The sequence below is a fragment of the Seriola aureovittata genome, chromosome 4 (assembly GCF_021018895.1).
Source record: "Seriola aureovittata isolate HTS-2021-v1 ecotype China chromosome 4, ASM2101889v1, whole genome shotgun sequence".
NCBI lineage: Eukaryota > Metazoa > Chordata > Actinopteri > Carangiformes > Carangidae > Seriola > Seriola aureovittata.
Window position 1 is genome coordinate 23948341 of NC_079367.1, and position 131013 is coordinate 24079353.

Consider the following 131013-nt stretch of genomic DNA (forward strand, 5'->3'; position numbering starts at 1 on the left):
CTTATGAGCGCACAAGGATAGAAATGCCTGGAGGGAAAATCCTGGAGAATCCAATATTGTCATAGTCAGAAGTGGGGCTATGACACGCACAAAGAGGATGTTTTCAGAGTCTGACCCACGAGACTACACAAGTCAGGAAGGGATTTCACCATGCAGCTCTAATACAAAATGCCTAAGATGATATTCTATTCTGTTACTGGAGCTTTCCGGATAAATGCTCACTGAGTCTGAGACAAGCATTTCAGAAATCAGAAAATGTCAAGTTTATTATATAAATTCGTGAAATGTTTGTTAGGTCACGTGTCATTTTATCTGCTGGCACAGGAAAAACAAGACCAAGAAATAAGTTTTGGGGCAGACCTATTTAGTATAAGCACTCAAAGTCTAGTATGAAATAATAAGATCTGAATAGCAAATGTCAGTCATTGTGAATGGCATGATAAAAAGGGGTCTGCAGTGCATATGGTGTCAGAATACTTCCCTTTCTTCAGGCGATATTAGACTGTTCAACCAGCAGGGAAACCAGTACAAACCAGTACCTGAATAAACTGCTCGAACAGTATGTAGTCCCCCCTCAGAGAATTTCTGTAAGGCAGTTCTGTCCAACCTTCATCTGTCAGGTTTGATTTAACATGAGCATAAATGTGAAGAGTTGAACTTCCTTTAACCCATGCTGAGTAAATTTCCTGCACTTATGCACTATTGATGCCAAGAACTAAGAGAAGTTAGTTTCTTTTTCTCTTTGTGATCCGTATATTTAGCACATGCTGTACGACGAAGAGTAAAGTTCACCTCACGACATAAGGCCACTCGTTCTTTTCACTCCTGAATATGTGGAACAGTCAAGAGAAGCACATGTACTTTTCATTGTTGTTTTCGAGGAGAGGTAGCCTGTGGTTTTCAGGAACAATCAGCTCCTGCAGATTTGAACGCCCGGGGTGCACAGTATGGAACCTGATCCTTTTAAGACCAGCTAGCTGTATTTTTCCAGGATGCTAAAACACTGTCCTCCATAATGTTTTAACCTCCAACATCTTGCGGTTGGTTCGGAAGACATTTAGAAATCATCAGAGCCTTAATGATTTTTTGTTTTCTGAATTTTAACATCATTTTAGGAACACACGAGGGTGTAACAAAAGAACTCGCAGTGATAAGAAAATTAACAGGTATGGGCTAAAACATTTTTCGAAAATAAGGTAGTTTTGGAGTAGCCCTATGTTTGTGCCTGTTATGTATTACAATTACATTCCAGTCACAAAGCTAAGCATCCATTTTTCCTGGAAAATTAATACCCGGTGATCTCTGAAAATACCAGAAAGCCATTTAAAAACACTTATCACTGTTCTGAGGGTAATAACAGAGTTCTGGTCTTACCCATTTTGCAAGTTTTCTCATTGGTATTATTTCATATTAAAATATAGAATAATACAATACAGACAAATGTGACTTTTTTGCTTTAGTTTGACTTGTACAAACTGAGTATGGTCATACATCATTTCCAGATACCATCTTTGTTTGAATAAGGAAACAGTACAGTAACTTGGGAGACGGATAAAAAGAAAATCGTATTTATCAACATTTACTTGTTAGAAAAACGATGCTTAGCTCTGTGACTCGACTGTAATAGAAATGCATGGGAGGCACAAACGGGCTAATTTTGGAATTACTTTTATGTATATATTTTTTCTTTTGACAGAGCCCTCCAGTGATTGTGCTATACGCAAGGCTGAACATGTGATCAAGCTGAAACTGATATCAATCATCCATCATTGCTCTAACTCTCGGTGAGACATCGAACGAGTGAATTTCCCCAAGAAATGTTAGTATTCCTTAAATGTCATTATCAAAAGCTTGAGAAGGAAGGATCCTCAGTCTCATGGGTCAGACTGATTTGAATTTTTCCTTTTAATGTGATTGATACAATTGTAAAGATCACTGGTTCGTGGATCAGACAGTCTTAGTGGAGAGCTCTGCAATCAGCGCGGGACAGGGAAGATCAATGTGTGTGATGGGACTGTTGTCGGGCCCAGCAGAGAGCAAAGAGTGCTGATATTCCTTTTGTCATTCCGCTCGGTGTTTCATCCTATACAGAACACTGGCAGTGACTGGTTCCAATGCAGATCTTTGGGACCCAAAGTGCCACTTGTTTTCTATTGTACAAGGTAATTAACTGCATTCTCCTGGTGTCTCATGTCTATTCAGTCCTCATTAAACGGCTTGAATGAAAACCATCAGCACTCAAGCTCCTGAGAACCAGAGCTGGGAAACACCAGCACGCCTATAGTAAGAACTGCATTAACACAGAATCAACTGGCTGTCATTCATGAAAGTGGTTAAGATAAGTCCTTTGGGTGGGAAACGATTAACCAGCAATGTAAGGATACTATATCTAAAAGGAGCAAAATGCAGCAATATCTGGAGAAGGGAGAACGTGCAAGTATTTCTTATGAAGCACTTCCTTCTCCAAGTCTCACAGGAACTGCATTACTTCAAAATCACCTTAGAGCACTGACTCCCATTTATCAAGGCCATCCACAATTGGCCCACAGGGTGAGCGGCAGTCAACCGTAAATCTAGAAATGTCAGATAAGGCAGCGTATACAGCACTTCTGTTACCAATTATGTCTTAGCAAGCTTTGATACATGTAGTAGTTATAGTCAAAGCAAAGAAGGGAATCATGAAGCAGCCAATACCCCGCTGATCTCAGCAACCTCTGCAGTTAGTTTCAGCAAGGCCTCAAAATGACTGATCCGGATGGAAGGAAACTCTCCATCCAGGGCCGGATGGAGCTTAGTCATGACTAGTGTGGCTTCATTTTTCTTTCTGCTGAACAGTCTGTGGTGACTACTGGATCCCCCCCCCCCCCCTTATATTCATAATCCCAAATCCTGGTGCATCACGACATGGTGCTGCTCCACAGCCACAGCAGGAAACGTAGAGAATGGTAAGCGTAGCAGCTTTGCTTCTCCCCACTGAGAGTTTTGCGACTTCACAAGCGATCCATAATCATCCTGTGTTAATGTGAATTCTTTGTATGCAACAATGAAAGGAAAGGAGGAACAGCGGGGAAAGATGCGCATACTGATACAGAGCCAAATTTTAAATTAAGACATGACTACAGGGTGCGTTGCTGTGTCTGATCACCATCCAGGATGCCTCAAGGAGACACACAGGAGGAGTTGGTGGGGACATTTGCTTGTAAAGAGCGCCACCTGATGGTTGCAGCTCGTCCCTGCAGAAAAAAAAAGAAAAAAAAAAGTAACACTTGTAATCTGATATTCTTTTTAAGAATCGGGTGGAGTCTCACGCAAACAGCTGGGCGGACTCCCCACTGTCCGTGTGAGGGCTACACCTCCGTGCGCGTGTGTAATATCCTTCTCAACAAACCGTCTGTTTCAAGTGTCAGGCCGATGAGAGCGTTTCATGCGACTGTTGTCTAGAGCTGAGTCGCGCAAACTGTGGCGGCAGCTTTTTAGTGGCCGGCGACTTCTTAAAGAAGGTAAGACGTTTAAAGTTTAAAAACGAGGCTCTTTCTTTGAAATTAAAGTTGTTTTCTAGAGAGGTGTTGCATTTGTAAGGGATTTAGCCATTTATCAAAAGAAAGAAAAAAGCAACACCACCAACATGGTGGCGTCTGTGCCATGCGTATTCCTCAGCAGTCCATGAGGAAGCGGTGCACATGGTCTGAAAGGAACCAGGAACCATCCGGCTGATGCAACATAACCTGGGAGCATCTGAGAGCAGCTACTGTACTTTTTCTATTCATACCAGCAGAGGAGACGTTAAAAATAGCCGAGGGGGTGCGCGAAAAAAATCTCCACTGATGATGCACTGATAGAGGGAGAATAATAAGAAGTTTTGTGCGGTTGTTTACAGTTTTAAAATACCGAGTTTGAGCGTGAGGAGAAACATTGCCTTTTATAGCGCCACAGAAAGAGTGTCATTTTCACCAGTGGTGTGGGGTTGAACTCACGCGAACCCACACTGTACACAAACATAACGTCTTGCACATATTTAGCATTGTTATATGACTTAATGAAATGTTTTATTTTATTGTGAGTCCAGATCCAGATGTTAATGTGGGCAGATAATAAAGACCTTGATGAAACTTATGTCTTAACAGCCTTAGAATGTATTTTGTTACTTTGTGAAGCTTTGAGTATTTCAATTAAATTATCTTTTTGCACAAATTATCTTTTTGATCAATTTTTTTCATGCAGACAAATGCATGTTGGCCCAATTTTGTGAACAATCCCTGTGTGTATAATAAGTAAAACATTAATCATGCAGAGTTCAAACTGAACAAAATCAAATCCCTACCTAATGCATTTCCTGTGTAAGAGACGTGCAAAAATGAATTGCAACTTCTTAGCCAAAGCTAACAAGAGGCCTGAGAAGTCTGAGTTACTCAAATAAGATTGGTATCTTTTACTGTGTTACTTTCCCTGTACCTGTAGCTCAGCAAGAAAACACTGCAAAAAAAAAACAACTCAGGGAATCTTTCAGTGCACTTTAGTAGATAAACAAAAAATATAACCTGTCCTTTAAAGATCTGTCGTTTCAGAAATTCACCAAGAAAACTGTTATAATTATAAACTTAGCAGAATAAAATAAAGCTCCTTTTTTTCTGCACAGCTGATAATTGAGTCCGATGTAAAATTTGGTGGTGCAAGTTTGATCTCAGAAAGGTCTTTACTGCATCCAGTCAGTCCATCCGCTGGTGTGATAGAGAATGGGCTATTGTGCTTTCTCATGTTTTAAGTCTGCTACACTATACACTTTCCTGATTAAAGAAAACCCAGACATAAGGTTTGAAGAGCAGTAAGGGCAACATATTAGGCTAATATTGGCTACGTATGTAAAGCCCTCCATGTATGTTGAACCTCATGGCGCCGCCATCATTCACTTTAATGAGGAGGTGTTCACTTCTGTTCTGGTGTAGCTTTAACACTCTTTCACAATGTACTTTTTGACCTAACACTGAAATCTTGTGACCATGGTAAAACAGTAAAAGAAAAAAGTCAGTGGTTTTATTAAAAATCTGTAGTGATCAGTGTTTATTTGGGGCTCCGTGTTTGCACCTGAGTTCAGTTTGGAAATGAACAACAATTTTGTCTGCAGAAAAGTTAGAAAAGAAATGTAAAAATGACATGTCGGCCAATTAGGCTCAACAGTCTTTGTTAAACAGATGCAAATGAATTCAAACGAGCATTTGTGCATTTTAAATAACCAGTGTGACCACCTGCCAAATTAATTTATTAATTATTTGGGTTTTTTTTCCTAATATTTCGGAGCAATTTTATGGGCATTGTGCCAGCCAGTGGTCAGACTCTGCAAATCAGGGACACCTCAACTTTTTTACGGCACGTACATATGTGAGTATGTAGCTAGAAATGCCGATCAGAAATGTTTCGTGGATCAATGCTCTTTTTGCTTTTTTTTCTGTCACTCTGACTTTTATAACTTAATCTAAAATCACAGAGCGATGAGGGAGGTACAGAATGTAAACACTGAATCAGAGAGAAGCCTGCAAGGTCATGTCAGCTGAGCTCTAACAGGGACTGTTTTTTTTTTTTTGACACGGCACCTGGCTTTCAACCAGGGTGTCAACATGTCACAATCTCCATCACGCACGATACTATTATTGGCTGCCCTGCGTATGTGTGAGAGGCACTGTAGATTATACATACAGTACTAAAGGTTACTAATGGTCATCATATGATGGATATCATGAGGATTGAAATAGATATTTTTCACAACTGCAGGATATGGACTTGAGCTAGTCAAGCGCTGCAGTGTCGATCAATCGTGTAACATATAGTTATGCACAGTATGTGGTTATGCACAGTTACAGTACCAGTCAAATAATATATGAGATATTCAGGCCTCAGTGAACATTAATCTGTGTGCGCCATGCAAGGAGGATTGAGGATTGTTTTAGTTTTAAGTCTAAGTAATTGTCTTTTTTTTTTTTGTTCCACAAGGGCAATAAACATGACATGGGTATTCAAAACCGACTTTGAGGCCTGTGAAGGTATGAACATCACAGTACAGCTCAGAAAATAGTAGAAGCAGTTGTTCCATTTCTAATGGATGTTTTTGTCCTGTGTAGCTTTAATGTTACAAGGTCATTGTGGCCCTAGAGGTGCCACTACGGCCTAAATCCCTGGAAAGGAAAGTTTGTTTGACTTGTGTGAGCTGTCTGTTTTTATGATCGCCCTCACATGGCACTTCGTTTGCTCCATCCACCAGTTACACCACCAGGGCAGGTGGGCTTTTTGAAGTGCTGCTAAATAGGGGGGGGGGGGGGTAGCGGCAGCATGTCTCTGATTCATGTGAGAAAAATGTCAAGTTGCGAACTCAAATCTGTAGATAATGTGTTTTCCCAGACACAGGTGGTTCTGCAGGTGTCCGTGTGTTGCGTATGTAATGGATGCAACATTTGCAGCATCATTTGCATTCAGTCAACACAAATAAGCAGGTCCAGTATTAATGACTGAGTGCACGTCAACTATATTATAAGCATGTAATGTTATCTTTGACATCACTTTACATGGAGAGAATCAGTGCTTGTGGATCCAAGTCATACTCATTTTTAAATGTGACCTCAGATGTATTTTCTACATATTATATTTGAGTTGTGATTGAGGTCTTATTGTGGCTGTGCTTACTTCCTCATGCGTCATAGTAAATAATAAACAATGTCACAGCTATCTTAAAAGACATTTGAAGGAGCAAAAGTATTTTGCCCATGGCCAAATAGTGAAGTGCATGTGACTGGCTGCTATTCCAAATTCACCCCCATGCCTCTGTGTGTCATGAGCAGATGGTGAGTTCAGTGATTGGCTGAGAAGAGGGCAGGGTCCTTTCCTGCCCACCCTTTTTTAGCTCAGCCACTAATGTCACATCATGTGCACGCTACAATATGTGCCTGTGGTGAGTCCTGAACCTCTCGCTGTTCTTGCCCCTTTTGCCCGGGCTGCGATGTGACAAATGTTCTCCCTTACGCAATGTAAAAGGACATTTTTTAAATTTTTTTTATTAAAGGACCTGTTTCTGTTGACAGTTTTGACAGATGTGAGAGGTGTGTGTTAGTTAACAGATGCAGGTTTGAATACACGTATTATATACATATTCACAAGGGGTTGTTTTGGCTTCCACAAGTTGGTCCAACCAAACTTTTGGCCTAATGAAACGTCTGGCACCAACTGTCCCGGTTATCATAACCCAGACAACAGACAGAACAAAGCTGTTCAACTACAGCTACGGCTCATTCAGTCCTTGAACCTCGTTTTCCTGGAAAGAATGTTCTGCACAAATCCAAACTGGCTGATATGTAGCAGGAATACTCCTCTGCGCCTTCATATTCGCAAAGCACATGATTCATTTGTCTCATTTGATTTTAAAATTCCTAATACAGGGCAAATTTATAATCAGCACCCTAAGTCTTTTTCATTTTATGTAAAATGACTGTATTCCTGCTGTAAAAGGGTGAAACGGCACAATCGGGTCGCATCTTGTGTTCATGACTCGATGATAATCGATAGCGGCTGCCAGAGTCAGTCAGTCCCCGTGCCCGTGGAATATGGCTGTCGTCACAGCTGCTCTGAGAGTCTGAGTCCTGCGGCCATGTGATGTGTCACTGTTCTATTTGTGAGCTGGACACCTGAATGGTTTGTACACTAAGAGGCGTCTGTGTCACGTGCGAAACCACCGCATGTAAACGTCTCTCTCGGCTCTGTCCGTCTGAAACATGGACCATTAGTCTACAGCTGCACTCTGGAGAAAGTGTTGGAGTGGATTTATGAACTGAAAGTAGAGAAACTGAGATCATCAGTGAAGACAGAAGATCCTGTTCTGTATTGTGTTGTGATAGTGAGTATTTGTCTGTATTGCTGGGCAGATCTATATCTGTCTCTGCTGTGTTGTTGTAGAAGAGGCTTTTGGAAATTGGATCTTGGACGGCCATGATTTTTAGAAGACATCACAATGTAATTTATTTAACAGATAATCCTGTTCTGGAATGACTGGCAACATCATGGTGTGGTGTACCTCTTTGTGTTTTCTCATTACATAATAACAGTGAGATATAAAGCATGACAGTGTCTGGAAACAATAATGGTCATGTGATTATTTGGCATGTTTCTATTTGATGAAAGAGAAGTCAGCAAACATTTCACATCTCAAGCAGGCTCCTCTGCTGTCAGTCTAACCTGCAGCAATCAAAATTAATAGCTGATAATTGTAATTAAGTAAGAGAACAATATATTGCGTACTGACGACAAATATGTTAATTCATGTCCAATCAGGAGCTGTGTTAGTACTAGTAAAACTTGTATAAGAGTATGCAGATTCAGCACCAGTGAGTATGAAGCTGACTTTACTCGATTTAAACGTAGAGCCCTGCTCCCATAAAAACAACCTGATCAGAACCATTTTCTAAGCAATATAACGCGAGGGAGCCACACTTCTACAAATATAAATGGGTAGTATATATTTTTAATTGTTTGACAAAATTTGATAAACTAAAATGTGTGTTCGTATGAACATCCTGTGGTACTCATGTGGTCCAGTCCATGCTAAATAGTATGTCGTACTACTTTAGGTGTGAAGAACTCAGACTCGCCCGCACGTGTAAGTTCATTTCCTGTGTCCTGATACAGCTTGTTGTGTGATCTATGGCTTATATCAATGTCAGTCTGAATTTCAGCAGCACCTCTTCATTGAATTAAGACTTTGTATCATTCTTGTGGATGAATGAGGACGAATAAGCTTGTGCGTTACAATGGGTGTACGCTCATCATGTTGTCGTGTTGTGATAACGTCCAAATTCTCATACCACCGTCTTCAATGTCTGAACACAAAGTTAGCAATGGAATTTAGGAGTGTCTTCATTGTAAATGCTAACTGTGGGCTGTGGCTCAGGTGGTAGAGCAGGTTGGCCCCTGATCCCTGAGTAGCTGGTTCAATCCCTGGCCCAAATCCAGGTTGCGTCAGGAAGGGTATCTGGCGTAAAATCTATACCAAATCAAATAAGTAGATGGTGACCTGCTTGTGCGACCCCTGGGCAAAAGGCTTTCATTTAAAATAATTATACATACATCATATTATACATCAGCACTTTGTAATTATTGATTTATCGGTATTAATCAAACTGAACCTCAAAGATAGACGCATGTTTAACAGGAAGTAATACCGAACTGGAACAGCACCATGATTTTTTTTAAGTGTTTTTCTTTGTCTTTTTACACATGCACAGTAATCTCAACACTCCTATCCTGTTGTGCCAACAGGTAAAGTATCTGCTGTAGAGCTTTCGGTACAGAGCGCCTGCCAGGATGATTCTGGCGACATTAAAAGGCATCGGGAAGCAGCTGCTGCGGGTGAAGGTTGTGGACTGTAACACAGACGAGTCCCGCTTGTGTCGATGCCTCAACACGTTCGACTTGGTGGCCCTGGGTGTTGGCAGTACGCTAGGCGCTGGCGTCTACGTGCTCGCTGGTGCCGTAGCCCGGAGCAGCTCTGGTCCTGCCATCGTCCTCTCCTTCCTCATTGCTGCCCTGGCTTCTGTCCTGGCCGGTCTGTGCTACGCCGAGTTTGGAGCCCGTGTTCCCAAAACTGGCTCGGCTTACCTCTATAGCTATGTGACGGTCGGAGAACTGTGGGCCTTTATCACGGGCTGGAACCTCATCCTCTCTTATGTCATTGGTGAGACACTTTAAATCAGGAAGGAAAGGAGTTGGCCGCTACATCAGATATTGCTCAGTTTACATAAATACTCTCCTCTGCACAGGAACGTCAAGTGTGGCCAGAGCATGGAGCGCCACCTTTGATGAGCTGATTGGAAAGCATATTGAGGAATTTTGCAGACGGTACATGACCATGAACGCCCCGGGTGTCCTGGCAGAGTACCCAGACATATTTGCTGTCTTCATCATACTCACTCTGACAGGTCAGGAGCAGCTCGGATAAATCTTCTGTTTCATCTTTTTTTTTTTTTTTTTTTTTTTTTCCTGTTATAGGCGTTCATCTTTCACATTGTCTTTTGGATTTGCTTGCAGGACTGCTTGTATTTGGAGTGAAGGAGTCAGCATTGGTAAATAAAGTATTCACCTGCATCAATATACTGGTGCTGCTCTTTGTGATCATCTCTGGATTGGTCAAAGGAAACCTGAAAAACTGGAGCTTGAACCCTGAAGAAATCCTCAATGCCACCACCAACTCCAGCCTCAAGTGGGTGAAATGAAACGCTTATTCCCAAAATGTGAATTCCTAATGATATGCCAGAGTTTTAAACAATCAAATGTTTTTTTTCCCCCTTTACCTCCAGTGTGTCTGATTCCTTACCATCAAAGGAAAGTCTTGGTGAAGGCGGCTTCATGCCTTTTGGTTTTTCTGGCGTCCTTTCTGGTGCAGCCACCTGTTTTTATGCCTTCGTAGGGTTTGACTGCATCGCCACTACAGGTGAGAGGAAACATTATAATAAATACCCTGATAATCAACACACATGAGCCCCATCCTCTTAACATGTGCAGTTATTTTTCCTCCCCAGGAGAAGAAGTGAAGAATCCCCAGAGGGCCATTCCTGTTGGGATTGTGGCCTCGCTCCTTATCTGTTTTGTGGCGTACTTCGGCGTGTCCGCAGCCCTCACCGTCATGATGCCTTACTACATGCTGGACAAGAACAGTCCTCTGCCGGTGGCCTTTTACTATGTGGGCTGGGAGGGAGCCACTTATGCAGTGGCCGTTGGCTCTTTATGCGCCTTGTCGACCAGGTAAGAGGCTCTTCTGCCTCTCAGCACGACAAGTCAGAGAGGACTTGTAATTATTCTGCATGCATTTTTAAGAGTGAATAATTCATGTCCAGTACACTGAGTGTAGAATATTAGTTTACTGTATCCTCTTCTGTTTAATTTGGTTGTAAAACCCTTCATGGATTTTCATGGGTACCAGATGACAGATTGTGGAGCTGATCCACTGAGAGGGAATTTTGTGTATGATTTCTTTGAAGTAGATTTCTATGAAACACAGCTGATGATGTTATTTAATGCTGTTACTTAAAGACCCCTGGGGAGTTTTTCTTTGAAACAAAGTTCTGTTTACACTGAGTTTACATTTACTTACTGGAACTGTGTGAATTAATGAGGTTTAACAAAAGTGTTGAATACATTTCCTTCATCATAAAATATTTGCATTTTTTTTATTTTTTATGTTTGTATTGTTTATATTCATGTAACATACTGGCTGTCATCTTTTTTGTGCTTTGTTGGGACAAACATTGTGTTTACTTGGTGTGTTACTGTACAGCCACCTGTACATCAGTGGAGCAGTGTGAAGCCATTGGCAGGAGTTCTTATCGTGTCACCTGCATGCATGTGTGTGAGAAACCGTCTACGCCAACATTGAATTCTACATACTGCACATACTCTATGTACCGCTACATGCACATACAATGGTTACTATCATGCATATACATACCTACAGCCACGCACGTACATACACACATGCATACAGAACATACACATACATATACAGTGGGTCCAAAGGTGCAAGACCACTTTCTCATTCACTTGAATACATCGAATATATAGCCAACACGGACAAAGTATATATGTGTTAAATTTTGGCGTTGATGGCTTCTCATTCACGTGCGTCCCCGTGTATGAGAGCAAACAAAATGGGCAGCCACACATTAAAACACTGCTCCATTGTGTCGGTGGTCTAACACCACAGGCTATCTTGATTTTTAGTCTTTTAAGGACTAATTTTAATTCCAAAAATGTGGCTAGATTTTTGTAAGGGATATTATGATAGCTTAAGCTAATTTGCAATGTCTTGGATGATCTGTTTGCCAGACGTATGTGGACACACAGCTGTTTAATTTTTATTTACTTCTGGTCTGGGGCTGTTTTTTATTGGTTCCAGTTCCAGTTAAGGAAATTCTTAATGCTACAGCAAACAAGTAGCGTGCACAGTATTGTGCTTCCAGCCATTTTTATGGAAGTCCCTTTCCTGTTTCAACATGACATAAAAACATTATTTTCTATCTTGAGTTCAGTGTAGACGAACATGACCTTCAGAGAGCCCTGACCTCAACCCGATCTAAGACCTTTGGGATGAATTACAATGCTGATGAATCCCACAGAAGCGCAACATTGGTTTCTGCTTTAGTGGTTGAAATGGAATGAATCTTAAAAATCTTGTAAAAAAGCCTTTCCATAAGAGCGGAGGCTGTTATAATACAATATATGAGATGTTCAGCAATCAGGTGTTCACATACTTTTTGGCCATGCGGAGTATATACATAGAGCAATTATATAAAAAGCAATTGGTGTGTTTTTGGTTCTTAGTTGCTATACTTAATTTATCCAGACACCCTGTTCCCTGTTCTAACCGTGTGCCTTCACTTGCACGGCATGCTTTTTCTCTCTCTCCCCTACTAGTTTACTAGGCTCCATGTTCCCAATGCCCAGAGTGATCTGGGCCATGGCAGAAGATGGCCTTCTCTTCAAATGTTTGGCTAAAATCAGCCCACGAACCAAAGCCCCTCTAACAGCTACAGTAACATCAGGTGTTGTGGCAGGTGAGGTCACCATCTAAACCTACTAACTGGTCGGGGTTCTTGTCAGAGCCCTAAAAGACTCTTGGTGCACACGGCCTCAGCACAAGCACTCAGCCAAAACCAATATGGTGACACAGAATAAATATAAATATAACAGAATTAATATTGTTGCCATGTAAAAATCTGGCGGCGTAACATCCTCAGTACAGCCTGCTGTGTTGTTTATCAGGATGTCAGGCTGCAGAGAGTGGCTGCAGTTGAGGCCTTGTGTGAGAAACCAGGGTTCAGGAACATTTGTTCGAGTTATAATTCTCTGCCTCCCCCTCCTCCTCCTCCTCCTCCTCCTCCTTCTTCCTTCATCCTTGGCTTAGTCTCCTTGGCTCCATGTTTCCGCTCCCACGCATTATCTTTGCTATGGCTTGCGACGGTCTGCTCTTCTCGTTTCTGGCACGTGTCAGCGAGAGGAAGACGCCCATCATCTCCACCTTTGTGGCAGGGCTTATGTCTGGTAGGTAGCAGAGATGAGGCCAAAGGCAACAGTGCCCCCTTGTGGAAGGAGGATGGCGTGGGGTTGTAAATGAATGGAGCTGTTTTAAAAAAGATTTGCTGATTTTCTAAAAATAGAAAAATGTAAAAACTCTGAAACTGTCTGCATTATATTGTGGTGAATGCACTTTATGATTTTTATGACTTTATTGATTAACTTGAAGGAGTCTGTCCTCTTAATGATGTGTGTTCTTGTCCTGTGTGTCCTGCAGCTGTGATGGCGTTCCTCTTTGACTTGAAAGACCTGGTTGACCTCATGTCCATTGGCACCTTGCTGGCCTATACTCTGGTTGCTGCCTGTGTGCTGGTCCTCAGGTAGTCCTCATCTCTGTGCTTATATATCCGGCCTAAGCTTGACTGGCCTGTAGAGGATTACCAGTCTGAACAACACCATATTTGTCCATCCTCAGACTGAGGAGGAAATCCCCAGTCAGAGGTCAATCAGAGCAGTTAATCTAAATGTGTGTGCAAGTGTTTCAGTTTCATTTTTTTTCTAGATGACTGATCTGAGCTGTCGGTGATATGAAAAGTAGTCTTCAAAGACAGGATTGTAGAGTCTTTGAGGATGAGAACAGACACTGAGAGTTTATCAAAGTTCAATATAATTTTAATAATTAAGAGATAATCATTTATAAGCTCCTACCTCATCTATCTCCAGCCTTATTAAAATGTGTCAGCCCAAAATACAGTTTATATATTTCATGCGTTTCATGTAATTTACGCATGTTACAGTAGATTACAGTGGTCCTAAACCCTTGTAGCATATTTAACATAGAAAACAGCGGTTTTGGGAGTTGAGGTTTTGACTGTCTGTTTTGCCGTCCGAAGGTACCAGCCTGAACAGCCCAACGTGGCGTATGAGATGGCCAACACTCAGGACGAGCCCGAAATCGTCGAGACTTACAGCGAGGGGAACGCCGACATGCTACCACAGCCGGAGGATCGCTTCACCTTGAAGAATCTCCTGTTCCCTTCAAACACAGAGCCGTCCCCGCTGTCTGGTTTTGCTGTCAACATTTGCACTAGTATACTGGGTGAGAGACAAGGCCAGAGAAAACTGGGTGAAAGTGCCTGAATAAGTCACCTGATCACTGATACAGTAAACCATCTGATGTTCTCTCTTTAATGTGTTTTTTTTTATTATTATTATTTCCACTCAGGTGTTCTGGTGTGTGTCTTCAGTGTTGTAGCTGTTCAAGGAGGACTGGCACCCTGGTCACTGAGCGTCCTCAGTGTTATCATGCTGGTCTGTCTGATTCTCACCTTCATTGTGTGCAGACAGCCACAGAGCAAGACCAAGCTCGCCTTCAAGGTAGGAGTGTGTTCCTTCACCCAAGAGTTAAACAGCTAAACTTCTGCACTGTGACCACTTTAAAAATACAGCACAAAACAATTAAAGGGGGATTTGCTGTAAATGACTACACATCTTTTACACTGCAAATTGTGTTTACTTGACATTATTGCCGACTGTTTACAAAGTACACCATAAGTTTTTTTTAATTGGTTGCATTCTGTTTGGTTCAGTTCATTATTTAAATCAAATTACAGGAGCCTGAAGGTTTCTCTCGAATTTAGTTTTCCATCAAAGTGAACACACGCTAAAACATTTTTCATGCAGTAATGAGATGAATGGAACCCAATGGCTGCTTGGAAAATATGTAATAACCTTAAATGTATGTCAAGGCTTTTGAAATTTATTTGGAATAAATGCAAAGTTGTTCATTTTTCAAGTCCATTGGCTATAACCAAATAAACCAGGCTGAGGTGTTTTCTGTCACTTTATACTCAGAGTGTATCTTTTCTATCTAAAGTTGTAATGTTATTACTCATTAAATATGCACACGGCTCTCCTCGCAGGTTCCCCTGCTGCCCTTCATCCCAGTCATTAGTATGTTTGTCAACGTGTACCTGATGATGCAGCTCGACAGAGGAACCTGGCTGCGCTTCACCATCTGGATGGCCTTAGGTACTTTGGAGTTTTAGCCAACAATGTCAGATATTATCTCTTACTGTCCTCGTGCTGTTGAAAATGAATGTATCTTTGTGTAATCATCTCTACGCCATTTGTAGGTTTCATCATCTACTTCGGCTACGGAATCCGAAACAGCGCGGAGGCAGTGTTGACCAGTTCTGACGCCTACCCGCCAAACTGCACAATAAAAGGAGAGCCAATGGGCACAGAGAAGCAGGCCTTCTTCCACAACGCACAGAACGCCACCGGAGACGACGACGATGACGACGACGAAGATTCCTGAGGAAACGGGAGGTTCACTGATCCACTCTGGCTCCAAACATCGACGTGTCAAACTCTCAAAATAGCTACAAATCCAGGGGATATGTGGAGACCTATATGCACCTGTTCCCTCAGAGCTTTGAGTTGATTCCTAATTCCAACCAAATATAGTGTCTAATTTGGTAAGAGACAAAAAAAGATTAAAAAAAAAAAAAAAGAGAGAGACAAGATGAATCTCCATTCGCCTGAAAACCAAGATTTTAGTTCAAAAAACAAATCAAGCTGTGGAGAGCAACCAAAGGCAAAACCACAGGTATGACGTTTTTTTCAAGGTATGTACGAGCTGTACAGTACAAATAATCTTTTAAATTTAAAACTTTATTTTGGTTGCTTAATCCACAGTATATCAGAATGATATGATGATCCCCATTCTTTTTTTTTTTTTTTAGATAACTTATATGAACTTGAACTTTTTGAGAGTTCAGCTTATGTTACTGCTCTCCCTCCTTGAAATTGCTCAACATTTCTGCATGTTGGCTGTTTACACAAAAGACCTTAAATGAATTACAAAAGCTTTTTAATGAAATTAGGCTCATCTTTTCCTTTGGCAAATTTGCTCGCGTTTGGCAGATGTCCTGGTAAATGTTTGTCACTCATCTTGCTGCATTAGTAGGCACAGTGCCGGCTACTGTGTCCAAATCCCATGAAAGATTATTTTTTAAACCCATATTCTTTTATTTCACACTTTTAATTAATTGCATTAATTAAGAATCAGAAATTAATAATCCTCAAACATAGCTGAGAATCTCACTGTATCTTGAGTGGCTTTTGTGAGACACCGCACAGTTGTAGATGAGATGCCTCAGAGGTACAACTGTGTGTGGAAACAATGCATTTTGATACTGAGGAAAGATATAGACAGCTGTACCTATTTTATACATTGACTATTTAGCAGAGAAAAACACAGCATAGTGTTATATATAATCTGGTACACTACTTTGTTATCGATATACTGTATCTCTCCCACTCTCTGTGAAAGGGTTGATGTTACTGGGATTTGTCTTCGAGCTGATTGAGGGTTTCCTCATGGCAGACATTCACCACACACACCAGTGTTGTCTCCATCAGGGAATTGCACTTTTTTTAACCAGTTTTAAAAAAAAAAAAAAAAAAAAAGCTGCTAATGTGAATTGATTTATCAGATACTTTAGAGGATGTATTTTAAGTGCCTATTTCCCAAATGAATGTTAAGCCTTTCGGGGTATTTCTCTAAAACCAGCTGCAGTTGTGAAATATATATACTGTATTGTCTGTATATAATGTACACTTTTGATTTTGAAAAGCCTATATTTATAATATATGAGAGAAATTTAACGTTGCGTACCATTTTCACTTTTTAGTTTGCATACATCCGCACGGGATGAAGCACCGAACACCTTCGGTTTCCAAAAGCGAAACTCACTCGCTTTCATTTTGAGAAAGCCAAAAAACTCAAAACTGTGTATTCAGAAACATATCGCACCAACAGTAACAGAGTACCTCATGCAGTAATATGTCTGGAAATGCATCAGACAGATGTTATTTACTGATTATGGGAATGAGAGCTGATAGTGAGTGTGTGCAAATTCCCAGGGCAGCTAAAATCTGAATGCAACACGTGGAGGTATGTGTGTTCACTAAAGACTGGAAATGCAGCGGGGTGAAAAATGTCTTCACTGAGTCCCTTTTTAAATGAATATGATGCATTATTTTTGTCGCTCTTCATGCTCCATAGAGAGAAAACTATTGATGTAACCTGAAGCCAAATTCTGCTCAACGTAATTGGATTATGTGTGAAAACAATGATCTATTTATTGACAGAGCTGCTGTAGATTTTTTCTATTGATAGCATTGAACTACAATTTTAAAACACTAGAGGCTTTGTAAATAAACTTTGTTGCATTTTAAGTTACTGAAGCAGCATTTTCAAACAAGATTGAGCTGCATAAAATTACAGTTTTCCGTGCACTCATTTCAAAGTGAAATATATAAGGTTTGTTCTTTATGATAAAATCACATGCGTTATAACCTGAAATGTCAATTTCCACATTTTACTTTGTTTCTGTTTTTGTAAATACAGTTTTGATTTTGCTTCAAAGTTACTGCTCAAGTTACTAACCAACAGCTTTCATCCAAAAAAAGCATCATGTGAAGAAAATACACTGATACGAACTGTGCCAACAGTATTGTAGCTGTTACAAGAAAATTGATGTAATGTGTTTGTTTGAAAGAACAGGGCAGAGACATTCATCAGGTGTTGCAGGTGTTTATAGTCGCACAGTTTCACTGACACTGATAATGTCTTTTTCGGTAAAGGTGCTGTAGTTACATGAAAAGTCGTGTCAGTCACAGTGTGACTTTTTGTCCCTGACACTCTGTTGTATTTAAACATTTGCATGTTGAACGAAAGTATTTTACATATAAATTGTGCTGCTAAATTATAAAAACTATCAGAGCAGTGAGGGTCAGCTGTTCAGCGTGTGTTGTCTTCTTATTGGTTGCAGTTTGTTGTATAGTTCCTGCTGTAAATAAATTATGCTGAAAGTTAAAACCACTGACTTTGTCTTTTGATTTTTCTTTGGAGAAATTAGGTGTGCACATCCCACCTGCATGTTACATTGATAGTTTTATAGTGTAGCTAATTCTTTCCTGTTTTTCACTGTGTTCAGACCAAATTGTATTTTTTTATTAATGATTGAATTAATGAATTCTGATTTCATGGTAATCCATCTTTTGATGAAAAGATTTGTTTGGATTGACTTAAAAAAATAATTGAAAAATTAAAATCCCATGTATATTGTGGACGGTGCCTAATTGACAGTTTTGTCCAGTTTCCCCTCCTCCCCCTGCTACAAATAGGCCTATTACTAATAATAATGGAATGTTATTTATGTAAAGTTTTTACACCTCAATGCAGATGCAGTACACTTTTGTATAACGACCTGAATAAATATCTTACCTATCTAGAACACCTGGATTTACATGGAACATCTGGATTTACTTATTTCGTGTATGTTCCTTTATGTGGCTATAGGTTAAATAATCGATTAAGGTAAAATAAATTGATCATTTCACCTGCAGGGGGCGACTTGAGCTCATGTTGACATGGGCGTTGAGTCTCCTCTCCTCTCCTCTCCTCTCCTCTCCTCTCCTCTCCTCTCCTCTCCTCCCCGTTTCCCAGCGATGCTGCAGACTGTATGCTCTCCATCACGGCTCGAGTTGGATGTGTCCCTCCTCCTCCTCCTCCTTCTTGTCCTCTTCATCGTCCAGCCCCTCTCCGGCGGATTACCTGAATCTAACGGTAAGGACATACCTTTTCACGGCGTCTATTTTGTGTGTGTCTCTCTCTCTCTCTCTATCTCTCTCTCTGTCTCAGATCAGCGGCAACGAGAATTGGATTTATTGACACTGCTGCATCTGCTGGAGAGACTGCGGATGATCCAATTATAGGAGGTGTTTGTATTAACGTTGTTATTTTCAAGCCGGCTGCTTATTGTCTCCCTGAGTGTAAAATCTAATATAGCTGTTGCATACTGTTAGGCTGAAAAAAGGTATAGTCTGACCAACCACTAAAGGTGGGCTGAGTGTGTGTGTGTGTGTGTGTGTGTGTGTGTGTGTGTGTGTGTGTGTGTGTGTAAAAGGGTCAGACCCTGTAATATACACGTTCGTTCACCTGTATCTTATGTTTGTGTCTCAGCCTGTCCTTCCTCTTTTCTTTTTTTTTTCCTGCTTGAGAATCATGTGTGTGGACGTACTTCACATTTAGAGACTGTGAAATGAGGAACGAGGCAGGATGAGCTGAATGAATGGACATGAGTGACCACAGTCATCCACAAGGCCTGAGTCTTGTTACATTATGTAAGATGTCACAGTGAAGTGCTGAGGGACCCTGTGTGCCAGCACCCACAGCCGCCGAGGCCTCAATTACCCAGAGATGGAAGCTGAGTGATGATACTAATTTAACACAAAAGGCGTCGATATCACATGTTTGTGCATTAACATAGGAGACGTTTACATTTCCGTGTCACATTAACATTTTGCCAGTGCGCATGCTGCTTCTGCACCTAGTTTTGCTTTCACAGCCTCGGAGGCACACCCCTTTGCTACTGTTTCAGTTTCTTTTAACTCACAACAACAGATGATCTTATTGTGAGCTTTGGTTGGTTGCACAAAGAAGTCAGGGCCACTGAAGCATTAAAATGGGGGGGGGGGACACGATGCCTCCATTTTCATTCATCCTCAATATTTCATGAGGATTCCCGTTTAAGCATCAAGTGGAGCTTGGTGGACAAATGGGGGCTTTGATCTCTGCACGGCTTCAAATGTTACTGTACGACTGCAAAAAAAAAAAAAAACAATGAAGGAGCTTCTGTTTCACTGAGGAGAAACAAGCTTTTTCAGCGCACCCTCACACAAGCGCTCACACAAGGAAGCACAGATTTCACTAGAGGCCCCGATGAAGGTCTCGCCATCATGGTGCGTATCAGGAGGCAGGTGGCAGAGTGAGCTGCTGAACAATGGGGGGATGGGGAAACATGCTCAGGGAAGCGTGTTGTAGGGGCGAACGTAAATTTCCTCAATCTCCCTCGTGCCATGCATGGTGTCACCACAGGAACAATGTCAGCTGTTGCAGCAGCAGGAAAAAAAAAACAAAGCGCGAGAGTAAAACAAGCAGGGAATGTGAATGAAAAAGCAAAGGGATGGAAGTGACAGGGCCAGTTCAGTCTGCGTGTACAGTAGAGCGGTGGGAAATTGGAAATCGGGGTGGTTAAGGTGAAGCGATCTTCAGTCAATCAGGGTACTTGTTCAGTCAGTCAGACTAACAGCATCCTGCTCCTTCTCGCCCAGACTGTGACGCTCAGCTCCCGAGAGATTTTGTGCAGAGAAAGAGGTTAAGATAAATTAAAAAGTTTAATTATCCCTGTTACGCTTTTATATCATCCAGCAAGAGAGAGTGTGAAGCAGAAAATGATGAAATGCACTGGGTGAGAGAGCCACAATAAAAACACTCAATCGAAAATAGCAAAGTAGGGCAGGTGCACTCAGGTGTAATGCATTTCAGATTACTTGAAGCAAACTAGGTTTCATTTTTGTGCTTCTGCAAGATGTTACAAGGTATTATTGTTACATTTTACTGTTGTTGGTTGTTTCCATCTTAGATTGAGGGATTCCACATATATACTGTCTGCACTCCTATCACTATAGATTTTAGATCTGAATCTGTATCATTTCATTAACATCTCATTATACAAACAAAAAAGCAAAGTTTGAGAGTTTGAAATCCATGTCCAGCATTCCACCACTGTGTTGATAAATGCTGTTTGAAGCACTCTTGTGTCTGTGCAGTGTTCTGCACTGCATTGATTTCAAGTTGGAAATCAATTTAAGGGATGGAGAAGCAATCATGGCTGCAGCAGAAACAATCCTGTTACCAGATTGCAGCTTCTCTCTTTGAAACAAGACTTCATTTATCCAATTTGTCATCTCTTGTCATATCTGTCAGGCAACATGCTTAATGTAAAAATCTTTTTCAGAGGTCTATCAGATGTTTGGTTGCCCAGAGGGAGTTTGTACCATATAGTACAATGTGTGACCTGATAGGGAGGCAGGGGAGAGGCAGGTGTAGGGGGAATCTGATTCACTGGTCTCTGTTCTGCAGTGCAGGTGCTGAGGCAGCATTTAGTGTAGTGTAGTGTTATCCTGTGCTGCAAACAGAAACTTCTGTCTTTGGAGCCGCTTTACATCCTGTTTAGTGTCCTTCCAGACATACAAAGGTGAGAAGACAAGAAAACTTGTTAGGCTGTGTATGGCCTGTAGTTGTTTTTGTAGTAGGCTATGTATTTTCGCCCTTTGTGCTAAACATGTAGCAAACTCTATTTTCAGACAACAGCACAGATCTATTTTCATTAGAGGGGAAAAGAGAAGCTGTTTCCTGCTGTGTTAGTGAATTCATTAGGACATAAATGGAGGGCAAAGAGGTGAGGTGGAGCAGTTGTCAGTTTGGCTTCGTGCTAATCGTCTTATGAGTCAAACATGGACAAACATCCGCCAGTTTAGTTCTTCTTTCACCCCAAGCTAGTTTTTGTTTTTGTTGCTCTTCCATTCTTTACTGATGACATCCCTTTTAGCAACAAGAATCTCTGCATACCAGAAATAAAACCTATTTTATCTCCTTAATGTTGGGAATGAGAGGGTGGGCACAAAAGCTATTGAGGCCACTTAAGTAGAAAACTACTTTAGTGGAAAATATTCTAATGAAAAACAGAGACAACAGGTGCTTTTTCTTTACTTGGAGGTTCATTTATGTTACATAGTTGAACTTAAAAACCAGAGCTGAGTAATGACTAAATGTAGCGACGTGGGAATTCCATGTTTAGGTGCTTTTGTGGGAGAGAGTTGCTGCCTGAGATCAGAGAGTCTGTCAAGGTTCTCTGTCCTGTACAAGTCCACTGACAGAAACGATTATGTTTTTTTGGCTGAAGAGATGGAGGGAGGCTGCAGAGGTTGGAGCACCAGTGGTCTCCTCTAATTTACAGTATAGGCTTAATCAGAAACAAATGAACACACCTGCTGGCTGATAATAATTGCTCATTATAGCGATTAGTAAATATAGCTCTTTTAGCCTGTAATGAGTGGCCATGTTGTAGTACAATGTGCACAAAGACCCAAAACTGATTTTGACAGTCTTGAGCTCTTTGAAAGACTTAAGAAGCTTCCCCCTAATGATCTCAGCAGGGCAAGTCAGCCCCACATGGTAGTGGCAGTTTTTTTCCAGCCTACGGTTAGACATCAGTTAAATTTAGACTGACTTTGACAAGTTCCTCTCATGGTGTGCAGAGATCATGTGATCTGGAGCTAATAGTGCATTCTGACACATTAAACAGCCTGTTAAATTAAGGTATCAAATGCAGATGGAGGCAGTAGGAACACAAAGAAGCCAGTTCTGTGTTGCTGCAGGACGATAACTTTCTATCTTTGGTTTATGTTAAACCTAGTTAAAATCAGTGCAGTGGCTTTAATAGAAACGTCAGAATGTAAGTGGAACTTGTTGTTTGACCTCAGGGGTTAATGGGATTCCGTTAGCAGTCTGCTCTCCTCTCTGGTCCTCTTGATAAATGATGCTCTACCTTTATGGTATTCTTCATGTATAATGGGGTCAGCTTTCAGTCAGTGAAGAAAAGGATTTTAACAAATAATAAACCGCTAAAAAGGTTTGTCCTAGTTTTACGTTTTGTTTGCAGTCATACATTTATGGTGTACATGTGTGTGAGACTGTGTTACATTGCTCACAGTGATATACTCCTTTGAGCATATGATTTTACTAGTTGAGCATAGAATTAAAATCATAAAATGCACTTAAAATTAGTAAGAAGCCATTGATTTTATTTCATAATGGAATTTCCTTTTTTAAATTAATTTCAGAACCTTGTCTTTTGAAAAAGTAGGGCACAACAGTAACAATAATTGTTCTGCGCTTTTCAGAGGGGTACCGGGCTCCCTGACAATAGCTCAGCCTCTCAAAAAATAAATAAAATTAATCTTTTCACATTTCGTGCCTTGTCAATTCAATTCATAGTGACTGAGAAACTGAAGTGTCATTTGACTGAATGAGATTACTCCTGTTATCTGTCATTTTGTTGGACTTATTATTTGGTATTTGTTGTTTTTATACAGGATAAGGAGCCCAGATGTCATGAAGAGCCATCCTCCAAATTAGACATGGTATTCAACGTTCTGATTACTGGCATACCGGAAGGACATGGGAAAATGAGTGCTTGGCTCCAGTTGTGCCACTAAGACTCCTTGATGGGTAGGCATGGCAGACTTTTTCGTAACTGATGCCATGGATGATTGATTTTTAAAGTGCTCTTGAGGGTGCTGTAAACTCAGAGCTGTATAGCAATGTGCGAGCGCGGAGAGCCCTTCAGTGAGGGAGAGTTAAGGAACAACAACCAGCAGGGTGGTGTGCTGGCTGATGGCGATGCCAACGCTAATGATATCCGGATGGAGGATGGTGAGAGGATGGGCGATATCGCCACTCTGTCGGGGCTGACAACTGAAACAGCGGAGCAGGACAAAGTCATCATCTGGGGGACAGACTCCCAGTGTGACGACCCAGAACTGGCTGAGTTTGAGATGCTGGAGTGTCAGGAGCTGGAGGCCTACCTTGTTGAGGAGGGAGAGGACTTTGTCGGGCTCACGGACCGAAAGGAACTTCTTGAACAGCCGTCATCATGCAGCAAAGCCATAGCAGAACATACAATGGATAATAAGAGCAGGGAAGAGGGAAGGTCCTTCCTGCATGGTGCCAGTGAGCAGGAATCCTGTGCCTCTCATGTCTCAGAGAGTAAAGAGGTGTCCAGGACTGAGTTAAGCTCTGAAACTGATGTCTTCGTGTCTTGTCTTTCCAACATTTCAAGTATGGCCACTGCTATGGACACCGTTGGCAAGACCCAGACAACAGACTCCTGGCATGCTGCCTCTGGTCCTTACTCAACCATCTCAGAAGACCTGACTCTGGCTTCCCAGACTTGCAACACCGTCTCTGAGAGAGGCACTGCAGCTCAAAGAGCCGATCATCCTCCCCTCTCCTCTAGAAAAAGCACAATACATCAGAAAGATGTGGACATTAATTTGAATTCAACAATTAACTCAGAGGATGTTGGATCGCAGGCACAAGTGAGTAGTGGCGTTGCTCCATGTAAGGATGTCACTGATGAGCACAGGAAGAATAGCAACCAGAGAAACATTTCAGAGGGAGATTGTGATCAAGGGAGAAGTACTAAGCACAAGGCTTTACCCGCCACAAAGAAATCGCATGAAGAAAGCAACACGAACATGGATAAAAGCACACAAGCTGACGAGGCCCCTGATGTGAACCAAAGCCTGCCCAAAACAGGTACAAAGGAGACTCAGTCGTCAATCCAATCCAAAGCCATGAAGAAACAAGGATCATTTGATAATTCATTGAAAAAACAAAACTCTTTTGACAAGTCTTTTAAAAAGCAGCCTTCATTTGAGAATACTTTAAAGAAGCAGCTCTCTTTTGATAACACTGTAAAAAAGCAGGGCTCTTTTGAGAACACCGTCACCTCCAGCTCTTCAAGTCTGGAGAGGAGGAAGCCATGGGGAAGCCCCAGTCGACCAGCAACTCCTACTTCCTCTAAAACTACCTCCTGTTCGCCCAAGAGACGACCACCTGGTTCTCCAGCTAAGGTCCAGGGCATCAGGGCACTGAGCTTGGAGCGTAGTGACTCACCTCAGAGAGGTTTAGGTCAAACAGTCAAGCCACCAGGTAAGATGCTGTTGAGCAGTGGCATCCCCAAACCTGTCATGCCTTCACAGAGAGAACATGAACCCAGGAGGTCTTCCTCTCCCCAGAAGCCTAAAAATGTCCGACCGAAAATCATCACCTATGTTCGGGCAAGTCCTCCAGCAAAACCTCAAGTCACGGATGCCCCTCATGAAGCCTCTACGCACCCACTAAGATTATCCTCTTACTCCAGCCCACCAGCTCATAAAGATCCAAAGGTTGGTACTAAAGCTGCACCAGTGCTATGTTCCTCCAACCTGCTGTTTGACAAATATCGACAGGAGATGCAGAAGGCAGGGTACCATCCATCAGGCATGGCTGCGACAGGGGTGAAACCTCCAAACAGCGGCATCCCTCAAAGGCCGAGCGGGAAGTCAGGCAGCTTTCATGAGGATGTGCCAGAGAAATATCTCCAAGAGGTGAGAAACTGACTTTTGATTTGACATACTCACATGATATAACTGGATATAGGTTGAAGCGAAACAAGTGCAATATCTTTACATGCTGGTAGCTTGATACAATAGAAAGTTATCAAAACATCTGAGTAATGCAAAAGTTTTAACAGCTTATTGCAGGGAGGAAAAATTGTCAGTTTCACCTACTAGTGCAGTGCCTTTTGAAAAATGTGCCTGTCAGTTGGGGCTGATTGCTTGGCCTGTGTTAATCCAGCTTGAAGCTTTCTTGAGAGCATCATCCAAACAACTTCACACTCGTAAATCCACTTCCCCGGGTCCTGAGCAACACGCCCTGCAGTGTGTGTCGTCAGTTGGTATCTTTTTATTACTGCTGGAGTCGGCTGCTCCTCTTGACTCTGCTAGTGTCTAGGTCACACTGTAGATAGTGCCGTCGCAGTTGAGTTCCAACTTTCTTAAAACCCTGGCATGTGCGTGTTCTAAATTGTCTGGGTGCTGCACACGCCCTTGTTGTGTAGATCCGCCTAATTCTACCCGTCAAGGAACATGCAGAGCAGCGATGTTTGAAGCTTTCTCAAGAACTGTACATCCAAAAAACTTCATACTCAACACTCTGAAGTCAGTTGGATGAGCCTTGGTCAAGAAAATCGAAATTCCTCGATTTTTAGTTAGATGCTGCATACCCCTTGGGCATGTATCAATACATATAAATGGTTATGTATTGTATTTATAATATATTTTGCTCAGTTTTAGAGTGCATGTGCCTTTCCACAAATTTAAAGAACAAAAAACAGGATCAGTCACTCCCAAAGAGAAGATTACATGTGTGAAACTGCTTTGACTTCCTAAATGTGCTAACAGAAATTCTAACCGTAAATATCACACTCGCTAAATATAGGAGAAATCACTGTCGTCCACTTTTATCAATTTATGAGTCTTCTTCAATCTAGTTTATCATTAGATTCCATATTGTGGGAATCACAGTTGTTGTTACAGACACTGACTGTGTTGGTAATGTCCCACACCAGCAGGTTTCTCAAGAAGGCGGCAGCGTCTTCCGATCACCCAGATCCCTGAGGCCTCAGCTGGGGTTAGGGGCAGTCACCAGGCAGCCTGCAGCCAAGACAAGAGTTCAGCAAACAGGCCAAAGGTCAACCCTGGCCCCAAGCCAGTCTGCTCAGGCTGCTGGAGTATCCACCCAGGGCCACCAGGACTCTGCAGGTGAGATGGTGATCAGCTGGGGTAAAAGTGCAATGTAATGAAAATGTCATTTAAATGAGAGTGAAAATTTACACACTGTGTCAGCACATGATGTCACAATGTATGATTTGTCATCAGAGTTCATAAGAAGAGGAAAATAAGAGTTTCCTCATGTAATATAATTCATTTGTCAGTGGGATTAAGAGCTTCAAATATGAGAACACAAGAGCACATTCGACATGCTGCATATTTCTGTGCTTATGCTGTAAAACGAAGAATGGTTTTAAGCCATTTAGACTATTGTGGGTAAATAATTTCATGAGAGCTTTCTCCTCTCTCTGCATCGTTTGCTATTCTGAGAACTTCCCATCATCTTTGTCGCTGTCGAGCTGCAGAGAAATTGTCTCCTTTCGACTTGCTTAATGATTATGGATGAGGCTTGGCTTTTGGCACCGAAACTCTTTGAAGTGCAAAGCATTTGATAGCAATGTCACTCACACATCCTTCTAACTTGCACTCCATATTTTTCCCTACTCACAATATGAGTTATAATCTACTCATCTTCCACACACAGTATGATGCTCTATTAGTCTATTTACTGCCATTTCACCACTGTTTGAAGGTGGTCTGAGATTAGTTATTTGTAATGGTGAGATTAGAGATTAGTGAGATTAGTAAAAGCGACGCATCCACTTTTTATTCGTCAGAACAGATATGTTAGACAGACTGTGATTGCCATCATTTATGTCAGAATAAATAATGTAACATTGAAACAGAAAGTGTGGCCCCAGTCTCGGTGATTAACCCACTGATATTGTGATATTGCATATTTTCCCATCTACCTCCAGGAGAGCAAAAGAGGTCAGGTCCAGAAACCACCCCCAAGGGCCTCCTGCTCAAACCAGGCCAGTCTGGTCTCCGTCCTCCGGGCTTCTCCACCCTGCCAGCTGCCCGTCTCGCCGCCTTCGGCTTCGTCCGCAGCTCCAGTGTCTCGTCTGTGTCCAGCAACCAGTCTAATGACAGCAGTCACAGCGATCCCTGTCGACCCTCTCAGCGTGAGTCACACTTCAGCATTATACAGTTTCTACTACTTCATCTTAAACTGTGGCTAAAAAGAGCCTCAGACAAAAATATATCAGAAATCAGACAGACAGTGTTCTGTCTGATTAAAAGGATATTCCACATTTATGTTTCACAACTACATCTCCTTATTACTTCGACCGGAAAGTTGTGGCTGCCCCTGCTCTCCTCAGTTACTATAGTAACAGCCACTCGCTTTGTTCCATTTTTCATTCATTTATCACAAGTAGGCGCTGAAAGCTGCTGCACCGCAGAGGTTTTGATGAAGAAATCCTAAAGTCACCCTCCGCTGCTGCGTCCCCTTCTTGCTTGCGAACTGCAGCATTTTATCTGGAACAAATCCTGGCGCTCACTCCTCTCAAAAAACATCCTGCCGCCGTCATTTAGATAAATTAAAATTTCAGTTGACTAGCCGGTTATGTCTGTGTGTAACAGAGACATAAGAAATGTGTCATAACAAATTCGGAAGTTGTCAGTTACGACTTATTTTTTATTTATTACACAAAAAAGCCTTTACTGAATACAGTATCAGCAGCATGTGTGTGTGTGTGTGTGTGTGTGTGTGTGTGTGTGTGTGTGTGTGTGTGTGTGTTGTGTTGCTGTGTGGAGCCACTGCAGATTCATTTGTTCATAGTGCCAACTCAAACCAACTTCTGGCTGAATGTGCTTAGACTTACTCTCAGAAAAAATCTTATTATTCGTCATTAATTACTTATAAAACATCTTTATAAAATGAATTCAATCTGCCCAAAGTGGTTTGCACAGGCACAAGTGCCTCTACTCGACTGTGCAGATATGACGATGGCTTAGCGCTGTCCTCTGCTCAAGTGTCACCACATTTGTTCCACTCTTAGACAGCTGACCGCTGCCGTTCCCTGCTCACTGCTTTTACTGTCGTCTTCTGACCGGCTGGATTCAAGGGATTCCTCGCGCTGCAGACAGCGTCCTCAGACTGGAAAAAAAAACAAAAAAAAAAAACAAAAGTAGAAAACAGCTGTTGTCTCATGCAGGGTGCGCCCCCCCCAGCCTCAACCACAGTCACTGCTTCACATGTCTATGGCAGTCCTGCCTTCCCTATTTATAATCCTCAAAATGAGAAAGTGATGCCAGCGCTGGTGCACTATGTGTCAAAAACAGAGAGTCGGGGTGTGGTATGACAGGACAATCTGTGAATCTGTTTTTACCCCAGACACCTCCGGCCCACCTCTCCCCTGCCTTGTGGATCTCCACCTCGAACCTTCCCTACACACCAGATAATGGTCTCTCTTTCACACTATCCTTCCTAAAATGCTCCGATGTACACTTTACTGGGTTACTTTGCCCCATTTTTAACACTGATTCTTCAGAAAACAACCACAGCTCGAGACGATAACCTGCAGTCATGTAAGTGTGTCCTACTCTGTCTGTCATTGGCATTGTTGTCTTTGTTTGTAGAGCTGTTGTTCAATTTGTGAGCCAGTTCCTTTCAGCATTAAAAAAAAAAAGGGGGAAAAAAAGAAAAATTGTAATTCTGCTTGTGCTGTAGCGAATAGATGGGTGTCTACCAGAGAGTAAAACACTTGGGAGCAGTTCAGACAGCATATACATGACTGGCAGCTTGCATGGCAGTGTTTCCCCTTCAGGCAGTTTGCTCAGACAGCTCTATTAGTATGCCGTATGCCTCGAACGCAGCCACATTTCACCGGGGATGCACTCCAGTGAAACGTTGTGACTGGGAGTGAGTACATCCCCTCAGATGCCATAATGAACATAAGGTCGCTGATGACATATTGAATTTATCTGTCTGGTTCGCTCAGTGGGAGAACACGGTGTGCTCATGTGGCTGTTGTTCTGTGTGCTGCCTTGATGGCGAGATTCAAGAGTTGAAATTGTTTGTGTTTGGAGCTACAGTGTGTGAGCTACACTTTTTGAAAGACACTATTTATTAGTGTTAAAACAATGATAATCAGTTGACTTCCAGAAAACTGATCATTTCAGTTGTTCAAACATTTATTGTTTCCAGATTCTCATATTTGCTGCTTCTCTCTGTTGGTCAGACAGAACAAGCTATTTAAATGTGTCCCTCATCCCTATTTTCTGACATGTTGCCGACATGGTGCAGCTACCAGTTACTACATACTTCACAATCCAGCTTTAAGCTTCGCGTATCAGTTCCACGTGAGACTTCACAGCAGTTTAAGCAGCTCATATCTCTGTGGCATGTTATAAATATTAAGCCTCTTTCCATTTGGATCAATCCCATTCCTGCCACGTCCTGCAGGAAAAAAAAACCCTCTGGTGACTGCAAAGGCCCATTTTTTTTTTTTTTCTCAAGAGGAGGTCAGATAAAAACTGTGAGATGTAACGGTGCAGACGCATTTCAGCTTCACTGTACAAGACTTTTCTCTAAGAGCTTAAAAACTTCACTTAAAACTTAAAAGCTTCATGTCCAGTCCAGAAGTTATTTCTTGCCTGAAATTCATTTGTAATGGATTTCCCAAAAGTTCACATTAGTGTCCTACTGCAGTCTTATCCTGCACTAAATAATTGTATCAAACTAATATGACAAAAAAAAAAGAAAAAAAGAAAGAAAAGACAAACCATGTTATTCCTATGATATCCTGCCTGAATTACACTATTTCCAATATTTGCATCGCACAGGCCGGATGGCTTCATTGAGAAAAGCTTATTCTAATTTAGACAAAAGAGAATTGTACATTCATCGGTTATAATAAGGATAAGCCTTATTGAAAATGCAAAACACACTGCGTGTATTTAATATTCTTAACCTTTCTGTCCTCACTTCTTGTGAATTAGTCACCAGCAGAGTGGAGTCCTTCTTTGCGCCGTGCTGGTGTAACACTGATCGGAGGATGCTTGCAGCAGGGGATGTGATTTGTACTGTACCACGCAGGCTAGAAACAAGCATTTAGCAGTGTGAGTCAGCCTCCAGTCATCTCCCACAGCCAATCAGCTTCGTGGCTCAGTGTCAATTTCACTAAGATGCCTTTGGAAAAAAAAAAAAAGATCTGCTGACTCTCCCAGGTGAATTCTGACTCAGTGGCAGTGAGGAGAGTTACTGTGTTCCCATTGGAGGTTTCACACAGGCCCTTGGCATTTTGACATCAAAAGTGATTTAATGTTCTCTTTCTAATCTGAAAATTTTTAAGCTTTCTGCAGTAATTTTGGTTGTACTGCTATTAAAACAAGATACCATATTGTATAGTTTCCTCCAACAGCTGGTTGTTACATCTGTGATTTCAGCCTCATCCTCAGATCACAGTCAAGCTGTTTTAGGGGCGTGAACCTGCCGCTCTTTCCTCTTTGAAGGTGCTGCCGAGTTACCCATCGGTGCGGCATGTGTCAGCACCGCTATTGATTGAGGAGCTGAATATTTCATGATAAGTAATTGGAGATATCTGGTTTGCAATTCTTCACTGACACTGACGATTTAAACCTAAATGCTGAATTGTCCAATTCAGTGCTGGAATCCTAGAGACAGACAAGAGTTTATATTTTATATTATTTTAAATTTTATAAATCAAAACAAAGTATGACAAGGATCTGGAACCTCCTGTTCCTTTGGAGGGGATATTTGGTTTTGGTGTTGTTTTTCTGTGGGACTACAGTCTCAGTTTGTCTATGAATCAAAGCCTTTCCTATCCACTGAGAGCTAGAGGCGTAATAACAGCTGTTATGAATAATTAAGATGATTTCAGCATTCTGCCTTTTTGCGTCTCTGTGAATTTCTGTGGTTAAAAAAAAAAAAAAAAATCTACTCTCCAGGGAAAGATAGTGATCTGCTGATACTTAATCCTAAAAATATCGAAGGAATACAAAATGGGAATCCTCAGTGACCTGTAAAGGATCCCATGATCCTTTACAGGTCAGTGAGAGTTTATTTACAGCACTGTTACTAGACTAAAATATCTTCTGGAAAATATATGCTTTTTAATTTTTGTAAGTGAAAATAACTGAGGTGACGTTTTTACACTGCTGTTTCACATCTATCTACATTTTCATTGATATACTTATGAAATGACGTAGTATAAATGTACAAATCATGAAAAACTGTAATAGATTGACAAATAAAAGCTGTAACACCAGCACCCCAAGAAACGACTCAATGTAAAAAATGCAACATTAAGAGCATAATATACCAGACCAAGCAGCATACTTATTTTTGTAGTGTATCGTCAGCTACAGTTTAGAAAGATTACATGCCTTTGGAGATTTTGCAGCCGAGTATTGTGCAATACTTTCATTGAAATTAAATTAGAACTCATTCATTCATCCCTGTAAATATAAACCTTTCAAAAATATTGACAGTCCCTGACTATGTTTTTCTGTTCTCTGACATCTTTCCTACTCTGCAGATGCCAGCAGTGGCAGCGATGACACACCTCTACACAAAGCCACAGCAACCCAGAGTGAAGCTTCCCACAGTCAGAGCCGACCTCAGCCTCCCAATGCCCCCAGCCTCCAGCGCCGCACTCTGCCCCCACAGCGCTCCTCCCCGCTGGGTAAGTCCCCACAACACATGCCCAGTGGAAACAAGCGTCCGGGGGCAAACTTTTTGTGTGTATGTGGTGTTGGGATTCTCTCCAGACACAAAACACTTGTACTGTAGCTGCTCTGCCCCGCCCCATCCCCCACACCTGCCAGTTCAAGGTCATTCTGTCTGGTGATCAAATGACCCTTAAGATTGGATGTGTGAGTGTGTAGTAGGAGAGAGGGAGGTGTCAGCACTCACGCAGCTCATGACCACTGATTAACTGTAGGCCTCACTTCACATGATGATATTCATTCCTCTTTGGGGCTGAGTTGTAAAATAACAGGAAGACAGTTTGCCAGCAGGTTAGTTTACAGACGTAGGTGTACTGACTCATTGTCAATGTCATTGTACTACGTGGTCCAGAATGAGACCGTCCGTACCACTGTTGGCCCGGCGGGAATAGCTGGAGGTATGATTTGTGGTGCCTGACCTGCTTCAGGCAGTTAGTTTACATATGAGACGCTGTGGCTCGTATGAATTTTTTGTATGCTTAAATGGCTCGGTTGACACTTGGGTGTTTCAGTGAAGGAGAAATAAAATGTAATGTTTATTGTACTCAAGAATCAGAAAAAAAGACATAGACTGTATGTCATTTATTCTAAATATAAAATTGTGAAAAGTAAGCCGCAAGGCAAAAATACATACTTTTAACACCATTACTAAAAATGACTTTGTTATTCCAACATTTCAAACACAAGGTCATCATCTGTCGTCAACTTAAGACAGGCAAAATCTCAGACTACTTTCCAGACCAAGCAGGAATCATTTAGGAAATGAGTTTTCCTGTGTGAACAGAGAATAAAGCCTCCAGACCTGAGCTGTAGTAGATGAACATGAATCTGAGCTGGAAACTATATTATTTAATTCTTTCAGTCCTTTTCTTTCAGAGTCTTTAATCACAGCTGTTTTTATGGATGTGAACATATACAGATTAAGTGTAGGCCCTTATCATCCACTGCTCATCTCACTGTCCCAGTGGGAGATGTATTTTACGAAGAAAAACATTCAGAAGGAAAAATAATATATATTATTATAAATAATATGTTCTCTAATGTATCTTTACTGCTGCTTAGCATTGCATCACAGCAGTGATGTAGTGCCATACAATATACTCCCTCTATGCTGATGTGGGCGTCTTTGTTGTCAGTTGGTGTAGATTGTTGCCTGTGGCGGCATCTTTGCAGTGAATCAGTGTGTGGAATATCGACACCACCCAGTGGTCACAGTGTGTATTTCAGTGTGAGCCAAGCGCAGCAACGGCTCCCTGCAACGAAATCTGTGTCAGCAAGTGGAGCAGCAACTCCAGCTAGCGGCCACTGTACCACACTGTACCTCCCCTCACTGTTTTCTCACTTGTTGTTCACACCAGTGGTTCCCGGCATTTTTCGGTTGTGAACTTTTCAACCAAAAATTGATTTTTTGATTTTTTGCCTTATTTCATTAGAATAAATTTTAAAGATCTGAAGAATTTCTCAAGAATATTTCCCTAATAAACAAAGACGAGAATAAAGGAAAACTAAAGAGTTATAATCATAAATAAAATAATATTAAAATAATATTCATGTGTAAGCAGCACTTTAATACATTAGTACTTTACATATCATAGAAATAGATCACAATTTATAAATTCATATTTTTTGTATGTAAAATCTCGGTCTGCAAAGTATCTTGTGAATTTAACTGTCTAATAGACAAAAAATAACAATACTGTCCTCTGAAAGGCAGAGCATACAACAGATATTGTATTTAGAAAAACAATATGTGAGAAAAAACAGGTATATTTTATAAATATGTTTCTTTACTGCGCAGCCTCCCGGAGAGAGATGCAGAAGGACATGGAGGCTGTGATGCCACCAAAGTCCTCCCCTAAAAGATTTGCAGTGGTTTCGCCCAAGCCTCAGTCCCCTGGTGAGTCCCACACACTCATACATCTCACTGCAGTGTGTGTGTGTGTACATGTGAACACATACTGATTACACATGTGTGTGTTTGGTTTATTCACAAGTGCAACAAAAGGAGGAAGTAGTAGTCAGCTCTGCAGCACCGTCTGCTTCTACTGTACCTTTAAGATTTACCGTCTCTCTCTCTCTCTCTCTCTCTCGCTCTCTCCTCACTTCATTACAAGACCCATGACAGCCTGCTGTTGTCATAGCAACAGGCTACAGTAGCTGTAATGCTAGGATGGCTCCTCCAGTAGCGATCCTGCTGAGTCAGATTACCACAACCCAAGTCAGCATTTTGTCCTTTTCTCAGAGACCAGACAGACACAATAACCTGAGCACTGAGTTCCAGTGAAGGCGCTAAAGGCTTCAGCACTGCACAACATACTGTGCATCTCGGTGTGTTGAGATGAGAGAGGAAATTGCTGCTGATTGGTGTGAGCAGTGAGCAGACTTGAGTAACAGCGACTTGGACAGACCATTTGTCTGTAAACCACCGGGTTCCAATCAATCAGCGGTGAATCTGTTTGTGTATGTGTGTGAGGTGAGAGAGAGCAGTGCAGTGTAGCTCAGCTGTATGGTGTTGCTATTGGGGGTGCAGCTAATGACTGAATCTAATGATTCTGGATGAATATGTTTATTATCAGTTAAGCTATTGGTTGTTTTTCTATTAATGATTTATTTCAAACAAATAATAAATGGGAGTAAAATAGTTAAAGAAATAATGTTTACAGAATCCTAGATGACATTTTCTATTTGCCATTTCATCTCACCAACAGTCCAAATCCCAAATATATTCAATTTACAATCACAGAAAACAGATCAGTAAATAATACAGTCATATAAAACAATTCATTAGCAGATTATTTAGTAGCTGGAATCACTGAATGTTTTGCATCTTTGCTTGACAAATTACTTAAACAATTTATGGATTATCAAAACAATCAAAATATTGAAAACACATTTTGTAAATTGATCTTATACATGTGATATTCTTTATAGATGTCCACTTGTGTATGGAAGTTGTCCACATTTCTCTCAAAAGTCTCATATTAGAAAAAATAATTTAAAAAAAAATATATTTTCTGTCTCTACAGTTCGTGGGCGGACGGCAGCAGTCCCCAGTTCTGTTCGGACGGACAGGGCCCAGGAGCTGGACCGGGCTCTGATCCAGCAGCTGCGGGAGCGCTGTGAGCAGCAGGCCCTGCAGCTCCAGAGCCTTCAGGCCCAGTTAAAGAAGGCTTCCCTGTGCCTGGACGTTTTCAGCATCACCACCCAGCACTTCTGTCACAAGGTAGGCAACAGCAGAGCACTCATCGTTGCCTTGTGGATCTTTTGTTTATCAGTACATCTGGCTGCCTTTGTTGTTGACATTGTTATTTTTGTATGATTTTGTACAGTTATAGTGACACACTCTCTCTCCTCCTCCCTACACTTGTAACTCAGTCCAATTCATTTGCCAGAAAAGAGACAAAACACACAATAAACAAAGTTAAAGATGAATTTGAATTATTATTATTTTCAGATTTTCTCCTGATATCACAATAACATTGTTTTCATGAATTTGTTTGGCCATAATAATCGTTTAGTGAGAATCTTATATCGTAATCCCAATTAAAGCCCAAATTCTTTCCTGTATTGTAGGACAGGCCTGTAGCAGGCTGCATTCCCTTCCTCTCCCTTTCCCTTTATGGTCAGTATGAGGAAGCTCTGACATCCAAGATATCAGAAATGAATCCCAGGAGTATCGCCTGGATTTAATTTCAAGATAGATTAGATGATGGATGTCATGAATTTGATCTTTTCTTGTATTAAAAACTTCTGCAGGGATGAATTTTCAAAACAGCCCTTGCTCGTAAATGCATTATTGTGTAACATTACTTGATAAAGTGACTGTAACATTGATCATGATGGATGCATTGCCCATATCAGGCGAGGATCATATCTCTGCCAGCTGGTTTTCATATCACTCTGAAATGAAAAGAGGCACTGGCATAGTAAAGTGTCAAAATGAATTTAAAAACCTAATAGTATGTTTTGGGAAAAGGTTGACAAAGTATTCATCATTTTGAGACAATAGGATAAGAACCAGCTGTATGGTCTTGAAGTCATGCGAACAGAATCGTCTAATGGAAACCGCATCCTTTTGCTGAAATCAAGCATCATGGTTAAGCCTGCTGTGCGTTCACTGTGCAGCCGTATTCCAGCCTAACAAACAACACATTCCTGCTGTAACAACTACACAAGAAAAAGGTAGCTGGCTTCAGGCTGCAACTACAAAGCGCAGCGTCTTCACTGGCACAAATGACACCTGTAGCATCTGGCTTTTGTTGTCAGCATCACTTTCTTTCTTTCTTTTGATCCCATTTTGAAAATGTTGGAACTAACTGAAGTGACACTGTTTGTGGGGAAATACTGAGGATTTCCTAAGGTTTCTCTAATAGTTTAAACAAAGGGAATCGTGATGCTTTATGGCTTTTTTTTATAGGCTACGTTTAAGTGGACAGTGTATGGACATACATAAGCATCATCTCGTGGTGAGTCTTCTCCCATTGTGTAAGATATCACTGACAATGATGCGAAAAATACTCAGTAGAAGAATCAAACTAACAAACAGTCTGCTTGCACACTGTGACCGAGTGTGTTCTGCCTCCCAAACGTGGATTAAGCGCCTGTTTCTTGCCCTCTCGTGGTGCTCTGCTTGCATTTCATCCATTTCCTAGCCCCACCCACGGGTTCTGCTCTACAGTGGCAGATGATAAATGAGATTAGAGCTGCCTGCCTGGGCCGGGCTGTGCTTTTAGTGAGAATGATTGTCAGACACGGACAGAATACCCACTAACGTCTGACGGGTGGAAGATCTTGAGATATATGCATCTGAGAAACACCTGCAAAAAATAAGTATGGAGAGATGGGACTCCCCTTCAGAAATAGTCCTTCGAATTGGTTTTCAGTCATTACTATCAACTAGATGTCAGTGTTAGCAATTTTTAGATGTAAATTACAAGTGAGCTTGAGCCTGAAATGTGTATTATGTCTTGTCCATGTCCAAGATATTGTACTTTGGCTGTGATAGGTGTTTTAAGATGTGTACAAGCAGTGACAACAGATGATGAGGTTTTTGAAAGTATAATGTTTGTATGACACTGACTGAAGAAATATAGAAATAGAAACTTGGGTTTCTTTTTCATGAGCATCAGTGAATTTAAAGTGTTTCATTGGATTATTAGAAACTTTACATCCAAAGCTGCAATTTGGACATCATCCTTCAGTCAGATCTATTTGAAATTAATTATTTTCTATTAAGCATATGTGGGTTGGATGTGTGCTGTAATGCCTGCTACATGGAGCTGTTTTCACTGAGCTGAGTAACAAAGCAGATAATTGGCCACTTATTGATCATCTCCCTCCCCCAGCTTCTCCTGCTCCACTCTTTTGTTTTTTCTTAAAGATGCAAAAGACCGCACGTGTGTGTGTATGTGTGTGTGTGTGTGTGTGTGTGTGTGTGTCTGTCTGTGGGTTGCTCCCTGCCATGCGTGTGAATGTGATACGGGGCGTGCTGGTGGGGGTTTAAGGGGTGGGCAGGCAGAGCTGGGCTGGGCTGGTAGTCTTTGTTCTAGCAGGGATAAATGCCGGTCGCAAACCAGGAAACGAGGTGAGGCTTTGGTCTTCCCGTCTCTCCTCCCCTCTCCTTCCTTCGCCTGGTTCCCTCCCCCCCCTCTCTGTCTATCTTTCTGTATCTTTCTGGCACTCGCATCTGTCACTGCTGCCTCCCCAGCCGGCTCAGGGATGCTGCTGTCTGCTAGCCTAGTATGGGCCATTGCTGCTGTGGGCTCACTTTCCTCCCTCTGCGCTGTCTGGACCAAACGGTAAAAGGCAGGATCTTCTGCAGGCAGCAGGCTTGTTTCAGCACCAAGGATTCCTTTATGTGTGTGTGTGTGTGTGTGTGGTTGTGCGCATGTGTGCGTGTTTGATGGGGGGGGGGGTCTGAGTGCGTCTGTTTATATGAGCATTATGTTCACTCGTTTCCTAGAGACAGAGCTATGGAGAGAATAAATCCGTGCATGATTGTGCTGAGTCAAAGCAGGCTTGTCTGTCGCACTGTCCCTCTTTCTTTTCTCTTAGAGTTTGCAGGGACATTACATAACATGCTATTGCTGCTATATTCTTACACCTGTCTTTTTTTTTTTATTCCGGTGTGTACATTGTGTTCTTAATTTACATCTGCTCGTCTAATTCTTGGTGATTACATTCCATCGGCTGCACTTTCACTTTGGATGCATTATTCTCATGTTTGCCTGATGTTGCTGGATTTCTCAGCTACAAGAAATCACGTGGTCTGTTTTCTGCATGAAATTCATGCTGTGTGCTCAGTGGAGCCTGAATCTCTTCAAGACAAGAAGTCCAAACAAAAAGGCAACTGCACACTGGAAGGATTTTATGAACTGGAGATACATAGGTTGAGACTTTGGAGAGGTTAATGAACCTTAATTACAGTATCTCCTCAAGAATGAGCACCCTTACTACAAAAAACCATGTGTATTCTTTTCTAGAAGGTATGATGTACAGCACTGAAATGATAAGTTGACTGATAGAGAGATATTCAATTCAATTTTTGATCATCCATTAACATTCCCGCTTCTCAAATGTGCAGATTTCTTGTTTTATTTCACTGTTGACTATATTTGGGTTTTGTTTAATAGTGAAGAGCATTTCTCACTATTTTCCTTATGCTATAGACCTAACAAAAAGAATCACAAAAATAATCAACAGTGTAATCGATAATAGAAAGAGTCCCCAGTTAGTTGCAGCCCTAAACATGGATTATGTTGCTTGGGTGGGGGCACAATAGGAAAATTAGAATGCATGTCACACATAACTCCCTGGAGAGCAGAATAGGGGGTTGTTAGGGGCAGGACTAGGGAATGATGGGTAGGAGCAGAGGTGGAGTAGCAGAGTAAGAAAAGAAATGAAAAAGCGACTGACCATCCTTCATCCCTCATGAGGTCACTGCAGTCTACCCCTGATGACTGTATGTTCCAAGTAAAACCTCTTAAAGGGTGACATCATTCCTGCCGAGACACACCATCTCATACATATTTCACCTGCTCCACTCCGTCTCTTTCTGTCTTTGTTTCTCATAAGCACTGCTCTGTGATCAGCGCTTTATCTCTGAGCAACAGTGTGCATAGCCATCTCTGCGTGTTTAAAGTTGTGATCAATAGTCATTTCACTGACTGTTGTGTCTGCCTCTGTGAGTAAGATGTGTTCCCAGGATGTCACATCACGAGGAGTCCCTGGAGGATGCTGGAGGAGCCTTTAAGCTCTGTGTGGAGACTTTTTCAAAGTAAAATGTAAAACTTTATTTTGAAAAATGTTGTAGTTGACTCTTACATGGTGCTATGAAGCATTCAGCTTAAAGTAGCTATTTGTAAGTTTTGTTATTGCAACATAGCCACAGTTAGCATTAACAGCTGTTTACTTACCAGTCTAGAAGAAACGTTGTGAGTTCAGCATCAAATTTAATTCTTGTCTCCAACAACGCCAATGTTAACTCTTGTGTTTTCTTCTACTGAAGTGAGCATGCTGACCCGCTAGCCCGGCCCACCTTGTCACTTTCTGATAGCGACTCACTGCAGCCTCCAATCTGCCGTGTAGACGTAGCGCTGCTCAGACGGTGTATTATAACCTTTTGTATCATAAGAACAACAATAACCAAAGCTCTTGTGAACTGACAATCACCAACACCCGCTCCCGGGAAAAAAACACATTCAGCAGCAGAGAGAACTTACAAATAGCCCCTTTAGTGTAAGACGCTTGGTTACTGTGATCCATAGTAAAGTAGATGATACACTGATATCAAATTGTAAAGGTGCAAATAAAGTGATTGGCTTTTTTCTCTATAATTAACAGAAATGATAAAAACGTTGTTGCCATTCCTGACGTGTTCTTTGATTCACTGTGATCTGTGAGAACCAGGCAGCACACAGCCGTTTATCGTCTTAAGTGAAATAGACTGTAGCTGCCACTTCTGACCTTTAGTCCAGTGTATTGTAGTGATTGCGAAGTGAAGCTTTATGAACCAGCAAAGCTTTCAATACAGTTGTGTTTAAGAAAAGGTTCATCGCTCAAAGCTTTTCAAATCAGAGCTCAATGGGGACCCTGAAAATATAACACTGTGCAGACATCCATGCATCATTCTGGATACAGTTGAATTTACTATTTGATGCAAGATTGATGCCCCTTTATAAGAAAGGAGCTTAAGGCCATCTTTTCTCTCTTAATTCTCTTAATATGAATTATATCATCATACCCATCATAAACCAAATTTTCAGTTACCACTATTTTGTTGACTTGGAAAACTTGGGAAACATTAAACAGCACAGAATCCTGCAGAAGATTAAATTACCTGTAGTTGTGTATCACCAAATGAATATTACTCTGCATCAAAGCCATGTAGACATAGAGCCCCTTGGCCATTTGACTTGAAGGTATTATTTTTACACTGGCTCTCAGTTTAATACAGACTGGCTTAATTACTGTCTCGCGGTCTGCCATATAATAGTCATGTGAGTGAGACAATATAGACATAATCCTCTATGGCAGTATAACTGTAACCTGTTCTTTTTGTAATTAATGAGTTGCAGCATAATGACTTTATCAATTATTCAAAACATCAGTCTAACATTTGATCTTGTGGTCGGTTATATTTGACTAGTGTATGTAAACTTGACACAACACGAACCGTGGTTACATAACCTTCGAAAATGAGTAACTTGTGTGTCATGGGTGCGCTCCAGAGGGCACTGCGCTCCAGAGGGCACTGCACCCCTGCACATGTGATGGGACAATATTTTTGATGAAAGAAAATGTAAATGTAGATGGAGCATCCTTTCGGTCTATAATCCTCTCATGCATATATCACTGAAAACATTTTGGGTTCAAAATGTCTCCAGCCCTCTCTCAAGTCTCTTCATGTTTCTCCTAACAGTTTCTGGTATGTATACAGTATGTATATATATATGTATATGTATATGTATATGTATATATATGACACCTTTCAGCACAATGCAATACAATTTAACAGCACAACAAACTACAGCCTCTAAAAATACCTGTAAAGTTGAATCAACACCTCCATAAAATCAGTTTTAACAAAAACTGAACATTGTAACCTTCCCAGATTGTTTTGCAGGGCTGTTGCTTTAGTTTTTAACTGACAATATATCAATATTCAAATCATATCACCCAGTTTTATGTCAGTTGCAGCTTAAATTTGTGCCAAAACTGTAACATCCATTTCCCCAAAGGCTTACTATGGCACTGTAGGTGTTTGTAAGAAATCCATTTCATTTCAGGTGCTCATGCATGTGTTATATGTGTTTGCATTTCAGAGTGAGAGTGCCATTGTGAAAGAGAGGGAACTGTCCCTGGAGCTTGCCAAAATCAGGGATGAAGTGGGTAAGTGGGATACAGCTTGATATATATGGCACCACAGGGAGGACAGAAAGGAATGAGTCACTCACATCTCCCAGTATATCAAGTCGTATACAGTGTGCACAAGGGATGGGAGGAACAAATGACTCCTGGGGAATCCACTCTGTTGTTTGAAGTCTGGATTTAGTCCAAGATCGAACACCATATACTAGATACTATAGAAAAAGCTACTCTGACAGCTTTAGGATTTAGATCATTCAAAAAAAAAAAAAATGGCCACAAACATACAACTGTTAAATTAACTTTGGTGCATCTTCTTTTGTAATAAGTACATGACCTAAAATTTGAATCCAGTAAAACAAACTCCATCATCCATCTCCATGTCCCAGCTTTCAGTGTTGCACACTGGGAGCAACTGCAGCAGGAGAAGGAGGAACTGGAGCGGCGTTTTGAGGCTGAGCTGCAGGGGTTGCGGGCTCAGCAGCAGAGGGAGCTGGGAGCGCTGGAGGAGCGGCTGAAGACGCAGCACACGGCCGAGACCGAGAGTCTGCAGGCACAGCAGCAAGCCGAGCTGGAGGAGCTACGGGTGAACCAGCAGGAGCAGGTGTGTGTGTGTGTGTGTTTTGATGAAGACTCGATATAAACCGCACATATCTGATGTAAGAAGTTGATGTTGTGTGGTTCGCAAAGCATTTGAAACTGATATTTAAATATTTCAGCAGCAACATGTGTTTCCAGAAGCAATGTCCCAGTTCCTCTGGATAATCCTCAGATCACTGTGAACTGTTTTCACTGGGACTGCTTTCTACTGAAGAAATAGTCCCCATGAAAACTGTTACATGATGCATTACTACACCCCCTAGTGTGTATGCACGTGCAAATGTGTGCTTGTTATGTGTCTCCAGATCGAGGAGATGAGTGAGAACCACGAGACGTCCCTGATGGAGATGGAGACGGCTCACGATGACACGCTGGCCACTCTGCAGGAGGAGCACGCCAGGACCGTGAAGAGTGAGCGCCAATGTTTCAAAACCTGCCGCTTTTCTTTACCGACTCGCTCTGCTGCAGGTTAAGAGAGGTAACACTGTGTTATCTCTCGTGTTAGATTTGAAGATGGCCCATGAACAGCAGAGGAAGTCCCTGGAAGAAGAGTTTCAAAAGATCAGACTGTCACTGCAGGTTAACACTCCTTTAAATTATCTCTTTTTTTTCCCCCACAGATACGTAATATGATACTTTTTGTGGTTAGTGACAACAATATCTGTGTGGTCAACAGGATCAGGTGGACACGCTGACGTTTCAGAATCGCAGCCTCAGAGACCGAGCCAAGCGATTCGAGGAGGCTCTTCGCAGGAGCACAGATGAGCAGATAGTGGTAACTGATACATCACTGGACAATATATTGACTGCTTTGGTGACAGTAGCTGGATACAACAGAAAGAAAGCAAGACTGATGGTTGCTTTCACTAATGATGTCTGCTTTTGGCAGGATGCTTTGGCTCCGTATAAACACATTGAGGAAGACCTGAAGAGTCTGAAAGAAGTTCTGGAGATGAAAAATCAACAAATTCATCAGCAGGAGCTGAAGATTTCAGAGTTGGAGAAAATAGTAGGCTTCAAATTTCTGCTTTTGTTTGACCATGAAGGAAACTAGTGCTTGTTTCAAGTCAAGTGAAGTGTTGAAGTGTTGTCCAGTACCAGCTAACATGTAAGGTCAGCTAATGACAGCAAAAAATAACAATGGACTAATATTTTGGTCAGGACAAATGTCTCCTTCACAAACCATCATATTCCCCTGTTTCACTGGTTCTAGACTGCCATTTCTTCATTTAAAGAATTTAAAGTTGTGCACCTTATGTTCTGTGTTTTTGAGCAGGCTGAAAAGAATGTGTACCTGGAGGAGAGACTACAAGTGTTACAGCAGCAGAACGAAGACCTGAGGGAACGAATAGACAAGAACCTTGCTGTGTCCAGGTCAGTTTAAATCCACACTAGTGCAGATTTAAGACCTATTTAAAATCAGTTGAAATGAATTATATTTCATCATCTTATAAAAAATATGTGTTACAATATGACCTTGTATAACCCCAAGATCAAGGATCAAGGGATGTACTGTCTGTGTGTATATAGAGGGCAATTTTAGGCAAATAGAGTACTGGGCAAAGAACATCTCAGGCATATCCAGCTGTTTTTTATAACTGTGACCTTGCCACTAGTACATGGCGCTTATGTTTTAACTTTTTCTCACACCTGTTCTTCCTCAGACAACTCTCTGAGGAGAACGCCAACCTGCAGGTGCACGTGGAGAAGGAGAGCAACGAGAAGAAGCGGCTGAGTCGCACAAACGAGGAACTGCTGTGGCGTCTTCAGACTGGCGAGCTGAGCCCTCGCATGTCCCCTAGCTCCTCCCCCATCCATAGCTCCTCCCCCATCAATCGGCCATCCTCCGGACAAGGCTCCCCCGCCCGTCCACACTCCTACCATCAATGACACTCTCAATGGAAGCTCTTGTGTCGAACGCTTTCTTTTATCCGGCATTGGAAGCCCTGATTTTTTTGAGACTCTGTTGAATGTTCCTCTCAGATAGATTTTACACAACGTAGATGGACAAACACAAATAAGTTTGTTTCTTGGGAAATGCCAACCCGCCCATGTGATGCATTTCCAAAGTCAAACGCCAGGAATTTTAATCTCTGACCTAAAGAATTGTATTAATGATCGCGCTTCTTATTATTCGTAAGGGAATTCTCTGCCCTCCTCTTTTTCTATTCCACCCGAACGCCCCACAAAGCTGCGACACTGCAGCAGATGAAAGACCTGGTCATTGTAGACGTCATAGAGCAGTGCCTCATTTCCATGTTTTCACCTCCATCTACATCCCCACCCTCTCATCCAGCGCTCAGGATGACGGATGAACGAGAAATGCAAACATCAAAAGTACAACAATGAACACAAGAAGCGCCTTTGCTGTCCAGTCTCTCCCACCAGCAACGGCACGGGCAATACGTCTAAGTAAAAATCACAAAACTACCTTTAGTAAGTTACTCTCAAAGTGTGGATTCTTCTCTGGGGCAAGTCAACATTTACATGCTGAAATATTTCATGTATCAGGAGTGTATGAATGACGACCTAGCCATCTAACCTCAATCATCCACCCTACTTTTTTCCTTAAACAGCTAGATATCAGCGCGGACCTGAAATGTATGATTAAGACAACATAACAACTCATAAATCTATTGAACTGCCACCACGGTTTAGCTATGTTATTTATCATAATTTGTAAAAACTGTACATGTATTGATCTCTTTAAAGCATGTTCCGTCTTCCAGTTATAATGAACTTTATTTTAGGATTACCTACAGTGTGACGAAATGGAGTGGAGGGGTGAAGGTTACTTCTCGTTTCCAGTGACACAGAGCAGGATTTATTCAAATGAAACCAAGAGAAAAAAAGATAATAGTATTATACATTTCAGACTAATCTTATATTTTTCAGGTGAGTTGATTCTCCCTCACCTGTAGTCGTCTTAAGAAAGTATAAGTGTTTCTGAATGCCTCTCAGTTGAGTGCATACCTCTGCCAAAGTAAAGTATTAATGAGAATGTCAAAAAATGCCCTATTTCACAGTGTTGAGGAAAGTGATGAAAAAAATTCCTGGATCTTGCCCCTTTCACCGGATCCACTCCAAAAATCTACTGTATTTTTCCCTGTCTCATGCCCCATCCCTCTAACAAGCTTGGTGTAAATCGGTTCAGCACTTTCTTTGCGTAATCCTGCAAACTAACAAACAAACAAACAAACATGGGTGAAAACAAAAGTGCAGGATCTGTAGAAACCACCAAAGATGAAATCATTAAACACAGCAGCTCATCATGTATTATAGCATCACGTACTATGTCATATGTCTGGAGGTACAGTAACTGCTGCAGAATCAGCCTTAAATGGTGCAGACATAGTAGTTTCCGTCACAAAGTATCGACTTGAACACATGTAAATCTCTTCATTGTGTTGCATTTGTACTGTTTTATTTTTCTTTGGTTAAGTGTACCTTATCGTTGCTCTTGCAGCCAACTGGAACTGTTTCTGTCACACTAAATGTTCTGTGTATTTTGAGATTCAACACAGAAAAACCTTGAGAACAAATCAAAAAAAAAAAAAACTGTCATGGCTTTCATCCTCCATGAATATCTCCAATTGACCTTTGGCAAACTCTTGTTGAGAAAAAAATTGGATAAAGCTGCAAGCTGTTACCTCATGTCTCATTGCAGAGAATAATCTCAGGTGTTGAGAATTATGAATCATCAAAGGGAAGCAACTGCCATAACTTTTTTTTTTGTATTACAGTAATTGTACTCTTTTTTTTAAACTTATGCTCATGTTTACATAATAGCTCGACTGTCTGTTTGTCCTTTGTATAAAATTATTTGGATGTACAGAATATGTATACATATTTCAAAGAGCATAGTGCGGTCCGCAAATATATGAAAATAGTTTGAAGAAATATTGCTTTATTATAATAATATGATTTAATAATCAGCTCCCCGGATTTAAAACGTGGAAATCTGCTCAAACAGGAATTTGGTTATAGGTGAGTTGTTTACTGTTCGGACAAGTTGATTATGTTTAACTTGGTCGCTGGTGGGTTTAGCTGTGTTCTAAAAAGGAAGTGGTGAATGATATTTCTTGCCATCAGGTACTTTGATTGCACTGATTGCCTCTGTGTCCTATGGACATGACCTAGTACTCATTTAGTGAGTGTTTGTTCCACGCTAGAATAAGAGGTTTTGTTTACAGCTCACACCCAGTGTCAGAGAGGGTTGGCGTGTCACATGGATGTCGGTACTTCTGTTGATTGTTTACTGGACTTCTGTTGTAACGATTGTATTTCAGTATTTCAGAAACCCATGCTCTGGATAAGTTTATATGAAAGCATGTCTTTATAAGGTTGTTGTGCATTATTTTTTTGTTTGACATTTCTTGTGCATTTCATATATTTATTTATTTATTTGTCCTCCCCCAGAACTGCAACTGTAGCTTAGCTGGTTAAATTATTGTGGTCAGTGATGAGACACTAACATCTATACTGTATATGTTGCACTTTGTATTTAAGTATTAAATCACAATAAGAAAATAAGTGTACAAAAGTGAGATTTGGAGTGGATATATCTTTAAATATATAATTATGACACAGAGCTCTTATATAATTAGGACCAGTGTTTAGGATTCCAGGGGATCTAGTGGCATAAATGGATTATAATATTCATAATTATGATTTCATTGGTGTATAATCACCTGAAGCTAATAATTGTTGTGTTTTCATTAGCTTATTTACACACAGAGTGGGTCTTCTTTCACGGTGCCTGCCATGTTACATCACCATGTTTCTACAGAAGCCCAGAATGGACAAGCCAAACACCTTTTTCCCTGTTAGCTAAAGGCCACCATACTTCTCCTATACACTTGGAAAGGGAGGGGTAAGGGTTATTCAGATGACACTTAATCCGACACACTGGTCCTTTGAGAAGTGAGCAGAGTGCTCTTGGACCACATCTAAAAGAGATACCACAGAGGCTTGTAACTGTAATAATATATAACAACAATAGTACGAATCTGCCTCAATTAAGCTCTTATAGGACTTGCTGGCTCTGAGATTCATCACTTCCTCTGCATGAAATTCTGCATCATATCTATGGGCAGAGGGAAGATGATGGTTGAGTTCTTCTCTGCTGCGATGGTGTTGAGCGTCTGCAGGTATCGCAGCTGGAGGCCAGAGGGCGACTCAGCGATCACCAGAGAGGCTTCTTTCAGAGCCCGGGAGGCCTTCATCTCTCCCTCTGCAGCAATGATCTGAAACACAGAAAGACAATCATTGTCTCTTGCCTCTTAGCGATCTCTTTTTTTTTAATGATTAAAAGGTATGACGAGGAAATTAAATCAGATCTTCCATCGCCCTCTCCACCTTGGCTCTGGCCTCCCGGCTGGCTTCTGCCTCCGCTGCCATGGCTCTCTGCAGCTGCTGAGGCAACTTCACATCCTTGATCTCCACACGCTCCACCTTAATACCCCACGGATCAGTGGCTTCATCCAGAGCTTCCTGCAGGGGAATATTGAATAACAGTCAGAAAACCGTTGTTATCACTGTGGAGCCTTTGATTAGCTCATTTTGGCTTTGTGGTACATTTGTTCTTTGTTTCAACCAGACGATAGTTTAATGCAAACAAGCTCTGATAAACCTAACAGCATAAGTTAATGACAGCTAGTGAAAAATGCTACGATTCAATTTTTTTGTCACTTTAAACCAAAATAGAGATAAAATGAGAATCAATTTGAGCCCTATATTCATCAGGAGGTTAGAAACATGATGATAATGTTTCTCCATGACTCCTTGATGTGTCAAGAGGCAAATATGACAAACTGTAAGAAAATCATGCCAGTTTCAGCTTTCTTTGGACTTCTTCTGCACCTAGTGGCCAAACCCGTCTACGGTGGCTGACAAGGGCAAACGCGCTGCAACGTTCCAGAACACTTCCATAAGGATAAATGAGCTGCAAATTTCGAAATGATGCAGATTCAAAAACACATACGAAAATATAAAACAAATACAACAATGGAAACCAGCAGCAACTGAAGAAACTTGCTGCATGAAGCCAAACAAACACATGAACAGCCAACACTCTGCAAAAACAAAAACACATGAACCCCCAAAACCAATGCAACAGGAAAAACGCTGCGTATCTAGACAACCCAACGGGAGTGCTCCAGGCCTCTAGGGGGAGCGCTAAGTGGAACACCCATAGACTGTATATAAGCATGCTAATGCTTGCTGCGCTTTCTGTTGCTCTTTTATAATATTGTAAAAACTACAGCTAAATGTAAAAAAAAGAACATAACGCCTTTTTATCACCTTTTTATGTCGCCTCTTCTTTCTTTCCTCATACTCTCTCATTTGGTCAAAGGTCAAAGGTCAAAGGTCCAGTCGTAGGTCTGGCCTCTCGGGTCAAAGCTCAAGCTCACGCTGAAAGTGTTCCACTTGTATTTGCTTTATATTTTCGTATTTTTGAATCTGCATCGTTTCTGAATTTGCAGCTTGTTTTTCCTAAAAGAAGTGTTTTGGGCCATTGCATCTTGTTTGTCCTTGTCGGCCACCGTACCAAACCAACACCTGATGCAGCTTTGAAAAGATAGAGTTGGAGCTCATTGCCTCACTATCTATTCAGGCTTTCAGGACCGTGAAAAGCACAGCGAATTCACCTTTGTTTTGTTTTTTTTGTCAAACATTAGCGGCAGATTTTCCTCACTGCTCGTGCTCTCTTCCCGCATGAACATATTTTGCACCTGTTCAAAATGCAAACAAATCATTGTAAGGAAAATATGGAGGGTAATGAGGTAAATATTGGACTCCTGTTTGCACAGACAGAGCAAGGTGCACAAGCTGTTTGAAGAATGCTGATGGGCAATAAATTGTATTCTCATACTGTACATTTATGTACAGGCACACCTGACTTTCAGGTTTGAATGGAGGCTAAAAATCTTGTGTTTTTGTTGCCTCCACAAATCAAAAATGACTTTAACTGATGTAGTGGCCGTGAAAACATAAATTAATTTTGACTTTATGTTCAGCCATTTCTTTTATAGTTACTAAATTGAACATTCCCACCACTGTCACAGTGTATCCTCACCTGCATGCTGACTGAGATGCCCTCTCTGTCAGACAACAGCTCTGCAAGGTTCTTGGTACCGAGCACATTCCTCAGGGTGGTTTGAGCCAGCAGGCGAGTAGACGAGTGTGCGCTGGAGACATTGGCCACAGATGAGATCGGGCAGTGTATGCGAAAGTACACCACGCCATCCACAGACACTGTCACTGAGTCTTTGGTGAGGATCTCCAAAGGTACAAAAACAAACGTTGCAGTTATGATGCTGCTACTATTTTGTCATCGTCCAGGAAGATGATGGATATTTCTTATTAATGACAGAAACTGTAGACAAGTTATGATACAGGAGAGTTTGAGAGACACAGATGATATCCCAACGTTTGATGTAAATGGAGCAAATGCAAATGCTAAAAGAAAATGTACCTCTTGTGGAGGAATGTCAAAGGACACAGTTCTCAGATCCACTTTCACAAAGTTATCAGTGCAGGGCAGAACAAAGAAAAGTCCTGCAAAGAAATAAACATCCTGATTTTTATTTTAAGTATCCATCACAGACAATAAAAATTTTCACAATATATTCAGACCATCCTACACTGCAGAAGTTCTAACAGGATGAAATAAGAAAATTCACTGATTCACTGAGCATCAAACTAGCTTGTATGTAACCACTTTCAGACAGAAGTCCGATCCAACTCCACTGAACAGAACTCTATAGTGTCAAACATACTGGATCATAGCCTCAAACCAACTTTCTAAAAATAAAAAATTCTTTTCAGCCAGGAAACCAGTTTCTGTATCTTTCCCCCCTACAGCGTATTGTCATGCATGTAGCACATTAAATGACAAACCTGGCCCTTTAGGCTTCCTGTCTGTGATCCGGCCGAGTCTGAAAATGACGGCTCGCTCGTATTCATTCACGATCTGGATGTTAGAAAAACAAACAGTCATGCAAAGAATATACGAAAGACCAAAAACAAATCAGAAAAAAGACGATGATATCAGCCACATAAGTGAACTAAATGCAAATGCATGACTGTAAGTCCACCCTCATGACTATCCTGACTGAGCCGGCCAGTGTTATATAAAGTATCAGCCACTCGCTGTCATCCATTACATGAACTGAAACTGAAACTTCCTCCACATATTGGCTTAAAAGAGAAAGAACTACAGCCCCTTTAATGAATTTAAAAAAAAAAAAAAAAGATGTTTTTGTGTCCTTTCACTCAAAAAGCTTATAGACTTTTAGAAAGCCAGACTGATGGATTCCGTTTAAGGTTTTCCTGACCTGCCAAAAATTCATGAGGGATATTGATGAAACTTGGTTGGAATTTAAAAAAGGTCATAAAGAAACAAGAGCGGTGAATGCTAACTAAAAAAAAACTGATACAAGGACGCTGATTTCTGCATTGGCTTTCAGACACAAATAGAAGTCTAATCTTAATCAGTAGCATTATACATCAATGAGGATATACTCTACCTTCACACACATAAATATTGCAAGCGGGAAGGTTGCTATTATAAAGAGGAGGGATGCGAGGACCAACAGCCAACCGAAACATCCCAGTCTCCCTGAGTTTTTGTCTGTAAAGAGTGGAAAACACTTTAGAGTCTTTAAAGCACAGTACACACTATAGAGTGCTTTGCATATTTTCAATGGCACCTTTGTTCAACACATGTGTGCCTTTTCAATCCAGACAGAAGACAGTTGTAGTGATTTTGTAGTCACACAATTAAACAGTAATATGGTCCAGTGGGACGGCACCTTTTACTAAAGGTGACACAAAACATTCACTCAGTCAGGCAGCGAGGTGCAGTGGATACACACTCCTTATTTGTCATTAATGATGTAATTAATCTCTGAGGGAAGTAACATCACTTCAAGTTCACCTGAGTCACACAGTGTTGTGTAAAGCTACTGAACTATTGATATAACATTTCATAACAAAAACAAACAAACACAATTTTGAGGGCCCAAAGACAAGGCTGGCCCAAAGCATAAGCTAACTAAGCAGCTGCTTAGGGCCCATATATATATTTGAAGGCTAAGACTGTCATATAAATGTACACAGAGTATAGAGAAGGATTGGTAACTATCCAATTACCAACTATCATATTTCCATGTCGTTATATTATGCATTGATTTGTTTAGTGCTGCTGCACGTCCTTTATCCAAATGGACAATTTTCTCTGGGGTACAGTGCTGAAATACAACACTAATGTATTTTAACATGTTGCAGAATAAAATGCCCGATGCACATGGCGACAGGGGGGTTGCATATGGAAGGTAGGAATTTATTTTTATAACTTACTATAATACTACTTTTTATGCCTTACTCTACTATGGTGTTTTTTTGTGACTTAATTACTATACTATGGGTCTTTATGCTTTACTATACTATAACGTTTTTATGCCTTATGGCTTTTTTGTTGTACGATGAATATTAATGAATTACTATACTATGACTCTTATATGGGGTGGCAAGATGGTGCACTGGTTGGAATCGTCGCCTGGGGTCCTTTCCGTGTGGAGTTTGCATGTTCTTCCTGTGCCTGCATGGAGGTACTCTGGCTTCCTCCTGCTGTCCAAAGACATGAACATTAGGTTAACTGGCAACTCTAATGTGTTATGGCTTTTCATGCCATACTATGCTATGACCTTTTTTTGACTTGCCATACTAGGAAGTTTTTATGACTTACTATCCTATGTCATTTCTATGCCTTACTATACTATGACTTTTTTATACCTGACTATACTGTGACTTTTTTATGACTTACTCTGCTATGACTTTTTTATACCTGACTATACTGTGACTTTTTTATTCTTTACAAGACATTGGGGATTTTTTATGCCTTACTATTGTATGACTCTTTATGGCAAATTATACTTCTATACCTACACCTTTTCTATACCATACTATACTATGACTTTTTTTTATTTACTATACTATGACATTTTTATGACTTACTATGCCGTTTTTTATGATTACTATCGTAGCTCATTTTTTTTGCCTTACTATACAGTGACATTTTTATGACTTACTATATTATGACTTTTTTATGTCTTACTATACAGTAACGTTTTTATTCCTTACTATACTATACATGGGATCTTTTTGGGTTCTCCGACTTCCTCCCGGTGTCCAGAAACATGCACATCACGTTAAATGGCAACTCCAATGCCTTAGTATTCTATGCCTTGCTACTGCCGGGATGAGTACATGATTTATTTCCAGTGTTCAAAAGTCACCCTGATCATATTCTGGTTTTGAGAAATGTCTTGATATAAAAGACTCTGATATAAAACAATGTCACATCCCTCCATCATGTATTATGTGGGAAATATCTCATATTCTGTCTTGTTTTTTTTAATAAAACAAGAGGCAACATGTCTTCAAACTGGCATTTAAAGGGTTAAAATCCTGAAAACTAATAATCATTTGGTAGGTTTGAGCAGAACTGGTTTAAGAGATTTATGCAAAAAAAGCAGAAAAAAATATTGATATATGATGATTTTATAGCATTTTCTTTGTGTGTCCTTTTTTGGACGCGAGGAACCCCAGAGGGTACAAAATGTGTTACCAGTGTATAATAGACCTGTAACAGTAACTGACATTAGATTTTAAAAATATGTAAAAAAAGACACTTTCTTGCAGAAATCCATACCTTCAGCTGTAACACAGCCAAAATGATCAGCAAATCAAAAAAGAAAAGTAAAGAAAATGTCCAAAAAAGGACAGAGGGACCCCTGAGGGTTAATAAATCCCATGAACCGCTATTTAAATTACCACTATTATTTTTTTTTCTGTGCTAAATTTAACATTACTGGGGAGGAGAGCAACGCGACTAGAAGTGACAGGGAGAGAGGGCTAGTAGCTTCTCCTCTCCTCTGTCTCAGCGGAGACCGTCACAACTTCATTCACTCTTTTAACAAAACAAAAAAAAAGCAACGAAGGAAGCAGTAAATGGAAATTTTATGCCATACTATACTATGACGTTTTTTGCCATTTTTATGCCTTATTATACTGTGATGTTTTTTTGAAATTTTATGCCATACAATACTATGACGTTTTTTGACATTTTTATGCTCTACTATAATATGACTTTTTTTGGCATTTTTTTGCCTTACTATACTGTGACGTTTTGTGCCTGACTATACTATGACGTTTTTTGCCATTTTTATGCCTTATTATACTATGACGTTTTTTGAAATTTTATGCCATACTATACTATGACGTTTTTTGCCATTTTTATGCTCTACTATAATATGTATTTTTTTGGCATTTCTATGCCTTACTATACTGTGACGTTTTGTGCCTGACTATACTATGACGTTTTTTGCCATTTTTATGCCTTATTATACTATGACGTTTTTTGAAATTTTATGCCATACTATACTATGACGTTTTTTGCCATTTTTATGCCTTATTATACTATGACGTTTTTTGAAATTTTATGCCATACAATACTATGACGTTTTTTGACATTTTTATGCTCTACTATAATATGACTTTTTTTGGCATTTTTTTGCCTTACTATACTGTGACGTTTTGTGCCTGACTATACTATGACGTTTTTTGCCATTTTTATGCCATATTATACTATGACGTTTTTTGAAATTTTATACTATACTATGATGTTTTTCCATCCATACCTTCAGCTGTAACACAGCCAAAATGATCAGCAAATCAAAAAAGAAAAGTAAAGAAAATGTCCAAAAAAGGACAGAGGGACCCCTGAGGGTTAATAAATCCCATGAACCGCTATTTAAATTACCACTATTATGTTTTTTTCTGTGCTAAATTTAACATTACTGGGGAGGAGAGCAACGCGACTAGAAGTGACAGCGAGAGAGGGCTAGTAGCTTCTCCTCTTCTCTGTCTCAGCGGAGACCGTCACAACTTCATTCACTCTTTTAACAAAACAAAAAAAAAGCAACGAAGGAAGCAGTAAATGGAAATTTTATGCCATACTATACTATGACGTTTTTTGGCGTTTAATGCCTTACCATACTGTGACGTTTTTATGACCTTTCATGCCTTTATATACTATTATGTTTTTGTGACATTTTATGCCATACTATACAATGACATTTTTTGACATATTCAAGTCACGCTATATGATTACGTTTTTTGACATTTTTTTGAATTACTATACTTTGATTTTTTCATGACATTTTATGCCTAATGGACAATCTTTTGTGATATCTCATGGATTAGTATACTAAAATATCCTTAATACTTTGCTATACTATGAGCTTCTGATGTAGAAGTATTGTGGTACAATGGTCAGGACTACTGCCTAACACTGACAAGGTCATGCGTTCAATCCCTGTTTTGGGGCTTTACTGTCCTATGATGCTTTTTGGCATTTTTATGCCTTACTATACTATGACGTTTTTTGAAATTTTATGGCATACTATACTATGACGTTTTTTGACATTTTCACGCAATAGTACACAATGAAGTTTTTTGGCATTTTTATGCCTTACTATACTGTGACGTTTTATGCCATACTATACTATGATGTTTTTTGACATTTTTATGACTTAATATACTATGACATTTTTTGAAATTGTATGCATTACTATACTATGACGTTTTTTGAAATTTTATGCCATACTATACTATGACATTTTTTGCCATTTTTATGCCTTATTATACTATGATGTTTTTTTGAAATTTTATGCCATACAATACTATGACGTTTTTTGACATTTTTATGCTCTACTATAATATGACTTTTTTTGGCATTTTTTTGCCTTACTATACTGTGACGTTTTATGCCTGACTATACTATGACGTTTTTTGCCATTTTTATGCCTTATTATACTTTGACGTTTTTTGAAATTTTATGCCATACTATACTATGACGTTTTTTGCCATTTTTATGCTCTACTATAATATGTATTTTTTTGGCATTTTTATGCCTTACTATACTGTGACGTTTTGTGCCTGACTATACTATGATGTTTTTTTGTCATTTTATGCCTTAGTATACTATGACATTTTTTTAAATTTTATGCCATACTATACTATGACGTTTTTTTCCATTTTTATGCCTTATTATACTATGATGTTTTTTTGAAATTTTATGCCATACAATACTATGAAGTTTTTTGGCATTTTTATGCCTTACTATACTATGACGTTTTGTGCCTGACTATACTATGAGTTTTTTGGGAATTTTCACGCAATACTATACAATGACATTTTTTTGGCATTTTTATGCCTTACTATACTATGATGTTCTATGATATTTCAAGGAGTAGTATACTGATATTTCATATATCTTGCTATACAATGACTTTGCAATGCAGCAGCATCGTGGTGCGATGGTTGGGACTATTCCCTCACACTGAGAAGGTCAAGGGTTCAAAGCCTGGTTTCAGACTTTATAATCCTGTGATGTTTTTTGATAGTTTCACGCTACAGTACGCGATTAAGTTTTTTGGCATTTTTATATGCCTTACTATACTTTGACGTTTTATGCCTTACAATACTATGACGTTTTATGATATTTCACGGAGTAGTATACTGATATTTTATATACCTTGCTATACAATGAGCTTTAACAAAACAAAAAAAAAAACAACGAAGGAAGCAGTAAATGGACTTACATATTTAAGACCTAACTAAATGTAATTTAAGACCTAACATGCGGCTAATGTAAAGCTAAATCATTTCGGCTGTGTTACAGCTGAAGGTATGGATGGAAAAACGTCATACTATAGTATAAAATTTCAAAAAACGTCATAGTATAATAAGGCATAAAAATGGCAAAAAACGTCATAGTATAGTATGGCATAAAATTTCAAAAATGTCATAGTATAATATGGCATAAAAATGGCAAAAAACGTCATAGTATAGTCAGGCACAAAACGTCACAGTATAGTAAGGCATAAAAATGCCAAAAAAATACATATTATAGTAGAGCATAAAAATGTCAAAAAACGTCATAGTATTGTATGGCATAAAATTTCAAAAAATGTCATAGTATACTAAGGCATAAAAATGGAAAAAAAACGTCATAGTATAGTCAGGCACAAAACGTCACAGTATAGTAAGGCATAAAAATGCCCAAAAAAAAGTCATATTCTAGTAGAGCATAAAAATGGCAAAAAACGTCATAGTATAGTCAGGCACAAAACGTCACAGTATAGTAAGGCATAAAAATGCCAAAAAAATACATATTATAGTAGAGCATAAAAATGGCAAAAAACGTCATAGTATAGTATGGCATAAAATTTCAAAAAACGTCATAGTATAATAAGGCATAAAAATGGAAAAAAAACGTCATAGTATAGTCAGGCACAAAACGTCACAGTATAGTAAGGCAAAAAAATGCCAAAAAAAGTCATATTATAGTAGAGCATAAAAATGTCAAAAAACGTCATAGTATTGTATGGCATAAAATTTCAAAAAAACATCATAGTATAATAAGGCATAAAAATGGCAAAAAACGTCATAGTATAGTATGGCATAAAATTTCAAAAAATGTCATAGTATACTAAGGCATAAAAGTGACAAAAAAACGTCATAGTATAGTCAGGCACAAAACGTCACAGTATAGTAAGGCATAAAAATGCCAAAAAAATACATATTATAGTAGAGCATAAAAATGGCAAAAAACGTCATAGTATAGTCAGGCACAAAACGTCACAGTATAGTAAGGCAAACAAATGCCAAAAAAAGTCATATTATAGTAGAGCATAAAAATGTCAAAAAACGTCATAGTATTGTATGGCATAAAATTTCAAAAAAACATCATAGTATAATAAGGCATAAAAATGGCAAAAAATGTCATAGTATAGTATGGCATAAAATTTCAAAAAACGTCATAGTATAGCATGGCATAAAATTTCAAAAAATGTCATAATATATTAAGTCATAAAAATGGCAAAAAACATCATAGTATAGTATGGCATAAAACGTCACAGTATAGTAAGGCATAAAAATGCCAAAAAACTTCATTGTGTACTATTGCGTGAAAATGTCAAAAAACGTCATAGTATAGTAAGGCATAAAAATGCCAAAAAGCATCATAGGACAGTAAAGCCCCAAAACAGGGATTGAACGCATGACCTTGTCAGTGTTAAGCAGTAGTCCTGACCATTGTACCACAATACTTCTACATCAGAAGCTCATAGTATAGCAAGGTATTAAGGATATTTTAGTATACTAATCCATGAGATATCACAAAAGATTGTCCATTAGGCATAAAATGTCACGAAAAAATCAAAGTATAGTAATGCAAAAAAATGTCAAAAAACGTAATCATATAGCGTGACTTGAATATGTCAAAAAATGTCATTGTATAGTATGGCATAAAATGTCACAAAAACATAATAGTATATAAAGGCATGAAAGGTCATAAAAACGTCACAGTATGGTAAGGCATTAAACGCCAAAAAACATCACAGTATCATAAGGTATAAAAATGGCAAAAAACATCATAGTATAGTAAGGCAAAAAATATATCAAAAAGGACCATAGGACAGTAAAGCCCCAAACCAGGGATTGAACCCATGACCTTGCCAGTGTGAGGCAGCAGTCCTGACCATTGTACAACAATACTTCTGCATCACAAGCTCATGGTATAGCATGATATTAAGGATATTTTTAGCATACTAATCCATGATATATCACAAAAGATTGTCCATTAGGCATAAAATGTCATGAAAACATAATTGTATAGTAAGACATATAAATATCAAAAAACATCATAGTATAGTATGGCATAAAATTTCAAAAAACGTCATAGTATAGCATGGCATAAAATTTCAAAAAATGTCATAGTATATTAAGTCATAAAAATGGCAAAAAACATCATAGTATAGTATGGCATAAAACGTCACAGTATAGTAAGGCATAAAAATGCCAAAAAACTTCATTGTGTACTATTGCGTGAAAATGTCAAAAAACGTCATAGTATAGTATGCCATAAAATGTCAAAAAACGTCATAGTATAGTAAGGCATAAAAAATGCAAAAAAGCATCATAGGACAGTAAAGCCCCAAAACAGGGATTGAACGCATGACCTTGTCAGTGTTAGGCAGTAGTCCTGACCATTGTACCACAATACTTCTACATCAGAAGCTCATAGTATAGCAAGGTATTAAGGATATTTTAGTATACTAATCCATGAGATATCACAAAAGATTGTCCATTAGGCATAAAATGTCACGAAAAAATCAAAGTATAGTAATGCAAAAAAATGGCAAAAAACGTAATCATATAGCGTGACTTGAATATGTCAAAAAATGTCATTGTATAGTATGGCATAAAATGTCACAAAAACATAATAGTATATAAAGGCATGAAAGGTCATAAAAACGTCACAGTATGGTAAGGCATTAAACGCCAAAAAACATCACAGTATCATAAGGTATAAAAATGGCAAAAAACATCATAGTATAGTAAGGCAAAAAATATATCAAAAAGGACCATAGGACAGTAAAGCCCCAAACCAGGGATTGAACCCATGACCTTGCCAGTGTGAGGCAGCAGTCCTGACCATTGTACAACAATACTTCTGCATCACAAGCTCATGGTATATCATGATATTAAGGATATTTTTAGCATACTAATCCATGATATATCACAAAAGATTGTCCATTAGGCATAAAATGTCATGAAAACATAATTGTATATTAAGACATATAAATATCAAAAAACATCACAGTATAGGATTGCGCAAAAATGTCACAGTATATAAAAGCCTGAAACCAGGGTTTGAACCCTTGCCCTTCTCAGTGTGAGGGAACAGTCCTAACCATTCTACCACCATGCTGCTGCATTATGAACGCCTTGTATAGAAAGGTATATAAAATATCAGTATACTACTCCGTGACATATCATAAAAAATCATAGTATTGTGAGGCATAAAATATTATAGTATAGTAAGGCATAAAAATGGAAAAACAATTCATCGTATACTGTGGTGTGAAAATATCAAAAAGTATCATAAGAGAGTAAAGCCCCAAACTAGGGTTTGAACCCATGACCTTCTCATTGTGAAGCAACAATCCTAACCATTGTACCACGATGCTGCTGCATCACAATTTAATGGTATAGCAAGATATTAAGAATATCTTAGCATACTAATCCATGATATATCATAAAAGGTTATTGTCCATTAGGCATAGAATGTCATGAAAACATCATTGTATAGTAAGGCATAAAAATGTCAAAAAACATCATAGTTTAGGATGGCGCAAAAATGTCACAGCATATAAAAGCCTAAAAACAGGGTTTGAACCCTTGCCCTTCTCAGTGTGAGGCTATAGTCCTAACCATCATACCACCATGCTGCTGGATCACTAACTCATTGTATAGCAAGGTATATAAAATATCAGTATACTACTCCGTGAAATATCATAAAAACGTCATAGTATTGTAAGGCATAAAACGTCAAAGTATAGTAAGGCATATAAAAATGCCAAAAAAACTTAATCGCGTACTGTAGCGTGAAACTATCAAAAAACATCACAGGATTATAAAGTCTGAAACCAGGCTTTGAACCCTTGACCTTCTCAGTGTGAGGGAACAGTCCTAACCATCGCACCACGATGCTGCTGCATTGCAGAGTCATTGTATAGCAAGATATATGAAATATCAGTATACTACTCCTTGAAATATCATAGAACATCATAGTATAGTAAGGCATAAAAATGCCAAAAAAATGTCATTGTATAGTATTGCGTGAAAATTCCCAAAAAACTCATAGTATAGTCAGGCACAAAACGTCATAGTATAGTAAGGCATAAAAATGCCAAAAAACTTCATAGTATTGTATGGCATAAAATTTAAAAAAAACATCATAGTATAATATGGCATAAAATTTCAAAAAATGTCAAAAAACGTCATAGTATAGTATGGCATAAAATTTAAAAAAATGTCATAGTATAGTATGGCATAAAATTTCAAAAAACGTCAAAGTATAATAAGGCATAAAAATGGCAAAAAACGTCATAGTATATTAAGTCATAAAAATGGCAAAAAACGTCACAGTATAGTAAGGCAAAAAAATGCCAAAAAAAGTCATATTATAGTAGAGCATAAAAATGTCAAAAAACGTCATAGTATTGTATGGCATAAAATTTCAAAAAAACATCATAGTATAATAAGGCATAAAACGTCAAAGTATAATAAGGCATAAAAATGCCAAAAAACGTCATAGTATAGTATGGCATAAAATTTCAAAAAACGTCATAGTATATTAAGTCATAAAAATGGCAAAAAACATCATAGTATAGTATGGCATAAAACGTCACAGTATAGTAAGGCATAAAAATGCCAAAAAAATACATATTATAGTAGAGCATAAAAATGGCAAAAAACGTCATAGTATAGTATGGCATAAAATTTCAAAAAATGTCATAGTATACTAAGGCATAAAAATGACAAAAAAACATCATAGTATAGTCAGGCACAAAACGTCACAGTATAGTAAGGCATAAAAATGCCAAAAAAATACATATTATAGTAGAGCATAAAAATGGCAAAAAACGTCATAGTATAGTATGGCATAAAATTTCAAAAAACATCATAGTATAATAAGGCATAAAAATGGCAAAAAATGTCATAGTATAGTATGGCATAAAATTTCAAAAAACGTCATAGTATAGTATGGCATAAAATTTCAAAAAATGTCATAGTATATTAAGTCATAAAAATGGCAAAAAACATCATAGTATAGTATGGCATAAAATGTCACAGTATAGTAAGGCATAAAAATGCCAAAAAAATACATATTATAGTAGAGCATAAAAATGGCAAAAAACGTCATAGTATAGTATGGCATAAAATTTCAAAAAATGTCATAGTATACTAAGGCATAAAAGTGACAAAAAAACGTCATAGTATAGTCAGGCACAAAACGTCACAGTATAGTAAGGCATAAAAATGCCAAAAAAATACATATTATAGTAGAGCATAAAAATGGCAAAAAACGTCATAGTATAGTATGGCATAAAATTTCAAAAAACGTCATAGTATAACAAGGCATAAAAATGGCAAAAAACGTCATAGTATAGTCAGGCACAAAACGTCACAGTATAGTAAGGCATAAAAATGCCAAAAAAAAGTCATATTATAGTAGAGCATAAAAGTGGCAAAAAACGTCATAGTATAGTATGGCATAAAATTTAAAAAAAAAATCATAGTATAATAAGGCATAAAAATGGCAAAAAACGTCATAGTATAGTATGGCATAAAATTTCAAAAAATGTCATAGTATACTAAGGCATAAAAGTGACAAAAAAACGTCATAGTATAGTCAGGCACAAAACGTCACAGTATAGTAAGGCATAAAAATGCCAAAAAAATACATATTATAGTAGAGCATAAAAATGGCAAAAACCGTCATAGTATAGTCAGGCACAAAACGTCACAGTATAGTAAGGCAAACAAATGCCAAAAAAAGTCATATTATAGTAGAGCATAAAAATGTCAAAAAACGTCATAGTATTGTATGGCATAAAATTTCAAAAAATGTCATAATATATTAAGTCATAAAAATGGCAAAAAACATCATAGTATAGTATGGCATAAAACGTCACAGTATAGTAAGGCATAAAAATGCCAAAAAACTTCATTGTGTACTATTGCGTGAAAATGTCAAAAAACGTCATAGTATAGTATGCCATAAAATTTCAAAAAACGTCATAGTATAGTAAGGCATAAAAATGCCAAAAAGCATCATAGGACAGTAAAGCCCCAAAACAGGGATTGAACGCATGACCTTGTCAGTGTTAGGCAGTAGTCCTGACCATTGTACCACAATACTTCTACATCAGAAGCTCATAGTATAGCAAGGTATTAAGGATATTTTAGTATACTAATCCATGAGATATCACAAAAGATTGTCCATTAGGCATAAAATGTCACGAAAAAATCAAAGTATAGTAATGCAAAAAAATGTCAAAAAACGTAATCATATAGCGTGACTTGAATATGTCAAAAAATGTCATTGTATAGTATGGCATAAAATGTCACAAAAACATAATAGTATATAAAGGCATGAAAGGTCATAAAAACGTCACAGTATGGTAAGGCATAAAAATGCCAAAAAAAAGTCATATTATAGTAGAGCATAAAAGTGGCAAAAAACGTCATAGTATAGTATGGCATAAAATTTAAAAAAAACATCATAGTATAATAAGGCATAAAAATGGCAAAAAACGTCATAGTATAGTATGGCATAAAATTTCAAAAAATGTCATAGTATACTAAGGCATAAAAGTGACAAAAAAACGTCATAGTATAGTCAGGCACAAAACGTCACAGTATAGTAAGGCATAAAAATGCCAAAAAAATACATATTATAGTAGAGCATAAAAATGGCAAAAAACGTCATAGTATAGCATGGCATAAAATTTCAAAAAACGTCATAGTATAATAAGGCATAAAAATGGCAAAAAACGTCACAGTATAGTCAGGCACAAAACGTCACAGTATAGTAAGGCATAAAAATGCCAAAAAAATACATATTATAGTAGAGCATAAAAATGGCAAAAAACGTCATAGTATAGTATGGCATAAAATTTCAAAAAACGTCATAGTATAATAAGGCATAAAAATGGCAAAAAACGTCACAGTATAGTCAGGCACAAAACGTCACAGTATAGTAAGGCATAAAAATGCCAAAAAAAAGTCATATTATAGTAGAGCATAAAAGTGGCAAAAAACGTCATAGTATAGTATGGCATAAAATTTCAAAAAAACATCATAGTATAATAAGGCATAAAAATGGCAAAAAACGTCATAGTATAGTCAGGCACAAAACGTCACAGTATAGTAAGGCATAAAAATGCCAAAAAAATACATATTACAGTAGAGCATAAAAATGCCAAAAAAATGTCAAAAAACGTCATAGTATAATAAGGCATAAAAATGGCAAAAAACGTCATAGTATAGTCAGGCACAAAACGTCACAGTATAGTAAGGCAAAAAAATGCCAAAAAAAGTCATATTATAGTAGAGCATAAAAATGGCAAAAACCGTCATAATATAGTCAGGCACAAAACGTCACAGTATAGTAAGGCAAACAAATGCCAAAAAAATACATATTACAGTAGAGCATAAAAATGCCAAAAAACGTCATAGTATTGTATGGCATAAAATTTCAAAAAAACATCATAGTATAATAAGGCATAAAAATGGCAAAAAACGTCATAGTATAGTATGGCATAAAATTTCAAAAAACGTCATAGTATAGTATGGCATAAAATTTCAAAAAATGTCATAGTATATTAAGTCATAAAAATGGCAAAAAACATCATAGTATAGTATGGCATAAAACGTCACAGTATAGTAAGGCATAAAAATGCCAAAAAACTTCATTGTGTACTATTGCGTGAAAATGTCAAAAAACGTCATAGTATAGTATGCCATAAAATGTCAAAAAACGTCATAGTATAGTAAGGCATAAAAATGCCAAAAAGCATCATAGGACAGTAAAGCCCCAAAACAGGGATTGAACCCATGACCTTGCCAGTGTGAGGCAGCAGTCCTGACCATTGTACCACAATACTTCTACATCAGAAGCTCATAGTATAGCAAGGTATTAAGGATATTTTAGTATACTAATCCATGAGATATCACAAAAGATTGTCCATTAGGCATAAAAATGTCACGAAAAAATCAAAGTATAGTAATGCAAAAAAATGTCAAAAAACGTAATCATATAGCGTGACTTGAATATGTCAAAAAATGTCATTGTATAGTATGGCATAAAAATGTCACAAAAACATAATAGTATATAAAGGCATGAAAGGTCATAAAAACGTCACAGTATGGTAAGGCATTAAACGCCAAAAAACATCACAGTATCATAAGGTATAAAAATGGCAAAAAACATCATAGTATAGTAAGGCAAAAAATATATCAAAAAGGACCATAGGACAGTAAAGCCCCAAACCAGGGATTGAACCCATGACCTTGCCAGTGTGAGGCAGCAGTCCTGACCATTGTACAACAATACTTCTGCATCACAAGCTCATGGTATAGCATGATATTAAGGATATTTTTAGCATACTAATCCATGATATATCACAAAAGATTGTCCATTAGGCATAAAATGTCATGAAAACATAATTGTATATTAAGACATATAAATATCAAAAAACATCATAGTATAGGATTGCGCAAAAATGTCACAGTATATAAAAGCCTGAAACCAGGGTTTGAACCCTTGCCCTTCTCAGTGTGAGGGAACAGTCCTAACCATTCTACCACCATGCTGCTGCATTATGAACGCCTTGTATAGAAAGGTATATAAAATATCAGTATACTACTCCGTGACATATCATAAAAAATCATAGTATTGTGAGGCATAAAATATTATAGTATAGTAAGGCATAAAAATGGAAAAACAATTCATCGTATACTGTGGTGTGAAAATATCAAAAAGCATCATAAGAGAGTAAAGCCCCAAACTAGGGTTTGAACCCATGACCTTCTCATTGTGAAGCAACAATCCTAACCATTGTACCACGATGCTGCTGCATCACAATTTAATGGTATAGCAAGATATTAAGAATATCTTAGCATACTAATCCATGATATATCATAAAAGGTTATTGTCCATTAGGCATAGAATGTCATGAAAACATCATTGTATAGTAAGGCATAAAAATGTCAAAAAACATCATAGTTTAGGATGGCGCAAAAATGTCACAGCATATAAAAGCCTAAAAACAGGGTTTGAACCCTTGCCCTTCTCAGTGTGAGGCTATAGTCCTAACCATCATACCACCATGCTGCTGGATCACTAACTCATTGTATAGCAAGGTATATAAAATATCAGTATACTACTCTGTGAAATATCATAAAACGTCATAGTATTGTAAGGCATAAAACGTCAAAGTATAGTAAGGCATATAAAAATGCCAAAAAACTTAATCGCGTACTGTAGCGTGAAACTATCAAAAAACATCACAGGATTATAAAGTCTGAAACCAGGCTTTGAACCCTTGACCTTCTCAGTGTGAGGGAACAGTCCTAACCATCGCACCACGATGCTGCTGCATTGCAGAGTCATTGTATAGCAAGATATATGAAATATCAGTATACTACTCCTTGAAATATCATAGAACATCATAGTATAGTAAGGCATAAAAATGCCAAAAAAATGTCATTGTATAGTATTGCGTGAAAATTCCCAAAAAACTCATAGTATAGTCAGGCACAAAACGTCATAGTATAGTAAGGCATAAAAATGCCAAAAAACTTCATAGTATTGTATGGCATAAAATTTCAAAAAAACATCATAGTATAATAAGGCATAAAAATGGAAAAAAACGTCATAGTATAGTATGGCATAAAAATGGAAAAAAACGTCATAGTATAGTATGGCATAAAATTTAAAAAAATGTCATAGTATACTAAGGCATAAAAATGACAAAAAAACATCATAGTATAGTCAGGCACAAAACGTCACAGTATAGTAAGGCATAAAAATGCCAAAAAAATACATATTATAGTAGAGCATAAAAATGGCAAAAAACGTCATAGTATAGTATGGCATAAAATTTCAAAAAACGTCAAAGTATAATAAGGCATAAAAATGGCAAAAAACGTCATAGTATAGTCAGGCATAAAACGTCACAGTATAGTAAGGCAAAAAAATGCCAAAAAAAGTCATATTATAGTAGAGCATAAAAATGTCAAAAAACGTCATAGTATTGTATGGCATAAAATTTCAAAAAAACATCATAGTATAATAAGGCATAAAAATGGCAAAAAATGTCATAGTATAGTATGGCATAAAATTTCAAAAAATGTCATAGTATATTAAGTCATAAAAATGGCAAAAAACATCATAGTATAGTCAGGCATAAAACGTCACAGTATAGTAAGGCATAAAAATGCCAAAAAAAATACATATTATAGTAGAGCATAAAAATGCCAAAAAACGTCATAGTATAGTATGGCATAAAATTTCAAAAAATGTCATAGTATACTAAGGCATAAAAGTGACAAAAAAACGTCATAGTATAGTCAGGCACAAAACGTCACAGTATAGTAAGGCATAAAAATGCCAAAAAAATACATATTACAGTAGAGCATAAAAATGGAAAAAAACGTCATAGTATAGTATGGCATAAAATTTCAAAAAACGTCATAGTATAATAAGGCATAAAAATGGCAAAAAACGTCTTAGTATAGTCAGGCACAAAACGTCACAGTATAGTAAGGCAAAAAAATGCCAAAAAAAAGTCATATTATAGTAGAGCATAAAAATGGAAGAAACGTCATAGTATAATATGGCATAAAATTTCAAAAAACGTCATAATATAATAAGGCATAAAAATGGCAAAAAACATCATAGTATAGTCAGGCACAAAACGTCACAGTATAGTAAGGCATAAAAATGCCAAAAAAAAATTAATATTCTAGTAGAGCATAAAAATGGCAAAAAACGTCATAGTATTGTATGGCACAAAACGTCACAGTATAGTAAGGCAAAAAAATGCCAAAAAAAGTCATATTATAGTAGAGCATAAAAATGTCAAAAAACGTCATAGTATTGTATGGCATAAAATTTCAAAAAATGTCATATTATACTAAGGCATAAAAATGACAAAAAACCGTCATAGTATAGTCAGGCACAAAACGTCACAGTATAGTAAGGCATAAAAATGCCAAAAAAATACATATTACAGTAGAGCATAAAAATGGCAAAAAACGTCATAGTATAGTATGGCATAAAATTTCAAAAAACGTCATAGTATAATAAGGCATAAAAATGGCAAAAAACGTCATAGTATAGTCAGGCACAAAACGTCACAGTATAGTAAGGCAAAAAAATGCCAAAAAAATACATATTATAGTAGAGCATAAAAATGGAAGAAACGTCATAGTATAGTATGGCATAAAATTTCAAAAAACGTCATAATATAATAAGGCATAAAAATGGCAAAAAACGTCATAGTATTGTATGGCATAAAATTTCAAAAAAAATCATAGTATAATAAGGCATAAAAATGGCAAAAAACGTCATAGTATAGTATGGCATAAAATTTCAAAAAATGTCATATTATACTAAGGCATAAAAATGACAAAAAACCGTCATAGTATAGTCAGGCACAAAACGTCACAGTATAGTAAGGCATAAAAATGCCAAAAAAATACATATTACAGTAGAGCATAAAAATGTCAAAAAACGTCATAGTATAGTATGGCATAAAATTTCAAAAAACGTCATCGTATAATAAGGCCTAAAAATGGCAAAAAACGTCATAGTATAGTCAGGCACAAAACGTAACAGTATAGTAAGGCAAAAAAATGCCAAAAAAATACATATTATAGTAGAGCATAAAAATGGAAGAAACGTCATAGTATAGTATGGCATAAAATTTCAAAAAACGTCATAATATAATAAGGCATAAAAATGACAAAAAACGTCTTAGTATAGTCAGGCACAAAACGTCACAGTATAGTAAGGCAAAAAAATGCCAAAAAAAAGTCATATTATAGTAGAGCATAAAAATGGCAAAAAACGTCATAGTATTGTATGGCATAACATTTCAAAAAAACATCATAGTATAATAAGGCATAAAAATGGCAAAAAACGTCATAGTATAGTCAGGCACAAAACGTCACAGTATAGTAAAGCAAAAAAAAGCCAAAAAAAGTCATATTCTAGTAGAGCATAAAAATGACAAAAAAACGTCATAGTACAGTCAGGCACAAAACGTCACAGTATAGTAAGGCATAAAAATGCCAAAAAAAAAGTCATATTCTAGTAGAGCAGAAAAATGGCAAAAAACGTCATAGTATAGTCAGGCACAAAACGTCACAGTATAGTAAGGCAAAAAAATGCCAAAAAAAGTCATATTATAGTAGAGCATAAAAATGTCAAAAAACGTCATAGTATTGTATGGCATAAAATTTCAAAAAAACATCATAGTATAATAAGGCATAAAAATGGCAAAAAACGTCATAGTATTGTATGGCATAAAATTTAAAAAAAACATCATAGTATAATAAGGCATAAAAATTGTAAAAAACGTCATAGTATAGTCAGGCACAAAACGTCACAGTATAATAAGGCATAAAAATGCCAAAAAAAAGTCATATTCTAGTAGAGCATAAAAATGACAAAAAAACGTCATATTCTAGTAGAGCATAAAAATGGCAAAAAACCGTCATAGTATAGTCAGGCACAAAACGTCACAGTATAGTAAGGCAAAAAAATGCCAAAAAAAGTCATATTATAGTAGAGCATAAAAATGACAAAAAAACGTCATAGTATAGTCAGGCACAAAACGTCACAGTATAGTAAGGCATAAAAATTCCAAAAAAAAAGTCATATTCTAGTAGAGCATAAAAATGGCAAAAAACGTCATCGTATAGTCAGGCACAAAACGTCACAGTATAGTAAGGCAAAAAAATGCCAAAAAAAGTCATATTATAGTAGAGCATAAAAATGTCAAAAAACGTCATAGTATTGTATGGCATAAAATTTCAAAAAAACATCATAGTATAATAAGGCATAAAAATGGCAAAAAACGTCATAGTATTGTATGGCATAAAATTTCAAAAAAACATCATAGTATAATAAGGCATAAAAATGGCAAAAAACGTCATAGTATAGTCAGGCACAAAACGTCAAAGTATAGTAAGGCAAAAAAATGCCAAAAAAAGTCATATACTAGTAGAGCATAAAAATGACAAAAAAACATCATAGTATAGTCAGGCACAAAACGTCACAGTATAGTAAGGCATAAAAATGCCAAAAAAAAGTCATATTCTAGTAGAGCATAAAAATGGCAAAAAACGTCATAGTATAGTCAGGCACAAAACGTCACAGTATAGTAAGGCAAAAAAATGCCAAAAAAAGTCATATTATAGTAGAGCATAAAAATGTCAAAAAACGTCATAGTATAATAAGGCATAAAAATGGCAAAAAACGTCATAGTATTGTATGGCATAAAATTTCAAAAAAACATCATAGTATAATAAGGCATAAAAATGGCAAAAAACGTCATAGTATAGTATGGCATAAAATTTCAAAAAATGTCATATTATACTAAGGCATAAAAATGACAAAAAACCGTCATAGTATAGTCAGGCACAAAACGTCACAGTATAGTAAGGCATAAAAATGCCAAAAAAAAGTCATATTCTAGTAGAGCATAAAAATGGCAAAAAACGTCATAGTATAGTCAGGCACAAAACATCACAGTATAGTAAGGCAATAAAATGCCAAAAAAAGTCATATTATAGTAGAGCATAAAAATGTCAAAAAAGTCATTGTATGGTATGGCATAAAATTTCAAAAAACATCATAGTATAATAAGGCATAAAAATGGCAAAAAACGTCATAGTATAGTCAGGCACAAAACTCACAGTATAGTAAGGCAAACAAATGCCAAAAAAAGTCATATTATAGTATGGCATAAAAATGTCAAAAAACGTCATAGTATAGTATGGCATAAAATTTCAAAAAATGTCATAGTATATTAAGTCATAAAAATGGCAAAAAACATCATAGTATAGTATGGCATAAAACGTCACAGTATAGTAAGGCATAAAAATGCCAAAAAACTTCATTGTGTACTATTGCGTGAAAATGTTAAAAAAACGTCATAGTATAGTATGCCATAAATTTTCAAAAAACGTCATAGTATAGTAAGGCATAAAAATGCCAAAAAGCATCATAGGACAGTAAAGCCCCAAAACAGGGATTGAACGCATGACCTTGTCAGTGTTAGGCAGTAGTCCTGACCATTGTACCACAATACTTCTACATCACAAGCTCATAGTATAGCAAGGTATTAAGGATATTTTAGTATACTAATCCATGAGATATCACAAAAGATTGTCCATTAGGCATAAAATGTCATGAAAAAATCTAAGTATAGTAATGCAAAAAAATGTCAAAAAACGTAATCATATAGCGTGACTTGAATATGTCAAAAAATGTCATTGTATAGTATGGCATAAAAATGTCAAAAAACGTCATAGTATAATAAGGCATAAAAATGGCAAAAAACGTCATAGTATAGTAAGGCAATAAAATGCCAAAAAAATACATATTATAGTATGGCATAAAATTTCCATTTACTGCTTCCTTCGTTGCTTTTTTTTTGTTTTGTTAAAAGAGTGAATGAAGTTGTGATGGTCTCCGCTGAGACAGAGAAGAGGAGAAGCTACTAGCCCTCTCTCGCTGTCACTTCTAGTCGCGTTGCTCTCCTCCCCAGTAATGTTAAATTTAGCACAGAAAAAAACATAATAGTGGTAATTTAAATAGCGGTTCATGGGATTTATTAACCCTCAGGGGTCCCTCTGTCCTTTTTTGGACATTTTCTTTACTTTTCTTTTTTGATTTGCTGATCATTTTGGCTGTGTTACAGCTGAAGGTATGGATTTCTGCAAGAAAGTGTCTTTTTTTACATATTTTTAAAATCTAATGTCAGTTACTTTTACAGGTCTATTATACACTGGTAACACATTTTGTACCCTCTGGGGTTCCTCGCGTCCAAAAAAGGACACACAAAGAACATGCTATAAAATTATCATATATCAATATTTTTTTCTGCTTTTTTTGCATAAATCTCTTAAACCACTTCAGTTCTGCTCAAACCTACCAAATGATTATTAGTTTTCAGGATTTTAACCCTTTAAATGCCAGTTTGAAGACATGTTGCCTCTTGTTTTATTAAAAAAAACAAGACAGAATATGAGATATTTCCCACATAATACATGATGGAGGGATGTGACATTGTTTTATATCAGAGTCTTTTATATCAAGACATTTCTCAAAACCAGAATATGATCAGGGTGACTTTTGAACACTGGAAATAAATCATGTACTCATCCCGGCAGTAGCCCCCGTGGCACTCAAAATTTCCCTGGAATTTTCTAGTTATGTCATATTGTTTCATTTCCTAACAAGTTTCACATGCAATTTTTAAATATATACAGTATATGCTATACTGTATATACATATTTAATTTTACTTCATATGTACATATATTTCATATATGGAGATTCAACACTTGTACATATATTACATTTGTGTGTGGGCATTCCTAAATGTAAATTCAGATCTTATATGTTAATAAACCGTTTGGTTTATCAAAATTCAATCTCTTTGTTGTGGTGGGGTGGCAGGGTTGTTGCGTCCCTTTCCATGTTGAGGCCAAACCTGCACACTTGATTAAATCAAATTCTGCTTAGGGCCACATAAAGGCTTGGGCCGGCTCTGCCCAAACCTATATCGTACATACAGTAGCTTGTTTTGTCATACAACAGTTAAAAAATTCCAAAAGTATTCAATTTACATTTAGATTTACAGTTTTAGAAAGCACACAATAGAAGCTAATCCTCACATTTATGAACCTGGAACCAGCCACAGTCATGTTTGCTTGATAAATGACAAGCAAAGGGAATAAACAAAACAGAATTTTGAATTTTCTGTTGACTGAGGAAACGATCAATAAACAAATTGTTTCTGCACTAGGAGGAACATTTTAAATTGTAATGCATCGTGAATAATACAGGTATAGTTTTGTTAGAGAGCTCCAAACCATTTCTCTCAGTAAAGGTGAATGTGGAGCTCTGCAAGCTAAACATTTGTGGATGACAAAACACTCAATGTTCAATTTATTGTTCAATAAATAACTTTATTGTTTCAACCCTTTTGTTTTTGTAGTTTTTTCTTTCTCCCCTGATCCCTGCTTACACCCTGTACTGTACCACTTTATCTTTGTCATATTATTGTGTAAAATTTGTAAGAAATGCAAAAACAATAATAACAATAATAACAATAATAATAATCTCAAGGATGCATTCCTCAACTTCCAGGGTCCCTGAAAAACATCTTGGACCCTTAAGTAATGTTTATTATCCTTGGCATGTTCACCCTGAATAACATTTCCACACTCATTCAGTGTAAAAGATCCTAAAAAGTATTTACCTTCGACATGTTCCACAGTGTTGATCTGCAGTTTACCTTGTGTAACCATCTCTGCTGTGCTGGAAGTTGTTGAGATCATTAGTGAACGTATGTTGTCTGTGTGATGAAGCGAGGGAACCAGAGCTGCTCTTGTTTACCTATCTCTACTCCCTGCAGGGTGTGGTCTGTCCCCTTTCCCTCATCACCTGTTGCTTTCCATGAGCCAGAGACACGCACATCAACTCATACTCCATGTTGTATGACTTCTGAACGCTGCGTGCAGGTGCCAACAGGTAACATGAACCACAGAGCTGAACCAGTCTCTATGTGACTCTTCTACTGGAAAGCTTATAGTTTTTCCATTATACTCTACCATCCACATCCAGGAGTCTGACACCTGCTGAGTGCAGGTTATGAATAAACAATAGGTGGCATCCGAGTCTTGAAACATGAGAGCTGGTGCGGGAACAAGAATAAGTGTGATCATGTTCACGTCTCTCCCCTGATAATCTAAGTTTCCCCACATTTAAATAGTGTAAAAACTGGGAAAAAGTTTTCACAGTAGATATTTTTAAGGTGAAAGATATTGTATGGAATCAAAAAAAATGAAATTTTACAAATACAGGAGCTGGGACAATACACAAAGGGAGATCAAATGACATGAATGAATTTTCTGTGTATTGACTGTTGAGTAACAGACAGCAATATGAACCCAAACATTAATTAGTCATGTAACACAGCCTCAATACACAGTAGAGGTCACTTCTCTGATGTGAAGCTGTACAACACTCAGTGTGAGTGAGCTACACAGTCATATGAACCGTCATGTGAGCAGCTCATTACCATCGTTTTCAGTGAGGTCCCTTTAATGGACAGTCACATGGTGACTTGGTCACATGACAGCCAGCTCGCGACATGATTGGCACATGAATCCCGGCTGCACTTGGGATGCTACACAAAACGCTACCCACAGCAGGCTCACTTTGCAGCCTTGAACACTTTCATAGAAATTGAGGAGTTTGAGATGCAACTGTGTCTAAAGCAATAAAAAATAAATCTGTGTACTTTTGATTTGTGCTGAGGCTGTGGTGAGGTTGTTTTGTGATATAAATCACAATTCCCCGCAGTTGCAATTTGTGATTATTCGCATAATTTAAAAGACCAAGATAGATTTATTTCCCCCAGGTTTTCTTTTAAAGATTCAATGCTTCAGGAACAGGACTCTAACTACATTTACAATTCCAGTCGTCGCTTCATTCGGATTTTTTGAGAATCCCTTTCAGACTTACTGAATCAATAAATTATTATTAACTCAAATTCAAACACTGATTTTATAGTGTTTTGAAATGGACTGGGTTTGAGAATTAAAGAAAGTTGATTAAAAAAAACTAATTCCAAACTTGAATCTACAATCTTAAACATGTAATTTATGTTCTTGTGAAAAAATAAAATACCAATTCCCTTTTTACATTTTATATGCATGTGCTGTTTCCTGCTGCAGTACAGTGTTCAGTGGTGTATAGTGTGAACGTGGACCCCTTGTGGTCAGGATAGGTAACTCAGAATTGGCTTTGGCTAAGAGAGACTAAAGAAAAGAAGAAAAGAAAAAGAAGAAAAAATATTGCTTGTTTTTACAGCTGCAGAAAAAAAAGACGGATATTCCATCAGGGGAACAGTATAACATGTAATTGTTGGTGTGGCTTAAACAGCTTGGAGGACAGGTTGAACTGGTTTTAGTTTTTGCTCTGATTTGACTGGCAAAGCTTTTGTGAACGTTAACTGAAAAATGCGATGTGAGGTACAACCATCCGTCATGCTGCAACATGTTCACACATATACTGCACACAAGCATTAAGCTGAGACTTATGAATGTAAAGATTAAAACTTTATTTAAAACGACTATGGCCAGCACAGTAGGGACACACAGTGTTCATGTTGCTCACAAGATATCTGAATACAGATACACATAAAAAAACAAGTTTTTCTTTTTTTTTTTACCTCTATCATTTTAAAGGACAACGGACTGGAGGACAAGCCATTGTTTCAGCAGAATACTTGCCTTAAGTGGAGAGATCCTCCACGTCAGGCACCAACTGTCTCCATCATAGACTTGCGACTGAACTCATAAGCCAGGAAGAGGGCTCCGTTGGCAGGGAAGGTGCGTATCATGGTAGGAGTCAGGCCAGAGTACAGAGCAGTGAACCCTGAGGGACAAGAGAGAGTCACACAAGTCATTCCCTACAGATGAGTCAGGCCCCCAGTTTGGGCCAATGAGCAGCGAGAGGCATCCTCACTCTCTGAGGCAAAGTCACACAAGCAGTGCTGCATTTACACCTCTGCAAAGTTTCAAACCTCCTGCTCCTCTATTAACTCATTCAGGGCTAGTTTTACAGCTTTTTTTATTCAAGTCTGCATTATATGTTTACCACCTTCCCAGGCTGAGTCATGGGCCCCTGCATTTGTCATGCCAGCAAAGATTAGCAGTGTGAAACTTTGGCTTTTCAAAGTCATAAAAATCTGTCCTTTACTGTAGGATTTTCCCCCATTACACCAGCAGATGGCGCAGACGGTGCAGTGTGTGGCTGTCACTGTACATGAAGCATGCAAACAGAGATGAGATGTACAGTTACTGTACATTCAACTACATGTGCAAAACAGGGCAGACTCTAGATTTCCATACACAACAGTGTCTGCCATTCTCACAGAACAGTGGAATAAAAATATCGCTTTAGTGGCTGATCTGTTGAGGTGTTTTGTTGACACCTAGTTTGCCCATAAGTACCATCATCGTGGTCTAAGCACCTCAGCTATAGACATACCTTCAATAACAATTCAGCTGCATCTATCTCCTTGTCTTTAACTGATCCTTTTATTGTTCGTTATCCTTATTGTCTCCTTCACGGCCGCTTCATGTTCCTTTTTCTCTTTTTTAATAATTTGAATAATTCTGGCTCATTATAAACACTGACTGGCAGCAGGAGACAGTATAACCACAAACTATACTTTCAGATATCTGTCCCTCCCATCTTCTCTCTGTGTCAAAAATAACATGCCAACACCAGAAACGATAGGTGTACTCTGTCAGTACAGAAAGGAAGCTGAATAATGTATAACAAACATGGTGGCTGTAAGACCACAAAGATTCTTTTCTTTCAGATACTGTATATAAGAGAAGCTCAGAAAACATGCAAAACAAAACAAATACTGTTGGAGAATCCTCTTTTGAATGAACATGCATTAAGGTGAGAAGTGTGGCTCTGCAGTGGTTATTTCTGAGCGTCTGAACTTGTTATAAACAGAATGGGAAAGTCACGTCTAGACACTAAGTGTGTGTTTGAGTCAGCACAGTCCTCCACCGAGCCAAGGTTGTAAAGAGCCAAATTATATGGTTGCTGCCCTTCAAACTATGATTATATGGTCATGTGATATAAACCAGTCGGTTGTGCTCCCCTGCTGTTGCAAACATGGTCTGGATGTAGAAAAACTTCAGAGGCATCTGAGAAGCCAATGATCCATATCCATTTAGGTGTATTTCAGTTTTAGAATTAACAATCAGATCTTACCTTCAGTGCGGATGATACTCGTGACGGTTTTCATGAAGCCCTCTTGCCTCCCAGCTAAGGAGTAGACCTGGATCCTGGACTTCACGCAGTCTATGGGATAGACTGTCAACCAAAGACAAGCTCCCCCAAAACCACCGCTGAACATGAGTGGAAGAATACCTGCAAAGACCAGCATTATTCTGAGGGAGCAGATCACAAAAAAATCTGCACATCAATGTCTGAAAATGCCTATGGCTCAATAATGTTAAAAATAACCATACCTATACCCTCCTTGTCTGTGCCCATGTACTGCGCAAATGTAGAACGACACAGTTCATAGGCCCCAAAGAAGCAGAAGTAACCTGGCACCTCCCTTACGATGGTGGACGTCAGTCCTTGGTAGAAACCCAGGGGACCATTCGTCTTCAAGACCGTCTTCACTACTGTCCACACTGTGCTGAGGTCACACCACAAAAACACAACACAGTCAAAAGTGCATCAGACAAAAGTAAACATGTGCTGCTCACTCCACTGTCTCCTTTTGCTCACACTGACCTCCTCTGCCCGCTCGCAATCTTGCCAGTTGCTTCCATTTCGTGCATGGCCTGCAGGCGACACTTCACCAGCTCGGTGGGGCATAAGGCCATGGCAGAGAAGATGGAGGCTAAAGACCCTGCTGATGCTTTCTGTATGTCACTGATGAGCAATGGAAAGGAGTGCAATAAGAAAAATAAACAGTAAAAAGTTTTTAGCATGCTTACAGGAAGACCACATATTTTAAGATTTTACACAGAAACATAAATTCTTTCCCATCATGACCTTAAAATAGAATTCATTTGCTCTGGTGTATTCTGATGACGCACAAAAGTCTTTGAAAATTAAGTGCACTAAATGGAAAAGCATCCTATGAATGTACCCAAGATGATTTTCTGAGAGCACAGTCACATTTCCTGCTCCTGAGCTGATGGAATTGTTTCTATCCCAAAGAGCTCTTCAGTAGACAGAGTCACTTCCTCATGATATTTCTCAGAATAAAGTGTTTCTAACATTAAGAGGCATTCCCATCAAATAACTTTAAATCCAATTAAAATAAAAATGTTCCCCTCATCACATTCTATGATCTTCTTCTTGGACACAGCAATGTCAAAGATTAAACTGGTTATAGTGGTTTACAGTATGGATAATTTTGATACATAGATTCCACAAGCAATCGTTTTAAAATGTCCATTTTTTGTTGACCTCACTGGTTTATATCGACACCTTATGCTCTGAGATTCTACTGATGATTCTGGGTTTCAAATTAAATATCTAAAAATGTCTTGTACTGTTTATTTTACTTTAATGCTTATGTCTATATTTAACACTGATGAAGACTATTTGTTTCCTGACTACGAGGCTATGTGATTTATTCACTCAAATCTTTCTCAACGGTGTACTCCTCTGTCCAGCCACTAAAACTGAGATGAGAAAAGCTCTGAGTTGTTTAAAATAGTAATATGGTTGTGGGGTCTGTATGACGTCTGAGAGGAAGCACGCAAAAAAAAAAAAATGCATCGCCCCCTCCTCTGCAATTAATTTCATCTGTTTGGATTCACGCTAGAAGCAGCAATGCGTATAGTGTACAATGACCATTAGCAATATATTCTATATATTCGACCAGAGTTTTTTTTTTTTTTGGTTGAATAGTGTCTGACTTTTACTTTAGGGTGCAACTAGGGATTAGTATTGTTAGCAGTTTAATTCTTATTATCAGTATATACATAATATTTTGATTTAATTAATCATTCAGTCCTCAAAGTGTCAAAGTGATATTTAATTAGGAATGACAAAAAACTGTGTGACCAGACTCCATTATGATACTGCATTGCACAATAGAGTATGGTGAAAAGCTTTACTGCACAGGGAGTGGACAGAGGAGGCAGAAACACCTTGATGGCAGGAGATGGAAGAAAATGTGGAGGAAAAAAATAGCATCATCATCGATGATATCATATACCGACAGTTTGACATGTTGTTCATCACGACAGCCAGTTATGGAGCTTATGGTGGAAACACAAATAAATGTCAGCGTCAAACCTGAGTTCTGTCCCTTTATCCATCCTGGTCATGAGGTGGACTGCGTCCTGGCAGAGGCCGTAACTCAAGAAGAGCACGGCGTTCTCACTGATGTTGGCTATAAGGGCCGGGGTCGTGCCTTTGTAGAGACCACGGAGCCCCATCTGTCTGAAGGTCGAAGTGAAGCAGTGGATGAAGCCGCGGTACATGGTGGGGAACGTCTGCATCTTCACCTTCGTGGTGTCAAACGGCTGACCGCTCAGCACACAAGCCGTACCGCCTGAGGAAAGATGACGAGAGATGGAAGGTTCATTCACAGAGGTGCAACTTATCAGAGCAGAAGTACTTTTATTATCATGCTCTCACAGGATCTTATATGATGGATATGGATATGACTTGGTGAATACATACACTAACTGTAAACTACACAAACTAATATTTGGTTACTAATGTTGCTCGTGGCCTGTGGCTGACCTCACTGCTTCTCTCACACTTGTGAGTGTTTCAGAGTGTTAAGTACACTAAATGCTGTTTCAGCACTAGACTAACAATAGTTATAAATTATAGAAGAATCAGACATAAGGCAATTAAGTCTTTTTTTTATAAAATAAAATTAATGTATAAAGCCTCTCTCTGCAATAAATAGAGAAACGGTGGAAATCCAGGAATAAAACAAATAGTATGTACACTCACTATATGTTAACTTAAATTCTATTGTAAAATCATGTTGAATAACTTGATTTATCATGGGGTTTGAAGTTAGTGAGGGTCCATGCTCTGATCATCACCGGGTCCTCCAGAGAGGAGTGTCAAAGTTTCCTTGAGCAAGACTCTGAACCTTTAACTGCTCCTGATGCTTTGCCATCAGTGTGTGAATGTGTGTATGAATGTGTATAGCCCATTTACCATTTTACCATATGATCAGCTGTGTACAGACAAAACCCACCTATTGCTCCCGCTGTGAAGTCAATGATGGCCTGGATTACAGGGTGTGGAGCCATGATGTTTCAGAAGATGCTGCCAGCCTGAAAATATCAACAGTTGAGGCTATTCAACAACCATCATCTCTTCACACACAAATACAAATGCAATCACAAAAGTGAAAGTAAACTTACTAATGATCTGCAAAGGTATAAAATACTGTAGGAGCAGTTTTATTTAGTGTTGGCAGATTATATTATTATAACATAAAGGACAATAAAGGACAATAAATATTTGATGCTCACCTGTGCTCTCCTCAGTCTGCAGCAGCTGATCTTCACCTGTTTACTTCCTTCACATACAACAACAGTGAAAACATTTACTCCAACACAGCACGTCGCTCTATGTGGGCACTAGATGACCGTGGCCTTGACAACTAGTCAACACCTTTCCAGGTAATAAGTTTCCACGTGAGCATCTCAATTCGCAGAATGAAACTCAGGAACAGATTTTCAGGAACAGATTTCAGCTTTTAATTCCGCGACAGGAGTTTAATGCGTCACTCTACTTCCGTTTTCCAAGCAACGTCTTATGAAATGCTGGGTGGTTACAAGTGTCTCCCACCATGCGCACCAAGTGCGTTAGCAGTTCCATCAAAATATGCAGAGGAAGTCACAGTGATACAGGAAACAGTTGGTCTTAAAACCAAAATTAAAGCATGATAATTAGGGGAAAAATTAGGCCGTTACATCGACAAACTGTAAAGAGGCCCTGTCTTTAATATATACTGTTACATATCATTTTGTGACTGTTGACACGGCTGAAAAAATGATCTGTATTATTATTTCATCTTCGATTTCATCATCTATCTTTGCTTTCAATTAAAACACATTTAACAGTTAGCTTTATTTTGAAACAACTAAGCACTGTGCATGCTCTATTTTAACTCACACTGACTTGACATAGGTGTCTGGTTGGAATTAAAGGTAGGCCTACTACATAAATCATCTTTTTATGTGACAGCTCAGAGTTGATGATAAGTAAACACAATTTAAAAAAAAAAACACGCCGGTGATGGAAAATATATGTCATGTGTTTCAGTGTTTCGTTAGTCTTTGTCATGCTGGCTGCATGGGCTGGGGAGCTGTTAAATGCGGAAGAGATCCGATGCCGGCTGTGTCTGGCTGTAATACCTAACACTGGCCACAGGGTGACAGCGTACTCCATAGTTAGCTGAGGACACTGAAACACCTCTGGTCCAACAAATCACCAAGGACCAGCTCCTACAAAGTGAACACAGAAACTGGTTTGGTTCATTAACGTACCACTGAAGAGCCACTCTTTCTTTGAATCAAAATATTTTTTTAATCTTTCTTTTCTTTTCTTAAAATTCTCAAATCCATCATTATATACAGTAGGCTATTATCAATATTTTAAAGGTCTATGTATTTCTATCTTAACCCTATAGTTTTTGAGATTTTTTTTTTTATTAAGTATTCGTTTGTGAACTCTGTACTGTAAACTCTGTAGGCTACTTTAACTTATTCTTCACTATGATTAGAGAGTGTTAATATTTGTTTGGGTGGAAAATTAATTTAGAAACTGTCTCAGAAAGAGTAGTAGGCCTATATGGGGTCTAACTTTCAGGTAGCAGCGCATGAAAAAATATAAGTTGTTATCATCTCCATTGAATATTATCCAGCAGATGAATGAATAAAAGAGAAAAAGAAGAATATTTCTAATTAAATGTGAAGGTGATGACAAAGATACATTAAAACACAAACATCACTGTTAGAAATATAAAGGAAAATGTAGGCTAATAGGCCACACTGACGTCATGTGTAAAATAATATACTATATTTAACATTAATAAGACATTTTCTAAAAGAGAGAAACACAGCTGACAGAAAAAAAATAGTTTTTTTTTTCTTTTTTTGCTCCACATATTTGCCAGGCGAAAGAATGAAAACAAGGAATTTTTTTTTCATCTAACTCTTTCGGTCTCATTCATTGGAGCTCTTCATGTGTCAATCAAATGTGGGCGGTGTCAGCCGCTAAATGATACTTCCAGTAAGTCCTCACATGCTGTACAACACAGAGAGTCAACAGGCTGTACGGGGCGCAGTCTCAACATCACTACGACTGGATAACAACAACAAACCAGCGGCTCAGCGCTCTGTGGCCACTTACACAACTTTTTTCACGTGAAAGACCTTTTCAGAAAGATAATTTTTATCACTGTTGACTCAGATTTTTACCGGCTTGGGATGTAACTGTCAGTGTAGAGTTTGCGCCCAGGCGGAGCACTGTTTTCCCGGACAGATTTATCTCCTGTTCGCTCACATTTCACAGGCGAAGCTACAACTTTTGAGGGGCGACAGATTTTGCCGCTTTTACATGACATTGTAACACTTGGCTCCGTCACCTCTCGACCATGGCGGAAGCGGCCCAGCAGCCACACCTGGTGGAAATCGACCCGGATTTTGAGCCCCTGCCGCGGCCCCGCTCCTGCACTTGGCCCTTGCCCCGACCGGAGTTCATCAACCCGGGCGACTCCAACACGTCATCGCCGGTGCCGTCTGTGAAGCAGGAGCCCGCCAGCAACGCCGAGTTCATCAACAACCTGAGCCTGCTGGAGGAGTCCGAGGACTTCCCGGAGCAGAAACCTGTCATCCTGTGCTCTGATTTTCAGTGTCAGGAGAACTGCGTCCACCAGCAACCTCCACAGCAGCAGCAGCAACAGCAGCAACATCAGCAACAACATCAGCAGCAACATCAGCAGCAGCATCAGCAGCAGCAGCAGCAGCCCCCGAACCCGCAACTCCCGCATCAGCAGCAGCAGCAGCAGCAGCAGCAGCAGCAGCAGGTGCCTCTGCTCTCCTCCCCGGTCGGCTCCTCGTCCTCGGCGGCCGCGGCCGCAGCTGCCGCCGCTGCCCAGAGGAAGAGCAGCTCCTCCCGGCGAAACGCATGGGGGAATATGTCATATGCAGACCTCATAACCAAAGCTATCGAAAGTTCTCCTGAGAACCGACTAACTCTGTCTCAGATTTATGACTGGATGGTGAAGAGTGTGCCATATTTCAAGGACAAAGGAGACAGCAACAGCTCTGCAGGCTGGAAGGTATGTTTGTTTTTGTTGTTTTTTCTCTTTTGTTACTTTTATCCTAGGAGATGCAGTGTGTTTGTGGTGGCAGTTCACAGCATGAATGGCTGCTGCCTATGCCTGATAGAGCCTGTGCCAGGCCAGTTCTTGAACAAAGTTTTCCAGTGGGGAGTTTTGGTGTGTCTGTGGTACTTAACAGTGTGTTCACAGGGACTTCATTGTGCTTTATGATATATTTTTTTTTATCTCCTGTGGTATCACTGTAATACCTCTCCAGGGCTTTCTGGCTTGTCTGCGGTGTTGAATAGTCATTTTGATTGTGACTATATAATGCTATTTGGTCAGTGTTGTTTATTTTTTTATTTTTTTATTATATGCTGTATCTTTCATCATCCATCTTTGGTAATACTGTTACATCTCCTGCACAGACTTCAGCTAATATTTGCACTTTGCACACCTTACTCTGGTCACTGAAAAAAAGAAGTATGCATGATGAGTTAAGTGACTGGTGAGTTCCTCTATCATTTGCTCATGGTCTTGTGAAACTATGTTTCCCTTCATTGTCATCCATCAAGTTCATGCCAATTCAGTAAACTGACCAATTGCAACCATGACCTTAGACAGTCATCTGACTTCTTCCTGCAGTATGTGATTTATATGAGTCTGCTGACTCAACAGGGTTTTTTTCTCTTTGCCTTCTTGCGTCCCTGAATGTCCCAAATGCTGAAAGTATGATTGAGACAGCTCTCTTCTCTCAGTTATTATTTTATAAATGAATGATAGATTTTAAGGCAAATTCACACTTTTCCATATTAGAGTGTGCCCACACTGAAGCTGTGTTTGGACGTCTGTGTCGTGAGGAGATACCAGAAGCATTCATGTGTCCTGGAAACTGTCCAAAGAATTACACAAGAGGGGACTTAAAATTTCTGATGTGGTGTGACAGGCCCTCCCACTGAACACTATTGTAGGGCGTAAACCTCCTTTCGGAGACACGTAGTTTCAGTGGTGTCTGACAATAAATTGATGACAGTCTCCTCTCAGTGGGAAATCATATTGAGCCTGCAGTCACACAGTGAGAGATTTATTATGGCTTCCCTCTGTTATATGCTGTCTGGCTTGCTGATGAAATGTAAAGCAGTTGCGGGGTGTTTGTGTTGTTGTCTCCCCCTTGTCAGAACAGGCTCCCATGTTTGAGTCATGTGCTGAGAGATGACACACTCATGTCAGTCACAAATGGCAGTGAGAATTTCTTGTTTTAGTTCTCGCAGAATCACACAGACAGACATTTTTTATATTTTGCCTTCTTTTCTTTTTTTTTTAAAAGGTTGACTGAGAACTAATGCAGCTTTCAGCAACGCCCTGCTCCATATTCATTCATTTGAGCTCAGTGTTTACAAAAAGCACAAAACTCGTGTTGAGCTGTCAAACGTAGTCCTCTCGGTCAAATTATATGAGAGTGGAAAAACCCCTTCAGTGTAAACAAAGCAGGTGCTGGGCAGATGTGTTGCTAGGGTGGTGATATTGTCCAAGCAGCTTTGGCCATCTGAAAAAAGCAACGTCCCTTCATTCATTCATCATACGCATTAAAAGGTTCAGCATCTATGCTGCTCTGTGTCTTTGTTATGATCTGTAGGTAAGGTGATTTTATCTTCATGTGTGCTTCTTGAGTGTACAGTGTGTGTGTCCCTCTTTTATATGATAGAATTTGCATTCTGTTAACAACATTTTTGCCTGAATAGAGCAAAGATGTTGTTTGCCAATGAGCAGGGAATCATCCGAAATACTTCTGGTTAATTCATAAAACAAAACAAAGAGAGACAAATTAGTGTGGGAAATAAAAACTGAATACACCTATGAGGACCCCGGGATAATTATTAACAAGTTTGTGGAAGCTAACACAGATTCGAGTAAAGACAGGCAGCAGTGTGTGGTACGGTGACACCTGAGAACACACACACCTACAGATTGTTAGTCATGTAGAGTCTTAGGTTGTGGTGAATCAACAGACAAAAAAAAAAATCTGAACTGATGTTGACTTTAAAGGTGGGAAAATCCTTTATATTATCAGTTTTACATAGACTTTTCATTTGGCAACATGATTGTCAGCAGTCATACCAGCCCCCGGAAGACCATGAAACAGCTGAGGTCAACACTTTCTCAGTGACACTCACTGGTTACAGTGTATTTAGGAAGTTATTATGTAGCAGAGTGTAGTGAAGACAAATCACTGTGAGTTAATTGTCTCCAGCATCATTAAGTACATTAGTAGATCATTTACATCTTGAAAAGCATGCAGCAGAGTCACAGTGACAAAAGACGTGAACGTGTCTTTGTGTCTTCAGCAACACACCTAAATAAACAGTGGAGCTTCTCGCCGTCGCTGCGTCCGTTTAACAGTTTTTGTGTGATTGGCGGCTTGGAGAGGGGCGCTCAGCCATCGCCTGGGCTCGCTGCTTATCCTGCCATGTTGGGGGTGTAGGCTGAGTAATACTGTGGGAAAGAAAAGTGCCATTCACTGCTGCGAGGGGAGTTATTCATAGAGCTCCCCTCGGTTACACACAGGGGGGCTATCACACATTGTCTCCTCAGAGCGAGCTTACTTATGAGCCGAGGAGAGAATGCCTCTGTGGTAAACATGACAATGTAAAATGTTAATTCTCTGTCCAGCCATGTGTTTTCTCTTGTGCTGTTTCTTCTTCAATGGCCCTTTGAAGTAAAAAGATATTTTCAGACAGTAATTAATCAATCAGTATTTAAGTCATTGAGTTTATGAATTTGACAAAATATTTGTTCAGCAACAAATCAGGTTTTTTATATAGTATAGTAGAATAGCTTTTCATCTTGGACTGCATTGTTATATTCTGTCTCGACTGAGGTGACATGACTGATTGGAAACATAAAAATATGTAAATTTTGTGGCAGACTTTATTCCAGAGACACCAGCTTTGCAAAATGACTCTAGACATTCAAACAAAAGCACTCAGACTAAATAACCTCCCATTCTTACCCAGTGAGCCTTCAAGAGAAAATGAAACAATGCTCGGAATGAGAATATGCTGTGGGGTTTGGAGAGGTATTGGGTTGACTCGCTGGTTGACTGTTAAGTCATACGAAGGCGAAGGTTTGTGGTGGTTTCTTTTGTGCTATGAGACACAGATCTCAATGACAGAAGTCACAACACAAATGTTTTGTTTCTCTTCACCAGTGACATCTTGAAAGACTCGAATCTGTTGTATTTTACTTTTGGTTCGATCTTTCCTAAGTTACCGAGGATCATTTCTCCGCCTTACCGATCTCCCTGAGCAGTCTGGGTTCTCCTGAAGTGAACTGGCTGAAGCACATGAAGATTTCATTAATATATGATTAATGTCTGCTCTGTAATTGTTTAAGGCTGAGCTTGTTTCACAGCGCTGCTGATCCTCCACATTCGGTCGTGTCTGATCTGAGTCATGACAGCCTCCACACTTCTCAGGCCGTCTGCGACAGTGTGAATTTTGAGGACAGTTGTGCCAGGTGGGACCAGCTTGGAGAAGCTCTCCAAGTGGACTGGACACTGGCCCTGGCACAGGGCGCTATCCAACAGGAAGATGAACAGATGGCACAAATTATGTATCACCAAACCTTTCTGCAGAGCTGGTTATTTATTTCTGATATGCTCGTTCCACTCTGCAAAATGTTATTAATGTTAAATAGTTTCAGGCTGCAGCACACACACAAATTGCACACATGCATTAATAGAGTATAATATATACAGTACACACACATCCTTGCGTACCTGCCAAAAATCTGTTCTTTCTTGTATTTCTCTACTATACGTACGTCACCACAGGATAAATATTTGGTTTCAGGCGCTGGAGCTGGATGGCTCAGGCGCTCTTTGATGTCAGTTTGGAGATCAATTCGGTCATAGGTTTTCTCTGTACACGGCGCTCTCTTGACCTGAAATTCCTCAGCCTATGCTGGTAAACACTCCCACGGATCTCAAAACAAACTGTGCCGGAGCAGACAAACACGCAGGTCCGAGCAGATTGTACAGCGAGTGACACGAGGGTCATTACCATGTAAATGCACCCATTGACTCCAATCCCACTTAGTCCTACAGTAAACACTGTAGGTATCACCGAGAGGAGACACTCAGATAGGTCGTGCAGTAGGTCAGGATATGAGTGTGTGTGGAATCTGTGGGTCTTGGAATCTCTGATCTGGCTTTATAATCACTTCATGAATCCCAGGACCTGACAGGTGATTGAAAACAATTTGTGTTTCAATTGAGTTGGACTGACCGTATAAGGAGGAGTTCATCGGAATATGGGAAGCAATTTCTTAACCTCCAAGCTTTACTTTGCCTTTAGCTGTGGCCAGTTACTTCATGAGCATGTCAGTCTCAAAAATGTCAAGAAACTGAAACCTCATGAACCCAACTAACCTCACCAAACTTTATCAAACTGGTGCAAAAATACTGTTAATGTAACATCACCATAAAGCAGTCCGGCTTATTGATTTGCTACAGAGCAGTTGTCAGCAGGGAGTGTCACACTGGTATCAGCGGTGTAGCAAAGTCTCGCTATATACACTTCCAGTCATACATTTAGAGCACCTCAGTTTTTTTTTAGCTGTTATGCACACTTACATAATTCATTGTCTCAGTGTGTCTCAAATTAAAGCAGAGAACAAATAAATAACTGAAGATTTTAAAAATGAGGAATCATGGAATCTTGTTGTGGAACTAAATTTGAACAAAATCTTTGATCGAAACTCGCATCGTGTTTTCTACAATGGAAATCAAATATTGCTCAGAAAGTTTTTCCCAACACTGTTGCAGAAGTTCCCACGAATGTGTTGCACTTGCAGATTGCTTTGCTTTCACCTTCAGTTCATCCCAAAGCAGCTCCTTGGGGTGTACTGTCTATTCTTTTCTTCTGATGTTTTGGGTCATTCTCTTGCTGTCGGATGAACCTCTGACCAACCAGTCTGTCTTCCTTTGGTACTTGCCTTGTTGTCCCCATTCTGACAGCAATATACAGTACTACTTCCTGCTGTACGGTATTGTTCCCACTAATGCATCAAAGGGCGTAGTGACACAGTTTGTTCCTGCCTTTGTACAGACAGGCATTTTATAAGCATTTTATAAGAAAGCTGTAAGTTAACCAGTTTCCTAGTGTCTTCTCAGTTTTTGGTGACCTTCACTTTTTTATACCTTGGGCAGAAAACCATTTATCTTTGTACCAGTAGTGTATGTTGTCAAACTCTACTTAAATATTAAAGGAGCTATATGTAAGTTTTGCTATGGCTACATAGCTAGCATTAGCATCAACAGCTGTTTACTCACCAGTCTAGAACACATGTTGTGAATTCAGCATCAAACTTCATTCCTTAACTCACCAAGACCTGTGTCCAGTGGTAAAGAGCAACGTCAATATTAATTCTTGTCTCTATCACATCTTTTCTTCTACTGAAATTAGAAGGCTAACCAGCTAGCCTTGGCCCGTCGACATCTCACTCCTCCACTCCCCCCTGAAGATGTAGCGCTGCTCAGAGGACGTATTATAACCTTTTGTTTCGTAAACGCAATGATGGCCGAAGCTCTTGTCAAGTGACAACCACCACCACCCGCTCCCGGCAATAAACCACGCTCGGTGGGAGAGAAAACTTAAAAATAGACCCTTTATAAAGTGACTCCAACTGCTTCAAATTTAATTAATTGATAATTATGTATCATCACATTGCTCTTCTGTGTTTGCATGAGAGGGATGATGCAGATGTGTAATGTAATTGCTGTGTGTCGTTCCCATGATCCCCAGGAGTATGGTTTAAAGAAATACGGAAGCTAAGGATTAAGGTATTCTAATCCTGAGTGAGCACAATAATGGTTGTACTTTATCGCCAGTCTCAAACTGCTTGTTTCTCTGGGTGTGAATGTGTATTAGTAGGACAGGGGGCTGGGTAGAACAGCAGTCCTCCTGTTTCTACTGGTTCAACACACACACACATAGATGCACACCTCTCACCCCCCTGAGGCAGTCGAGGAGTCCAACCTTGGCATTGCCCCAAGACATGAGGGGCAGCTGTGTTTCTCAGGCAAAGAGCTGGAGGAGCTCTCCTCACCCTCCTCCCCATTTCCTGCTTGCACTGCCTGCCTCTCCCATTCCTGATTTTCTGCCTCTGTACAAAGAAGGCCACACTTAGTGTTTTAAAGGGTTACTGGACCCCCCCTCCTCCCAAAAGCCAAGGAGCTAACCGCTCACTGTCTTCAGAGAATTAAGAGATAAAGAGAAAGAGAGAGGGAGGGCACAGCAGAGTCCCAGAATGCTCTAAGTTCAGACTGGGTGACACTTGTTAGGAGTTGCATAACAAGACATTTACTGGAATCAGGGAGCCGCAGGCCAAAGTCTGGTGCCACTGGTTAGTCAGCGGAACTGTGAGGCACTGTGTTAGAGATATGTGGGACGCTAGTCTCCTGTGTGTGTGCGTGTGTGTGTATGTGTGTGTGCACATAACCTGGGCCTCATAATTAAAGCCCTGCTGCTGGCAGATGCACAGACACGATGGCAGGCAGACAGACAGGCCGACACAGGGAACATTCCAGCACAGGCTTTTATATCTTTTTTATTGTGGCGTGATATTCTGCCTTTCCTTTTCTCCTCAGCTGATTTTAATCCAGTATCTCCTTACAACTGCCTTTTCCCCCCCTTCGCTTTTCATATCACTTAGTGCTTTGATGTGCTGAATCACCATGGCTGGCACCATCACGGGTGTTAAAAAGCAGCTGTGAGTATTGATGAACAGTACCTGTTAGTTTTTGTTCTGCTCTGTGTTAGACGCTCTGGTAGATACAAGCACTGCAATAATGATTATTTTCAATATCAATTAACAGAGTCTTTATTTATTTATTTATTTATTTATTGTTGAGTCTATAATATGCCAAAAAAAGTTGAAGTTAAAGTTCCAAAAACTGAAGGTGACATCTTTAAAGGAGCTATTTGGAAGTTTGTCTATCACTACATGGCTAGCGTTAGCATTAACAACTGTTTATTTACCAGTCTAGATGAAATGTTGTAAGTTCAGCATCAAACTTCATTCTTTTACTCGCCAAGAGCTGTCTCCAGCAGAAACGCCAATGTTAACTCTTAACTCTATCGCATCTTTTCTTCTACTGAAGTTAGCATGCTAACCAGCTAGCCCTGGCCTGTGTCGTCAGTTTCCAATAGCGACTCACTGTAGCCTCCAATCTGCCCTGAACGTAGTGCTGCTCAGAGGACGTATCACAATCTCTTTTACTATAAAGACAATGATGGCTGAACCTCTTGTTAAGCAACAATAACTGTTAAGAAAACCCATTCAGCTTTAAAGTTCTAACCAAAAAACTATTTGATTTGTAATGATATAAAACAAAGAAATTAGCAATTTCTTGCATTTGAGATGAACCATTAAATTCTTCTGTTCATTAATGTCTTAAATGATCAAAACAAGTGTAGCTGAATCAACTATTACAAGTAGATCCACTTGTTTTAAGTGCTTTTGGCTCAGCGAGCTATGAAAATTTGATGTAGACAAGTGAAAAATATTGTCATTTTCTAAGTGATGTAACCATGCTCAGTCACACTGATTTGATTGAGCAACAGTGTGAAACTAGTAGCCCCGCAGATTATTTCACAACCTCATGTTTTCATCATGTTCTGCTCCACATTTGTTTTCCTCTCAGCCCCAGTATCAGTACTCTGTGTTGTTGTCTGTCTCATATTCCCTCTATAAAAAAAAACATCTTAGGAAATTATTCACTGACTCCAACCTCAACAGACAGACTGTCAGTGTGGTACAGCAGGGATATCAAATGGTGTTTGAATGTTTATATCTGTGTGTGGTACATATGTGCTTATTTATGGATACAGCCATTCTGTAGCTATGAAGTCACATCAGCTTGAACCTCAAACGAGTATCCCATGTGCTGGTGCTGTCTGGGATGTCACAGTAAACCTTTAACAGCATGTCCAGAATGCTGTGGGAGGAAGCCAACAGGCAACGGCAGACACCGTGATACACATACCACTCAGGGGATCATGTCTGTCTACCTGTCTGTCTGTCTGGTTGTCAAAGAGACTTCACATCTTGTAGATCTGTCCCAAAAAAGTTTGTTTTCTGTTGGGTCATTGCTCTGTTTGTCAGTTTTTTTTTTGTTTTGTTTTTTACTCAAATGTCCCAAAAACATTTAGAACCTGTTTAATATGTATATAAGTTTTACTCAGTCAAGGTTTTTCCTGAACAAAGAACTGTCCGGATGCAGCAATCCATGTAAAGCACCTTAATACATTTTATGATTTGTAGATATTTGTGATGAATTCCAGCGCATCAAAAGAAAATGTGGTTCCATAATATAACTGTTGAAGGTTTTCTCAAGTTATATTACATGTTCTCTTTATCTACAATATTCTTCATTATTATTTGAATGTTTTTCTGCATTGCTTTTTGCTTTGAAAAAAAGGCTTTTTAGTTTCAGAGCTCAATGAATGTGCTTATTTTACCAGCTTGGAACCAAAATCAAAACGCAACTGACTAAAATGGTAAAGAATTAAGTTAAACATACTTGGTTAAAGCATTATCTATTAAAACTGCATGTTTCCTGAGCCGAGGCGCTGAATTCACTGTATTATAAGTGATATTTTTAACCTCTGTTAGTGTTACAGCTGATAACTTTACACTTACAGCGTCTGTATCTCACTGGAAAGGACCCAGGAAAATCCCTGTGAAGTGCCCCTTTCATTTAGTGAAGTCAAACAAATCATGTCAAATGTGTACACGGGTGTTTCCAACCCACCTCAGACACTGGCATCACACAACCCTGCACCACTCCTGCCAGAGTTTTGTTTTGTCAGTCCTTTTTTCTGGCTGTAGACCAGAGGACAGATCAGCGTAGCCTCCAGTAACTGCACAGAGTGTAAGTGATACAAAAAAAGATACAAGCAGTGTGTAGAGCCTCATTCAACAGGACAGAGGAGATGTGCCCACGCAGGTTGCTTTACGCTAGAGTCGAAAAGATAGAGGTGACATCCAGCTCCATGGTCAGGTAAACAGTCATTTAGGATGAGTCAGACTGTTTTGTTTTTCTCAGTGCGGGTTTAGTAGTAGTGGGACGAGAGCATGTGATCATCTGTTTTGGCAGTGGGTTTGCCCGGGCACGGTGGTTTGTTTCGCGGAATACACTGCGGCTCTGTCTGCCATCGCAACTTCTCATCAGTCAGAAAATTGGAAAATTCTCCTGTGGGGTTAACAGGAAGACCTCAGTATTGTTTTATAGTGTGAGAAGAGGAAGTGCTATACATATTTAAAATAATTTCACCATCCAAGTGAGAAGTGAAAACCCTCAGTGCTTCTTCACACATGTAAAATGTGGTGTCCCATCAATTTCTCATAGTTTATGTCTGTGTGTGTGTGTGTGTGTGTGTTTGTGTGTGTGTGTGTGCAGTGACTGCAGACACACAGAGAGTGAGCAGAGCAGCACTTTTACGGGACCGCTTGCTGCTGAGGGCCCCAAACCACAGGCATTACCCAGACCCACATTGTTGTGCAACTCCCGCCCTAAAGCGATTATGCACGGTGCCTGTCAGACTGGCCTGGCATTATCACACAATCACACATGCATTCAGGGCTCTCTATCACATACATGAATGCTCACTGGGAGCTCTGGAGCTGGCTGGCATGGGTGGAAATTTAAATGCGCACTTTAATCAGAAGTGCTGTTATGATTGTGCGTCAGACAGCTGGTTTCCCGCTTCTGTTGCCACAGGAACTAATAGTTTGTTTCGAGGTCAAAGTGCATAACAGCGTAACCGAAGCACACTCAGGAGTGTTCAGTTTAGGTTTGCACTGGTGTTGAAACATTGCAGCATTATTGTCTGTGTTGTATAGTGAGGCTATTGGCTGACAGTGTTTGTAAAAGAAACACCCCACAGAAGGGAGAGGTTACCAGCAGTTAGGTTTCACTTGACATTAGCTTCTACTAGCAGACACTGCATGGACTAAAACTACAATACTAAAATACATTTCTGTTAGCAATTTCCAGAACAAGTGTGGAATGTTATTGTTTTCCCACCATGACTGATAAAAAATTTGTTTTACTGGGAGTATTTTTTACAAGATATAAACCGTCATTTAGGTTTTTGGGCGTAGACGTAGTGTACAGTCTGAGGGTGGCATCTTTAGTTTCAAGTGTGGCTCCCCATTCAGGTTCTCGGAAACACAGCAGTGCCAGGTAGGTCAGAGTAGACATGTAGCCACATGTGTACTCATTTCTCTCTGAAATAATCATCATTCACCTCCCGATCCAGAATGATTATTTTAATCCTTTTAAGACGTTGTCATTTGGGGTTTTATTGTGTTTAATTTGACATGTAATGATTGTTTCACAGATTTTTATCCATTCAGACGTATGAGTAAAATGAAATTGTTTGTAGTTGTCGGCCTTCTTCGACCGTGGAGCCGTTTTTTTGCATCTGCGCATCTATATATCCCACATCCTCTATTCTGCAGTAATACTGGAGATAACATACTGTTGCACTTATATTATCTGCAGATGCAACTTGCTATCATTTCTCTCTTGCGCTCTTGATGGCAAAAAAAGAGGAAAAACCCGAATTCTAAAAAGGAACATTATTAATTTAATTTTGCAGAAATTGAATGTAATAAAAAACATCTGTCTAATATATGAGTTTTAACATTTTCCGTGTCAGCACATGTAGCTGGATGTAGTGATTGTTTTGATTGCACGTTTCAGCCTGACAGGAAGTGGCTGCTTTGAGAGCAGTTCAAGGTATGCAGTACCAGGGCAGTGATGTCATCAGGAGGGGAAGTAACACTGAGCGTGACACCAGATTCAGTGGCTTCTTCCTCTTCCAGTGTTTCCTTCATTTTTTTTTTTCATTCTTCCTCTTAGCTCCACTCAGAGTTGGGAAATGAATCAGTTTTATTGCCGATCACCCCCTCGATACGATCAATATAAATTACCACAATACTCATATGGAGATACTGAGTTCACTCACAATCAGCTAAATAATACTTGATTTGAATAGAGCCAAAGTAAATGCTGGAGTGAGGCTTTGGTTTACTCATGTGCACCTCCTGTCCTGACCTCTACGGCTGCCAGCTTGATAATGGCCCCTCTGATTCGGGATGCCAAGTCCAGGTCTTGGTGCCCTGGTTTAATGTCACACTTGCTGTCTACTGTGCCTCACAAAAATGTGGCCCTCGCTATGACAGATGAGGTTTTTTTAATATTCATCGGTGGGTATTTTGAATGTAGAGCAGCATTTCTGTTCGTTCTTATCTATTAGTTCAAAAGGGAAAAGAAAACACTAATGACACTTTTAAGCTTTTAGATTTTTTCGGGCAACAAAATAAACATAGTAGCACACATCAGTTGTGAGACCTTTATTTAGCATAGCAACACACTTATAATGCAGTGAATGTGTTTCATCCAATGGCGCCGGTTTAAAAGCAACGAGGCCAAATATTATTATGTTAAACAACATTTCAAAACGTGAGGCTATAACCATGACAATCGGAGCGGAGGCACCATGTAGTCATCAGTTGGTGATCATTTGAAATAAGTCTTATTTTGATGTGTCACTGTTATTTCCTTTTCATAATGAGCCTATGATAAAAAAAATCTACTTTGTGATAAAAGGACTATAATGGCCACATAAGGTTTCTTCTGTTGTTTTTTTCTCTGGAAACATATTTTTTTGCAGAGAATGAGTCATGCTAATTTTAGAACCAGTACATTACAGCCTGATTTACAGACTGCTTTATGGACGTTATAAATATCTAAAGAGTTAAAAGCATCAGGAAGAAAAAATTGAAAACTAAATAATTGTCCTTCATGAGTTAACAGTTCTTCATCCAACTTGTGGCCAGTTACTTGCTCAGTCAAGCACAATACAAGTCAATTACCTTCACAAAGGCAGGAAAGCTAAGATTTTTAATTTTTTTTAATTTTTTTTGAAAAATAACTTTAGAATCACACTTTTTCAAGCTTTCACCTGGAAGTGATGTACTTGTTTTTTCATCCCTTGAAAGGAGTTTCTTAGTTTCTTTTCAGTTTTTGGTGACCTTTACTTTTTTATACCATGGGCAGTTTACCATTTATCTTTGTACCCGTAGTGTATGTTGTTCAACCTTACTTAAACATTAAAGGAGCTATTTGTAAGTTTTTCTATTGCTATGAAGTTAGCGTTACCATTAACAAATGTTTACTTACCAGTCTAGAAGAAACATTGTGAGTTCAGCATCAAACTTCTTTTCTATACTCACCAACAGCTGTCTCCAGCAGTGGAAAGCAACGCCAATGTTAACTCTTGTCTCTATCGTGTCTTTTCTTCTACTAGAGTTAGCACGCTAACCAGCTAGCCCCAGTGACTCACTGTAGCCTCCAATCTGCCCTGAAGACGTAGCGCTGCTCAGTGGATGTATTATTAGCTCTTGTATTACAAAGACAACGATGACTGAAGCTCAATCACCACCACCCCGGCAAGAAACATTTGACGGCAGAGAAAACTTACAAAAAGCCCCTCTAAGATTTTGCTTTAGATTTTCCAGGACAGACCGACACACAAGAAAGACAGTATGAAACTACAAGGACATGGCTATTACACAGACAAGACACACCAGTAGAGAAGAGGAGAGAAAGCTTTGCTCCAACACATAAATATACTCTGTCTTTTTTTTTCTTCCTTTTTTTAAACAAAGAATTTCCCTAACAGGAACAGACACCAGAAGTGAATATTGTGAGTCCAACAATGACCTTGTTATATAACAAAGAGAAGAGGGTAAGGCGTTGTGAGTCCAGGAATGACCTTATTGTGTCCTGTAAGCCACTCCCTCCCTTATGCAGACATGACAGAGATGATGCAGAGAAGAAGCTTACATATGCCTCAAACCATTCCCTCCCATCTACATTTTTCATGATAATAGATTTTAACAGCAAATAAGAGAGAAAAACAGATTAATTGAGAATTTTGGTATCATTACGGTATTGTCTTTCACAATTTGACCGGTTTGATGTATTTCATGTCCTTGCATATGGATGTTGATCAACTGCCTGCTGAAAAAAATCAGATATCAGATCATAGTGGACATGAAGGGAGAGAAGTAACCATGGCACCTAACCTCCTGTGTATAAATTTAACCACACTAATGGACAATTGTATTAACCTTGCAATAGGTTTGGGACAATACCATAATGATGCTAGAGAAATAGATTTGTTATGCTCTGTCCCTCCAGCCTTTGGAAGTTATACCTCCACAATCTCCAACAGTGGGTTACCTGGCACAGATACAGTCAGGCAAACCCACCTTTACTCTCCGACATAGACAAGTTCTTATGATTTATTCTAGGTTTTTTATCTTTCCATGGAAATTGAGAGAACATAGTATTCATTTCTTGCAAACAAAAGTGAGAGATTTCATCTTCGTTTTTTCAGCCACACTGACTCCCACGAAATTAACATAGAAAAGAAGAGCACTAATGAGAGATCCTCTCAACCCTGTAACCGAATGGACTTTTAATGTTGGAATCAACATCCAGCCATAAAAACAGCTTGGGGATATCCCCGTGTTTGCTAGGTTGAACTGGGGTAACAAGCATATAAATATAACCCCCCCACCACCACCACACACACACACACACACACACACTCCCCCCACCCTCCTTCCCGTGGTGGGGCAGGCCTGTGGACGCAGGCCGCCTCACAGGCACCCAGCAGTGGTCTACACACTGCATCTTTATCCAGGCAGAGCAGGCAGCAGCCCAGCCCAGCCGCTCTGCTGATCAGAGACGAAAAATATCCCCGCTCCACAGACACAGCACTGTGCATTTACAGACTCACATTGTGTTGCACATAGCAACACATGCACATATTTTAGCATGGTAAGCTTTGCCAGCACAACCCGGGCCCTGTCTGTACACATGAGCTACGTGCTGCTTAAGTCTGAGTCAGGAAATCAGCGAGCACAAGAGAGAGCTCAGCATGTAAACACCGAGCTCTGATTGCTGCTGCTCACATGCTGCTGGGACGTTATTTTAGAAATGTGTGTAACAGTTACCATAAACAACATGTGTATAGTGAAACTAAAATACTGAATGTAATGTGAGTCAGTAATGCAGCCATTGTTTATGGGCTTTCCAGGTCAGGTGACATCAGTGTGGTTAAATCAATATTACACTATAAATAAGATTTTCTTTTTTCTTGTAACAGGAACAATTTTCTGCTTGCTTTTCTGCTGCGTGCTTGCTTTCCGCTCAAAAAATTTGAAACTTTTGAAAATAGTGTAAAATGTATAATGTTAATTCTCTTCTTGGGAAAATTTCTCTGAGACTTATAGTTGAAGTTGAAGCTCTGATCATATCATTTCATGGCGTAACATCAACAATATAACATTTCTTGAATAACACTGCCTAAGAGAGAAACTAAATGCAAATTGCCAACTTAGCCATTGTTATGAAGTAAAAACATATTTGATTTTTTTTTTTTTTAGTTCAGCTGAGTTTAAACTTCTCAAAGACAGCCCGAGAAGTCCAAATGTGAGACATGGCCAAACCAGAGGGAAATAGCAGATGATTTATTATTCTCCAACCAAACTCTGTTTGTTTGGATCCATTATAAAGGCAAATACTAAGTGGGGGAACTGTTTCTAAGATATACAGTAAGAGCTTTTTCTGCCATTGTAATCCTGCTGGAAAAGCCTACCTGGACAAGGACCCCCTCTTTCCTTTTTCCTCTTGTTTTGCCCAGTCAGACTACAGAGTTTTGATTAGGAAGTGGTGGCTCTTGAACTCACTGTTTTCTTCAGCCAGTCCCTTACGTTGCACCTGCCAGGGCCTCATTTTGCAGTGTTTTGCATAGAAACCAGAGGCATCAGTGGGATCAGTATCAGGACTGGCCAGCTCTTCCTGTGCGGATACAATGCAGCAGGAAGTTCTGCTAATAGCCCCTCCACTCCGCCACCCGTCTCACACTATCATACGGCGATGAAAGATCATGGAGTGTCAGTGGCTTTGCTGCTTCTCACCGTATGCACAAAACCACTCACTGACTATTCATCATTTGCCTGTAGTGTCTGTGAGACCGATCAATCTTCAGCTTAACCAATCACCATCCGCTCAGGCTTCCAAGTTCAGCTGTGTGTGTGTGTTTGGGTAGGGGAGGAGGGCATTTGGTTGCACTCAGATTCCTTGCAGAGGATTGTGAAAAGGACATCCTGCCAAGAGGCCGTCAGTAAATACATTTGCAGACAGATTTGCTTCTGCATGACTTGCGTTTTCTGCCTTTTCAATGGTAATATAACTCAGCATCTGACAATGACCATTTTAAAGAGGTACTTTCCTGGAAGTCATAGACTGCTACTTGGGCTCATAGAACTCCAAAGTGAATATAAGGAGCTCCACACTTAGCGTTCTGTGTCCAGGGTCCTCCTCTCTCCCCTCGCGTTGCCAAATTCAATTATTGGAAGTTGACGTCAGCGGGTGAGAAAGGGACCTTTTCTGCTGCAACACGAGTGTGCGATCAGCTGTGGCCAGTAGTGTACGTGCATGATATCCCAGAGGAGCAAGTGAAAAGGACAAGAGAGGAATAGAAGACAAGGAAGAGGGGAGGGCAGGGGGCTGAAACAACCTATTTCTGGCTCTAACCATATCCTAGGGTCAGTTTCCATTTTTAATCTGAGACTTTTTTTTAAACACAGAAATTGTGGCATAACAGATTTCTTTTTATATCGCCGCTAACAGTGACTCGTTTATGCTGCTACAGCCAGTCCAACCTGAGGCGCTGTGCTGTGTTGCTCGCTGCTACGCAACATTAATGACAACAATCATTTCCTTTTCCCCAGACCGTTTTAATGAAACCGAGGGTGTAAATAATAAAAAACACCCGAGGCTTTACATTTCCTGTGCCCTGCTTTTCTTTTTTATTTCCACTGCCCTGTATGATCATTGTTGTATTGACTTTAGTAAATAGGTCAGTGATTATCACTGGTCAGTTCAGTATTGGTGCTGATGATAACATATCAAACTGCAAACACATGAAGTCATCACAGGCTATTCAGACTGCTCTGTGGATGTGAGGGTGTGATGCTTTATTTTTGCGCGCGTGTGTGAGAGAGAGAGTACGTGTGTGTGTGTGTAGCTGAACATACGTTAAGATCAATACGTCCAGACTGCAACAGTTTCTCTGATATTCTGTCAGTTTCCTCTAATTACCAATAAAACACAACACTAAATCTACCACCCTGTAGATAAATCCCATATAAATAGATAAATAAAGCGGCCATATGCTTCACAGTTCACACTTTTCCACCAATAACTAAGTATCCCATGAAAGAAAATTAAAGCAAAATTTAGGTGCAGACACTGGCAATTCAATTAGTTAAATCTTGTCTTTATTGCCTTTTGATGTCCATTAAATAAATCAGAAATCTCCTTCATTAAAGAACCAGGCTGAAATCCCCCTTACTGACTTACGGCTCTTTAGTATAATTTAGTTTGTAAAGATTTAACCCCCCCCCCCCCCCCAGGTTTGCTTGATTTTTTTTAATTAGTTCTAAAAATATCCGAGATACTTTTCGTGAAAACATAAACATATTTTCCTGCAACACTATTTATTTAACAAAAGAAGCCAAACGTCTTTAAATGTTGAATATTGTCTAAGCACAACCATCTGTTTAAAGACTTTTTTCCTGAATAAATGCGCTCTAAAATTTTCCAAGTGAAGATGTAAATCAGAAAGTGTCTAATAAAAAAGCAAGCACATGAGATTATCTGAGCAGACATGTGATGTCAGCTTTCTGTGCTGGATCGTTTTTTGGTCCTCGACTACAGACACATTTCTCATATCATCTTCAGCCAAGAAGAACTGAAAATGGCTGTGTTGCTCTTTCCCCGTCTCCAGGTGTTTTTACTTTGATCTTATTCTATGTCCAGTTTACCATAGTGTGCCGCCTTTATCGAACCTTCTTTTATAATCTACTGGAATCAGTTGTAATCTGTCTTCTGGATCACTAAAGTTCATCTGACACTGAGGGGAAAAAACCTGCTGTGAGCGTATCTTTTGATGACCTTGTGATCCCACTGAGTGGTGGTTCCCCATCACTCTGTGCCCCGCCATCTCACCTGGAGCTGTGTGCTCAGCCCCCACGCTGCTGTTAAGCAGGCAGACCTGCTGAGCTGGTGTTAGCCTAATAACAGCTTTACACGTTTTCTGTCTTAACCGCACTGCTCTAACTCAGCCGGACTCAGCACAAAGCTCCAGACATGACCAAGCTACAGCTTTAGAAGCTACTTACTGTAGCGGTTAGAGATGGTGCGCTTACCTACTGTATAGGTTGTCCTGTTCAGAGCCGCAGACGTGACACAGAAAATAGCTACTTTCAGTGCAAGAACACACCTGCAGTTAAGGCTGAAACGTAGTTAACGAAAGGTGAAAAAGTTGCTCAGGACAGCACCGTTTCTCTCATGCGTTCAGTGGAAATAGTGCAGGGAAACCACACTTTTTCACCTCCATCAGTTCCATATCTCTGATAACTGCATGTGAAACTTCTCAGAGAGCTGATAGCGTGTGAGTTTGTACCTGCTGCACGCTTTCAGTCTCTGAGGAGGGAGCATTGCTGCAGACGGTATATACCTATAGCTGTATGGCCTTTGCAACTGAGGTTTCTCTTGTGGCTTCACTTGATTCAAAGCAGCCCTGCATGTAGGTGGTGTTGCACTCTTCTGGGGATTTTTTTCATTAGATCAGTTGACATTTTAGCAGCTATGAGAGCGTCAGCACCTCGGCCATTGTGTCAGCATCTGTCTGGCACTCTGTCTCCAGCTTTCTGCAGGTACTTGGCAACTGTCTGCGAGAGAAAGTAGAACAGAGGTAGAAGGAAGGAAAGGAGGAGACAGCAGGTAACAAGAGAAGAGGAAATGTAAGAGTTGCAGATGATAGAAGACAAGGTAAGAAAGAGAGTGGAAGAGACGGAAGGAAACCAAATAGGAAAGGAAAGGAGAGGACAAAGAAGGGAACGAGATGAAAAGAATATCAAAGAGCCGAGAGAAGGCAATGCAAAGAGAGAAGGAGAGGAGATTAAGAGAGGGAGGAGACAAGAAAGGGAGGGAGGGAGGAGACGAGAAATAAAGAGAAGGAGAAAAGGAAGGAGAGGAAAAGGAGAGGGTGATGTACCGAACACTGTGGCCTTTCAGTAGTGCTGCCAGTGAGGGAGTTTAAACCAGCACAGTGTGTTCTTTACTGATCCATGCCCACTCTGTCACACACACAACCCCTCTTTCTCTACGTCTTAAACAGCCTACACTCAAAACACATTCTCCTGCACACACACACACACACACACACACACACACACACACACACACACACACACACACACACACACCACCCAGGCGCACATACTGCGGCCACTTGTTGAGTCATGACGTATCCAGTCACGTAATTGAGTTTCAGAAGTCACACGACAAAGTGAACATTACTTTCATTTAATAGATATAGTGTGACATCAGGGATGAGCGCCTGTTGCTAAACATAAACTCTCTGGCAGTGAGGGGTAGGTGGAGGTGGGGGGTGGGGGCGAAGCTAAATTTGCGGTGTCCACTTGGCTGACGACGCTGCGGCTTCGCATTCCATGCCTTTTTCTCTGCCTCACGACCGCCGCGTTTCCTGTGAGGCAGGAAGTCAGCTCTGTTTCCTGTCACTGTCCGCTTTCATGTGGTCACTTCCTCGTGTTTTGCCAGCGCCGCTCTGTTCTGTTGACTCAGAGAACGGAGGTGGTGCTCCTCGCGGTGGGCTCGGGCAGAACAGAGAGAAGTCTCTCTCTCTCTTTTTTTTTTTTTTTTTATTATCTCTGGCTGCATGAGCAAGCCCTCAGAGAAACAGTAATGTCAGGTTACTGCCTGTTGTCACGGCATTTGTTATGATTGCATTCCTCAGTGCAAAAAAAAAATAAAAGGTTTTCATTCACTTTAGCAATTCATAAATTGCAAACAACATTAAGTGTGTTGATATTATTTTGAGTGCAGGCTGCTCTGTCAAAACTGTCTCCATGATTTGTTGCACTTTCTTTTTGGACAGCGTTCGTGTCATATTTTTGTACAACACGAGATAGGAGCGTCCTCCAGCAGCAGTAATCAGCAGAGTTCAGCTCTGTGAAATCGTAGGTTTTGTAACCTTGTTGAGGAATGTTGATTGTGATGACTGCCTGGCTGGGAATCCTGCCTTTACTGTTTCCTAAGAGATACTAACAAGTTGGCTGTGATTACAATTGAACTTTGCACACGGTGATTAGTTGGAATGTTGAGATTCCTGTGTACTGCAGCCAGAGATAAATCATTGTCTCATACAGTGGCAGGATTAAAAAGGAACAGACTCTTAATTTGAATCAAAATAAATAAATATATAAAAAAAAACAAAATGTTGAAGGCTATTCTGTATGCATGTGTGTGTGTGTGTGTGTGTGTGTGTGTGTGTTCATCCGCCAATCAATTTTCAAACCACAATATCGCAGGCTGCAGTGGAGTGAGCAACAAAATCAGCACCATACTGCGCTACTGCCATTCTTTTAAAAACATAAGCTGGCACTCACACACAAACACACACAAACACACACACACACACTCACACTCACACACAAACACACACACAGAGGCTTTTCCATTGGCCCCACCAGTCACCCTCAGCCACACTCCCCACATAGCACATCGAGTTCTGGTATTTCCCATCAGAACAGTTTTTTAATGACCCTTCACTCGTACTCCCTCTCCTGCATCAAGACTTTTTAAACTTGGTTTTAAAATGTTTTCGATGCTCACACAACCCGGCGTACTGACTGTTACGTAAGCCAAAATAGAAACCAGAGCGTCTGAAGTGGGGTTTGTCTCAGTCCTTTCTGTCATCAGGATGATATAGGGCTGCAACAGGACATCCCGGCGTCTGCGCTCACATTGCAGTCATTCCTTGTTGCAGCACAGCTGAAATTACCAGCACTCTTAGTGGTCATGGGAAAGAGAGGCTCATGACCAGACTTTACTCCTCGCCTTTTGTCATAGCTACTGACGTGCAGTAGGAGGGGTGGGGGTGGGGGGTCGGGTTGTGGGGGGGTGGGGAGAAAAGCATTTGCTAGGCTAATCAGGGAAGGATTGTCACGTCCCTCAGATCATGTAAACTAGACGGACGTTATTGGCCGGGAGAGTCGGGTCACTTGATTCAGAGGTAATTTCATTCATTTGTTAAGGGCCCAGTGTTCAGGAGGGCCCTCATGTGCCCTGCAGCCTGAGGTCCTCGAGTGAGGAGAGGGAAGGAAAAGTGGATACAGAAAGTAGATGAAGACACGTTAAAAAAAAAAGGAAAACCGACAGGAAAACGAAAGAGGCTTTTGTGGCTGAAGTGGAATGTAATAGTATTTGATAGAGCAGATTAGTTAAGTGATTGATCAGATTACTGCCTGAAATTGACAATGTTGTTAATTAATTAATTAAAGGGGCGCTCCACCAATTTTGCAAACTGAAGTCAGAAGCCTGCGAAAACATCTGTATGACATCAGCTCTGGAGGGAGCCTCAAAAATTGCTCTGATGATGTCAAAGTGATGTGATCAGGGTTAATTCAGCTTGGGATTTTGAAAGATGTTTGATTTAACAATTAGGGAGGTTCTAATGAAAGATGATATCAAGTTGCATTATGGGAAATGTATCCAGTGTTTTAAGAGCTTGAATCCATATGAGGGGCTTAAAGTCGGGATATCTCGGCTACTTATGCTTTGATTTTGACCCAATTTTATGGAAATGCAGCACTAAATGGTTGGAGTCTTTAATCTGGAGTCATTTATTAAGCAAAAATGCCAAACTACTTTATTTCAAATGCAAGAATTAGCTCATTTTCTCTGTTTTATATCTTTGTAAATTTAATATCTTTCAGTTTTGGATTGTTGGACAAAACAAGCAATTTGAAGACATCACCATGAGCAATGGAAAAATCTCATAGACTAAACAACCCATTGAAGTACTTAGTTGTGAAATTAATCAACAATGAAAATAATTGTATTGTGGGTTTGAGTGGGATGAGATTTCACAGTCAAGATTGAGAGGAGATGGCAGAGAAGCAGAGGTGAAGGCAGAGCAGAGGGCAGACTGTGAACCAGATGTGAAGCAGTGACTCACAACGGGAACGAGCTTGATGACGTTAGCCACTATGCACGCTAAGCTCTGTGTGTGTGTGTGTGTGTGTGTGTGTGTGTGTGTGTGTGTGTGTGTGTGCGCGCGTGCCGGGAGTTCCAGCCTTTCTTCCAAAACAACAAGCTTTACGCATGCACAGTAATGTCTGGCCAAGGCTCATTACTTCATGTTATGGCCCGGACACAAAACAAGCCTGGCCATCACAGAGCCAGAGTGTAAATTACTCTCTGAGGGTAGATGGTCACTTAAACAACAGTTCGGCCTGAGTTAGGGTTTTTAGAAGTTAAAACAGGCTGAAGGAAAAATGAGCTCTGAAATGCTCAGTCCCAGTACAGTAGCAGTTCCAGTAAAGCAGGACAGAAACGGCCTCTCACTCTCTGTGGTTTGCTCAGCTGACGTTTGCCCAATATTCTCGCTGTTTTGTTTGCCGTGTTTTAATAATGCTTCACTAGCTTCCTGACAAAAATGAGTTTTTCCACCGGGGGTGTCACTAAGCAACGTTAGAGTGCAGAATTAATGTGTCTGTAAGGAGAAAAGATTAGTCTGTTTCCTCCCTTTGATTCTGTGCTCGTTTAGACAAGACACGTAGTCAGGTGGAATGTGAGCGTTGGTACAATGGTGTTTTACAATGGGCCCCTCTGTTTTTGTAAAGGAAATAAAGGCCCACTTGTACAGTATGTTTGGAGATAAGAGTGTCTGCAGTTTAATCCTTGCTCTGTTCAGGATGTATTGCTCATGGAGTAAACTTATTGACACCTATTGTGTGTGTCTGTGTGTGTGTGTGTGTGTGTGTGTGTGTGTGTGTGTGTGTGTGTGTGGGTGTGTGTTTGTGCACATGTGTTTCTTTGAATAGCAAATGGCATTAGATTGTTGAGTGAACTTAAAATCTCCCCTTTCTCCTCTGTAAGTCAGCTTTAAAGCCCAGCGTGTGTTTTCTAAAAGAGAGCCACCTGTACAGGGGGATTTGCACTTGAATGCTAAAGCAGTTCTGAGGTGTTCTGGGAAAAGGGCAAACACAAATCTCTGCCATTTTGTCGGCCACTCACCCAGCTCTCCTCTTTTTTCTCGTTCTCCCTCGTCTTCCAGAACTCCATCAGACACAACCTGTCGCTGCACAGCCGCTTTGTCCGCGTCCAGAATGAGGGGACGGGCAAGAGCTCGTGGTGGATGTTAAACCCAGAGGGCGGGAAGAGCGGCAAGTCCCCGCGACGTAGAGCAGCCTCCATGGACAACAACAGCAAGTTCACCAAGAGCAGAGGAAGAGCAGCCAAGAAAAAGGTAAACAAATAAAGGATCCATCTAGTGCTTTTGAGCTAAGAGGTTGCAGATATATTTGATTTCTAAATTTTCTTCCACTGTCTCTCCACTTATCTCTCAAATAAGAATTCACCAACAGATGAATGGGTGTTTTGATAAATATTTTCATTAATTATCATTTCCTCTACATTACAATAAACAAATGCAGTTTTATTAGACTTTATTATTCCCGAGATCACATTATGGTATTTGACATGACTATTAGGGATTTGATTTTTCTTAATACTAGCCAGCCCTGTGTTTTATTTCCAGTGGTCTCATATGTTGCACTGTCTCTCCACAGCTGTCCCTGCAGGGCGGCCCTGACGGAGGCGCAGACAGCCCCGGCTCCTACTCTAAGTGGCCTGGCAGCCCCAACTCCCACAGCAACGATGACTTTGATGCATGGAGCAGCTTCAGGCCTCGGACCAGCTCCAACGCGAGCACTCTGAGCGGCCGCCTCTCACCCTTCATGCCTGAGGATGATCTCGGAGAGGCAGATGTGCATATGGGCTACCCGGGACCCCCGGGGGCCAAAATGACAGCCACGCTGCCCAGCCTCACGGAGATGACTGGCTCTCTGGGACACAGTTCTGAGAATGTTATGGAAAACCTCCTGGACAACCTAAACTTGCTCTCGCCCAACAATTCTCAAGTTGGAGGAGGAGCGACGACCCCCGGCTCCTCCCAGTCCTCCCCGTCTCCTATGATGCAGCCGAGCCCTGGGTACCCCACATACAGCTCCCCCAGTATGGTGACGCAGCCTCAGCAGGAGTATCGCAAGTGTGTGTATGGTCAAGCGGGAATTAACACCCTGTCACCCATGCCGCTGCAGACACTGCCAGAGAGTAAGCCCGGCTTCGGGCCGGGTTTGGGCCAGTACAGCTGCCCTGCAGGGCTCCTGAAGGAGCTGCTGACGTCAGATACAGACCAGCACGGAGAGCTCATGCCGTCAGTGGACACCGTGGTGTCTCAGTCCAGCGGAGGCTGCATGCTGCCGCCATACAGCAGCAGTCAGCACGCAGCCAAACTCATGGGAGGAGGAAACGGTCACCTGCACAGTCTCTCTCACACTCACCCCCACAATGTGCACAGCCAAGCCCCCGCCACGTCACCGGCTATGAACGGCCGCTTGCTCATGTCCCTGAGCCACAGCGGGGGCACCACGCGTTTGCCTACAGCCAAAAGCCCCATGCAGATGCCTTATGGCCTCTCCAGCCACCTCGGTGGGGGAGGCATGCCCGGTGGCTTCTGCCCTCTCAACACCAACGGATACGGTCGACCCGGCCTGGCACCACCATCACACCCAGAGAAGCTGCCCAGCGACTTGGACGACATGTCCATCGAAAAGTTTGAGTTTGACATGGAGACGGTCCTCCATGACACTCTGATGGACGGGGACTCACTGGACTTCAACTTTGAGCCAATGGTGACCCAACAGGGTTTCCCCCACGGGGTGAAGACCACCACACACAGCTGGGTGTCAGGGTAAAAAACTGTAGTACGAAAAAAGTTCTGTTCGTCCGGACTGTTGTTGTTGCTGTTTGGCAAAAGACAGAATCAGAACTCATCTGAGACAACAAAAAAAATAAAAATATCGTAGGATGTTAAATCCTCATCCCAACATCATCTGCGGTTTCTGTACCATCAACATTTCTGTTTCACAAATACTCCAGCAGACTGAGACTGGTCACGATCTGCTGAGGATGCAACACCATTAGAGCCCCCGAACTGAAGAAGATGAAATCAGAATTATTTTTGAAATCTCACATATTCTGTACAAACTTAAGTGCCAAACATTTTTGCCTTAACGTAAGAGCCAAACTGAAACACACCTCCTCTGGTTTCCTCACCAAGGTTAGAAATACTATACAGTGGTTTTGTCTGCGAGTGACACTGCCAACTCCATCTCATCATCAGCAGCACAATCTGTTTACTTTGTCTCCACAATCAAACTTTTTGTATGTACAGTGTAGGGATAATTGATTACCACTACGGACAAATTATGAAGGTAATCTGGCTCATGGGTTCGTGGACTGACATGATGTAAAGTGAGAGACTTCTCAAGGGATCCTCGGATGATGTTACATAATAACTCACTTTGTTATCGCCTGAATGTACATAATGTCATCATACCGTTTGTAAAATCAGGTCTTGTAGTGTATTTTATAAGACTGTAAATAGTGTTTACAGAATGGAAGCAAAAATTAAGGCAGCAGAAATGAGCTCACAAAGAAAACTGGATCAGATTCTTTCAAAAGCACGTGGAGTGGACGGATCTGTGCTTTGAGAATCCTTCTCAATCAGGCTGTAAAATGGTAATACACTCTCTGATTTGTTGTACATACATTACGAATGTATATTAAAATGATGTAGTAGGTGTTTACTAGATTTAGTATATATTTGAAACCTAAATTATTTGTGGTTTAATATAGATTTATGCTGGTGCATAACCTGCGCTCGGATGTCAGAATTGTCCTGAGTCGTTCGTCACTCTGAACCTTAATACCACAGGGGCCTATTTATTGTGCCTAACAGAGTAGACTGCAGGCTTGAAGGGTTTTATATTGTAAATGTCTACGGTCCAGAAGATACTCAAATCCAGCAGCCTTGAAGAGAAGTACAGTGAATTCTTTATTTTCAGCTCCCTGCTTTCATAAGAAGAAGCGAGCAGGCTGCAGGTGTTTCCTGAGCGCTTAGGAGGTCGAGGCAGGTTGGAGAAAAGATATTCTCACACACACACACAAGGCTGAGTCCAAGACCTGCTAGAGATTGTCATTGAAGTCACTGTGAGTTACCAGCCGGTCCCCCTGTTCAGTTTCAGAACGTTTTCTTCTTTGTCTCAAAAGGTTAGCCTGACTGATGTAAAACAGTACAGTATGATTCCTCTGATGCCATCTATAGGATCAGCTTTACTGCTTTTTAATGAGACTCCACTTTCAGTCTGCCCCTCCTACCTCTACCTGTCTCTGTGTCTTTTTAAACATTTGATATAACGGTAACACGTGATAGCTTGATAGCTCCAGTCATTTTTTTTCTTTTTTTTTCTTTTTAATAACACGTTTATTTTTGAAAGTTTCCCCTGAAAAGTGCTACTAAGTGTTAAGTATCTTATCTAGCTTGTATATTTGCATTTTCCCACTTCTCCCACTTATTGCTGTACTAACAATGAGCTTGTCAGCCTGTCGATGACCTGTTACGCAGAGTCACATGTAGTGTGCAAGATTGTGGCGACCTTTGTGAAGATGGTGTGTGTAAACATGGCTGCTTCTCATGAAGTCGTCTGGTTCGGTGGCTAAAAGACCAAGTGGCTTAGAGATAACTAAAACTGAAAACTGCCTATTCGACATTAATGTTTATTGATTGATTTATACAGAAACCACATATATCAGTGTGTGTCTGATCATGTGTTGGCAAGGACTGGGAGTATGCAGGTTTTTTTTTTTTTTTTTTTTTTTTTTTTTACTAATGAGTTCACCTCCAACCGCAGGAGGAAAGCTCTTTAAATTAGTTTTGGTGTTTGGCTGAAATGAAAACTTGCACACTCCACAAACCAGTAATGGCACAAGATCTGACACGGCTGGCTGAGATTTTTAAGAAAGCCATGGAGCGGGCAGGTTTAAGAAGAGTAAAATGAAATTCTTAACATTTCAAAAGGCTCTGCAGAGAAGCCGTGAAAGAAGCTGCTGTTTGGCTTTGGTGCCAGGTGTTGCCTTTTCTTACCCAAACATGCCATAATGTACTATAGCCAAATTTGCCTTTGAAGTTAAAGTGATATATTTAGCATTTTTATCATGTGATATGTTCAGAATTATATATATTTGTGCCGGTCACTCAAGTCAGGATAAACTGTAATGAATCCATGTAGTCAGTGTCACAGGGTTCACTCTAAAAGTAAAAGAGCTGTACTAAGTAAATTATATCTCTACATTTTTAAATGATTGAATCTATGCATTGTATTCCTTAATTTTATGTTGCTATTGTTATATTTTCTTTTTTTCTTTTTGAACTTATGACAGAGATATTTTATTGTAACATAGCGCTGTGAGATATTATGGTGTCGTTGTTGTCAAAACTCTATGTTCCAGATAGTTATATGGGAAAAAAATGAAGTTTATTTAGAAAATAGATGATGCAGTGATTGATATGCTAAGCTTTTGTAAACTGACAATGTTGTATTTCTTGTATTTAGCCACCGTTTTTAGAAAATAGCATCAAAAAAACAAATTACTGAAAAAAAAATGTTAAGATATATTGCATTTTTAAAATGAAAAACACAATATTTAGTCTGTCAGAGAAGTCCTGCTCAGAATGCAGATTCTGGACCAATTTTTGTAATTTTATGAATAGAAAGATATTGCACTTTTACTTACATTTTATAACAAAGTGCTCCTCGTAACACGAGGAAGAGTACCCAATACATATTTTAAAATGAAAATCTGTTACATTTAACTTATACAGGTATACAGGAATAAATTGGAATTGTGACGTGTGATTTGCAATCAATAAGAATATGTAACTTGTTCAATATTAATGTATTAAGACCTGAATAAATGTACTTCTGTGTTAAAGATGTGTCCGATCTGTCATTCAACAATGAGAATGTGTTTTAGAGGCGGAGCTGCTCTGCAGGTAGACACATGATCCGTGACCATTCAGTGACCATGAAATGAAATTGACAGCTCATAAGTGTTTTTTTCAGTCTACATTATTTTGTTACATATAAATAATCTAGTTGGTTGTTTAAAACATTAGAAAGTGGGGACGAGTAACCACTGTTTTTCACGTTTAAATCAGTTAAAGGTTAGTGGTCATGAAAAGTTTAATTTTACTTTCAACAGTAACGAAACTGTTGCAGCTGCTCACACCTTAGAAATCTTACCGCTATTTGACATTTTGTAGCAATCTAGAGTCTGGATCTGTGACTGCAGCCACCCACTGCTACAATCATTATTATTAGTCAGATCATCATTATTACCTCCACTGAGGAGGGGGAGGGACGGGGCATGGGCCAGGGAAGAAACCATTACATTTCGGTGCAGATCCGGTTAAAGCGGGTGAGTCATTTGTCTCAAGTCTAAGTCAAGTCTCAAGTCTTGAATACCAAGTCAGAGTCAAGTCCAGTCTTGAATAACTGTTGGTCAAGCAAGTCTCAAGTCCTCAAATCTGTGACTCTAGTCTGACTTGAGTCAGGTCACGTGACTCCAGTCCCCCTTATCTGCATTGCAGTAAGCTAGATGGTCAACATGATCAAAATATAAATATGTAAAAGTAATGATGACCTGCAATACATTTATATATAAACATAATAATAAAGGAAGCAGAGGACAAATGGCTAATTTGGCCATCTTAAACTAAGATAACATGTTGGCTAACACTTTTATTTTCATCTATGGCTTCTAGCAAGAATTATGGGCTTCATAATATCAGCTACTGATTAACCAATGATTCCTGCCTCCAGAGCAGTCTGCTGCTGATTTATAGTTACATATATTACATATTACTTCTCTAGCACTGAGCATTGTACCCTAAAACCTGTCTCTGTCTTGGCAGGTCATGATTAGTGGGTTGTCTGGTCACATGTTTGTACCAAGTAATTAGATAACTGACATTTCTAGGTCAAAGTGACACATGCTGCCTTATAAAACCTACAGTACTTGACAGATCTGCTACTAAGTGTAGTAAGATCTGAAATAATGTAGCACTGGCTAAATCAGGAGCTAGTTGGCAAAAGCCATTATAACCCATAATCCCATAATCTGAGAATTAAAGTATATGCAGAGTAAAATAAGCATATTCTCCGCCTTTGTCTTCCATTCAGTCTCCACACTTAAAAACTGGAAAGTACACATTGTCACAGGAGGATAAAGGATCCCAGATCAGGAGATTTAAGCCATGTGCAGAGGCTTGTTTTATAAAAGACTGAAAATTCTCTACTCATGTGCTGTACTCCCAGTCCTGGCGTCTCATTTCTTCCCTATAATGATTCCTCCTGGCTTTTCCTTACAGCCACATTCCGCACCATGCACCCCCTACCACTGAACCCAGTCACCCCAGACAGCAAACTGCACCGCCTCTCCCGACCCCACTGTCTTTGACTTTGACTTGTAAGTAAAAGATAACCTTTAACTAGAAAGGCCACTGGGGAATGGTCTCATAAAAGGTTCTGGCTAAGAAGGATTCTTAGGAAGTTGAAGTCAAGATTCGTTCCAGTGATCAGCTCTTTCTTTCACCTTCTTTTCTCCTCCTGCTCTTTCCTACAGGGCTGCATTTCACATTGGAGAAAATTTCTGTGAAATGAGTTTCAGCATCTAGTTACTGCAGCTAAAATGAATCCCATCCCAGGGACTTGACAAACCTACGTTATCTACATGCACACTAGAACAGTCAGTTTAGCCAGCGGCATGTTGAGGAGAGCTTGGAAGACACAACTTAATGGCACAATTTATGTTTCAGCTGCCCCTGTGTCCAGGGAAAAATCAGAATGTTTGTATTTCTTTACAGTGCACAGCAATGTGGGCCAAGGTTTTGGTGTCAGAGTGAAGAGGGAGGGGGGGCAGAGAGGAGCACTTGTGAGCACATAGCTGAGGAATGTGGGCGTGGACTCCTGCCAAAGGCATATGCGATCCTTATGTTCCCCTGGGTGCAAGAAGGCAAAATGCGGTTAGACGGCTGGGTCCATGTCAGGACACAGATGGAGTGTGAAGACATAGGAAAAGGCCATGGAGTTCACTCTTTGCTACATTTGTGTTTTTACTTTTTTTTTGTGTCCAACTAGTGTTTTCTTGAGCTCATTTGAATTGAAAACAAGGAGTTAAAAAAAAAATACAAAGGGCATTTCATTAAAAAAAAAGAAAAGAAAAAAAAAGAACTCCTTAATTCTAAATTCTTGTCATTCCCCAAGTGGGACAGTTGAGTCAATATTTGCAAACACAAGACTCTCAGTACGAGAATACTGTGGCCAATAGTCGAATCTGTTATCAAAGACAATTCCTGGTACTTGTCCATTAAAATGTGCAGTTTTCCTGAATACAGGAAGAAACATTTAGCCTGTTAATGATTTTAAGTCACTTATAAACAACTAAAGCATAAGTATTTTAAGGGGAAATAATTGTTACAATTAAATAAAAAAGATATGTGTTTTATCACTGAAAAAAAAAAAGCTGTAGGAAAACACATATCTATTCCAGTGGAATATCAGCTTAACATCAAGTCTCAAAACAACAAGAGATATCTTTGAATGGACAGATCTGTTGTAGTAATACAAATCTTTGTTTACATAAAGTGTTATGTGCTAAATAGTGTACAGTGGGTCAGTACACTCCTGGGCTGTAAAAAAAAAAAAAAAGAAGAAATATTTATACTGGATCAAAAAGCTCATCCAAACTGAATCGGTCACATTCTGAACCAAATCCAATGATGTCCTAGTTCACAAACACTGTCAGGGTCTGTGATTTAGATGTTTGACCTACACAGCTTTACTCTACAAAATAGACTAATATAAATAATAAAATAGACTGTTGGACTCTGTAACTAAAAGAACCATTCTCAAAGATTTGATAACATAACTAAACATATTTCAAAAGAATTCAACTGTGAACCAGTTTCAAACATGAACAGGAGAACCAAACTCACATTTTAAGACTTATCTGCTTATCTACTGTTCTTTATCACACTTACCTTTTCCAGCTATCATGCAAGCCTGAACACGCATGATTGTGTGTGTGTTGAAGGTGTGTCTCCAGGGCTCTGTAGGTGACACAAATAAGTCTCAGAGAGAGCAGTGGGGCCTGTAACTAGTGAAGTGCCAACGTGGATGACAGAACCCATGGGTGGTCACCATTCTCAGCTGAGCCTGCCTGGTGCACACCCTGCAGAATTTGACATATTTTTGTTTGTTTGTCAGTTCATCTGTTATGCTTTTTAATCTGTGTTACCCATATTCTTTATCTTGTTGGATAGCATTACCAATCATCTAAGAAAAATCAGTTTGGAGAGCTCAGACATCACATTTTGGTGTTGGATCTATGAGACAGAATGAGACAAATATCATATAACACTTGTGCCCAAACTGAATAGTCCCATGCCCAAAATGACCCCCCCTCCCAACACAAGGGACAAGGGGCAACCCAAGTGACCTCAGTGTAAATGCCCCTCTGGTTGGCCTAAGTGCCCCTCTGGCAGACCCATGTGTTGTCCTGGTTGACATAAGTGCATTCCCAGCGTGTCCTGTGGTTGCTCCAGCTGCTCCTTTGATAAGCCCAAGTGCTGCTCCAGAGACCCTCTGGTTGGCCCTTCTAGTTGGCAAGTGTCCCTCTGATTGGCTGGCCAAGGTGGTTGTCCTTGTAGTTGTCCAAAGTGCCCACAGTTTGCCCACATGCCTCTCTAGCTGGCCTAAGTACCCCTGTCATTGGCTTATGTGCCCCTCTGGATGGCCTGAATCCTCTGCTAGTTGGCCTTAGTCCGCCTCTGGTTGGCACAAGAGCCCTTCTGGGACAAGTGCCCTTTTGGTTGCTTCAATGACCCCTCTGGTTGGCATGAGTACCTTTCTGGTGATCCCAAGTGCTTCTGTGGTTGACTCAAGTGCCAATCTAATGTGACCTTCAGGCTATATAAACCATAAAACTAAACATAAGCCTGCCCCTTCACCATGGAGCCATGTTTTTCCTCCCTGACCCAGAGAAAACCTGTGGATGCTACTGATCAGATGATCAGTTGTGATCCATTGAATTGCATCACATCACACTGTACCTAAGCAACTCAACTTTGGGTTCAACAAACATCATTCTGAAATGCCACACTTCAGTAAGGGGGGGTGGGGAAAGGGTGTGGGGGGGGACAAAGAGAGAAAAAGACACAGAGAGAGTAAAAGAGAAACAGATGTAGCTCAACTGTTGTGTAAGTTGAGAGGAGACAGCCCAGCCTGGGGGTGTGTGTGTGTGTGTGTGATTTGTGTCCTGACTTGACCTCTCCAGCAGCACTGATAAGACATCCAACAGGCATGAAACACACACATACTGATGTGATTCTCTCTCTTCCCCTCTCTGTTTTATCTTTACTGTTTCTGGCCGTGCTGCTGACCATCGCTGCTCCTCGCTTTGTAATTTATGCAGCGCTGGAACCGATTAGCCCCATATGACTTAAGCTTAGGTTAGTTACATTCCACATCAGTCTTTGCTCCTTGCAGCCTTTGTGCTGTCACATTTTCTGGCTCCAGGAGCGCTCGCTAACCACCTCTGACATTATTTAAGTATCCATCATTGCAGCGCTAGATATATATTACCCAAAGCTCCATTTATGTCATGTGATGTAAGCAGTCTTGGGAAACGGAGCTAGACAGAACAGAGTCTGTGAGTAAGAGTTTTGTTGGAGACCAAAGCGTGTCAGAGCTGCAGGTCCCTGACATCTCAAGTGGGGTTCATTAAGAGAGTTTTCTGTCATACTGTCAAACCCTCTGGTGCTGGGAGGAGACGACTAAAGTGAAAATTCAGGGAATTTCAAGCATTCGAAATAGACTCACAGGTTTACTTCTGATGCTTCATGCGATGAACTTGACAGCCTGATAATATCTTATGACCAACTCTGCAACGTCCAGAAACAATAAGAGCCCTTTTCCCCCCCGCTATACCACAGGCAATGGTTACTACAGTCTGCCTTTGTGTTGCTCAAAGCTGTTACTACATGCAGTGCGAGTCTATTTATGGCCTTTCACTCAGCCTGGCAATGGCTCGCCCACAGCCATATTCCATGATTTATATGAAAAATGCCCCTCTCCACCCAGCTTGGGTTTGTGGTTAGCTGTGACTGGCACGCGACTCATGGTATTTCCTCCAGAATGATAGTAAGAGAGTCACACACCGGCACTCTCAGGCATAAACAAGGTCTTCTTGAAAGGCACACAGGATGTAAACACTGAGGAGGACAAAGAGAGAAAGAGGGAGAGAAAGGGAGAGAAGAGAGGGAAAAAAATGTGGACAAAGTGAAACAGCAACAGAAAGAAGAAAGAAAGAATGAGGTGAGGCAGGTTTATTTGTCCAACACCGTTCAGACACAGAGGCAATAGCTTTTAATAATTGTGCATTATTCCAGTGATTCACTCGGGCAGCCATCTCAGTGGAAAGAACCCTGATTCTTCGACTTTGACCGTTTAAATCCGCTCTTTCTTTTCCTCAACAACTACAGCGTGCGGTCTGTCTTACAAGAGAAAAACATCTTATACACATCAACCCAGCAGTGAATTCATAATCTCTCTACACAGACTGCAGCTGTACACTTCCACAGATCAACAGGATGGTGTAACTGTAACTTTGCTGGGTTGTGGTACAGTACATTTTCTGGTTTTGGAACAATGGCGATCATTTGCAGGTTTAAGTCCCAACTTAATACCCACAAGGCCACAAAGATTGTCTGCGCTCTCTTGTGGATGGAGCTGCCCTGGGATGTTTTTTATGACTGACAACTATGGGGTTGTGGTTTTCTGGTTTTCCATTGAGAGAGCTGTTCATCTTAAAATGCTGAATGGCCAATTTAGCTCCTGGGAATTAGATGGTTTTCTTTTTTGAGTTTGTTGTTATCAAAATGTCCCATTTGTTTAGTGAAGGAGTTCCCTTCAGTTTTTTTTTTAATTTTTTTATCTGTGCAGCAAATGGGCACACATATAAGTATTCATTACTGCTTGGCTCCAGCTTGCCATAAGTCATGAGGGTTTAAAGTGTTACTCATCAATGGCGGGGGAATGGGGGAAAAAGGTGGGTCATTCAACCGGTGATGGAATTATTCAGCAGTGTATTAGATTCTGTGTCCCCTCCACTCATGTGTGTCATAAGGTGTTTCACGCTTGTTTACGTTTTGTCCAGGAACATATCGGTTACCTGAGCCGCGGCCTAATAATCTGCATCCAGGGCACGTGTGTGGGCGAGAGTCAAGTATCAGCAGCACATTTGAAAACAACACCATCAACAACACTCAGTGCGGCTGACAAACACTGGTCGCCGATCCTAACAAAAGCAGCATGTGTGTTTGGAAAAGTCTGGCACCCAGTCGCAGGTGGAGGCAGTCCGTCTCTGTGATCCGACCGCAGGAGTTGTCGTGTCGCTGTTGCGGTCCAAGATTTGTCTTCTGATAATAGAGTCAACAAGCGCATCATTGTCTGGTTTTTGGTGCAGGGGAGGGTCTTCTCAGCCTCCTGGTTGTTCCTCACTACATTTCCTCTACAGTGTCCCTTTGAGTCTTTCTTTTTTGCATTTACATATCAGAAATTTAGCTTGTTGTTTTATCAACACGAGAAATATTCCAAGATGGCTGTTTTTCAAGCAGTGAACGGAGAAGTTCGTAGCTTTCTAAGTGTCTGCTTTTTGGCTGATTTCTTCATCTGCACACAGCTGAGAAGCAGAAGTGGAAAAAAAAAAAATCAACCAGTGATACATCCAGCAGAGAACAAAGCAAAGGAAATCACAACCAAAACCCTCTTTTTCAAAATTTATAGCTTAGATTCTTTTTTCATCTTTTAAACAACCAAAAATTTTTTTGTTTGTTGTTATTTTTGTCTCCTCTTTGTTGTGGTAAACACTTTTATTTCAAGTTATCAATTATTGAAGTTTAAACACGGAGTTTGTAACCTCCCCTCACTTCTTTCATCCTCAAATTCATTGTCTCAACTTTTATTTTTGAAGGTTTTACATGGATAAAGAGGCTATAAAATTTGTTTATGTTTCATTACAGACATAAAATGTCCTCAGTTACATTAAAATGTTTACAGCCACAAAATCTTTAAATATATGCAGTTGAGAGTCACAGTTATCAGACCTGTTTGATTTGACATTTGCTTTTTGACTATTTTCTGGTTCTCTTATTACCCACATTAGGACATTGTCACTAAAATAGCAATTTAATATACTTCTCTTAATAGTGTAATGACCTTTGTTAACAGTTGTATCCATCTGCTGTTCTACAGGATTAATAAAACATCAAAACCAGAGAGGGGGCTACTCCTTGAAATCATTAAATGTGAGCAAGACAATAAAATTGAGATTAAAAAGCCAAAGAGCACATTGGAAATGGTCCAGTCTCTTCTTGTTTTCAGTCTAAACCTGGGAATGACCCAGAGACCCTTGCCCAAGAATCACACTGTGCAGCTCATGAGGGGATTAAACGGTCCAGGATTGGATAAAATCTTAATTCTTTCTCTATATAACGCATGTGTTGTGGTATCGACTGGGTAGTCTCCTTTAGCTGAGGGATATAAAAAAAAAAATCCCTCCACTATTGCTCCTAATAATGTTGTGAGGTTAGCACTCTGTGGCTGGCCAAATGTGTGTGTTCTGAGCGACTCATTTATTGACTTAGAGAGTTCAGGGAGGAGCTCATGTCAATAAGCTGGCCTGCCCCATGCTGGCTGCACCATATGGAGAGGTCTGGTTGTAATTCGTGGGACAGGCCAGGGCATAGTGCCAGGGAATTAGAGAGGCGGGCGGCAGGAGACATTTTAATTTGTGCTGCCATGTGCAAAGGCATGCACCTCCAGCCTGGGTCGGTTCCTGTGATTAGGCCGACTAGCGTATTCTTAGAAGAGGGGAGGAGCAGGAAAACATGGGGAAATAAAGCAAAACCCAGGAAATGCTATTGATTGTTTGAAATGACATAGAAGGTCTTAATATAATCCTGCGACATGGTTTTATAGTAATGTGATGTTGTCTTAGAGCAGCATCCCGACCCCATCAGCTTCAGACGGCAGTTAGTTAGAGACCGTTTCACTGAAGGCACAATCATGTAACACACCAGACTAAGATCAGAGATGCACCTGATTTAAAGCTCCAGTTATCAATATTTTACATTTATGATATCTAAAAATGCCATGTCTAATGATAACAAGGTTGCTCATTGTGTCAAATTCAAAGAGAATATCAGCCAGCTCCCCTCAATTTTAGCCTCTTTTACATCGTTTTGGCTGAACACCCTGCAAATGATGCACTAATTAACCCTGTCTCCAGCAGCATGCAGCTGTTTTCAGCTACTGATAAACCAACCATACATTTACACCAAACGCCAAATAGCTAGTTAGCAACTAGATGTCAAATTAAGCATTAGCAGCTAAAGGGACGGATGCAGTTTTTCCCTCAGCAATTTGTTGAGACCAAAACAGAGCTAAAAGGATATTTGCTGGGTGGCCAGAAACAAGACTCCAAATGAACGATAACCTCTGTGTCTGCTGGATGTTTGAATAGGCAACACATTCACCATGCATTATGAAGGCTATAGGTGCACAATGGAGAGTATGTTATGTTCATTTGGAGTCCAATAGTCACTCTTTTGTTGCTCTGTTTTTGGTCTTCACCACCTCCTGAGGGAAATCTGTGGCTCTGTAGCAGCTAAATAAATTTTCTCCAGCTAGTTGCTAAGTTCGTCTTCACATTGTTACATTTTGACATTCTCATTTGATACATCCTTATTACGAATAATTAATTATAACTGCTTTAAAGTGATAATCAAATTCTTATTTTTTTGGTGACACCTTTGTTAACAATTTGTCACTGCTTTGGGGTTTTGTGCCGGTGCAGCTGATGTAATAAAGGCCTAGGTCCAACATGTTGAAATAAAGTCACCCAGTGTAGACCGCAACAATATTTCTTCTGCCACATGTTGCTGCCTCTGGAAACATCAAATCTACTCTGCATCCTGCAGGAAAGCATTTGTTCTGGGACAAAAGGATCCTTTCACAGGTGTTTACAATATTGTCATCAGCATTGAATGGTAGACTATTCATCAGGATCAGGGAGCAAATAATGGGAAATTCATATAAAATACGTCATAGAATGGTACTACGGACTTGATTTATTCACTATTTTCCAGAGAGTGTGTTTATTTCAATAAAATTACAGAATAGAATAAAATGACACTGCCTAAACATGATGGATACAAGTCTGTTTTAATGTTAATTCAGTATTTTAGTGATTTCATTTGAAATCAGAAGCAGGTGTGGTATGATTTGTCATGTAACAGTGTCACATTAAGCTCTGTGTCTCTGATTATCTCATCACCCAGAGTCAACTGGTATAATTCTGAGGATGGATTTGGTCCAGTGGGACTCGCTTCTGTCTCCTGGCTCCGGCAGTAAGGGAGCACCTTCACATCTCCACGGTGACAGATTCCCATGAAAGGAGCAGAGCAGCACACTCAACAGCCACTGAAGATGAAGAGCTTTGTTCTGAAATGAGACATCCAGGAAAAAAGACCAACTCCTTCAATCAGAAATTCATTCAGATCATGAATCTGCTGTAGAAAATGTTGCTAATTAGCTTTTTTCCACCAAAATCAAGAAACATGTACGTTGTTTTTGTAAAAGAATGAGCTCAGTTAAAGCTTTGATGCTTAAAGGCCCTCACTTTGCTCGGAGCTGTGATTTATGCTCAGTAATTCTGTGTTGCAACCGAGAGGCGATCGAATTCACCGGAGGCTTGTCAGGTGTAAAAGCTGTAAGCATTCCTCTGTTTCCTAGACAATGGGATTACGGGATATAGACAGTGAGATAGGCAGCCTGGGCATAGGGGAGGACCTCGCTCTCATTAGTGAGCTGGGGAGAGGATGGCAATTACCACTATAAGTCCCACAGGAAAACAACTCTACAGGGATTTGTTAGGTGTGTGATCCACTGTACGTAAAGGTGACACCTCTTCCTCATGTGAGAGACTGCTGCATGGATGTAGGTTTTCCTGGTAAAGAGCTCTGCTAATGATAAGGTTACACGGGAGAATCTTACAGGACCTGAATTTCTTTTAGTTTGAGTTCACAGTTAGAGTTCACCAAGTCACATGAGGATATTTGTATGAGGCATTAGAAGTTTATCCAGGAGAATTAGCTTATCATTTATTTGTTTAAAACAGATGGTCATAGTCTTGGCCAACATTCATATCATCATTCATATCAATTAAAACAGTATTTTATTCACTGGGTCAATTGCTGAGATATGGGAAACAACTTTGAAACAAGCCCAGAAGAACAACTTATTGAGAAGTTCTTGCACTTCTTTCAAAGTTCCAAAAAAAAAAAGAAACAGAAAAATAATGGTTAAATGCTGAGCTACTGAACTTATCATACCCGTGTGTGCATAATATTTTCAATGCAACAGATGAAAATAACATTTCATTTTTAGTTTCAGTTCAAACAAGTGGCCTAGATAATTGCTTTTAGCTGGCAGTCTAACCACTCCTGCTGCCCTATCGAACTCTGCTGTAAAGTTCTTTTATGTTTGGCTCCGTCATTGATGTAACAACATGCAGTAAGTGGGCACAACAGTGGACATGGAAGCTATAATTACGAAGAGAGAAAAGCCCTTTAAAGATTGGTTATCTTCAGCAACATTCAAATATTTGTTAAAGGTAAAAGCACATGTTTAAATGTTTAATATCTGACCAGAACCTATAGAAATATTAATACCACTTTATCATAAGACTACCCTTATAAAGGACAACTAGTTTTCATACACTGATGCATGCTCACTATTTGACAAGATCGAGTTAATACTTACTACTCATGTTACTAATGATTTATTACCATATAGAGAGCCTTATTGTAAAGTGCAAAACACATCACCACTTTTGAGTTACTAGTATTTATAACTGGTAAAAGGGAGCCTTATGGTAACTCATTAATAAATGATGATGGCTTACAATAAGGCTCCCTTTTGCCAGTTATAAATACTAGTAACTCATTAATAAATGTCATGGTAAACAATATTGCCAAGGCCTTCGAGTATGAATCTGGTAATTTGATAAGATAACTTGATATGCCATAATTTGATCTGCCAAATGAAACTTTTAGACCATTATGATGCTGACGGTGGTTAATTGCTAGTAGCTTAACAAATATGTGAAGAAGCAGCAGGTGCAAGTGCTGGATGATGGAGACAACAAAGAAAGCTAAGTAACGAATGCCATATTAGGCTTAACAGTACAGATAAATGTAGGCTCACTATTTGGCAAGCAACAGGTCACTGTTGCCCTTTTTTTTAATCTTATGTGTTATAACAGCTTATACATGATTTATAAAGTGTTAACAAGCTAATTAATTAGTTGTATAGGTGTAATAAGTGGTAATGAAATATCTATTAATTTAGGGTCATCTCTTAATGGCAATATTACAATATGAGTGCTTTGCACACAAGCGCATCAGAAACCAGTGTTAGTGTTACTCAGGATGAAAAATGTGTGTCTGTGTGTGTGTCTGTTCGTGAGAGTAAGAGCGGCTGTGCATGCGTGTGTGTAAGTGTTGTGGGAGAGCCGATTCAGTGTTGCTAATGACTGCCTTCCCATGAGCTTAATCAAAGATTTGTACATTTAATTGCTGTCAAGTCAGCGCTCACCACCTGCCACGTCTTGCCACACATGTGCTCACCCCCTCTCTGGGAGCATTTCCAGCTCCATCTATCATCCCTGGCTGAAGGCTGAGACAACACAGCCTGCTGGGCAACCTGCACTCAGCCATCCAGCCGGGCCCAGCCAGGCCCGCGCAGCATGGACCCGGAGAGCCTGCTCAGCGCGGCGGGAGGTCTGTCAGCACCTGGGCCTTACAGTGCCGAGCCATTCCTCACGTTATCAAAAACAGACTAGCCCAAAACTGACACCGAATAAAGCCACTGAGAGTTATGTTTTTGTTTTCCCCTCTCACGGAAGCATTCACACGGCCGTGCGCAACCTGGCTGTGACATGGGATACGTATGAAAGCAGAGGAGCTCTGTGAAATGCCGCCAACCTTGCACCTTTTTAGGCCTCACCCTTACTCCCACGCTAACTGCTATCACTGCGTGTGAGAATTGGTGGTCTGCTTTGTCCCTCAGCACAGCCCAGGATGGAATGTGGGCCTGATCTGTTATCAGTCTCGGCTTGTTTTCCCAGCTGATGCCCACAGGCCTGGTGTAACGCAGCCACACTCTTGCACGAGCTGCGCGAGGATCTGTCAGGACTGTTCGCTAATGCCTCTCACCCTTGGATTTGTGGGGCTATTACAGTATGCATGACAGACATTATTAGTCCCCAGAGGCCTGAGCCTCCCTGGGAGCTACAATACAACACCAGGTGGATTTTGACAGAGTGGGAGGCTTGTGCTGTGCACACTGCCAGACAGGATCCAGGGAGGCATGTGGAGGCTGTTTTATAGCTTGTTGGTCATAAGTGGTTGTTCGATGAGCACCTCATAGTATTCAACGCAGTGATCCCTTTATCTGACACCTGCAACTCCAAATACCTCTATAATGTTACGTAACAAATGGATTTATTGGTGTTAATAGAAACGTAAAAAGTGGTTAAATTGACAACTTGTGGTGAATATCTTTGGCTGATGTAAATCTTACATGCTATTACATTTACAGACCTGATGGATCGTTTAAAAAAAAGTATGAATTCATTAGCATTTATTCTGTCATCAAGTCTGTAGTTATGAATATTATTGAGTCAGTAAACAAAGGTTAAGATTATACTTTTAAAAAATTCTTAATATTTGAATAGTGTAGCCTAACATGAAGTTTTATTTTGAAAAGTTGTGAGGTTTTCACACAGCATATGGAAGCAATCTGAGCTTTAATTTTTTTTGTTGGTGATTATCATCTGAATTATTACTCATCCACTTTCCATCTGCCAGATTATCACATGAGCACATACAGTATCTACTTGACAAAAATCGAACAGAAACCTTAAAAAGTAGAACACACGACACCAACATTTCACACGGGAGCACGTACAGTGCGGCGGTGGCTCAGGTGTTACAGTTAATCCAATGTTATATTCATCCTTGAAAGTTTGCTAATTGCCCCATACAAGGCTCCAGGCTAGACAGACGAAAACAGGCCTGACCTGTACGGTGGGAGTCGCTTTGAATGTAAGCCGGCAAGTCTGGACAGGGCCTTCTGTAGCCTGGCATCTCCTGGGGCCAAAGCGCTGCATGCAAGTGATCCAGACCTGCTCCCATGGGTCCCTGCGCCGGGGAGCAGGTGGAAGGCCTAGCTGTTTGACTCCCTGAGCTCCTCTGTGGCCTGGGCTTTTCACTGCCTAGAGGAAAGAAGAAAGGTGACAGGCCTTCCAGCAGGCTCTTATTTCCTTCACATTCTGTCAGCCAAGAGATTTCATTGATGGAGATTTGAAGCTAAATAGAATATATTATGTGTGATTAAAGAAAGTGAAGGCTGTCTTGTAGTACTGACTGCTTTTAAACCCACATTTAAGACTTTCTTGATCTTGAGGTTCCTAATTTCAAATCTGAGCTCAGCAGAGGAAAATCAGTCACATTAGCTGATATTAACATAATAATGGAATCTCTCTCTCTCTCTCTCTCTCTCATACCAGCACCTGCAAATGTTGAATTGAGTGGCTATAGATATTTTAGGTTATCATAGGCTTTTTTTAACCCACTGTATTATATTGTATTGTAATGCTGTATTGTATTTAAATATTGATTATTGGTTTGATGTCTGTTGTATGCTTTTATTCAGTTACAGCTTTGTGCGTTCTTTTTTATGTTGTTTTTTGTATCAAGTTTGACCCACTGAGAAATACAGCCATTCACTTTCTTGTTGAGAATTACATAAAAACATTGACACCATTCTCATTTTGGTCCTTTAGTATGTAACTGGAGCCTTGAGCTTTAGAAGCTCTAGAAGGCGGATGCTTTTACTCTTAGACAGAGCTGTTTCCCTACGTTCACAGTCTATTGCTAAGCTCAGCTAACAGGCTAAAAAGCTGGATCCAGATTCATATTTACCGGATTATGACAATGTCAATCTTACGTAATGTGTCAATCTTCTCATCTAGCTTTGGGCAAGAAAGCAACTACGTGCGTTTCCCAAACGATTCCTTTAAGATTGCAACATGTAATTTACTGTCCTGAATCCTGAGTGAACAGCTCTGCACAGTTGGCTGGTGGTTGAATGAATCAATAAATCAATCAATGAAAAATGCCACTTCTACTGAATGAGGAAAAAAAATAATATCAAATTATTTTCTCACATATCTAAAGAATGACATCAGATGAAAAAGTACAATGCAGCAGCACAGATTCTTGACGACTGTATGAAAACATACAGTTTTACTTGGACTTGGATCCACCTCCTCATATTTCATAGAGCAGTTCAATTTTTACTACGTCAAAAGACTGATGCTGCAAATGCATTCACGGTGATTATATTGTTTATTGCTATTGCATAACGCAGCACATTCCTGCCCCTGATTCATCTGACTCCGTTGTGTGTTTCTCTATCTTTCGAGCTGTAACCTGGACAAAATGGAACCAGACGACCCAGTTTGGGGGCTGCACCAGCGGAGAGAGGAGGCTCGACCATATGGCTGCTCTTCAGGGAATAAAAAAAAAAATAGATAGAGTTCACGATCTCGCTCATATCGTGACAGCAGATGCAATCCGAGTGATCTGTTTCGCTGACTCACATGCTTGGGCCACCCACGTATGAGAGCGCCAAGCTAAAATCACACACTGTTTCCACGACAACCATAATTTATACCTTCAAAACAACTTTTTCTTTCATCTCGCACAAAAAAAATGTAATTAGAAACTGGCATCTGGACTCACAATGTCAAATACTGGATTTTTGTTTTTTTTTTTTGCAAAGTTTTAGCAATATAAGCACAACACAGTGACCATGTTCCTTTCTTCGAGAGGAGCAGACTTTGGCCAACAGGTTCATGAAAGTTGAATAAAAATGAGGGTTGTGATTAAAAACCTTTGAAGTCAGATCTTTTTAATAATTTGGCATGTCCCCTTTACGGATGTTGAACTCAGGCAAAGGCAAAAACAGCACAAATCCACATAAATCACAGTGCAGTGAAGTGGAAAAGTGTTTTGTGGAGGCCTGATCCTCCATTCTTGAATTTTTATCTGACTTCCTACTGTGATTTCCTATTTCAGGTCAAAAACAGTTTCCTACTTCTTGATCCGTCTGTAGCATTTCATATGTTGGAGCCAAGATATCACTTAAGAGAAAGTCAAGACCTTTTGGCGAATGAATGGGAGGAAATGGCTGGAGAGTTTACCCACCATGCCACTCATTCCAAAATAACAGCCTTTCTTTGCGTCTGTGCGCTCAGGTTAAATACCAAGGCTTGTTTTCTCTGCATGGATTTGATTTGCTTCCATGATTTGAAAGTGACCGTTTAAAAAAGCATTCTGTGGAAAGTTTTCAGATCTCTCTCTCCACCCCCCCCCTCAGTGAAAACAGGGCCCGATCTGGCCCCGGCCCCCGGCTTGTTGGGACAGCTGCTCAGATGATCTGAGCTCTCCGCAGGTTCCATGATTCATTTTCTGAGTCAACACCACGAACTTGAGCTTCAGCCTTGATGCAGTCGTGATTCACTGGCAGATTTGTAAATTTGAATGATTACTCAATTTGATGTGTACAGCATAAATACTTGAGTGTTTACCTCACATGGTGCGCGTGTAAGAAAGGCCAATAAAACAAGAAACAAAAACACGTGCAGTATAAAAGTTTAGAAAATTATATATAATTCTGTCATTTTTCCAAAACAAGAACACTGCGAGGCTTTGATGAATCAAAAAGTTTTCTCTCGACTGCTACGTTCCAACCGACCCACAAGACACATTTCGCTTCTTGTTTGTTGTCATGAGATTTGAGTTTTACAAATTATTTTTAGATAATAAGGAATTTTCTAGACCATTCAGTGTATAATTATTACTGCTCTTTTCTTGTGACAACAAGAGAAGAGCAGCTGAGGCAGAGCAACAGCTGACAGTCATGCATTTGGTCATTTGTGAGGTCCAGTTTTTTTTGTTTTGTTACCGCTGACAAGGTGGCTGTTTTCAACTGACTGACTGTCTGTCTGTCTGTCTGTCTGTCTGTCTCCAGGATTACGCAGTACACAAGTACTGAACTGATTTGCACCAAACTTGGTGGAGGGGTGGGTCATGGGCCAAAGAAGAAACCATTAAACCATAAAGGAATTTTTTTCCCTTTCCTAAACATTGTAAGATAGACATTTACATTTCCGTCAATTTTCAGCAAATAATATATGGATCTTAAAATTTCAGACATATTAATGGTGTTGAGATCTATGACTTTGTACAGTTTGGTGCAGATCCTGATAATAATCTGGATCTCAGACATGTGGAGGTATGTGTTCTTATGAGTGCTGTTCCACTTTCGTTTGTATGTGGAAATAAACGACACAGCAGTTTGTATAAGTGAGAGCAGGTTGATAAACCACGAACAGAATGTCACAACATGAATGAAAAGATTTCAGATGCTTTTAAAAGACTCATATTTTGTATTAAGTGTAATAACTCAAGCCACTATCCTGTTTCTTGAGAGTTATTTTGTGCTTATTGACATTAAAACAGCCTCACAGCTTCCACAACAAAACTTTGAAATATTGTACTTTCACACGATGATGCAAAACTTTATCTCCTGTTTTTTCCCTCCGAACTAGTAAAATACAAATTACATGTTTTAGAGCTTTCAGCTGAGTCACAGAATGACGTTCCTTATGCAGACTCCATAATACAGTTCAATAACACGGCTAATTTATCCTGATCTCCATAAAACACAAACCTTTTACCGGAGCTACATTTTTACATATTTCTACTGTATATTGGCACGGCAGTTTTCTCACTCATTATTTATTCAAAGAATGTAATGACCTAGAAGAATGCACTCTGTATTGTGAGAAAGCACACTCCTTTTTTTTTTTTCTCTTACTGAGACGGGGCATTACCAGAAAAGCTTCCAGTCACACCCATATGATGAGGGCGAAGGTTTCAGTGTGGCTGATCTGGATCGCTCTGGTTCTGCTCCTCACCCTGGCCTGAATTAGCAGCCCGTCTTTTAGCCAGTACCTCCCTTACCAGTCTGGCATGGAGAGTGTGTGGGCTGGGACGGATTAATGATGTCAGGCCAGCAGTTTTGTCACTGCCACTCCCAGTCTGCGTATAAAGCCACTAATCACCAATCTACCTTCAGCAGACGACTCCGAGTTCCCCGCTCATGCTAAATATTATTGTTGTGAGTTGTAGGTCTAGTGACTCATACTTTCCATTGACATCTTACTCATTCAGCTGCTACAATGGGAAGGAGTGGCTTTCTGCTGACACAGTGGTACACACACACACATTCCCACACACCAGCCATATTCAACTGTAGTCTGTGCTCTGAAAAGTTCAGCGGGGTCTTACTTTAAAGCAGCATAAGCCTTTCTGAAAACTCTGCCAGTGACTACTGAATTCCAACATCACCATTCTACCTGTACGACGTACAGTGGCCTGTAAGTGAAACATATCATAAAGTCACATACGTCAAAATACGTGTTAGCTAGTTAGCTGGGTGGAAAATCCATGAGAAAGTGAAGGAGAATATAAAAAACAGAGTGGCTGGAGTGATAATCCTGCCTGTCTGGTTTGTTAGCGAGCTGTAATGTTTTGTGATTTTGGTCACCCATGACAATCTATCAGTTTAAAGTTGAAAACAGTATGTGGAGATTGTTTTCCCAAAACTGAGACGTAGCCAATCTGGTAGAACTAGCGGCTGGCTGACACCAACATAGACATAATGCATCGCCACAGATCTTGGGCTAAAAGCAGCACTTGAGCACACAGCAAACGCTGCAGCTGACGACCAGTTAACTGCTAACGTGCTTGTGCGTTCTGTGCCCGCGTGAGCGGAAATTACCGGTCAGTAGTCATGCATGTGTCCTCCAAAAAACATTGCAGAAAGATGAACAAAACAAACCAGCAAACCACAGTCTAAACAGTCATGTCATTTGCTCAGAATACCAATTGCAAATTCATCTGAAAAAAAAGAAAAAAGATGCATCTGGCAACATAAATGTTTGCTTTGTAACAGTGTTGTCAGCCTGTGGTCTTTTGCTTGTGGAAAAAGTTAAGGTGATGGTGTAACATGGAGAAACTTCTCTAAATGCTAATGCCACCTGCCTCCAACTTCAAGTCACAATGCTCAATCTGCCAGTGGCTGTTGGTGAGGACTGAGTAAAGCACAATGCAAACGCTACATGCAACCACACATGGGCCCATGGCACCCAAAGGTTCGGTGTTCTCAGGGCCCTGAAGGTGTGGAAATTTAAATGTGAAAGTGGGTTTTAAACCCCAGAAATCTCAGCACAGTGAGGTAAGTGTTGAGTCATTAGAACTGACCAACAAGTCACATCTGAACAGATGCAGTGTATTCTGGTCATTTTATGTCACACACATATTCCACTTTTAAGCTGCTACTATTTCGCTTGTGTGTTGCTGTCAAGGGAAACTTCTACTTACACTCTTGTTTGTGTTTGTGTGTGTGTGTGTGTGTGTGTGTGTGTGTGTGTGTGTGCGTGCGTGCGCTGTGATTCTCTGTCACTGACTAAGCTTCCTTGGTGCATGTGTGTTAGAGTGCACACTATGGGGAGTCAGCATACAGGCCCACTTCACGTGGTTCGGAAGGTGAAGGGCTATTAGGGGAAAGGTGAGCCTGGGACTGCTGCTCCGGGTTACTCAGTAACCGGGGCTCTCTCCTTCCCCTCTCAGGCCTCTGGTGCTGTTTCTGCGCAACCACCCCGACACCTCCCACCACACACACACATGCACATGCTCACTACAGCTGCATCTCTCCTCTTTCCTTGCATTCTTTCTCTGAAAGAAGAAATTTAGAAACAATACTCTAGTTCTCAGAATTATTTCCTTTGTGAAAACCTGAACATTTGTGTGTATAGATAACAATAACATGATCCGAGTTTTACTAAAGGTCCCTTTTAGTATAAAGGTAGGTGTCACTGTGTTGTTTGATTATAAAGCAGGTCTAGGTTCTATATTAATATTGTAAAAGTATCAAATCACTCAGTCCACAGAGAAATGTACACAGCCTGTATTCAGAAACTGAGCCTTAAAACAAGCTGCCAGGATGTCTGTAACTTTGTGATGTCACAACAAAGTAGTCACCGCTCTCAGCCATGCCCCAAGCCCTGCCCATCTGGACCCACCATCCATCCTTGCAAGATTTGGTTTCTCTGAGTGTTTACCTGAAATCTGCTATATTTTTATTCGATCACAGAGAAAACAGTCAGCCAATCAGAAGAGAGGCTCAGAGCCTCCTCTCTTCCGATTGGCTCACCGATCTGTTGTTACTAAAGCTCCAGAGAGAAGCCTGAGAGAAGAGACGTAATACTACACTGAGATAGTTTTAGGTAGTTTAAACCACAAATATATCTTCTTATAGATCAATGCTTCAAATAAAATACAGGAAAAGTGTAAAATATGGGACCTTTAAAGATGCGCAAAGAATCTTTTTCACCCAATTAGTCATAACTAAATAAATATATATACATAGCACACTACAAATCACTGATGTCATCCGTTTACTATAAATATACAGAAGTAGTTTAATTGATCTGAGGATCAGAAACAGATGCTCAAGTTTTAGCTGACACTACAGTGATGGAAGACAGAAGCAGTGCGGATGTTGCCACCGGTTACTGACTTTGCAGCCTCTTGCTGTTGCATCACAGCTTCAAAACACAGCCGTGTGTAAAGCAGCCATAACTTGTGCTCACAGTCCTGTGTTCGTTTACCGTCCCTGAGCAGGGACACATGAAAGTAGGGTGACCGGGTCTTTGGCCGTGACCCTGGCGAAAACACACTGCCTTTCTTCCTCTACTGCGCACGCACACACACACACACACACACACACACACACACACACACACACACACACACACACACACACACAACTCTGCCCCGTTCTTTCGCCTCAGGATGGGAGTCACGGGACTATGCTTTGAAGAAGCGCACAGCACGGCCACATTCAGACCAATGAGAGCGGAGACAGTGCTCTCTGTGTGAGTAATGATTGACAGCATGTTGGATTACTCACAGAGGCATTAGTCACGGTGAATTTGTTACATGTTCTTGTCCTCTATTCTGTTAGTGTGAATAGGTCTGTCTGTCTCTCAGGTTCATGGATTTTGTCGTTTGCTGGTGGCAAACCTGGTCATCTTTAAAAAGTCTGACAAAAAACCACAGGTTAAAAATATACATTCATAATCATGATAAACAATCTGCAAGTGAAGTAAATACATACATCTCTGACTACCACTAGATTTAAATGAATCTTTATCATATTCAAAAACCTCACTTTTGTGCGGCAGATGACTTTGTAAAAGATTTCATGTTCATGCAGGACAAAAAAAAACAAACAAACAAACAAACTAACAAAAAAAAAAAAAGCAGAAGTTTTTTCATGAGTGACTAAAATCCAACAACAACACAGGATAAATCTGGTCATTAGTGACACAATTCGGAAATTACTGAACGTGCTTGTGTTTGGCCCGGGACTCTGTACAAAGTGTTCATACCAGCAAAAGCAAACATGTTTCTGCTGGGAGGAAAAAGCTTACACAATGAAGTATCGCAGCCACACGCAATACTGTACCAGCATTCTGGGGCACCATCGGGGGGTCCAACCTTTTCCAACAGCGTGAGGGCAAAGCAGCTTCATCATTGGCTAATCTTTGGCCGGAGAGAGCCAGTAATCTCTGTGCGCTCCTCTCATCCCACAACTATCCAAACACTGCGTCGATAGTGTCTCTCTGCTATGCTTGGTTTATCAGGCCACCTGGACGTACATCTGGTCAGCCAGGGAGTACGCCTGTCAATAGCAGTGTCAGATGGACGTGCATTAACAACTGCGTCTTACAGGATGTGTCAAAATCACGAGCAACAAATGCAGATTTTTTTTCTGAGTTGGTTTTTTGAAGTTTCTGAAGCCCTGTGCTGTGTTGAGTGCACTGAATGAAATGCTGATTAGGATGATGGGAACAGCAGAGAATCAGAAAGGAAAATTAATTACTGTGCACTTGTGTTTCAGGTCAGTACTTCACAGTGTCTCCCTTCCTGTGCTAATAGACAAATTACATAATAGCCGCCAAAGAGAGAAAGGTTTGACATAAGGTAACCTCTCCAAATAACAAAAGCAATGTGGAGAAATAATTACGAGTAGCTCTGATATGAGGCAGGAGATATTTCAGCCTCATAATAAGATGGATGACCGTGCCCTGTGCTCGAAGCAACTAGTGCACAATGCATGGAGAGCATGTTACATAAATAACGTCTAATTTCTCTAATGGTCCAAATGAGAATTATGGAGGCGTGAGAGTGATGAGTGGCTTAATTAAAACCCAAGAATTTGGATGAGGTCCAGAAACAAAGCGTTCTCCAAGTATTGACTAAAGACCACAAAATGACGACGACGACTTGATTTCCAGGGATAAACACATCTCCTACTGCGGAAAGTTTGCGTCCAATGTTTAACAAGGGGGGCAGGGTGTGATGCAACTGTGCATAATCTGCACAGTACAGCACAGTTTGTGAAATGAAGAGCCTAATCAAAACAGATAACACATTAACATTGCACACCTTACAGTGTTCTTACTTTGTAGTTTAGTGGCACAAAGTCCATTATCCCGTCACTGATTTCCTAACTTCCTATCGGACAGGACGTTATCTGTGTGGGAAGATTACAGCTGGAAAGTAGAAGTAGGCATTTTACCTCAATCACGGTGTTCCTGGTAAAGAAACATGCCAGTGATAAAGTTCTTCTTTTTCTTTTTTTTTTGAATTTCCCTGAGTCTACTGTTTTGTCATTTTAGTTAATCTGAGGTAACCAGTGTGGATGTTTGTATCGATCTTATTTTCTCTATCAAGATCCTGTCCTTCCTCCTCTGCACTCAGAGTCTTTTGTTATTCAAAGAGGTAGAACTGCTCAAAATAGAAGTTAACTGCAGCAAAATTTGACCTGAAATCTTCACAGAAAACTCTGAAAGAGCAGCCAACGTCATCCTTTACCATCATTTACGTCATCATGAAGAGGCTTCCCATATGTATGCAGACGATACTGTTTTATACCTGCATATTTCCTCTGTTTCCACACAATCGTATGGAGCAACAATCTATAACTGTAAAGCTGGAAAAACTCATGTCGGCCACAACACAAGATTTTATAACTGTGAAAACATCCTTTTGATCCAGGGGTGGGAG

General features: G+C 39.9%; 5 protein-coding genes across 7 annotated transcripts; 3 read left to right on the forward strand and 2 right to left on the reverse strand.

Moving 5' to 3' along the window:
* Positions 1-1591: 1591 nt before the first annotated feature.
* LOC130167863 (high affinity cationic amino acid transporter 1-like) lies at positions 1592-17935 on the forward strand. Its single transcript, XM_056374373.1, has 12 exons — positions 1592-3500; positions 9295-9709; positions 9795-9953; positions 10063-10234; positions 10332-10465; positions 10554-10776; positions 12445-12584; positions 13322-13424; positions 13938-14143; positions 14270-14421; positions 14967-15075; positions 15180-17935. Exons 2-12 carry the CDS (start codon positions 9340-9342, stop codon positions 15362-15364), a joined length of 1953 nt encoding a protein of 650 aa, XP_056230348.1. The 5' UTR covers positions 1592-3500; positions 9295-9339; the 3' UTR covers positions 15365-17935.
* A 622-nt stretch (positions 17936-18557) lies between these two features.
* Positions 18558-46445, forward strand: mtus2b (microtubule associated tumor suppressor candidate 2b). 3 transcript variants are annotated; one of them, XM_056374722.1, is made up of 15 exons: positions 18558-18682; positions 23056-25113; positions 26136-26328; positions 27156-27362; positions 31743-31889; positions 33731-33829; positions 34959-35155; positions 41256-41322; positions 41688-41902; positions 42204-42309; positions 42404-42477; positions 42575-42673; positions 42788-42907; positions 43172-43272; positions 43563-46445. In XM_056374722.1, exons 2-15 carry the CDS (start codon positions 23284-23286, stop codon positions 43786-43788), a joined length of 3681 nt encoding a protein of 1226 aa, XP_056230697.1. In that variant the 5' UTR covers positions 18558-18682; positions 23056-23283; the 3' UTR covers positions 43789-46445. The 3 variants fall into 3 exon arrangements, with proteins under 3 accessions (XP_056230697.1, XP_056230698.1, XP_056230699.1); XM_056374723.1 differs by having other exon boundaries at positions 43175-43272; XM_056374724.1 differs by having other exon boundaries at positions 26139-26328.
* Positions 46212-72245, reverse strand: stoml3a (stomatin (EPB72)-like 3a). The gene is made up of 7 exons (XM_056374725.1): positions 71879-72245; positions 50430-50533; positions 49801-49873; positions 49376-49458; positions 48977-49180; positions 47257-47391; positions 46212-47144 (listed from the first exon to the last, which is right to left on the reverse strand). The coding sequence occupies exons 1-7, from the start codon at positions 71955-71957 to the stop codon at positions 46953-46955; spliced, it is 870 nt and encodes a 289-aa protein (XP_056230700.1). The 5' UTR covers positions 71958-72245; the 3' UTR covers positions 46212-46952.
* Positions 72246-73729: 1484 nt separating this feature from the next.
* Positions 73730-78978, reverse strand: slc25a15a (solute carrier family 25 member 15a). The gene is made up of 7 exons (XM_056374061.1): positions 78681-78978; positions 78401-78479; positions 77476-77734; positions 75955-76095; positions 75681-75856; positions 75421-75579; positions 73730-74061 (listed from the first exon to the last, which is right to left on the reverse strand). Exons 2-7 carry the CDS (start codon positions 78453-78455, stop codon positions 73940-73942), a joined length of 912 nt encoding a protein of 303 aa, XP_056230036.1. The 5' UTR covers positions 78456-78479; positions 78681-78978; the 3' UTR covers positions 73730-73939.
* Positions 78979-79960: 982 nt separating this feature from the next.
* Positions 79961-108554, forward strand: foxo1a (forkhead box O1 a). Its single transcript, XM_056374060.1, has 3 exons — positions 79961-81496; positions 103774-103965; positions 104288-108554. Exons 1-3 carry the CDS (start codon positions 80810-80812, stop codon positions 105473-105475), a joined length of 2067 nt encoding a protein of 688 aa, XP_056230035.1. The 5' UTR covers positions 79961-80809; the 3' UTR covers positions 105476-108554.
* The last annotated feature ends 22459 nt before the right edge of the window (positions 108555-131013 follow it).

Excerpts from the sequence above, each read along its gene's own strand:
- stoml3a (XM_056374725.1), bottom strand. The coding sequence starts at position 71,957 with ATGATCTCAACAACTTCCAGCACAGCAGAGATGGTTACACAAGGTAAA. Across the intron at positions 50,534-71,878 it reads CACTGTGGAACATGTCGAAG|ACAAAAACTCAGGGAGACTG; the intron begins GTAAATACTTTT and ends CACTCTTTACAG. Across the intron at positions 49,874-50,429 it reads CAATATTTATGTGTGTGAAG|ATCGTGAATGAATACGAGCG; the intron begins GTAGAGTATATC and ends TCTAACATCCAG.
- slc25a15a (XM_056374061.1), bottom strand. The coding sequence starts at position 78,455 with ATGGCTCCACACCCTGTAATCCAGGCCATCATTGACTTCACAGCGGGA. Across the intron at positions 77,735-78,400 it reads CTTCACAGCGGGAGCAATAG|GCGGTACGGCTTGTGTGCTG; the intron begins GTGGGTTTTGTC and ends ATCTTTCCTCAG. Across the intron at positions 74,062-75,420 it reads GAGTATCATCCGCACTGAAG|GGTTCACTGCTCTGTACTCT; the intron begins GTAAGATCTGAT and ends CTTGTCCCTCAG.
- LOC130167863 (XM_056374373.1), top strand. The coding sequence starts at position 9,340 with ATGATTCTGGCGACATTAAAAGGCATCGGGAAGCAGCTGCTGCGGGTG. Across the intron at positions 9,954-10,062 it reads CATCATACTCACTCTGACAG|GACTGCTTGTATTTGGAGTG; the intron begins GTCAGGAGCAGC and ends ATTTGCTTGCAG. Across the intron at positions 12,585-13,321 it reads AACATCAGGTGTTGTGGCAG|CTGTGATGGCGTTCCTCTTT; the intron begins GTGAGGTCACCA and ends TGTGTCCTGCAG.
- mtus2b (XM_056374722.1), top strand. The coding sequence starts at position 23,284 with ATGTGCGAGCGCGGAGAGCCCTTCAGTGAGGGAGAGTTAAGGAACAAC. Across the intron at positions 31,890-33,730 it reads ACAGCGCTCCTCCCCGCTGG|CCTCCCGGAGAGAGATGCAG; the intron begins GTAAGTCCCCAC and ends TTTACTGCGCAG. Across the intron at positions 42,478-42,574 it reads AGATCAGACTGTCACTGCAG|GATCAGGTGGACACGCTGAC; the intron begins GTTAACACTCCT and ends TGTGGTCAACAG.
- foxo1a (XM_056374060.1), top strand. The coding sequence starts at position 80,810 with ATGGCGGAAGCGGCCCAGCAGCCACACCTGGTGGAAATCGACCCGGAT. Across the intron at positions 81,497-103,773 it reads ACAGCTCTGCAGGCTGGAAG|AACTCCATCAGACACAACCT; the intron begins GTATGTTTGTTT and ends CTCGTCTTCCAG. Across the intron at positions 103,966-104,287 it reads GAAGAGCAGCCAAGAAAAAG|CTGTCCCTGCAGGGCGGCCC; the intron begins GTAAACAAATAA and ends GTCTCTCCACAG.